At 42.4% G+C, this 144,179-nt stretch overlaps 1 protein-coding gene across 1 annotated transcript; it reads right to left on the reverse strand.

The window, feature by feature from the left end:
- Positions 1–542: 542 nt before the first annotated feature.
- On the reverse strand, positions 543–80,072 carry ninaB (neither inactivation nor afterpotential B). Its single transcript, XM_067140030.2, has 10 exons — positions 79,847–80,072; positions 76,866–76,977; positions 76,378–76,524; positions 66,526–66,670; positions 52,988–53,153; positions 40,304–40,515; positions 37,183–37,359; positions 20,084–20,368; positions 3,352–3,450; positions 543–731 (listed from the first exon to the last, which is right to left on the reverse strand). The coding sequence occupies exons 1-10, from the start codon at positions 80,070–80,072 to the stop codon at positions 543–545; spliced, it is 1,758 nt and encodes a 585-aa protein (XP_066996131.2).
- Positions 80,073–144,179: the final 64,107 nt, after the last annotated feature.

The following is a 144,179-nucleotide window of genomic DNA, read 5'->3' on the forward strand; positions in this document are numbered from 1 at the left end:
TATAATAGACCCGTAAAATATGGACCCCAATTACGAGTTTTGCTAAGTCCAAAAGTAATAACACAATTTTGTTAAAATAAAGTCCTGGCATTCTTCAATGATCATGTGCCGTGAATTAGAAATAGGCCTTGTTCCTTCCTGTCCACGCCATTAATGAAACCTTAATTGTTTGAGCCAAAGCTACGATTTACTTTCCTTTCAATGAGGGTCTCATTCAGAAATTACAAATTAACGCCTCTTAGGTCTATTCTTAGTTCCGATCCGAGTGACTTATGCTCGGCCACATAAATATACAAGAAATATGCTCAAAAGTACTTTAACAATGATATAAAACACTGAAAATTAATAATATTTCATACATCAATATGTGCTTTTTCCATTTCAGTAAAAGATGAAAAGCATGTTGAGCAGAGAAAATAATAACGTTTATGTTATCCATGGAGATGAAATAATTCAAAATATTTGTTTTTGACAGAATGTGAAGTGAAATAAATGCATGAATAAATAAAAAGTGAACAAATAAAATGATTAGGCATACATGCCTAATTTTTATTTTGTTGCTTAGAGCTGGCGAACCAGCCGTGGAGACATTTGGGCACAGGGCTTGGGGTGATGAACTCTGCCCTTGCAATTTCCGTCCATGTTTTGGCGTCGAGGATGAGTAGTCCAGCTCTGTTTTCCTCACCTTGACCCCACACTAACGACGAAAGGATAACACCATCGTCTTCTTCCTAAAGTGAAATAAAATGTCACTATAGAATGCACAACATAATGTCAAGCACCGTCAACGTCTTGATCTACTATTAAGCCTATGTAATTCTATGCGGCCGTGCCTTCATTTACATTTGAAAATTAATTTTTCAAGACATCTCTATTTTATGTTGTCAGAATGTTGCAAGGACTATTTTTGTGATAGAAGACTTTATCAGTGGATCACAAGTTGTTTTACCAAAGGTATTGTTTTCTCTTGTTTCTATTTCTAATGTTGTTATGTCTGTTATTGCTTAATTGTATATGATTGTGCGTTGCTGGCTGCATGGCTCCTTGGAACTCAAAGCCAAAAATGAAATTACAAAGTAAAACATAGTATTACTGTTTACACTAGTGTCAGGTATTGTTGTTCACATGCTCGTTCCATTCATGGGAATAAGTAAACACTGACTTATACACATATGGATTGAACTAACACTCTTCTTCAGTTGTTGTTATTGTTCCATTACCGGTAAGCAACTAAAGACATAGCCAACAACCATTTATATAGTTCAGTTTTTTAATTTAATAATCTGCTTTTACGTCGCACCTACACAGATATGTCTTACAACGTCGATGGGATAGTAAAGGGTTAGGAGTGGGAAGGAAGTTTTTTTTTTTGCTAGTTGTTTTACGTCGCACCGACACAGATAGGTCTTACGGCGACGATGGGACAGGAAAGGGCTAGGAGTGGGAAGGAAGCGGCCGTGGCCTTATTTAAGGTACAGCCCCAGCATTTGCCTGGTGTGAAAATGGGAAACCACGGAAAACCATTTTCAGGGCTGCCGACAGTGGGGTTCGAACCTACTATCTCCCGAATACTGGATACTGGCCGCACTTAAGCGACTGCAGCTATCGAGCTCGGTGGGGAAGGAAGTGGCCGTGGCCTTAATTAAGGTACAGCCCCAGCATATGCCATGCGTGAAAATGGGAAACCACGGAAAACCATCTTCAGGGCTGCCAACGGTGTCACTACTTTTAAAGAGGTGTCTATTAGTCTAACCTTAAAATGGATTATACTTGGGTGGTGGTGGTGGTGGTGGTGGTCATTATTCTTTTAAGAGGAAATACAACTAGACAACCATTCTCTCCTCCTTATTTTATTCTTAACCTTAGGTGTCTCATAGATAAGAGTATAAAGCAAGTAGTGTACATAACTGATGTACAAGAAAAATTCAGACAACACCGAGTACCTACGGCTTGAAACAGAACGCTGCATTCGGGAGGCGGTGGGCTGGTGCTGAGAATCGTTTTGGGTTGTTTTTAATTCTCCTTACCAAGTCAAATGCCGGGACAGTTCATTTACTAGGCCACGGCCACTCCTCTCTCACCCTTGTTCGTATCACAAATCACCGCTGGTCCTGAGAGCGTAGGAAGTCCGCCATACCCCATCTGGATACGGCATGGAACTTTTTATTATTCAGACAAACAATTACGGTCAACATATGATAGTGAAGATACCTAGATTGTTCACTTAAAATGCATTACACCAATGGGCTATAAACGTTTAACAAATGCCCTGCGCGATTAATGTTTCTGAAGACCGACATGAGAGCACCAATCGAAGGAAAACCTCACCAGGGGAGGGATTTGAACACTGGCTCGGAGCTAACAGGATGGCGCCATAGTAAGTATGCTACGGTGAAAATGGCTTAAGTCTACGGTCTGTTTGTGTTTGGTGGTGACTTTTCGGCATGGCTTTTAAGCCGGTTTTAAGTCACGTGCAAATTTCGCAACACCGTCTGGCATAGCTCATTTGAATTCGCCCGCAAAGCGCTCTGATTGGTTAACTTCAGCAGCTCATAAAATGACAACGGAGCAAGCTGTCCTGGATATTACTGTAAAGGAACCAAATAGGGTAGCTCAGTGCGATGCGGGACGGCCACTTACGGCTGCTAGCCCTGTACTTGGGAGACAGGTGATTCGAATCCCGCGTCGGTCATCCTCGAAATGGTTTTCCTTGGTTTCCCAGTTCATTTCCAGTCAAATACCGCATTAGTAGCGTTTCAAGGCCACGGCCGTTTCTTTCCCGTTCCTAGCCCGTACACTTACATTTACACCTACAGACAACACCTTCACGCAGGGGTACTTGTAACCCGCCCTCATGGGGTGTACCAGGAAAAATAGCTACAGAACTGGTGAGTCAAACATGTCCTCGGACACTCCCGGCGCTGAAATCCATACGTTAATTTTTAAAAAAATGCAAAGAAAACGAACTCTTGCATGTCGAAATTAACGTCATTTCGTTCAACCACGACGGCGTATTGTCTAGGGCGTAGTTTTACTTTCCATTTTACTTGTTGATTTAAGGCTTATTTTCACCTTCAGATCCGTCTGATATGCATGTGCCAAGCAGACTGTATACTACTCTATATAGTGTACACTGGGCTATTGACCGCGCTTTCCTAACGGTCTTATGTTGAGCAGCAGAAGCAACAACAACAACAACATTATAAGACTAGTAGTGATTGTCCTTCCTTATATACAATAGTTTTGCTCTGATATTGATTCAATTCACCTGTCAGTACAAATCCGAACTGGAGAACTGTGGAAATACACTCTCTCAGAATATTACTCATCTGAAATGGAGATAAGGCTTACCTTGCCATCTGGATGTGGAACAAAAATAGGTTCGCTTGGAAATATGTTGTTCTCGCTCCAAGTCTTCTTGGTACGGGAGAAAGTATCCACTTTGATTAGCTGGAAAGTAAAACAATTATTACATGCAATGCAATATAAACAATAATTATGCTCTAGGGATACATTAATTGCCAGGACAAAAGGTTTATGAGTCCTCAGAATGTAATGAATCACAAACGCTGCTGCTGAAGCTCAGATCTTGAAGCACTTCCCTTCGCTACGGCTATTTAAGACAAGACAGTTACAGAAATTGTCCGAGAACTCTTCCTTACAACAGGAGCAAGCAAGTTGCTTTACGTCGCACCGACACAGACAGGTCTTAATGCGACAATGGGAGAGGAAGGAGCTAGGAGTGGGAAGGAAGCGGTCGTGGCCTTAATTAAGGTACAGCCCCAGTATTTGCCTGGTGTGAAAATGGGAAACCACGGAAAACCATCTTCAGGACCCCACTGTCGGCAGCCCTGAAGATGGTTTTCCGTGGTTTCCCATTTTCACACCAGGCAAATGCTGGGGCTGTACCTTAATTAAGGCCACGGCCGCTGCCTTCCCACACCTAGCCCTTCCCTGTCCCATCGTCGCCATAAGACCTATCTGTGTCGGTGCGACGTAAAGCAACTAGCAAAAAAAAAATAATTAAGGTACAGCCCCAGTATTTGCCTGGTGTGAAAATGGGAAACCACGGAAAACCATTTTCAGGTCTGCCGGCAGAGGGGTTCGAACTCACTATCTCCCGAGACCGGATACTGGCAGCAATTAAGCGACTGCTGCTATCGAGCTCGGTACAACAGGAGCGAGAGGATGTGCGAGTGTACTAAGGATTTGGTTTACTCTGCGTCCCCACTTCCTAGAAATAAGATGAGCCCATCATATTATTTCACTGCAAAAGCGGGACATTCTAATGCTCTTGTTTATTGGTTTTTCGCCTTCTGAAGAGCTCGGGTTACCAGATGTACGTTGATGGCAGTTGTCACCAGAGTCCTCCTTGGCTTAATGAAACTTATCAATGTTACCTCATTTCAAATCGGGGATCCAGTTTCTCGGCTGGGCAATTCCTCCCCCTCCCCTTAAACATGACCGACGTGCTGAAAAGGAAAACAAACACAAGGAGTTTCAACTGCCCAGCATTCCAAGAGACGGAGATGGCTTTCTTCGCCCTTATCGTGTAACACTAAAAACTGAAAAGGAGAATAAGATTACGAATTAGAATTGAACATCCCTTCAATTACGACTGGTCTTACCAGATGATGCAGGGCAGAATGTTTGCTCTGAGGGAGGATTCTTGGGCACAGAAGGCTAGTTCCTAACCAACTGTGCTTCTCAGTCAGTTAACTGACATTTAAATGATAACACTATATAGAGTGGTCGGAAATAACGTTAAAGGGTTCGTCATGCTGATAAATAATTTGAAAAAATAATCCGATGTCTTTCAAATCCCGGTTATCCATGTGAGATTTGTGCTGGACAAAGCGGAGGCGGGACAGGTTTTTCTCCGGGCACTCCGGTTTTCCCTATCATCTTTCATACCAGCAACACATTTCATTTCATCCGTCATTCATTAATCATTGCCTCAGAGGAGTGCGACAGGGTTCGGCAGCCGGCACAGTTCCTATCCTCGCCGCTAGATGGGGAATGCATTCATTCCATTCCTCACCCGGTCAAATGACTAAAACAGACTGTGGATTTTCAATCCGATTACTCGCATCGTTGTCATTTAATCAACTGGAGAAGTCAGGCAATCAGATCGCTTCAAGGGTGAATTCCAATGGCCTTTGCGAGGCGGTGTTGCTAAACATGCACGTGGCTTAAGACAGACTTTACTAATCGAAGAAAACTTCGTCAGGAGAGGGATTTGAACACGGACCCCGAGCTACGGTGACACTGGCTGAAACCAACGCTGTGTTTGTATTCGATGCTGATTTCCCGGCGAGGCTCTCAAACCGGTCTGAAGCCACGTGCAAATTTAGCAACACCGCCTCGCAAAGCCCATTTGAATTCGCCCGCGAAGCGATCTGATTGGCCAACTTCAGCATCTCATAAAATAACAACGGCACGAGATATCGAATTACTTTTTTCAAATTATTAATCAGCATGACCAACCCTCTAACCCTCATATACCATGTTCACGTTGTTTTTCGATCACCCTGTATAATTTATCTCAGACTAAGAGAACATTGTGGTCGGATATTACAAAGAGTACTTTTTTCACCACTACTATTTTCAGTATTCTGTAAGAAAGAAGTCAGCTCCCGGACATAACTACATTTATACTGGCCTGTTTTCAGACCAAGTTTGCTGTACTGGAGCTAAAGCTGGGTAGAAGTAACAAACATGAAAGTAGCCAGAGTGATCGCTGGTACAGATGGGAAAAATGGCAGGAGGGTACTCGGAATGAGGCAATAAAGGCTAAGTTAGAAATGAACTTGATGGATGAAGCTGTCCGCATAAACCGTCTACGGTGGTGGGGTCAAGTGAGGCGAATGGAGAAGGATAGGATACCTAGGAGGAGGATGGAATCGGACATGGAGGGTACGTAACACGACCTAATAGGTTGAAAATCGGTTTCGATAATCGTGTCTACATAGCTAGTTACAAATACGGGATTATAGAGGAGCATAGTACATTCACAGAGGCTTGCAGACTGAACGCTGAAAGGCATAGGAGTCTATAATGAAGATATAAGTATGTATATGAGTACTGTTTTCACTCACCGTGTAAATGTGAGGGCAGGAACAGTTTTATCAAAAGTACAAACAATTGCGTGCCCCTCCATTAAAACCCTCAAATCATACGGCGTACGGGCAGGAATGAAATTAACCCCCTCCTACCCAAAAAAATATACTTAAAAAACAACATAATGTGTTGATCTTCGCCATTCAACAGAGAAACCTGGTAAGAAAGATAGAATTTACAGTGAAATCCAATACGTTAGGTTGCAAATATCCTGCTCCAATGTGACCTATTTTCGGTCACTAAAAGATATCATAGGAGGTCATGAAATCATAAAGCTAGGTTAAGGTTCACGAATTAGGTTAAGGCAAATAATAGGGAAAATAGAGGGGAAAGAGGAGAGTAAGGAGAAGGTGGTAATTTTTCACGATGGAAGTGACAAAGTAAGGTAAGCAGAAACATGCACTGACAAAGTTCGGGATTTATGGGATCTGGTTTTGGTTATGACAGTGCTGGAGGAGTTTAAGGGAGCGGAGATTATTATCAATACGGAATTGTGCAGGAGTGGCACTGACTCGAGGATGACCGGTGACTTAAATGAGACTACAGAGTGGGTGCGTGGAAAATTGGGACAGAGATTTGTAGATCCTAATGGGTGAACAGGAGATAGGGATCTATGCTCAGACGGCCTTCACTTGAATCGCAATGATACGTGTGAGTGACGCGGTTTTTTTAAGAGTTATAGGGAGCAGGTACATTCAGAGACACGAGGTGTATGTACTACGGAGTGGTGAGAGAGCATAAACAGCTGGAAGCCAAGTAATAATGACATAAATGGTTATCATTAAGCTGTAGAAGTATTGCAAAGAAAGGAATATAATTAAGCTATGTAAATAGATCTATATTTACCAAATATTGTAATAGGAGTTGAATCATGTCTGAGAAGTGATATTATGAATGCGGAATTATTCTCATGGAACTGGATGGGTTGTCGTAGAAACAGGATAGGAACGGTAAGAGGGGGGAGTATTCATACTGGTGAAAAAAGGAATATGAGAGCTACGAAATAGCTCATATCTGAAGATAAAAGGCAACTTCATGTGTTTTGGGTTGTACAGAACTGGAAAGTGTGGTGTTAACGCTGATGTGGAATTATTCGATGCTGTATGGGGAACGACACAGAAAGGAACGTTTTTGTAGCGGGTGATCTCAATTTACCTAATGTTAACTGGGAAGGTAATGAGAATGACAGGAAGCATAACCGACAAATGGTAAATAAGTTAATCTGAAAAGGATAGGAGCATCACAAATTGATGGAACCAACTAGAAGGAAAAATATTCTAGACATGGTGCTGATTAAACCAGATGAGCTCTATAGAGTGTGATCGCGAAGCTTTTCTTGTCGTAGCTTCACAAATAATGAGGTAGAAAAGAAGGTTGTAAAAGTAAGAATATTAATCAATACATATGCTAGAGACATGGGGGAGTTTTAAAAAGTAATTATGCTCAGTGGAAAATGGTAGATAAAAATATATACTGCCTAGGGGATGGAATTAACAATTATTGAGGAGTGTAAAAACAGAAATGCACCTTTTAAGGTGGTGAGCAATAGTGACAACCCATTGTATCATAACAGAGAAATAAAGAGATGAAGAAGGAGGTGCAGATTAGAAAGAATGGTTGTGGAAGAAAGGAGAGATTGAAGGAACTTACTAGGAATTTTAATTTAACACAAAAAAATGTCGGCTAAGGATAAAAGGATTGCAAACATAATGTGCATTCATATGGATGTTAGAGGAAAATGGAAGGTTATGTACAGGTACTTTTAGCTGAAAGATGTTCCAGGAAGGACACTCCAGGGCTTATTAATGAACAAGGGGAGTGTATATGTCAGGACTTACAAAAGGCTGAAGAATTCAGTCAGCAGTACATAAAGAGCAAATACTTGCGAAGTACTAAAATTTACCTATGATAATAAAGACATTTACAAAAAGATACAAGAAGAGACATAATCCACATGATAGCTGCCCGTATTAGGGTATTTGAAGATCGGCCTCTTAATCAGTTCACATTGACAATATTTATTTCTATATATATGTTTCGATTAAGCATGGCTTGAATCATAATTCGAAATTAAAATTGCCACCAGCAGATTGTCTCTTTCAGAATCTATTTGAAAAAGAAAATCCAATACATGGTAACTTCACGTTAAGGAATAGGCTTACAAATGGTGTCTAACAATCGCCAGTTAATTTTTCAACGCAGAGACCGCTATGGTGTGGATAATGTTGTCCGGGAATTTGTTTATCCTTAAAAAGTTCAGCGTCTCCTTGGCTGGGATTGACAAGATTTCTAGAGATATACTAAAGGATCTAGTGCCGTATATGAAATATTTATATCGTCGCCATAAGACCTACAGTATCTGTGTCTGTGCGACGTAAAGCCACTAGTAAAAAAATGAAATATTTATTTGATAACTGCTTGCGTGAAGGAGATATACCAAATGAATGGAGAATTGCTGTAGTAGTCACAGTGTACAAAGGAAAGGCTGATGAACATAAAACGGATAATTGCAGGCCAATCACCTTGATACGTGTTTCATGTAAGCTCTGGATTTCTGATTATATTAGACACGTTTGCGAAACTATTAACACCGGGCGAGCTGGCCTTGCAGTTAGGGGCTCGCAGATGTGAGATTGCATCTGGAAGATAGTGGGTTCGAACCCCCCTCTCGCCAGCCCTGAAGATGGTTTTCCGCGGTTTCCCATATTCACACCAGGGAATAGGGTAGATCATGGGAGACCGCTGACGAAAGTGAGGGCTACTGGACTAGACAAAAGAGTGGTAAAATGGGAGACTAATTTTCTAGAAAATAGACCTCTGGTAATTAGAGTAGGTCAAGCATTATCTGATCCTGTAACTATTAAATGGGGGTGGGGTGGTGGACCAGGAAGGCAGTATTATTGGACCATTATGTTTTATTACATATAAACATGATATGAGTAAGGAACTGGAATTACAGATCAGGATATTTTGCAGATAATGGTATGCTGTACAGAGTAGTAAATAAGTTACAGGATTGTGATCGACTTCAAAAATACCTCAACAATGTTGTGGGATGGACAACATGCGATGGTATGAAGGTAAATGGGATTAAAAATCAGGTTGTAAGTTTCACCGACAGGAAAAGTCTTTCAGTTTAACTGATGAAGTGAAAGTACCTGACGGGGATCAGTTTAAGTACTCAAGTGTTGTTATAAGGAAAGGTATTCACTGGGGTAATCATACTCATGCGGTTGAAAATAAAGGTTACAGATGTCTACATTTGGTTGTGAGAGCATTTAGCGGTTGTAGCCATGATATAAAGGAGGGGTTGTATTTGCCTCTGGGAAGACTGCAATTAGGGAATGGTTCCATTGGATGGGACCCACACCAAGATTACTTGATACGAGAACTGGAGAAGATCCAAAGGAAAGCAGTACTTTTTCTGGTTGATTTCCGGCATAAGACTAGTGTTACGAAAATGCTGCAAACTTTCGGCTGGGAGGACTTGTGAGTAAGATGAAGACTAATCGGCATATTCCGCGGTGGGGAGATGGCTTGGAATGACATTAGTAGACGAATAAGCTTGAGGGGAGATGTTTAAACGTAGGAAAGATCATAATATGAAGATAAGGTTGGAGTTAATGAGGAAAAATTGGGCAAAGAATCATTTATAGGAAAAGGAATTAGAGATTGGGATAAATTATCAAGGGAAATGTTCGATAAATTCCCAAGTTCTTTGAAATAATTTAAGAAACGTCTTGGTAAATAATTGATAGGCAATCTGCTATCTGGGCGACATCTCTAAATGCTAGATTGATTGATTGATTGATTGATTGATTGATTGATTGATTGATTGATTGATTGATTGATTGATGAAAGGTAATACCAGATAATTTTCTCCACATCTGGAGATTTTCAGTTTGTTACTAAAGGAAAATATTACGTGAAAGATTTGGAAATATAGTTCATAAATGATGTCTACGCTGTCCCAGTGGGGACAAATTTTTACGCCCTTCTCCATCACCTTTTTGGCTTGGCTAGACTGCCATTGAAATTAGTTTCACTTCGGAATTTTATTCTAACTTGGTTTTAATTTTATTTCCTGTGCGACTTATGTCCCTAACTGAAATTGGATCTTCTCCGTCTCTGGAGTTATATCCCATCGTTATCTTTTAGTCTGGTGTTGGGCCAGGTGTTGGGCGAGTTTCTTCCGTGGCTCGCTGACTTTCCTCCCCGCCGTACTTCGCGTTGCTTGTTGGCGGAGGCTAAGTCGATTGTCGCCCGCCATTAACGTTGGGTCGCTTGATGAAGATGCAACGAAGGCGTGCTTGGTGTCTTCTCTGGGGCTGGATTTTAGCCCAAACCATGGATGTGGGTTAAATTCCCATTGAAAAGGGTGCTTTCTCACCCTTACTTCTTCTGAAATCGTCCTCCTAATTTGGATTTTATTTGCATTCTTCTGATAACTAACGTCGTGAGTATTGTATCCCGGAGCTAACGCGTCCCCATCAGCCTGCTGGGAAATGTAAGTTCATTACCATTTACCTTGGAAGTGACCTTCAAAATCTGGACTGTTGTCTTCGGAAATCAAATTATTACGGATATCGGTGCAACCTGATTCTCTCAAGTTTCGACTTCAGTGTTTCTCGGCATTTTCTATAGTTTGTTTTACCAAACACCATTCTCGGCTTTCAATTGTTATATTGTGTTTGTTTCACACTAAAAGTACTGAACTTTAGAAAATTATTTCTACCTTGGTAAAATCAAAATATATTATTATTATCATCATTAATTTGGTAAGAAGTTAAATGTATCCTATCTACAGTTTCAAAGGACTAAGCCAGTGATGGTTTTAGGCCTATGTGTGTTTTCACCAAGAAGTCCGAAGTTACATTTGAGCTTTTAATTTATCTTGGTGGTTATATTTTCCCTTTATTGATTTTGGTTTTGCGGCTTGTGCCTTTTGGTAACGACCTGAGTTTGTATTATGTGAATTTGTCGTTTGTGGTATTCCTAGTTTGTTTACGTTGTCCTGACTACACCAATGGACAGGTGTTAATTATTCTACGGTCGTTTACTGTGTTTTCTTGGGGTTGTTTTGTGCCTTTATGAATATGGCCCTTACTTCCGTTGTATTTCGGTTATTTTCGTTCAACCCTTTTAGGTTATTTAATTAATTTTCCCTCCTTCTCGGGGTTGCTAATTCTGTCCTTGGGACAGTTTGGATTTCATTTTACGCTGACGTATGTATTTAGCGTCGGACTCTTGGGGAAACTCACCGGATTACACCGAAGTAACTTGAAAAGGTTGAATTGTGTTGTTTCTAAGTGATCAAGGTATGCTAATCTGTTATTCCTCTACCATAGTCATGTTATCAGAAAGGTAGCATTTGTTCATTTTATTTGTAACTTTTAAGTGAGCGGCTCACAATTAGTTGATATCTGATTTCTCCCTTTTTAAAGATCGTTAGTTTATTTAAGGTTTACCTTTGTTACGAGGACGATGTTATTGATTTATCTTTGGTTTTATGAATTACAATTTTTATTTTTCTTAAAGTAGAGGTGTTATTTCTTTCATTTCTTTCGTGTTCTGATGTCCAGTACAGTGGTTATTTTAATTATCCACGGCTTGTTGTGACACTTCTCCACTTGTTAAGGTAAGTTTTCCTTTCTTTCTTGTTGTTTGTGTGGAGTGTATAGTGTCTGATTGGGCTTCCACTTATTTCTTATGAACTGTGGCAGTGTGTAACTGCTAGTTCATACGTTGGGCTGGCCGTTATGGTTGTAGTTGTGGTGTTTGACAATGTAACGGCACAACCTTCGACACTAGTTGTTGAAACATGTGGCATTTATCTTGGATTTCAATATTTCCTCATCAGTTATTACGTTCATTAGTGAAGTCAACATTGAAGACAATCGGATACTGCTATCTAGATGATTTCCTGAAAACGACTTTTGTAAATGCATGCTTTATGGAACAATCTTTACATTACTTATACATGTCCACCTCCGTAGCGTAACGGTTACTCTTATTAGCTGCCCTCCTCAGGGGCCCGGGTTCGATTCCCGGAACAGCCAGAAATTTAAGAATGACACGAGGGCTGGTATATTGTTGAAACGGTACATGCAGCGCACCTCCATTCGGGGTGTGCCTGAAAAGAGCTACACCACCTCGGGATGAGGATACAAATTTACTTACTTACTCATACATTATACATTGGTCCAAGGCTTAACTAACGAACGAGATAACACAATTCTTGCAATAAGAATGTTTCTTTCCTACATAAGGAAAGTTAGATAGTTCCTGGACATGAAGTTCTCCGTTGGTTTGCACAATAAAGTGCCTACTAACTTGAGAGTAAGATGAAGTAACACACTGTAGTCATATTTTCTTTTGAACGAGCATATTTCTGGAAAGTATCACCTCCTAACGTTCCAATATAATCCAAGTGAGGTGGCTGCTCGGTTCGAATCCCACTATAGGTAGCCCTGAAGGTGGATTTCCATGGATTCACATTTTCACGCCAGGCTATGCATTAATAATGCCACAGTTACTGCCTTCTCAGTCCTAGCCCTTTCTTATACCCATCTTCGCTGAAGACCTATCCGAGTTGGTGCGACGTAAAACCGTATGAGAAATAATTATCAGTTCTCTATAAGTATCGAGCTGTTCCATTGCTTTTACGAAATTTCTATCAACTTCATTTCAACATTTTAAATTAGGCTATTTGAGGTTTACTAGTCAGAGATATGCAAAGTGTAGTTTCTACGTATAGTTCGCCTATTGTTTCTCAGAACTTTATATTATTAATATTAACGTGTGTTACTTCTATCTGTATAAAAGTATTATGAAAACTAGGCACCGCTGTGTAAATGCAATGTATGATGAGACAGCCATGCGAGTAAAGGCAACAATTCACGGCTCAGTGAAAGTCTTGCAACGAAATGGCGTATGGCTTTTAGTGCCGGGAGTACGATGACCTAAGCTTCGAGAGGTTGTTCGTAAATGTTGAAGTTAATAACGAACCTCTCGAGGCATTAATTGACTTCGGTAATGTGGTAAGCTTGATTGACTCTGCATGGTATTACAAAATGAAGTGTTCGTGTAAATTGCCTGAGTTGCAGCATGTCGATATAAAATGCAACACTGCTAATAGTAATTTTTTGAAAATGCTGGGATCTGTGAAAGTGAAGTTGAGAATCGGTAATTTTACCTAGAAGATCATGTGTTTAGTAACCCCTAACATTTCTTGCATTTTAATCCTAGGTACCAACTTCTTGTCTGGTGCCGGGCTAGTGTTAGACCTGCAAGGTAGAAACGTCTTTTTTAATTTCCCCAATTCTTAAATTTAACTTAGTTAACGTTCCATTGGTTACCCTGTCCCAGATGAAACCAGTGAAAATGATCGTCTTGATCTTAACCACTGAAGTAATGAGGAGGCTGATAAAATCCGTGCCCACTGTCATCAATTCCCTGAAGTGTTCACTAGTAAGTTAGGTCTAACTGATCTGTTAGAATATCACACTGAATTGTCTGACAACCAACTGGTTAGATCTCCCCCTTATCGTATCTCTCCACCACGCATGCTTGAGTTAAAAAATATCATTGAGCAGATGATAAAATATGGTGGCATTAGGCCCTCTACATCACCATATGCCTCTCCTGTATTCCTGGTTCCTAAGCCCTCTGGTAGCTTCAGAGCAGTCGTTGACTACCGTGCTCTGAATCGTAAGATAGTCATTAAGTCTATCCCGTTGCCGGACTTGAACACTTGGTTTGGTTGGTTTTCTGGGACAAAATTCTTCACGGTACTGGACCTTAACGAGGCGTACTATAACGTGCCTCTGTCTAAGAGGTCTATCCAATTTACTGCCTTTATCACAAACTGGAATTTATATGAATTTTTGAGGTTGCCTTTTGTACTATCATGTGGTGCTGCTGGTCTTACCCAGTTGAATTATGTCCTTTCGGATATTAAATTAAAATTTGTCTTCAACTATTTAGATGGTTTAGTAATTTTCTCCAACACCTTTGAAGAACACATGGATCATGTTCGGGAAGTTCTGGGGCGTTTAATGAAAGCTGGATTCAATGTAAAATTGTCAAAAGTGGCTTTCGCTAACTCTAGTATGCCATTTCTGGGGCCTGTGGTTTCCTCCGATGGGGTCTCCATCAACCACTCTAGAACCCAAGCCATCAGAGATCTACAACCTCCGAAGGATATCAAAGGTACCTCACGCTTTGTTGGGATGGTGAACTTCTTCCGTAAATTCATTCCAAATTTTGCCGAGATTGCGGCTCCGCTTAACTATCTTAGGCGCAAGGATGTAAAGTTCACTTGGGATAGTGCCCAGCAAGTAGCCTATGAATCATTGAAAATTGCTCTAATGAATGCCCCTGTATTGGCGATCCCAGATTTTAATACGCGTTTCATCGTGCAAACTGATGCCTCAGGGAAAGGTATACACGGTGTATGAGGATGAGCGTAGGCCTGTGGCCTATGTATCAAGGATTCTCACCAGCCTACAAAGTAAATACCCTATTTACGAGTTGGAATGACTTGCTGTTCTATTTGCCCTTGAGAAGTTTAGGCCCTTCATTGAACATGTAAATTTCGACCTCGAAACTGATAATAGTGCTCTCCTGTGGTTATTAAATCGGTCCAAAAGAAATGGTAGGATCAGTAGATGGGCACTTCGAATTTCATCTTTTAGTTTCAACGATAGACATATCACAGGTTCGGAAGTGCCATCGCTGATAGTTTGAGTAGAATGTTTGATGGATGTTATGGTGGCGATGTGAAATCAGATGTCGGAAAACTTGACGAAGTTAATATTGTTCGCGTTAATGCCATCCTTTCGGATCTTCCTTTATTGTACCACGAATTTGGGGAACATAAAAAATCAGACCCAGAACTGAAAGGCATCATTGACAAAATTAATGATGGAACTGAGGTAAAACCTTACTCTCTATCTAAGGGTGTTCTTTGTTGTAAAGGTCGGAAAGATTATAATTTCAAAATTGTTGTCCCTAAGGTCCTCGTGCCGGTTATATTTAAGTATTACCACTGTTCTCCTATTGACGGTCATTTGGGTTTTTAAAAACTAGGCAGAAGATGGCCAGCGTTTCAGAACTATGGTTAAATCTTGTAAAACCTGTGCAATTAGTAAACCTAACCTGAACAACCGCGTTGGATTATTGTCATCTTCGCAAGCCTCTCTGCCTACGGAAAGGCTATTCATTGACTACGTGGCACCTCTCCCTTGGTCTTCTTTGGGAAACACTCACATTTGTGTGCGTATCGATGCGTTCTCTCAGTTTTCCTGGATCTTCCCCACTATATCTGCTAACTCTCGAAATTCTATCAACTGTTTGAATTCTATTTTTGCATCCTTTGGTCCTCCCAAGTTTCTAGTTTCTGACAATGCCAGTGCCTTCACTAGCCATTCGTTTAAGAGGTATCTGTTCGAATTGTGCATCTCGCACGTTACAACCACTCCGTACTATCCAAACCCACCTTACGCCGAGAGAATGATCTGAAATCTGAAGTCTGCCCTGATAGCGTACAATCATAATAATCAATCCAAGTGGGACTCTTGCCTACACTGGTTGGCCCAGCCATTCAACTCTGCTTCTCATGAATCACATGGTAATACGCTTATGTCCCTCATGTTTTGTTATACCCCATATTCTCCAATGTCCAACGTGCTTAGTATTGAAGATCTTCTGCCCGATCTGTCTAAACCTAATGATGTTCAAAAAATTTGAAATGAAGCCAGGAAGAATGTGTCCGTATCGTATGAGAAGGTCAGAAATAAGTATGACAAAGGTAGAAAATCAAGTGGGTTGAAAGTTAGAGATCAAGTCTTTGTCAAGTGTTATCTTATCAGTAAAGCCACCAATAAGTTTTCAGCTAGGCTTGCCCCTAGATATCAAGGCCTCTGTACTGTATTGCAGTTCCTGTCTCCAGTATCTGTGTTGGTGAACGATCCCATCGCTAAGAGAATTAGGCGTGTTCATCTTTCCCAGATTAAAGTTGGTTAATGGGTGATGTTACGCTACCTTCTATTCGATGAATGCAACTTTTGTAACGGTGTTGTGCATTTGGTTGAACTTGGTACGCATACTGCGAGTCGGTGAGCGAATTAATTTGTTTTTATCTTAGGCATTTGAGTGTCTGTGTCGTGAGTGAACATCTTTCGGTAATTATTGTTCTGATTGATAATTTGTGGCCTGGGAATTTCATGTAACATTATCTGTCTTGGTGTAATTGTACTGCTTCTCTGGATTATTATTATTATTATTATTATTATTATTATTATTATTATTATTATTGTACCAGGAGTACACATCTACGCCACGCATTCAAAATTAGCGCCTAAAAGAACTCCTCTATCAATCACAAGTGAAACCAATAATACAAGTTAGAACTTTAACCTGAAGATGTCACCACCGAAATATTATGTAATTTTGTTATTGTGCAGTTGCCTAACCTGAGTGAATTTCTCCTTGTTTTGTTTGCCATTCATCAAAAAGTTTGGAAATTTTTCCACAGATGACACCACTAAAAACTGTGATCATGCGCCCTGGTGCGAAGTGAAAGAACTTATAATTTAAAGAAATTTTTTATTTCTAGGTTTTTGTAACTGATTGATGTTCATTTATTTTTGGGTTGGCAATTCTTCCTTTTCTTTCCACCAATTTTGAACCTAGCCAATCCCTAATTTTTTTAATTAATTTCCAACCAATCCCGTATTTCTTTTTTCACCTTGTATCTGCCAATAAAAATTAAGAGGGCGTGCCCGATTCATCTTGAATGATCTCGAACCTTCCCTGAGGGTTTATAAACTGCGGGTTTTCACGTTTCTTGGCCAATTGATCGTCATATGACTGAGTGTATGTGTCAAAGCAGGAGGCGGGCAGCCTCTTTCATCGGTCAACAGAACATCTACCAGGTAATGGCATATAACTTCTTTCTTTCTTGCTACCTCCGCAGTTTAACCCGAGAGAAAGGTCCGACTCCTTAGTTATGTAACCAGCTTTTCTAAAATGTAACTTCTTCCGGCTAATGTAAAAACTTCATAAAATCTTTAACTGTAAATCGGGGTTAGAGAGTGAATTACCCTCTCGAACTCCCCTTCAACTTGGTGTGAGGCGTCTACGTTTTTATAACTGTTTTTCATTCGGTAATATGGTAAAGTAATTTATATACGAGTCACCTCAGTAGTTGGGGAATAGCCCCTGTTTCATCGGCCTTGAACCCCTTAGGTTGTTTTAGTGTTCATATCTAGGAGTGCAAGTATACGCCTACATTCTGTTTGTGTTTCGGGCCATTTACTTAACCTGTTCTTTTCCGCAAAAGCCCTGTAGGTTGGGTGCGAGATACCCCTGTTTCAAATTGTAAGTTGTGCCTAGAAAGGCCAGAGATTGTGAGTTGATGTTGCCCTGAGTAGGCTTGAGAAACTGAGAGCCTGTTAGCTCGTTTCAAAGTTTTTGTAAGATTAAAGAGTGTCTCTGGAAGGCTAGATACATTAATTTTGGAGCAAGTGCTCTTGATTTCGGGGATTTCTGCCCTTGACTTAAATTGTGTAAACTGAATCCGGTATCTCCGGAATTGTAAAACTGGTGGCTTAAGGCCCAAAGTATTAAGGTTCTGAATCTTGGATTTTTCCCAATCTTGTTTAATGATTGCTACTTGTACCTGTAATACGGTCATAAAAAATTGTTAAGTATGATGTTCTGAAAATATAACCTTCAGTTTAAGTTTTAAATTAATCTTGATGTTGTAGTTGGATCCATTCACCCCGGCACTTTCTTTCACCTCTTTCTGCTCCACGGGTAAGCCCGTAACAATTATTATTATTATTATTATTATTATTATTATTATTATTATTATTATTATTATGTATTCTAATCTTGCGCTGAAGTGGTGTGCAGCTAAAGTACAATTCCTATACTTAATTCCTTTTTATTTTACTAATATTAGTTCTGGATTTGTTTCTTACCTACTAGTTATTGTGAGTTTCGTTAAATGAGTTATACCTTGCCTATTTCTCCGTGAATATTGAGTTCTGAATCCATCGCTGGTGTCGTGACTCGATCATTGCTGAGCTGTCGAGTGTTTGTGCTGTGCTGGTAGTGAGAAGGGTGTGTGCTTTGCTGCCTACGAAGTTTTCCATTTTTATCCTCTTTTCATTGTTTTTGTGGGTGTGCGAGGTGCTTGGTAATGATTCGAGCTGTTTTCTGTGTCATCTATTTATTGGGCGATTGTTGGTTATTGTGCATTATGTTGGTCAGTGTTGGAGAAGGTAACCTGTTTGCCTCGTGCATGGACTTAGCGTCTTTACCGAGTTTCCTTTTCTGACTACTGATTTTTTGTACTTGTCAATTTTCAATGGGTCCCGAGCCCTCTTCTTATTTATCTCTGACAACTGGTTACGGTATATTATCCTGCGAGTGATCTATCACTAGTTTTGCCTACCTTGTAAATTTTATGATGTAGAATTTAGTAACCTAATCTATCTTTCTTGAAATTTTTTAAAACCCTATTATCCATTTCTTACCCTTGTGGGATTTACTTCTCTGCACTACTGTGAGCATAGTGGTTGGATTATTCGTTCTGAACCTTGGTCATATATAGATGTATTGTTTTCCTATTTTGAGTTTTGGATATCATGTGGTGAAGTATGATTTACTTTATCTACTAGTTGTCGTTAGCGTTGTTGGGTTCGGTGAGAAAGGATTCTTAACCTGAGGAGTGAATCTCTTTTTGAACCTAAATGGTATGGTTCTGGTCCTGGGTTTGTGGTTTATTACTGTACTGTGATTTGGTTTTGAGTTGAATTTGGGCTGGCATATTGGCTGCATGGCATGATGTTGAGGATTATGATCCTTTAATCTCATATGAGCTGACCCATGTATCTTGGTAGTCATTATGGTTATTGTGTTGCTGTGTTGGGTATTGGGTGGTTATGGCAGTTTGGTTGGGTGGTATGTTGCCTTTGGGGTTACCTCTGTGTCCCTGTAGATTTGGCCATTCTTTAGTTGCATGTGTCTACAACTCTGGTTGAATAACCTTATCTTGTGGGAAATACATGTTGGTTCTTTGTGGGTTCTGGTTTCTTCATCTTCTGTTAACCTGCATAACCTTTTGACCGATGTCATCATTATATAACTTGTAGTACTGTAACGTTCATCTAAAGTTATCCTGCCAACCTATGGTATTTTCTCAGTGGAACAGAGTATCCGTAGATGTTATGGACTGGTCATCTTACCGCTCTGTGGTTTTGCTAGATAAGTATGGGATTATCTAGTATTTCCCAGTCGGTATTTACGTCACTCTTCTGAATGAATTATGAAGTCCTTTGGGGGTGTTCCTTCTTCATTATTGTATCGAGCGTTTTCGATAGACCTGCCTCATTAACTACCATTTCTATTTTATTTGCTTGATCTCCTGTGGAAGAGTAGGAAGTACCTGTTTAGCTAGTGAGAGACAGTCTGAATCTGTGGATGTCACGTATTTTTAGCCCGGATTATGTCGAGATCTCGTGTGGACATCCGGTGGTGTATGTCGTGCGGGCATTGCTCCTTATTTTCTTTGGTGGTAGTTTAACTGGAGGTGTGTTTCTTAACCTTATTCATTTAACTGGATGTGCCCTTGTGGAACGTACATTCTTCGGTAATTCTGTGGAGTCGGTTGGTTTTATGACTTCAGATTGTGTACCCTCCAGAGCTTCTTGTTTGGGCCATTCCTGTCCCGGATTTCCCGTGGTGTTAAAAGTGGACTTATCATAAATTAATTTATTTCTATCCTTGTGTTATGCTTCGCGTGGTGTTATTTGATGGATCTGTTGTGGGTGACAAACTAATCGCGAACCCACCATTCAGATATGTTAAAGTACTTATGGACACAACTATTAATCTACAAATACTTTTCTGTCTACTCCCATAAATACTATGCTAAACATATAACTGTGCTTACCGTTCCTGGATTGTCCAAATCAACATCTGATGAGATGGCATAGAAGTATCTGTACGGCCGCCCCATGTAGCGGTCGTAGTTGATACGAGGTGTCTCGCAGCCCAGACTGCACAATAACTCTGGTTGAGCGAAGATCTGTCCATTTGGCAAGCAGAAGGCTCTGGCATCAGAACTCTTCAAAGTCACCAGATTCTTCTCTTGTTCCCTGGAGTGCGTTAAAGGGAAAACGAATCGTAGAGGTCGTCCACGGAACATCCGAGCGTAGTCAGGATTCTTCTGGATTCCCTGGAATATAGTGAGTATGTTCATAGTAAAAAACCCAAACATGTGGGTGTCAAATCTCTGACAATTTTTATCTTTCCCACTGTTACATTCTACAGCGGTTCAGCAAAGATAAATTTAAATTGAGTGAGAGATGACAAATGAAATTCGGAGGATCATTAAACACTAAGTAGGCTTGTATTTTCTATTTGATTGTCTAGAAATATAATCTTGCCAACGCCATCTGAAAGTAAGGAGCAAGCTGGCAGCCAGAGCTGAAGGACGTACGTGTTTCCCGCAGAGGAACTCTGCTCTAGTTCTTCTAAGTACTAGTCAGGCAATTTTTATTTATTAGTACATTCCCGAAAGAGCTTTGTCTACAGTTGCGTACCTCTAAGTACACACTAGAGCACTGTCACTTAGCACTTCCCAGTTTGAATTCTCTTTTCATGATATATATTTGAGGAGGACCATGATGACGACGGAGGAGAAAGAGATGGAGTGGGGACGGGTGTGACCTCCCTGGAGGCTTTGCCTTGCAAGCGAGCAGAGCAACCCCGGAGAACCAAGCACTCCTCGTGTACTACAGGCCGGAGAAAGGCGCAGATACGGATAGGGACAAAGCTCAACACACGAAGCGCCACTCCTGTGCCAAAGGAAACAGGATATCACCTTCAGAGTATATCGAGAGCTTTCTACCGGGCGGCCTGATCATAAGCGATCACTCACAGGAGTGGATGGACAATGCCGCGAAGGAGCTCTCCCTTTTGTTTCAGGTTATCCGACTACCAGGGAGGGACGACGCACCAGGGCCGAACGCCTTCACCCTCAGGTGGATTGAGACCAAAGCAGTCGCCACAAAGACTCCCAGGAAGGACAGATGGCTGGGGAATAAGGCCGTTAATACCGACTTAGTCCAAGCGACGCAGCCGCAGGCCAAGGACGCAACCACGGAGGTAGAGAATTCCGCACCGTGGCGCTGTGAATGTGCGACTAAGGCTGAGAGGACCAGCTCCGCCAAGTGGACGCAGACCTAGGTCTCGAGGCCCAGTACTGTGGAATGGATGCAGACCAAGGCGAACCAGGAAGGGGCTATCACCTGGGCGCAATCAAGGAGAGCGCACCAGAAGGTAGCGGCAGCACGGTAGTGTAGACGGACGCTACCTGGCGTTCGGAGGCCAGGCCCGGCCTGCTAGCACCTCCTTTACGATGCAGACATCGATGTGCTCCCGACAGGACAGGGAACGCACTGAGATGCCACCACCGACGAACGCCGCGGCCAGCCAGGAGGAGGGAGAAACTGGTATTACAGTCGAGCCACCTGTTATCCCACGGTCACCAGGCCGTAAGGAGGAACACAATGACGAGGTCTCTTCCTTCGCCGAGCAGAGACCGCCACCGCCAGGAAGCAAACGCCGCTCCGGAAACAGGAAGAAGACGCCGGCCCGGCAGGAGAGAGCCACCCATCCGCAGCTCAGGACTGCCCCCAGTAAGGCAGTTAACTGAGGAGCCAATCAGGAGAGAACCTCAGTGGGTAACGGCAGTCAGGTGAGATCGAAACGTCCCCCTCAGCAGTTCTTGCAGTGTTTCCGCTGCTTGAGGTGGAGCCACAGTCAACATAGGTGTGGGCTCCAAGTGATGTGCAACCGCTGTGGTGGTGATCACCATTACACGGCCTACCCAGCACTTAGGGAGGCACCGGTGTGTACCAACTGCGCGGGGGCGGGGCCACCCGGTCTCTCATCGCAGTTGCCCGGTTTACGGAGCCATGACCCGGGCAGAGAGGAGAGAGGTCTGGCGCCATGACCCACTACTATCCAGCAGGTCCCAGCTTCGGCGGACTTGGCTTCATACATGGGGATTCGAGACTGGGTACGAGGGACCCCAAGGGGGTCAGGTGGTGTGGCAGGCCTTAGGGCTTATCGCCGCACGGCTCGGCAACCGGCAAGACACGCACTAGTCATGGAAGTGCCCAGAAGGACTGATCCCTGAATAAATGGACTGGCGAGGAATAGGCTAATGACTTGTGCATGATACTTATTCCCAACTAACACTACCCCCTGGAACTTACCAGAGCCATATCCTTGCATGTGCTATTTACGATAAGTCAGGTTTTACATGTAGGCACCTTTCTATTTCCGCCTATATGGTTTTCTACTGACCCTGAATACCACCTTCCAATACAAACACCCGCCTGGTAGCATGTCTGACATGGGGACAGGGAGATACTCCTCGTAGTTTCATTTCCCACTCCTCCCTGCTCTCTTTCTTCTTAGAAGCAACAGCATGTCGGAGGCGATGTAGATCAGAGTCGATAACCACGCGGGGGGAGCGGCTTCGCCCCCCCCCCCTCGTAAAAATTCTGCAAGTACTGCGAAACACTGATAGATGTAATGCAACAGTCCTAGACATCAGAAAGGAGACAGGTACGTAAAGGATACGAAACAGATATTATGACTTTTAAATGTGACGATCGTTTCAAATCAAAATCAAAGCAAAATATCATTGATCTGTATTAAGGGCTGTCGCCCAGAGAACAGATACACTATCAATTGTTTACTTATATTCTACGTAAATGATTTTAAAGAACTTCGAAACATATCGAACCCCTTGATAAATTATACCAATCCCTAAGTCCTCTACCTATAAATATTTGCTCCTATTTGACCTCATGAATTCTAACTTCATCTTCACAATAGCTGTGGTACCCGTCGTCGACGGGACAATCACTTAGAACGTGCATGATTACATTTTTGCCAACCGTCATAATTTTCCCCAGATTCTGAAACACCTAAGTGGGCACGCCTCTCTCTGTCAGCGGCTTGTCGTGAGGTACTCGCTTCATTGCTCTCTGTGGCCCTTTGCAGTTTCATATTTTTTCATTATTGGTGTTTTTGATTTGATCTCTTCTTTCCGATAAAAGAAAAAGAAAGGCCAAGTATCGGGTGAATATTTTAAAAATTCTCACAGCTGTACAAAGCCTTACAAACGTTGCCGAGACGATCTCCATAGCAACACCCTTTAAAGTCTGCAGAGCTAGTTACCGGCTATTGGACTTGAACTTTCACACGACTGCCATTGACATTTCCCTTATTTTCACTGTACCGATAAAAGGTACAGAACGAAACTTCGCTGTGAGCTATTCTCTTGTAAAACCAACCGTGAGAGAGATACATCGAGTTTAATCATTTAGGCCCGTACCTGAAGCACTCCCTCCTGATGAAATAGTTTGGACAACTTACAGCTAAGATCCTACTCAACCTTATTCTAAACAGAAATTAAAATCCGCCCCTCCATTTTTTCGTGATTCTGTAACAGACACAGACAAATATTAAGCTGAACACGATGTAGGTCATTACAATGACGTCAATGACGTCAGTATTCCGGTCAGAATACAATATTAACCGACTGGAATGTCTCGGTTAAAAGCAATGCTATCACATGAAATGCTCGATCAAATATTTTTGATATCGTAGGCCTTCTCTTCCGACTCTGTGATATTAGGGCACCTAATGTTATACAATGCAATACAAATATACATGTCTCCCTCTTATCTTATGCTTCAAGCGATTGCTCCTTTACGATATGTTTCATTTTGATAATGATCTTCAATCATCTTCACATATTTGTCGATAAAGGCTGATGATGACGCGGTTTTCACCTTAAGGCAATCACGACAAAATCCACCACCAGCGCCAGTTAACACGATTGAACAATATGTCCATGCTAGCGGTGCTCGGCGTTGATATGAACTAAGCAACAAATCTAAATTTATGAATTCCCTAATCATAGTTCGTACGGTAAAACTGTATACTTATATTACATTCTCTATGTGTATGTACTATTTATCAATAGTACCACTATTGAGATATATTTGAGAATTACAACCTGTGACAATAAAGTTCGGTGAATAGTCCTGTACTATCAACATAGATGAACAATGCACGATAGTGACCTTACTGTCCTTCGAAATAGTCCCCTCCCATAACTATGCACTGCGGAGATCGGCGATACATGTCCTGGAAACTTTGCAAGAAGGCTTCCTTTGGGATGGTGTTCAAAACCCTCGTCACGTTTCGTTGGATGTCAGGAATATCGTCAAATCTCTTTCCTTTCAAAGCGAGTTTGATGCGTGACTTTTTGGCTTTGACCTTTTTCAGACGAGGGGATCCCGAAGAACGCCATTCCATGCTTTGCTGTTTCGTTTCAGGGTCGTACCTGAGACACCACGTTTCATCCTCAGTGACAATAGCATTCGCCGTTTCGACAAAATCCTGTGAAGCCTCTAAACGTGCCTGCTTCTGATCGTCAGTCAAGTGATGTGGCACAAGACAAGAACACGTTTTCCTCTTCCCTAAATTCTGGGTAACGATTTGTCGCACGAATTCACGATTAATATGCAGTTCATCCGCTACCATGCGCACAGTCAATCGCCGATCCTTCGTGATTAATGTCCTCACCTTCTCAATGTTTCCGTCACTGACGGCGGTCACCGGTCTTCCGCTACGGGGGTTGTCAGAAACACTTCCCCGACCTCCTCGAAAACGGGTGAACCACTCGTACACACACTTCAAGTACAGTGCTTGATCTTCATAAACACATACCAGCATCGCATGCTTTTATTTCGGTGTCTTGCAAAGCTCAAATCAAAACTGTACATTGATATTTTGGTCGTTAATGTTCCTCTTCGCAGTTCAGAACCAACGCACTATACACGCACTGTGTCAGACAGGGCTTACACGGCACACACACGATGCTCAACTGAACAACGTTGGGAGCAGGTGGTCAAAACCTGCTGCTACGCAGGTGCAGCTTTGTGTGTCGCCAGTGTTGCCGGATCGACCGTTCTGACTTAATTCGCCGAACTTTATTGTCACAGGTTGTATATTTTAGGTTCCATTTCACCCAGCGTGAATAAAGTTATTTATATCCCAAAGTGTAACGGCTGACTTTACATACCGATTTCCATTACATTCTGTTCAGCCATTTTCTCGCGATGCGCGTACGTACAGACAGACAGACAGACAGACAGACAGACAGACAGACAGACAGACAGACAGACAGACAGACAGACAGACAGACAGAGAAGACGGAAAATTAAAAATTGCATTTCCTTCTGACTGTGGACAGGGCCGATACAGAACTATCGTTATGTTTTAATTCTGAGCAACGTACAAACAAAACTCTTATTTACATTATACAGATTATGATCTTTCCTACCTTTAAAATCTCCACTCCGCTTATTCATCTATTAAAATCATTCTACGCCATTTCTCCACTGACAGCTCAACTGTCTCCGTACTCCCAAGTCTTCCCAGCTCGAAGTCTGTAAATATTTTCGTAACACTACTCTTCTGTCGGAAATCAACCAGAATAAACCGTGCTTGTTTCGCGCTGAAATGTTAGAGATAAGTAAGTACGCATTTTCTTACAACTTGCTTTACGTCGTACCGACAGAGGTTTTTGGCGACGATGGGATAGGAAAAGGCTAGGAGTGGGAAGGAATCGGCCGTCGCCTGAATTAAGGTACAGCCCCAGCATTTGCCTGGTGTGAAAATGGGGAAAACACGGAAAACAAACTTCGGGGCTGCCGACACTGGGACTCGAACCGACTATCTCCCGGATGCAAGCTCACAGCTACGCGTCCCTGACCGCACGGTCAACTCGCCTGGTAGTGCGCATATTGGTCACGTATCAATATAAGTTCCACTGATAATCAATGTGATGATCATGATTTGTTTTAAGGGGCTAAACGGCTAGGTCATTGGCCTTATGATCAGTGTGGGAAAACACACATCTTTATTACAAATCATGTCCGAAAGCAATGAATTATATTCCATTCTCCGCTGAAGTGCGTTGACTTAAGTGCGTCCAGTATCCAGTATTCGGGAGATAGCGGGTTCGAACCACACTGTCGGCAGCCCTGAAGATGTCCGTGGTTTCCCATTTTCACATCAGGCAAATGCTGGGGCTGTACCTTAATTAAGGCCACGGCCACTTCCGTCCCAATCCTAGCCCTTTCCTGTCCCATCGTCGCCATAAGACGTATCTGTGTCGGTGCGACGTGAAGCCAATAGCAAGTAAGTGAAGTGCGTAGAGAGTAATTTCTTATTAAATGTTACAACATAGTAACTCGTCTTTCTCATCCCAGTACGGCATACTGAGCCATAGATGGCCCTGGCCATAGCCATGGCTAGTTTTATAGGCAGTTCTCGTGTTATGTCTGTATAGGTGATAAGTCACCTTACGAAGTATTTTCACTGTACGTCGATTCACAAGTTCTGCAAATGATTGTTGATTATACAAACAAAAATATGCTCACGATAACAACCCCCATTCCTTCTAACTAAGCACTATAAGTCTAAAGCGATATATGGGAATAATGATCCTTTCTGGATATCACACATTGCCGGCTATGAAGTTGTGCTGGTCAAAGGACGAAGACAAAGATCTTACAATGCGTGAGCCGTAACAAGTTTATGACAATGAAACAAAACATGCAATTGTCAGATAACAATCTACTGGATCAGAATGACAAATTTTCAAAACTGAGCCCTGTTTTCGACGTAATGAACAAGAAGAAATTTCAGTTCTGAATTTTTTCACATAACCTCTCCATCGACGAGGAAATTGTGCCGTATTTTGGAAAAGATTCCTGCAAGATGTTTATGAAAGGAAAACCTGTGCGATTAGGCTTCAAGCTATGGTGTCTGTGCAGTTCACTGTACTTTATGCAGTACAGTAGGAAAAGACTAGACACTGACTACTCTGAAGTTTCTCTGGGTGAAAGAGTGATTTTAGACTTGCTGTCAGTTATAAATAATCCATCTCCTCACCGCATTTTCTTTGACGATTTCTTTTCATCATACAAATTGTTCCGTACGTTGAGAATTCAAGTTTTTTATTTCGAACCGGTACCATTCGTGAAAACCGTACTACTAAGTGTCCTTTAGAACCCTCCTCGGTTCTGTAGAAGAAAGCCAGGGGCTCATTCGATTTTGCTTTCGAAGATGAAGCCTATATTTTGATGGTCAGGTGGAATGACAATGCAATTATGACAGAGGCAACCAACAATGGTACTGTAGCACTAGCAGCCGCTAAAAGGTACAGTAGGAAAGAAAAGCGTCTCTTTACCACAGCCTAAATTTATTTCTGAGTACATTGCGCACATGGATGGAGTTGATCTGCACGACAATGGCATTGCCAATTACAGGATTCGAGTTAGGAGTAAAAGGTGGTGGTGGCCTCTGTTTATAAATTTGGCTGACAGTGTCATCGTCAATTCTTGGAAAATACATTGACTAGCAAACGATCAAAAATCCTCTCAGCTGCAATTTAGATCATATATAGCTCTGGCCCTGATGAAATCTGAAGGTGATGATACTAAAGATGATGAAGTATGTGGTGATGATGGCGAAGGCAACAAAGAAACTGGCATAGCAGGGAGAGACAATTCTAATTATGGATGACCGTCAAAGGCAGCTCTACCCATGGAAGTGCATTGTGATCAAATAGGACATTTCATAATCCAAGAGGAAAACAAAGCTACAAGAAGATGCCGACTGTGCAAGAGCACAACAATTTACAAGTATCAAAAATGGAATGTTCATCTTCATTCGAACTGTGTCCAACAATTTCACTCTCGCTAAATGAAGATGCCTACTAGGCCCAAAGGTACGTAAACGCAACATTATGCTGAACCTAAACTGTTTGTAAATACGTTTTGCTCTCGCATTTTCTGGCCTTTCTGATCTAATGATGTGGGTAGATTTGTCAGTTGGAGGAATTAGGACTAGAATTGTCTCAGTGTATTCACCATATGAGGGTGCAGATGAGGATGAAGTTGACAAGTCTTATGAAGCATTGAGTGACATCGTGGTCAGGGTCAACAGCAAGGATAGAATAGTGCTAATGGGTGATTTCAATGAGAGAGTTGGAAATAGAACTGAAGGATACGAAAGGGTGAGTGGTAAATGTGGGGAACATATGGAAGCTAATGGGAATAGGAAGTGTTTGCTTTGTGCTAATATGGGTTTAGCAGTTACGAATACATTCTTCAAGCATAAGGCTATTCAGCGCTACACATGGGAGGCTAGCGGTACCAAATCCATAATAGACTATATCTTAACCGACTTCGAATTCAGGAAATCTGCTAGGAATGTACGAGTTTTCCGGGGAATTTTCGATGATACAGACCACTATCTGATCTGTAGTGAACTAAGTATCTCTAGGCCTAAGGTAGAGAAAGTGAAATCTGTCTGCAAAAGAATAAGGGTAGAAAATCTCCAGGACGAGGAAATTAGACAGAAGTACATGAATATGATTAGTGAGAAGTTTCGAACAGTAGACAGTAAGCAGGTTCAGGATAAAGAAAGCGAATGGGTGACATTCAGGGATGCTGTAGTAGAAGCAGCAAGGGAATGCCTAAGAACAGTTGTGTGTAAAGATGGGAAAAGGCGAACGTCTTGGTGGAATGATGAAGTGAGAGCAGCTTGTAAACGTATAAAGAAGGCTTATCAGAAACGGCCCCAAACAAGGGCCAAGGCAGGCAGGGATTTGTACGTAGATGAAAGAAACAGAGCGAAACAAATAGTTGTTGAATCCAAAAAGAAGTCATGGGAAGATTTTGGTAATAACCAGGAAAGGCTAGGTCAAGCAGCAGGGAAACCTTTCTGGACAGTAATAAAGAATCTTAGGAAGGGAGGGAAAAAGGAAATGAACAGTGTTTTGAGTAATTCAGGTGAACTCATAATAGATCCCAGGGAATCACTGGAGAGGTGGAGGGAACATTTTGAACATCTTCTCAATGTAAAAGGAAATCATCCTGGTGGTGTTGCAAACAGCCAAGCTCATGGGGAGGAAGAAAATGATGTTGGTGAGATTACGCTTGAGGAAGTGGAAAGGATGGTAATTAAACTCCATTATCATAAAGCAGCAGGAATAGATGAAATTAGACCTGAAATGGTGAAGTATAGTGGGAAGGCAGGGATGAAATGTCTTCATAGAACAGTAAGATTAGCATGGAGTGTTGGTAAGGTACCTTCAGATTGGACAACAGCAGTAATTGCACCTATCTATAAGCAAAGGAACAGGAAGGATTGCAACAACTATCGAGGTATCTCATTGATCAGTATACCAGGCAAAGTATTCACTGGCATCTTGGAAGGGAGGGAGCGATCAGTCGTTGAGAGGAAGTTGGATGAAAACCAATGTGGTTCCAGACCACAGAGAGGCTGTCAAGATCAGATTTTCAGTATGCGCCAGGTAATTGAAAAAATGTTACGAGAGGAATAGGCAGTTGTGTTTATGTTTCGTAGGTCTAGAGAGAGCATATGCCAGGGTACCGAGGGAAAAGTTGTTCGCTATACTGGGGGACTATGGAATTAAAGGTAGATTATTAAAATCAATCAAAGGCATTTATGTTGACAATTGGGCTTCAGTGAGAATTCATGGTAGAATGAGTTCTTGGTTCAGGGTACTCACAGGGGTTAGACAAGGCTGTAATATTTCACCTCTGTTGTTCGTAGTTTACATGGATCATCTGCTAAAAGTCATAAAATGGCAGTGAGGGATTCAGTTAGGTGGAAATGTAGTAAGTAGTCTGGGCTATGCTGACGATTCGGTCTTAATGACAGCCTGCAGTCTAATATCTTGGAACTTGAAAATAGGTGCAATGAGTATGGTATGAAAATTAGCCTCTCGAAGACTAAATTGATGTCAGTAGGTAAGAAATTCAACAGAATTGAATGTCAGATTTGTGATACAAAGCTAGAACAGGTCGATAATTTCAAGTATTTAGGTTGTGTGTTCTCCCAGGATGATAATACAGTAAGTGAGATTGAATCAAGGTGTCGTAAAGCTAATGCAGTGAGCTCACAGTTGCGATCAACAGTATTCTATAAGAAGGAAGTCAGCTCCCAGACGAAACTATCTTTACATCGGTCTGTTTTTCGACCAACTTTGCTTTACGGGAGCGAAAGCTGAGTGGACTCAGGATATCTTATTCATACGTTAGAAGTAACAGACACCAAGCCTATACAGATCTCATGCACCATTAATAATAATAATAATAATAATAATAATAATAATGTTAAATAAAAATGTTGAATTTCACAGCGGTCGTACCCCTCGTTCACCGGTTAATATGCTTTCTCAGGAGATCAGTGGTGGTGTCCTACCCATGTTCATGAGTTCGATTCCGACCAACAAAAGAGAACACTAAACCTGAAAGATTGCATTTCATTTTAGCAGATCTACCAAAAATAAATCTATAATACTCCTATAACAGCAGCCCTACAGTGTCTTCCGACGAGGATATAGACGTAAGCGGGAGTGATATACCAGCACTCTGTTATCTATATAATTAGCCTAAGTCAGAAGGATGAGGTGAAGAAGTATATACGATGAGTAACGCAAGGTTGATAGTTAGCAGTGGCGATCTGACGGACCGAAGCCTAACACACCTATCTTTCCCGGTCCCCGCGCTTATCAGGCATACAGCAGGAAGCCGCGTGCAATGAGTCGAGGGAAGAGGGACGAAGGTCTGGGCTGCAATATCAGTCTCCGAAGCCTTGTTCTCAGAAATAGGTGCGGCGGTTTTTCATTGCTTTCAAGTTCTGTAAATGGAACAATATGTCAAATGCTTACATTATAATGTGCTTTAGATTTCCATCGTTCTCATTTGAGGTTTGGGCTTCACTGATAGCCTTGGTAGCCCTCAGTATACGCCACTGTAATGCAATGCGTTTGCAAGAGCCACTGCCGTCCTGAACCGTGTGGGCTATGTTCCCTAGTCATCAAACTCATAGAATACACCCGGCACACTCTACGGTCAGTGCTCCCCACCACATGACGTCTCTCTCTCCTAGAGAGCGGACACGCCTACCAAGCTCTTCACGCGTGCGAAGTCAGTGTGCGGTAACTGTACACCCTGCGAACTGTGCAGCGTTTGGCCATCGCTAGCATAGCATGTAACAGCGAGAATGTCAGAACTCGTACGGGCATTGTGAGTAACAGTTGACTGCAGGATGGGTAAGACTCGAGAACTCAGCACATTTGATCGCGGCCAGATTGTCAGCGCAAGATGTATGGGCCACTGTCTTTGAAGTCGTGCAGACACTGGGCTTTCCAAGGGCCACCGTATCAAGAGTGTACCGTGAGTACGTGGGTTATGGCAAAACCACCGCCGCCAGGCTCCATTGTCGTAGTGTAGGACGCGTTGATGACAGAGGACGCCATTGGCTAGCTCGGATAGTAAGAGCGCATAGACGAGCCAAAACGCAGCAGATAACTCGACAATTCAAGCAACGAGTTGTGAGAAAACTTACTGTTACGTGCAAGCCCCGTGGTAGTCCATTTCGGTACTTCCAGGACGGGGCTGGTGACTCACGCGACCTGGGATCTCCCAGCCGGCTCGTCGGGTGGGGCCGGACTTTCCGTGTATTGTTCTCGTCGGCCGGCTTACCGGTGAGTTTCTTGGAAATTGAACGGGAATGTTCTGCCTCTATTGACATCGCGAAATATCTGGGTCAAATCGCGCGAGCTATGAAAAGGGAGGCTAGCCGTGGACAGTCAGTCAGTGTTGGACTCGGGGTCAGTGTTGGACTCCGTGGTGAAGTCAGTGAGAGACTCAGTGCGTTAGGGTTCGGTGGCTGGGCAGAGGGCAACAGAGGTGTTGGCTGTCGCTAGTGTTCCACCGAGGTCAGAACCAGGAGCTGTTGTTGTGGTGTCGGGGAGACCAGTGAGTGGGCTGGGGACGACAGAACGAAAGGCTGTACTATGTCTTCGTGTAATTCTCTGGACTGAGGATCGCCGTGAGCCAGCGAGAAAACCCGCTATCGTGAGTGCGAGGATAAATGGACCTGTGTTAATGTTCGCTGTTGTGAGTATCGTCCTGCTGTCGAATACTGTTTAGTTGCTTAGTTGTTCACTGCATGTGACTGTAAATTACTGGACTGTCTGTGGAATCGAACCAACGAACAGTCATCGTGTGTTGTGTAGCTAGTGGCACTGTGTTCAAATCTAGCGGTCTACACACAGCTGCTGTACGAGTTGACTGTACTTGGGAAAGTGAAAGTAACGCTTAAGCGTCCGCAGGTAGACGAACGGGCTGGACCTCCTACTGCGCCATAAGGAATAGAAATGTATAAATATACTTGTAATTAGTAAGTGTGGTCATTCATAACCGGTTGGAATTGTGTGTGTTTAAATACGTGTGTATGCATTTATTAGGTCATCCTGAAATAAATTAGAGCAATGAAACAGATGGAGTATTATTCGTAACAATACCATCCAGAATCATCTCCCTGCCATGTCAACCTACCCTCTTAAGCGGCAAGGTGCTCAGGGTCGTACTGGGTCAAGCGCTGGATGATATTAGAAACTTATGGGCCTACAAGGTCAGGAGAAGGGTTGCAGCTAACTATATCGAATGAGAATCAATTATCGGCAAAAATAAAGGTTTATTGACTCTTGGTGATGATAGAAAATGAAACACAAATATCAAGACTAACTTAAATGAATACATAAATATGAACATGTCCGTAGAACATTGTTGCAAAGGAATAATCCTTGGGCGGCAAAATTCATTCGTTTTTTAGACTATGTTGTGAATTATTTCACTCGAAGGCAAGACTGAGTACAATTGTAGTAAATATTATTGCCATGACCATGCGTGCACTAGGCAAATTACTTAAATAGTTCCCTATACATTGGAACTTCATTACAAAAACACTATGCGTATATGAGAGGGACCTATATTAAATATCTCTTTAAAACACGTTGAATTGGACACCCATACAATCTTGAAAAACACCTTGATTTGGACACGCACCCATGATACGTAAAATTAGCACGAATCAGAACTTACGTCATCAATAAACACACAAATGTGTTGTACAACAAACAACAATCCAAACACTGACACGATGAAACCAGTCGAACACGGCAAGACTCCGTGTAAGCCAAATGCGACCGCCGAGGTTCTAGTAAGCGGTCTGCCCGCTCCGAAGATAAGCTCTGAAATCCCTACTATCAGATTTAACGTAATTGCTGTATAACGCTGGACCGATGACCCTACCTAAGATTAAATTAAAATGAGAAAATGATGAGCTTCTAACATAAATCACACAAAAATGTCGTGTGTTTTGATACCCACTCTCAATGTGAATATTTCCCTGCTATTTCTTCGTCTCATGCACAAAAGCAAATTATCGCTCCCCTCTCACTGAAGGTCGATCAACCCGACTTGGGGCGTGTCGTATCACATAACATAAACTGCTCCTTTACTGGAGGTAGCCAACACAAACCTTCTTCACATGTTGCCTAAAATGTTTTCATTCTCAAATACATCCACCTGCCTTCTCGGCTTTAAAACTTCGTCGCTCATATAATCAAATTCAGCCCGTTAATCCATTTCATTCATTGAGACATCACATGTAATAAACCACTGCATAGCGTACATCAAAATCTCTCCACACCAGGGTCCTGGTTTCCAAACTCGCAACATGCCTGGATGATGTTATTCCTCTGTTCACTACAACTTAATTACTTCCTAAATACGATTTTCCTAAGGTATTTAGCGTGAAGCCACCACATTTTTCTACTCACAGCCTTTAATTATTTCTTTTAAAATGCACAATATCTCTCACCTAACTATAGGGTGGACGACGTTCGAACTTCGGTCACAGATCCTCTCCATATCATTCTTACACATAGGACCATTCTACTATTAATAAATTGCTTGCACGTTACTTTTATTACCTCGAATGCCTATCCTTCCCAAAAGTTCAGGAAAGGCTCAAATGTGTCCTAACAAAATGATTCTGAAATAATCAACATAATGGTAACGTTTCCTCCCAGGTATAAACACTACGACAACTATTCTAATACTACAAATAACAATATTCCCAAAACCTACGGGCATTCACAGTTACAAACTTACATCAAAATAGTTACAAATATATTGTAAAGCACCCCAAAGAAAGATGATAAATTCCCATAAAATCCGCATGCATATTTACACAAAATTAGAGAAAACAACACTCAGACTGCACCTTAGATTACTTACATGTGACTAACTTTCTAGGCACATTTTAATCTAATCCCATCATCTGATATTCACAAGTCAATAATTAAATTCGCATCACGACATGTCCATGCAATAGAAAGTACTCTTGCACACCGCCTATCTTCCTCCACGTTTTCATTCGAACTCCGGGAAGTCCATGATGGTGTTTGGTGCACATCTCCTTCGCGCTGAATCCCATGAAATCCTGGTTCCATTCCTCGTTCGACCAACGGAAGATCATGATCCTGGCTTCTTCACTGTCCACTGCTAATACTGTGAACACACACACACAGTTATTTTCCCATTCTTGAGCGTCACAATTCACGCGCACTTTCCGATACCGGGCATTTTAACGTCACACTGTTCTGGACTCGGGGCTTAAAAAAGGTTTACGCGTACCTACACGTTTCATTATGTCTTTCATAAGATTATTTCATACTGTATTATTCACAGTTCCCGATTTCCTTTGCCTCCAAATATTAATAATAATAATAATAATTGTATTCATCCCAAAAAGTTAGTTAAATATACATTTCCCGCACCAGCCTTCTTTACTGGGTACGATTTCACGAATCTGTGTTATTCAATTGGTATTTATTTCTCAAATGTTCACCAAAACTCACTCTCACAAAGGAAAAGTATCCGAAAAACTCACATGCGTGTTTTACGCTCGAGGTAAAAGAGTCAAGTGTCCTGTGGTAGGGACATCTGGTTCCTTTTATCATTTCAGCTGCAAAATGGTGTAACACAGGAAAATTTTCCAAACTCAAAATCGTGTTTCCCCTTTCCACAGGGTGCTATGAATGAAATAGTGTTGTAATCAGGTGGTCAGGGTTACTGGATACAGATTGAGATTAATCCATGAAAGATCCGATCGTAAATTCTCGCGTTATGACTATAACTCTGCTCTTCTTTCGACGGTAGGTTCCCGGTTTCAAATGCTTCACAGACGCTTGTAAAATTGCTAATGGAACTTTCCACGGTTATATAACACACTACTACCTTTCCTCTTCACTTCTAGTACAATAAAATAAAGTATGTAACTGGTCCTTCTAAATTCCACGATGAATTTCTGATCTCCTGATTTCAAGTTCGACGTAATTCTTGAAATACACACAACGAAAACAATGTTGGTTATGCTGATTTTCGATGGGTTGGAGATTTCGCTCACTATAAAACACTCCCTCTCTTTGTAGACTGAGGAATCGTGACTGAGTTAAGCCCCTCCTACTGGCCCCTGGCCTCGGAGATTCCCTGGTTCATCCCGCGGTATCTCCTTTTCTCCCTGATTGGATGACGTGGGTGACGCTATCGAGCGTTCCACGCTTCAAGTCCCCGCGATCTTGCCCATAGACAATTGAAAAAATTCTCTCATGTATCTTTTTATCATTGGCTTATGACCCTCCCTCTGCTCAACACATGTCACAAGGCACAGGGACTGATATGGCCAAAGGAACACGGCCACTGGACACTCGATGCATGGAGAGAGGTCGTCTGGACAGATGAGTCGAGGTACCAGTTGGTGCACGTCGTTGGTGCGTCGTCAACAACATTAGGCAATCGATCCCTCTTGCTATCAGGGTATAGTTCAGACCGGTGGTGATGGTATCCTCGAATTGGGACTGTTAACTTGAGATGAAATGGGACCACTGGTAAATCTGGTAACGTTTTTCACCCGCGAACGTTATGGGAACATGCTGGCAGATCATGTTGACCCTTTGTTCACCTCAGCACACTACAAACGACCTGTAGTTACAGCAAGACAATGTTCCAGCCCATCGCTCCCGAATTGTGGCTGAATGGTTCGACGAGCACTCGACGGATGTGAAGAAGCTTTCCTGGCCCCCGAGGAGCCCCGATCTCAGTCTAATAGTAGCCCGTATTTTTAATTTGGAGCGAGGAGCGGTATGGCACGTGTCCCAACGCTATCGCGGCAACGTCGCATGACCTCCCCTGTACCGGCCTACTGCTGATCCATATCATTCTACCCAATACAGTACAAGTACAAACTGATATAAAAAATTCAATCCGTTTACGTATTGCACAGCCATACGGCATAGCCATTGATCATCACCATCATGTTCGAACCTGGCTCAGACCGGTGGTATTTGAAGGGGCTCAAATACTTCATCCTCATATCGGTAGATTTACTGGCACGTAAAAGAACTCCCGAGGGACAAAATTCCGGCACCTCGCGGTCTCTGAAATCCGTTAAAAGTTAGTTAGTGGGACGTACAAACAATAACATTATTATTAATACATACATGTCACAACGCGACCAAGAATGCAATTTTCCTACCACCCCGAACAGAGAAAAAGTTACCTTACAAAGCTGATAACTTTTTTCTTGGAAACATACAATTCTGAAATCTAAAAAATAACTTTTTGCGCTCCACCTGCGATAAAAAATATAATATTAAAGTACAAATCAGTAATCCGAAACGTACATGACCTAACGTGAAATGAAAGGAGAAAAATGATGGTGTTATTAGATTTTCTGTACGTCTATTGGTTATTTCATAAACAACCTCCAAACTCGAGTACACTTAATATTTTGGTTGAGAGTAGCTGCATGCTCCAATCTATAAAATCGTTTTCAGGGGGTATTAGATAAGGCCCAATATCAATAGCTGTCGACAGTATTATTCGAACCTATCATCTCCAGAATGTAAGCTGAGCACGCCACTCACTCGGTCGGTGAACACAGATCAAATGCACAATATCAGTTTACGGAACGTTTATAAGTTTTACTGTAATATTCTAGACATACCTTCATTGCCTCCACATACATGCAGTCCAACATTGATGGATCCCTGTAGCAGCACAAGTCAACGACAACATGCTCGTCCTCTTCGTAGCAGTTTATGATGTGAAGATAGAAGAAAGTCTCCGTCACAAACGTCCGGAGCAGAACACCAGTCTCACGGTCCATTAGGTGAACCAGCGTCTGCGGATCAAACATCATCACTCCATTGCACCAAAATTAGACAATAGCGTTGCTCCTTTACTCTTGGGGTTTCTCTAAAATTAGAAATAATAATAATAATAATAATAATAATAATAATAATAATAATAATAATAATAATAATAACACTTGCTCTAACTACTTACTGTCTTATGATGTAGGAATTTTATTTCGCAGGAGATCTTTTAAACGTTGAAATTCAATGACACGGAGGTGTTACATATAGAGGACAAGCAATTAACCAACTGTGCCACTAATAAATTTGGAAAGGGAAAATTCTTCAATATATGTTTGTTAGAAAATATAATTAGAGAGACAATCAACTTTGAAACATTGCAAAAATTGAAGGAAGTGTATATTCTCTGGCAGAGTTGCGTCATATCCGCCTCTGTGGTGTAGTGGTTAGTGTGATGAGCTGCCATCCCCGGAGGCCCGGGTTTGATTCCCGGCTCTACCACGAAATTAGAAAAGTGGTACGAGGGCTGGAACGGGGTCCACTCAGCCTCGGGAGGTCAACTGAGCAGAGTTGGGTTCGATTCCCACCTCAGCCATCCTGGAAATGGTTTTCCGTGGTTTCCCACTTCTCCTCCAGGCAAATGCCGGGATGGTACCTAACTTAAGCCCATGGCCGCTTCCTTCCCTCTTCCTTGTCTATCCCTTCCAATCTTCCCATCCCTCCGCAAGGCCCCTGTTCAGCATAGCAGGTGAGGCCGCCTGGGCGAGGTACTGGTCATACTTCCCAGTTGTATCCCCCGACCCAGAGTCTGAAGCTCCAGGACACTGCTCTTGTGGCGGTAGAGGTGGGATCCCTCGCTGAGTCCGGGGGAAAACCAACCCTGGAGGTTAAGCGGATTAAGAAAGAAAGAAAGAAAGAACGAAAGAAAGAAAGAAAGAGTTGTCATGTCGGAGAGCTACAGTGTGGTTACTTTGAGAGTACTGCAGTGCTTCTTTCCCAGCAATCACAATTTATAATAGTCGGTGCGAATACTACGAGCAGATGGAGAGGGAAACAATGAATGATCAGCTCTTACCAATGAAAATCAACTTACGTTTGGAAGCTCTGTGTAAACATTCACGTAAACTCTGTGTCAAATTGCAAGCGTTTTGGCTTCGAGAGGGTACTCAGAATTGTCCACAGAAGTTGCTGCTATATCGTCGCGTTACCCCACCCACTCAATGGGTTGCGCTTCATGGAAAATTTCACTGCGCTTTATATTACTTGTACCAGGCAAAAATAAAGACGACCGCAACGGAAACAAACTCCCATTTGACACAGAATATAGAAGGAAACTGCTTCCTCCGATTTGCTGTTAATACATTTATTGTTTGATCTCATGAGGAAGATGAACTACACCCAATCCTTCAGCACGCAGCACGCACTAGAAATAGAAAAGGAAGGATATTACGATACTATTTCTGCACGTTACAGTGAACAATAACTCACCGAACCATGAAATAACAATAAATCCCCCCTACCCCGCCGTCCCTTACATCAGATGTACCACCAAATTACTTCACACAAAAGAAAACAATCCTTTACACCATGCTCGCGAGCGTGAACTCTCCTGAGGCCCTTGTTTAATTCAAACTTTGTATTATGTACCGAAATAATAACGTCGTTATCCATCCATTATAATACTTGGTGACCTCCTCAAAATTGCTATTATTCTAATCTTAACTACCGCTCTATGTCTTAAAACAACGCGTAATGTTGACTTCATCGGGGGATGGGCTATTCCTGCACACGATCTGCTGCTGGTCGGGGGAGAATCGCATTTTCAGTTCAGTTTGAACAGGTCAGTCGAATTTGTTGTTGGTAAGTCATTTATAAATGTGAACAGTGTGTTTAGAGTTTGTTGTTAGCCGAAGTATGAGTCTGAGAATTAGTTAGATTTATACAAGAATATAAAATGCTAGTTGCTTTACGTCGCACCGACACAGATAGGTCTTATGGCCTGGTGTGAAAATGGGAAACCACGGAAAACCATCTTCAGGGCTGCCGACAGTGGGGTTCGAACCTACTATCTCCCGAATACTGGATACTGGCCGCACTTAAGCGACTGCAGCTATCGAGCTCGGTAATATAAAATGACATATGGATTAATATTTATTATAGCTGTAAGAAAAATATATTAGGTTATTATTTACTATTACAGTATATAGTTTTTATAATGTGTTTTGATCCTTAATTCATTATGAGAAATTAGGATCATTTACTGCATATTGTCATTTGTTGTAGTATTTTGTTATATTATTGTGTTTATACTTGCTCTTAAGGAATGTCCTAATTTTCTTTACTTTAAGGTTGAAATATTTCTCATTAAGTAACTTTAATGATCCTAATATGTGATTCACTTTATTTTATTTTATGTTTACGTTAAGTATTCAATTTAACTTTAATTATATTTTAATATTAATTCAGTTTGTTAATTATTTATTAAAATCCATTCTTATTGTTATTTATAAATATTCAGTTATTTTATTATATTACTTTAAATAGTATTTAAATAGTAATTAAAATGTGATTAAGTGTATTATAGGGCTTAGAGCCCTAACTTCGCCACTGAACAAGGCACTAATAAATAAATAAATAAATAAATAAATTAATTAATTAATATATAAATAAATAAATAAGTGAACAAATAAAATTAATAAACAAATAAGTAACACAACATACTATTCCAAGCTCTTCATATTAAGCAGCAACCCAAGTATTAAAAACGAACACTTAATTACAGTACATATTATATACCGGACATCCATTAAAAACAGACAAAGAATCAAGTGAAATATAGGAGAGCCGGCACCAATAATCCAGAAGTCTACTCAAAACAGCGTGTCATAGGACTCAGTGATCACGATTTAATTTCGGCCGGACTGCATTAAAATTCTAAAAAAGAACATTCAAAAGCGGTAACTTGAGTACCTGTTGGTCGTTGTACCAGCGGAAGGCTGCCACCATAGGAGAGTTAGCCAACTGGGTCTTGATCATCCCTGGCACGGACACACACAGTGGCTGCTCCACGATGACAAAGAAGCGCTCAGTAATACCAAAGGTGTGCATGTAAGATGGATGAAGAGGCCAACGTGCAGGAACTTTACCAACAATCGTTGCTTGCTCGAATGTACTGGCCTTGTCTAGAATAAATATTTTATTAAAGTATGAAGGCTTTCACGGCCGGTGTCAATATAATAAAATTCTTCCGGGCTGTTATGCCGTGGTCCACTCCTCTCGCTTCTCCCAGACGTTTCGACTACTGCTGCGGTAGTCATCTTCTGTGGCGTCGTGTAGATACGCTCTCCTGTATCCCGCTGGCGACTGCGTTTGACTACCGCAGCAGTAGTCGAAACGTCTGGGAGAAGCGAGAGGAGTGGACCACGGCATAACAGCCCGGAAGAATTTTATTATATAATAAATATTTTACCAAGCATTTAACAGATAATTAAAAAGTATAAAGTATTACATAGAACAGTGAGGTAATAATACTCTCGGAGATTAGAACATCTGACAAATTTTGTTACGTTTATGTCCGTTACGTAGTGAAGATAAAAGTACCCACTTAACAACGTCCACTTCACTATGTTTACCTCTTTGGAGTGATCTCTGACGTGAAAACGATCATCTTCAGCATCTGAGTACTCACACTTGAGCTACACTGTCAACATTGCTCTTAGACAACTATTTTCATAAAGTGTGTTTGTATAGTTTATGGGATTAAGGGGACTTCAAGGCCTTTACATTAACCAGCAACTCAGCTATTAAAAACGAACGATTTAATTATGTATAATATACTACCGGTGTGCCTTTGCTGGCGAGACCTAGTGTTTACAGTGCACTATGTCTTCTGGTATGGGCTAGAGCAATTTTGTTACACTCATTGATCTGTCTCAGCTTTATCCTTGGCTTTGACAAAATGAAAGTGACTGAGGTATGAGTGATGCTAGTAATGCCATTCCTTGTGCAGCCAGTCCCTGCTATGAATGGTGTGAAAATATTGCTCATAGGGTCAGTTGGTGCATGCATTTCAGTGGGCTTGGCAGACTGATATATAACTGCAACTTCTGGCTCGGTGAGGAAAGCAACGGAAAACTACCTCACTCCTCATTTCCCTAGTACGCCCCTTCAGTGATGCCTAGGCCATCTATGACAGCTGATGGCGGAACTGTTGAGGATCCAGCCAGCCTTTGGGCTGAGGACTAAACATACATACATACTACCGGTGCATTAAAAACAAAACAGCCGAAGAATCATATGAAATATGAGAGAGTTGAAAATCCTAGTGTCCATTAAGAACAACAATGGCCGATCAATTATCCGAGAACAGGAACAATTAAACTACCACTTACGATGCCTCAAGCACCTGTTCATTAACAACAACGTTGACTAATTAACTCTCAGAGAACAGACACAATTAAATGGCCACTTGCAATGGCCCAAGCTTGTGTTGACTCAATCAGACTTCTGTCTAGTCCTCTGAATGTAATATAAAGAAATTGATGAAAGTGCAAGTAAATGGTTGGAGTAAATATGGCGAGATCATATCGAGAATGTTACACCATCACAGCCCTCAAGAGTCTAAACCAGTCACCTCACATTGAGCCATGGGGTGAGTGGGGGGAGGCCGGACGACTGCGGACAACACCCATATAAAATCTAACAAATTCCATATCATACACTCAAAAACATGAAATATCCACAGCCTGTTTCCAGTCATTCAACCGGGTCAGGAATGGAATGAATGAAGCCCCCATTCAGCGGGGAGGATACGAATTGTGCCGGCTGCCGACGCCTGTCACACTGCTCTGGGGCAATGATTAATGACTGATAGATAAAATGAAATGATATTGGAGAGTATTGCTGGAATGAAATTTGTAGGGAAAAGCGGAGTACCCGGAGAAAAACCTGTCTGGCATCCGCATTGTCCAGCACAAATCTCACATGGAGTGTCAGGGATTTGAACCACGGAACCCAGCGGTGAGAGGCCGGCGCGCTGCCGCCTGAGCGATGGAGGCTTCATTCAAGAACATATCAAGAGTAAATGTGAAAAGGTACGACAAAAAATATTCACAACATATATCATTTTCTCAAGTACATTTTGAAAAGTGTCTGTTAAAAATGTAACTTTTATTCTAGACATTACTCGGCCACTCCATTTAGGATTGCCTTTCTAAGTTGGTAATGGACATATTAATTTAATGAGTTTTTCCCTAATTGTTTAACGTCGCACTAATACAGAGAAGGTATTCGGCGACGCAAGGATGGGAAACGGCTAGGATTAGGAAGGCAGCGGCCGTGGCCTTAATTAAGGTACATCCTCAGCATTTGCCTGGCGTGAAAATCGGAAACCACGAAAAACCATCTTCAGGGCTGCCGACGGTGTTATTCAAACCCACCATCTCCTAAATTCAAGCTCACAGCTAAACCACCCTAACCACATAGCCAGCTCACTCGGTTTAAGTGTTTCTGTAGCACAAGTTAGTTGCTGAAGACCATCACATTCACGGTAGAAAGCACTTTAGAGAGGTAATGAATGTGTTTAATCTTGAAAGAGTGCAGTTATGTCATAACAAACAAACAAGCAAGCAAACAAACAAACAAACAAACAAACAAACATACCCCATGATGCAACAGCCCCAAAGGGCATGGCCTAACGAGCGACCGCTGCTCAGCCCGAAGGCCTGAAGATTATTAGGTGTCGTGTGGTCAGCACGACTAATCCTATCTGCCTTATTTTTTGCTTTCTAGACCGGGAGTTAATTCAGAATATACACTGACTGACAGTGACAATGCAACACCAAGGAGGAGTGGTTCGAAAGGGATGAAAGTTGGGGAAAAAACAGAGACGGCACGGATGAATAATTGATGTTTATTTCAAACCGATATGCAGGTTACACAATGCGCACGGCATCGACTCAGTAGGATGTAGGACCACCGCGAGCGGCGATGCACGCAGAAACACGTCGAGGTACAGAGTCAATAAGAGTGCGGATGGTGTCCTGAGGGATGGTTCTCCATTCTCTGTCAACCATTTGCCACAGTTGGTCGTCCGTACGAGGCTGGGGCAGAGTTTGCAAACGGCGTCCAATGAGATCCCACACGTGTTCGATTGGTGAGAGATCCGGAGAGTACGCTGGCCACGGAAGCATCTGTACACCTCGTAGAGCCTGTTGGGAGATGCGAGCAGTGTGTGGGTGGGCATTATCCTGCTGAAACAGAGCATTGGGCAGCCCCTGAAGGTACGGGAGTGCCACCGGCCGCAGCACATGCTGCACGTAGCGGTGGGCATTTAACGTGCCTTGAATACGCACTAGAGGTGACGTGGAATCATACGCAATAGCGCCCCAAACCATGATGCCGCGTTGTCTAGCGGTAGGGCGCTCCACAGTTACTGCCGGATTTGACCTTTCTCCACGCCGACGCCACACTCGTCTGCGGAGACTATCACTGACACAACAGAAGCGTGACTCATCGGAGAACACGACGTTTCGCCATTCCCTCATCCAAGTCGCTCTAGCCCGGCACCTTGCCAGGCGTGCACGTCTATGCTGTGGAGTCAATGGTAGTCTTCTGAGCGGGCGCCGGGAGTGCAGGCCTCCTTCAACCAATCGACGGGAAATTGTTCTGGTCGATATTGGAACGGCCAGGGTGTCTTGCACATGCTGAAGAATGGCGGTTGACGTGGCGTGCGGGGCTGCCACCGCTTGGCGGCGGATGCGCCGATCCTCGCGTGCTGACGTCACTCGGGCTGCGCCTGGACCCCTCGCACGTGCCACATGTCCCTGCGCCAACCATCTTCGCCACAGGCGCTGCACCGTGGACACATCCCTATGGGTATCGGCTGCGATTTGACGAAGCGACCAACCTGCCCTTCTCAGCCCGATCACCATACCCCTCGTAAAGTCGTCTGTCTGCTGGAAATGCCTCCGTTGACGGCGGCCTGGCATTCTTAGCTATACACGTGTACTGTGGCACACGACAACACGTTCTACAATGACTGTCGGCTGAGAAATCACGGTACGAAGTGGGCCATTCGCCAACGCCGTGTCCCATTTATCGTTCGCTACGTGCGCAGCACAGCGGCGCATTTCACATCATGAGCATACCTCAGTGACGTCAGTGTACCCTGCAATTGGCATAAAGTTCTGACCACTCCTTCTTGGTGTTGCATTTGCTCTGTCAGTCAGTGTATATATATATATGACAAGTCTGCACCTAAAATTTCAAACTGTATATTTATGGCTATAATTAAAGGTAAAGCAATGTTTAAATAGTTCAGGGTCATATATATATTCAAGGTAAGAGTTAAAAGTATATTAAAATATTTTATTTTTATGTGTTTAAAATGTTGTAAGCAGTGAAAGCTTGGAAATAGCCTACAGGGTGTTTGGAAGACAATAACACATATTTCTCCTGGTCATTGATAGGACCCTGAATGCATATGAAAAGAAGTTGAAACTTTGTTCGTAGCTCGAGTAGTATTCAATGATGAACGACTTGCGGCTTTGTTGACATAGATTACAATATTTTCCAGTGTGAAAGCTTTCGCATCTTGTACGTAGAACGTTTTCATACAAATTACGCAAACATACTACCTGAAGATGCACTGCAGTGATGTACTTAAAAAAAATTCTTGCACATTACCCATACATACTGAGCCATATCACGATATGCCTCGACTTATTAATCAGAACACTACGGCATAATTTTATTTAAAGCATCACAGAGACGCAGGGAATGAAGGTAGGAAACCTGGAGGGCCGTGCCTTAGGCTATGTGAACACCGTATCGACCCGGTAGGAATGGAATCTTCAAGTTCGAATTTGTTAGCCGTGACTTCAGACATGTAGACCCCTACCCACAAAACAGTTGTATGAGGTTACCAAACCTCGCCTTCCCAGGGCTGGAGTCATATGAATATATCCACCACTGAGCTAGATTCCACAGGTCCGACTTGATAGGAAATAAGAATAGAATTATCATATACCAGGAATCGGTAATAATGGTTACTTGTACTCTATTGAAAGAAATTCGCATTTAAAGGCGAAGCAATTGACACTCACTCGGCCGTTACGAAGCCAGAGCCGATGTTAACCAGGGATTCACCTCGACAACGGCATCACTGTAAGGCTATATAAGCTTGCCTGGAGGGGGAAGCACTCTCATTCTCACACTTCCCATTCTCGTATTGAAGCTCAGTTTACTCATTCTCGCATTGAAGCTCATTCTGTTATTCGAATTCAGCTGCACGTTGTGTGTGCGTGTTACAGAAACTTGTTAATTACCATTGCTTTGTGACTCTCAGTATTCGGAGAGAGTTATTTCTAACTTCACTTTATTAACCGTAATGAAACGTCAAGTGCTACCTGGCGAAATTTAAAATATCGCTATATACATTTAATTGTGAGTTTCGTAAGACTAGTACTCGACAACTGCGAGTGAACTCACAAGAGTTAATAACGCTATCAACTAGCATAAAACATTTAAAACGCGTTCGCGGATCGCGATGGTAAAGTGTGCGTTCCGTACAGATATTACCGCTGACAAAGGCTGATTTCGACCGGGCTAGTTCCCATAAATTAGTGACGCACAAATCGGGACTACTTATTTGTGCGCAGGCTGTAGTAAATGGCAGTCTATCGCTAAGGGAGAAATCTTGTGTACGATCACGCCAAGTGGTGAAGCAGATGTACTGAAATTTAACACCATTGCAGACGATTCCGGGATCAAGCAAACAACAACCATGGCGTCACCAGGATTCGAGAGGATGACCATTCAGCCCGTGATGTTTGCATTTGTTATGGGCTAGACGACCATGACATAGCGGTCATGTGATTCGTCGCCGGTGGAGAGATGGCTGCAAAGTTAAGTTCCTAAGTTCTATAAAGCATGCAGAGTGTGATAGTCGAACACTAGTATAGGGATTTTCAAGTAAATTAATTATTGATTAAATGTAAGCCAGTGTGGCACTTGTTTTATTCAGTTTTGTAAGAGTAAATACGTTCAGGGATGCCATTCATGTTTAAGCCCGAGATAAGTGTATATATTTTAATCAGATGGGAACAAAGGATAAGGTAGGTTAGTTATAAGTGTGTTTCTTTTGTTTTACTTAGTGTGTCCTATTTCATTTGTGAATTGATTTTGATAGAGATGATGAGGAGAATCTTTACAATATTAAGTAGGCTACACGCCATCAGCGTTGCGTGATTTACAGAATAGATTAGAGGCAGCAGTAAATCAGGATGTATTTCTATGCATGAAGCATGACTTTTTCAGCTGTAAGGAGTTATGCGATAGAGTTGTATTCACCGTTGAAAACAGAGCAGGATCTTTAATATTCGGGGCAGGTGAGTTCAGGAACGTAAGGGTATCGAACCGAGGATATATTATGTGAGAGGCTGGAAATGCCGTGAGATGTTGATGGAGCTAAATTAATGCGACATAGGTGAGAAAGCCGTAATGTTTACTGGAACCTCTGATTTGTATATGTTAATGAGCCAGCCTGTGATTATGCTCGAGAATCCATTGCCTGTGCGTAAAATGTTGTCATAGAGGATTCGAGCCTTGCTGCAGAGATAAAGTTTTGGCCTGGTCCCGACCGTTGGTTAAGCTCCCAGGTATGTAGCCCTTGTCAGCTGTTATGCTGTGAGCCCTCTACGAGTGAAAGTATTTTACGAGCGTGTCCGTTATTTCCGAGATTTCTGCGTTCCTGCTCCATTTATTTAAATGTTTGTTGTCCTACAGCTGATCGCCTAGGCCATGTGGAAAGAGACTGCGATTTTGTGTCTTGTTAAGATATAAAATCTTCGGAGCCTGAATATGTAGGAATCGAATTGCGATGACTCTATCAACTTCAGTGCATATTTGTATGTGTTTTATTTGCAGGTAATTCTCCGTGTGCACCTTATGTTATTTATTATTTTCTTGCGTTTTACTGTTTGTTTTGTGATGTCTTGTGTTGTGTAATGGGATATTATTAGCTCGCCGGCTAACTTAAGGGAAGCAGGTTCTGTCCTGATTGATTTGCTAATGCGTACGGACGCATATTATTAGAATCAGTGTTATTTTGGAAGGGTTGATTACGGACAGCCCTGAACAAGTCTTTTATTTCTTTGTGTCCGAGTATTTCGGAGTGTATATATGTTAGTCAGACAATTTACTAGTATATCGATTATTACCGACGCATTTAATGGACGGTTTTAGATCGAGCCTACGGCCAACGGACTTAGGGATTTAACGAAGCAGTCACACCATCCAAAACTTGTGTAACGCGTTCCAATTTCCATGTAGATGTTTGTAATCATAAATTTCGGGCCGTCACCCACTTTTCTTTGTATAACTTTTGCTAACCTGTAAATAATATCTATGTGCGTATCACTTTTTCTGACCGATTTGAGGTCGATTTTACGTTGATTTTGTTTCTCTATTTTGATTAGTATGAGCCAAATTTATATTTTTAGATTAATAAATCCATCTCACCCATATACCTGAGTTCACATTCAGTAGATATATGTCCGTATTTCCTGTCCACATACTTTTTAGTATTCGTTAGTAATTAGAGATTTTTGTTGTTGCCCACATCCGGGCGTACCGCGCGCTTTTACCCTGAGGTTAGCCGAATTTGTGACAGGATACGGTGTAATACGTCCTGAAGCTGCACTGCAGTGACGTACTTCAAATTGTTTCTTGCATATTACGCATTCATACGTCCTGAATCTGCAGTGAAGTAATGTACTTAAAATTGTTTCTTTCAGATTACGCATGCATACGACCTGAAGCTGCATTGACATGATGTACTTCAAATTGTTTCCTGCATATTACGCATGCATACGTCCTGAAGCTGCACTGCAGTGACGTACTTCAAATTGTTTTTTGCACATTACGTGCGTACGTCCTGAAGATGCACTGCAATGATGTACTTCAAACTGTTTCTTGCACATTACGCATGCCTACGTCCTGAAGGTGCATGCAGTGATGTACTTCAAATTGTTTCTTGCCCATAACGCATACGTACATCCTGAAGCTGCACTGCAGTGCTGAACTTCAAATTGCTTCTGGCATTTTATGCATACATACGTCCTGAAGCTGCACTGCAGTGATGTACTTCAAATTGTTTCTTGCACATTACGCATGCATACATCCTGAAAGTGCAGTGAAGTGATCTGTACAGCTGCAGTGCAATGACGTAATTAGAACTGCTTCTTACATACTACGCATGGTACGGCGTGTGGTATAAGGTTGGGGCAAAGGAAGCTACTACCTACTTTACGAACATCGCGCTCTACTTCAAGCTCCACCTTCAGACAAACAATTCGCAAAATTAAAAACACGATATTTTACGAACTGCGGGCGTCCACCCCTACATTCAGTAAGGTTATTCGTACTAATCTCCCAAACAGCCTGCGTAATGATCAACGGCTACATTGTGTGCGATGATGCTTTCGAACTATAGATCACTTACACTGGTTCCTGGAAAACGGAATTAAGTCCTTCAAATAAAATGTTTATTATGGCTTTCGAATTGTGTACCAAGTGTATTAACTACACTTAAGAAAATTGAAATTGCAACACCATGAAGGCATTGGTCGTTTGTGTTAATTTTCAAGATATGGTACGATGCCATGTAGGTATGTAAACGATCAAAGTTTCAGACCCATTGGATTGTTGCTACAGGTCTCCCCACGTCATTGGTCGCGAAGGAATCAACTCCAGTATACGGACTCTGGTGTAGCGTAGTTGACTTGCAGTCTGTGCAGTGAAGTGTTCCCCGTCAAAAATGCCTCGACGACAGTGAATAGCACTCTATCAACAACTGTCGCCGTTTGAGAGGGCTCGGATAATTGGGCTGTGTGAGGCTAGATTATCGCTAAGGACTGTCGCTGCACGTGTTGGTCGACAGGCATCTACGGTACAACGTGTATGGCAGCAGTGGTCAAATGAAGGTACCCACACTCGTAGACCTGGCACAGGCCCAGCGCGACAGACAACTGTGAGAGAGGATCGCCGCATCATTCGGATGGCCCGGATGGAACCCCATGCAACAGCAGCGCAAATTCGAGCAGCTGTGGCACCCCACGTTACACAACAAACAGTTGGTAATCACCTGCGTGCAGCTGGCTTACGAGCCCATGTCCCTGCAGAAGGTGTTCCATTGACCTCACAACAGCGACGTGTAAGGCTGGCTTGGTGTCGAGAAAGATCGACGTGGGTCGACGAATGGCATAGGGTCGTCTTTAGTGATGAATCGCGCTTCTGTCTTGCCCGCAGTGATCGCCGGAATCGTGTGCGCCGACGGACCGGGGAGAGGGGCCTCCCAGATCTTATTGTCGAGAGGCACACAGGGCCAACACCAAGCATTATGGTCTGGGGAGCTATTGGCTTAGGGGGCACATACAGCTCAAACCAATCTAAAATAGGTATCATTCAATTTCAATTTTTACAGCTTCCACGGGGCCTTCTTAGCTAAACGTTTGCATGCATGACTAAAAGGTCCTTGTAAACCTATATATTTATAATTATTTAGAAAATTAAAATTTTCAAAGATGTTTTTGGGCATTTCAAATTTTGCAGTTTTTCTCACACAAGAGTAGCGTTTCCCTCGTATCATCCACAATTTTGGACTGATTCTAATATTTGTTGATTTTATATACTCCCAAATAATTGAGGAACAAACTGAATTAAGTCCTCTAAAACATTTTTTTTTAAGTAATATTTTTAAAACAATACTTCCTATCATTCATTTTTAGGTCATTTTATTTCAAAAAATATTTTTAAAAAAGATCTGGCCGTGATGTTACTACGAAATTAATTCACTTTTTAGAACACTAGAAAGTGATGTAGAGTACAAACTTTCATGCTCATATCTTGAGAACTGTTCATGTTACAAGGGAAACCGTTTTGAAAATCTCAAGTTGTGGTAAATGAGCATTAAAGTTAAACTGAAATGAATGAACTCTAGAACATCCCTGGTGCATATATGATTCCCTCTTGTGAGTTTCTCTTGGATTCTTTTACCATCCTTAGTCTTCTCCTTACTTTCCTTGCCTCCTTTGTCGATTGTTGAGCTCTTTTAAGGCTGTAAGTGACTCGCTGAGCATTCATATGGCTGAAAGCCTGGAGGCAGTACTCTCCAGGAACAAGTTGTAGCTCTTCAAGAACATTCAATCTACTCTGCATACCATCATTGAAAGTCATAGCAGCAGCATTTACTGCTATACCTACCACTTTATGCCCTGCAAAGCCATTTTGGGCAAATTCTCCAAATTTTGGAGTTTAGGGATTCATCATTGTTCTGGGTGTGGCCTCTTACACACCTCTTCAGGAGACCTATTTAACTAAATCTTTAAACACAGGTTTGACAACCTCCATTATAGAAAGGGATATGTTATTTTTGTCTTTTTAAGCCTGAACTTGCCCTTCCACTATGGCATTTCGGTAAGAGCACCACGAATCAGGTCCCTTTGGGCAGAAATAATGGTATGGCTTGCCATCTGAGGATGCTTTGTGGTACCATTCAGGCCAAATAGCCTTCCTCATCTCATTTACAGAATTGCAGTTTTCCCTGATAGCATTCCCATAGTAAACAGGAAGATTTCCTCTTTCCCAAGTTTCACTTTATAACACAACTTGCTAGACAATAGATTTACATAATAAAAACAGAAGTCACATATGCATATCTGTAAACAGCTGATCTTTTGTAGACATGGTAACAAACAATAATAAAAGGAAGTAGATGTCGCTACCAGCGCCATGGAAGTGTGAGAAAGTGAGCAAGTCATATGACAATCAGTCCCGCGGCAAATATGAATGTGCCTGTAGTAATAACTCGGAAACAAGGCATGAACGCGTTCCGATCTATGTGACAGCAGAATGGAGCGTGGTGCCTGCAGGGATTTCAATTACGTTTTAGGCCATAACTCAAGAACTATTGCAGATATTAATGTAATTCTTTCATGAAATTACACAGAAGAGTATAATCTAAAATCACATAACAAAATAGAAAAATCAATTTTTTGACCACTTAAGCTGTATGTGCCCCCTATGTGAAATCACAATTAGTGCTTGTTGAGGGCACTATGACTGCTCGACAGTACGTTGATAGAGTACTCAATCCAGTGGTTGTCCCTATGATAGCGAACATTGCTAATGGGATGTTTCAACAGGACAATGCCCGGGTTCATACTGCACGCGTCTCCAGAGAAGCTCTCCACGACATCACAACCTTAGAATGGCCCGCCAGATCCCCGGACCTTAGTCCTATTGAGCATGTGTGGTACATGATGGGTCGGCAACAGGCCAACCATCCTCAGCCACCCACAATTCTGGAAAAACGGACCCGTGCAGTGCAGCAAGCATGGTCCACAATTCCTCAGGAAGCGATCCAGGGCCTTATTGACTCCATGCCTCGACGAATTCATCAATGTATTGCAGCTTGTGGTGGGCACATCCTGTATTGATTGTTGTCCAAACTTACGGTCAGAGGGACCTGAAATTGTAATCATCGAATCACAACCGCACACTCGTTCTACATGTTCAATTGCAGCAATGTAGCACCACTCCTTCTGGGTGTTGCAATTTCCATTTTCTTCAATGTATTAATGGCGTGTGACCTCGTGAGAGGCCTGGTGCAGGTCTTCTGAGCTGAAGCCCTTAGGCGACCTGCGTCTCTATGAGTATGGGGTCCTGCCTAGGATGAAATCTAATCTTGATGAGACAAACACACCCAGTCCCCGAGTCAGACGAAATAACCAATGCAAATTAAACTTCTCTTACCCGGCTGGGGATCGAAGCCGGGACCCCTTGGAGCAAAGGACAGCATGCTAACTAGTTAGCCACACAGCCGAACAGTGAAACGCACACTTAGAGAGATTGCCATTCAAGAGGGAATTTCTTCCTTTCTATGGATTAACCTGAACATGGACAAGAATCAAGTGCCATAGTGTCATCCATAAAAATGCCAAAAGAAAAGTCATCTCCGTACAAGCCATGGAGGGGTGCAAAGTAAAGGCACTCTCCATCCCTAACCTCGGCACTTGGTGGGCTGGCGTGGTTAGCTCTACGCCTGGCCACCGTTGCCCTGGGGAATTAACTGGTACTCATTTTTGGTGTAGGCTGAATGAACCTTAGGGCCATGTGCACCTTCGGAAGTGGAAATCTCGTTTCCTGACAGTGAATCGAATCCACACCCTTCCAGGAGAACCGAGCACGCCTTCACCGCCTCGGCCAGGAAGGCCCTTCATAAAAATGCTGAGGACAGAAATCTTACAATTCTAATAACTGCACGTGTGAATGTTGGATGATAGCATCCATAACCCCTGATCTTAATATTTATTAGATATGTCTATAAATTTGTAAATCACCGCAAATGCAAAATTTAGATGAAACATCTTCCATTCTAATTGCTGTAAATGACATAACACAGTCAATGATACCTACCGTTACGAAAGGCGGTGAGTGAAAATTAGAAAACGTAGTTCAGTCTCTCTTACACGCCACACTCAAGTTAAAATACAAAGTAAAGTATAATTTAAAACAAAACTGTGTTGCATGTATCACAGGAGAATGAAAGTTTTCCAGTATGCCTAATTAGTGAGGGAATGTGTTGTTAATTACCTTCTGGGAGAGAATCGGCCGAACTCCTCGTTGTAGGAAACTTGACAATGGCATAGGAGGGTCCAGTTGCAGTGACCGTTAGGCCGAGGTTAAACACTGTTCCGTCTTTCAGCACGTGGGGATGAGATGAATGATTGACGATACTCACGTACTTGGCCACGTTCAGCTGGGGACGAAACAGAAACATTGCTTAAGATAAATGTTACTACAACGTTCCATATTTATCAAAGAGCACCACAACCACTTTGTAATGTAACATGGCTGAATTTTCTGGCATTGGAAAATTCTAATGAAGATAATCACTTAAACACATTTTTGCGGCCGAGTGTGCTCCTCAGGTCGAACAACCCGAGTGACACTCATCAACGATCGTGTGAAAACACTAGGAGTGTATTTGGTTGTGAAATTCCCTTGTATGTGGATCACAGTGTACTTCTGAATTGCCAAGAAGATAACAGCAAACCTATACTGCGCACTGAAGTGACTTCGAGCGTGGACGTATACAGGGACTATGCGAGGCAGGCTGAGCGTTCCACAGAATTGCAGCTCATGTGAGTCGTGACAAATCGGTGGTGGAAACTATGGGAGGCAGAAGGTTTCCTCTACGGTTGCCGGACTGTGCATTAACCATAAGTTTTACTTCTTTTTCTAGCTACTCCTAAGTTATATACTTTCATTCTCCCCATAAGGCTGTTTCTTCACTTCTTAGCCCACTAAAGGAATGGCTGCTTAGCAAGTCCGCTTTTATGCCGCTGTATCAATTATGCGTGGTTAACTGTACTGTGTGTATATGTTATCGATTTTCTTAATATATCTGCAAGCCAGTCTGTGAGAAGCTCCCTTCTTACGTAGGCTACAAGCATTACGAAAAGAACGAAACGTACATAATTATATTATTTACGTTTCCCTTAATCCCACCAGTCACATTAGGCACCTTACTTATAAACATTGTGCCATTTCGCTATCTGTTTCTGCGTTCTTGGAATCATTTCTGTGTGTTGAAATGTGAAAATATTGGCTCTATTTTAACATATACTTAGTATAGTTAGGCACCGATAAACTAACATACTCCACATCATATCATATAGTCAGCAATGCGTCGTAGAGGACGATAGTAACCGTGCTTATCATTTTGTAATATCGATTCTCCAAGATGAATTCAGACACTGATTCAGACTCCAGTCATGTAAGCACATATACTCGGCTATGAAAGAAGAGAAAGTTGCAGCATCAACAGGTGTATTTGAAGACATAGAGAAAACCTTCAAGTGGGTAGCACTAGGTCCGACCGAAAATCGTGCGTACTGCGAGCTATGTAGAAAGGACTTTAGCATTTTTCATGGTGAGCAGTTTGGCCTTAATAAGCATAATCAACACAAAGGTCACCAAGCAAACGAGAAGAGAAACCTTGCCATCAGTAAGTAATTGAGTTATTTCGTTACTCTGAAAGCATCTTCTGAAAGTTCTGCTCTTTCATACAAGACTGATGTATCACCGCGTAAAACTGAGAGTTACTGTGGCTTAGACAATGCCAGCAAATCAGCAGCATCAGTGTTTCCTAGTTTAGAAATTGCAGAAAAATTGCCTTGTGCTACAACTAAATCTGAGGTGTTAGTTAAAATTGTCCTAGCCCCTAAGAGGGTAAGACACTTTCTGCACATTTTGAAGAGCCCTGAGAAAATCAGCCTGATTTTTACTCTCGTTACTGATACCTAAAATAAAGAAATCATGAATCTGTTTTCTGGTTGTGTTAAGTAGGCAAATTTGATCCTAGCAAATGAGTGAAAAACGAAATATAAAATGTTGTAGAATGTCCTGATGAAAGTGCTATCTTCATTTTAGAAATGCCTCTGGAGAGTCTTGAAGCTCACTCTCCTGTTATAGGATATACAGGGTGAGTCCCGCAAAGGTTACCGTCCTCCCTGTATGCCTCGTGTCGGTAAACGAGTGCGCGGTCGCCGCCACACCGCTCTCGAACTCCCGTACAAAAAACAGATTGAAAAATAGAAAAGATATATAACTTACTCCACTACAGAAAGCGTTGAAAATGCTATCCCTCATCTGTACTTAAACAAGCGTTGTAACAAGTGATGATATTCCGGTTCACTCTCTGCAATTCAGCCTCATGAATCTTCAAATTTCGGTGCGAACCGTATTTTATTTAAGTTCTTCTGTAGTGTGGGTGTTACTTCTATTCCATAAATATAAGTCGCAAGGCGTTAAATCGGGAGAGCGAGATGTTCATAAACCTGCACTAATTATTCCGTCCCCGAAAACATCTCGCACTACATTCGTTGAATTACGAGCGGCATGTGCAGTAGGCCCACCTTGCTGTAGGAAATATCCAACCCACCTCTCCTGTCCTGCACTAATTATTGCGTACCCGAAAACATCTCGCACTGAATTAATTGAAATACGAGCGGTGTGTGCTGTAGCTCCGTCTTGCTGGGGGAGATATCCGATCAGTCTTCCCTGTTTAGTCAGTAGAGGAAAATTCTCGTTCAGTATTAATGCTGTGTATCAGTCAGAATTAACGGTGCCGTTAAAAAAAATCGCCTCCACAATTCTTTTAGCAATAACAGTGCACCAAACTCCTATTTTAAGGTCATGAAGTGGAGTTTCATAAATACCAGTTATTTTTCGAATTTACACGTCCTTGCAAATAAAACAGCAGTAATTCAGGATTGAATTCATTACTGCTGAGAGACTTAAACAACCAATTGCAATAATGTTCTCTTGCGACTGGATTTCTTGGGCTTAAACGTTGTATTTCTGCGACTTTGTAAGGCTTCAATTTTAGTTTTCTTACGCCCGCCGTACAAAGAACAAGAAACCTCACTTTACTGAGCCAGTGTCCTTTCATGTACGGCCTACCTTACAATAGGCAGTGCACACACAAACCAAGAACAGGTATTGTACGCTGGGAATTCCCCGCTGCATATGAAGGCCTGGAATAGCTCACTTGGCAGGAGCACGGTCGGAGTACGATAGTATACAGAGCTCGAAGGTGCGGCACTTTGAATTCAAAGTAAGTAATCTTCTTTTTACCGCCAGGGATGTAGCAATAGTGCTGACTAAACCCTATTTGGTCCCATAAGCAGTTGAGTTCTTCTGGGACTCCTTGGCAAATACTCCTTCCAAAGTATTTCATTTCACCCCCAAATTTTAATGAAATCAATCAGTCACTACTGATCTGCATGTAAGGCAGTCGCCCAGGTAGCAGATTCCCTATCAAGTGCGGCCAGTATCCAGTATTCGGGAGATAGTGGGTTCGAACCCCACTGTCGGCAGCCCTGAAGATGGTTTTCCGTGATTTCCCATTTTCACACCACGCAAATGCTGGGGCTGTACCTTTATTAAGGCCACGGCCGCTTCCTTCCCACTTCCAGCCCTCTACCGTCCCATCGTCGCCATAAGACCTATCTATGTCGGTGCGATGTAAAACAAATAGCAAAAAAAAAAAAAAAAAGATTCCCTATCTGTTGTTTTCCTAGCCTTTTCTTAAATGATCGCAATGAAATTGGAAATTTATTGAACATCTCCCTTGGTAAGTTATTCCAATCCCTAACTCTCCTACCTATAAACGAATATTTGCCCCAATTTGTCCTATTGAATTCCAGCTTTATCTTCATATTGTGATCTTTCCTACTTTTAAAGACATCACTCAAACATATTTGTCTACTGATGTCATTCCACCCATCTCCCCACTGACAGGTCGGAACATACCTCTTAGTCGAGCAGCTCGTCTCCTTTCTCTCGAATCTTCCCAGCCCAAACGTTGCAACATTTTTAGCTAACAAAGCCAACCATTATCGAACCATTAAGTGTATATTAAAATTCCAGTTGGTTTACGAGGAAAAAGTATTTCAACATGGTTAAGCAAAGTAATACAGCACTACAAAACAGAAAAGAACATGTTAAATTTAAACAAACATCACTTTCAACATTCTCTTTCCTTACATTTTTTGCAATGAAATCATTGAGGATGTTTATAAGATCTCATATTCAGTAGAAATAACGGCAAGAGAATTTAGTCACTTTTGTGCCACTGAAGTTCGATGACAACCCTGAAATAGTCCCACGATAAAAATATAGCCTATGCTCACTGCCAATGCACGTAAGTCTACAGCACTACGAAAAATTTGTAATTATCTGTTATGCTCCGTTACCGGTACCAGGAGACGAATAATGTCATCGTTAAAAATCTGATAAGATTCAGTAGTATAAAAGCGTTTTGTAATTAATATGTGATCAAGAGGGGACACTGGAAAACTACTATTTATCACAGGTCTTAAGCCACGTCCAGATTAAGTAATACCGCCTCGCAAAGCCAATTTGAATTCGCCCGCGAAGTAATCTGCTTGGCTAAGTTCAGCAGCTGATAAAATGAAAATGGCGCGAGATATTGATATTTTTTCACATTATCTATCGGGATCACTAACCATATAACGCTCACATAGCCAGTTCACGTTGTTTCCGACCAACCTGTATTTGCTGGATACGTATTTCAGTTCTTCCTCGCTATACATCATAAGAACATTAGGCCGCCGTCATTCTAGAACGTTAATCATGTCTAGAACTTCTTCGTCGAAAGATGATGAGAAAGCACAACAAATACATATCAGCTGCCGATATGCAGTACGGTACCGTGCATGCGCCCGCCAAGGTAACGAATATATATCTTTTACTCAGGGTCCTCTAAGTTAGCGGGCAGTTTATCGATCCGATAGATGTATCTTACGTTCGTTCAACGCAAACACGCAAGTTAACCAATCGATACCGCTATAGGTTCGATATATCACGTTCCAAAAAACCGGGCATGAGACAGTCATTAAGAGAGGTAGTGTATGTGTGGTTTACTCGAGGATTTGTCGACCTTCAATAATTGCTCTTGCCACGAATTAAACTGATATAATATGTTAAATAGGAGTTGTCATTGGTAGAGAAAGGGAGAACAGTTGTCCTAACGAGTCAGTGCACTCCGTTCCAATACTCCCATAAAGAATTAAATCCTATATTTACGAGTCGGGCGACGAACGATGATCAAACGGATATAAAGTTCATGTGTTAAATACTGCGAGGGTAAACAAACCTCGTTTATAGATTAGAAATACAATTTGTATCACCAGACTGAAACCTACAATTTACCGTTTCATCGTCCGTCGTCTGCCTGGGCTACTTCGATTGAACAATGTCGCTTCTTAGATACTGGGGACGCTTCGGGTTCTTTTCAGTCAATTCATTTACCGACCAACAGGTCTCAGAGGAGAACACAACAATTTCAAATGAGGAGCAAAAGTGTGCATACTAAAATTTTATTTAATATAATCACGATAATTATATTTACTGATTAAGCAAGAAAAATCAATTAAATTTGTCACAATACGTTACAAAGCAGTCATAGTGCATAACGTGAATGGTGGAAATATCTTGAAATTGTTTATATTATTATCTTCGAAGGAATGAAAACGCAATGTAATATTTTTGGACAGCAAAACCAGAAAAACAATAGAAAAAGTAAAAATCGGTCAACATTGACCCAAACGATAACAGAGAGTAAACCGACACGATCCGTGGAAATTCTGACCTTCAACAAGTAGAATTTCAGATTTATACTCAATTGAGGTTATCCACCAGTGACTATCCTCTCGGATATTGGAACATCCCCCGAACAGATCAATAATCTAACCCAACTGACTATCCGTTGCTTTGAATAGGTTGCGAAATACTACTTGAAAGCATGGTGTTTATTACAAGTTAACAGCAATGATCACAATCAAAAATAAAATTCTACCATGTAGTGTCATCTCGTGACACCCTTAAGTTATAGACGAATCCCGATGCTGCGACAAGCATCATCCCAAACAGATGTTCAGAATTAACCAACAACACTTGATCCAGGAGGGGTCTTACGTTACATCGTTCTGAAGGAACAAAACTGCGAAATACAGGGAAACATTAATTCATTATGCGTTTAGAAGAAACGGCAAACACTGAAGTTAAAATAAAGTGATAAATCACTCGAAAAATTGTCTTACTAAACCAACTTTCAGGTTAGGAAACAGTTAAGTAGTTAAATTCGTTAAAATACAAGTCCACAATATAAAAAAATATTTCCATTTCTACGTAACTACAACAACAATTATAAATCCGTCTACGTACATTTGTCCCCCTAAACTAAACTACAAGTGAGCGGTAGATCAACGTCTCACCTAAATAATGTGAATAACGTAAAATAAATATAATAACAGCTGACGAATCGAAACAGCATTTCTAGTGTAAATACTACAAAATTAACTAAGTGTCAACACATTGCACTATCATAACATACCATACAACCGAATATTTTTTATAAAGTAAAGAGAAAGAAACAAATAAAAACGGAAGTTCATCGAACTTGAACGCACGCGGCTAGGTAGTAGGGGCCAGTCCTCATTAGCCAGGTTTCTACGTGGGACAAACCTTACATTTTATGCCACTACTGATGCAGTGCTATTATGGGAGCACCTACCAGCTAGTAAAGGTTATGCCGAAACATGGCCAAAATAGTACTTGCTAATATCTTCCGTACTAGTACTGCATACACTAACATCGTTCAAGTTCATTCGCAAAAATGCCTAACCTATGGCTTGGCTATGTACAGACGGCGTCCCAGTCCTGTCGTTGAGTCAACGTTACAGTGTCTACCCATCTCTATCGATAATTAAGTACACCAGGTATCCTAAACTTATCGTTGAGTCAACGTTATGGTATTTACACATCACTCATACTGCCGGGCGAAATCGAGACTTTAACATAATGTCCGGATATTTATATATGATTCTCGTTGAAATTCTCACACATGAATTAAAATTCGCTACAGAAATGAACTCGAATCTGGAAATATAAACTATGTCCGTTTTCTGCGATAAAACGCGAAATCGAAATTAAATAACAAGTTTGAATAGTTTAATCTATTCCTCATTACAATTTAAACATATGCGGTGAAGTTCGCTAAATAAAAATAAACTCAAATCTCGTTTGATATTACGTAATATCACTGAAAACAATAATCACTACCATCACGATATTGACGGCATAACTCGATTGTGAGGCTCTAAATGACCTGCAATGTCAACACTCTAAACATGTATCACTGCAAACTGCCCATTGAAGTAAATTCTCATCAACATACGCATGATAAACTCTCAATCTAATAAATGTCATTCTCTCACCCGCAATGTTTCCAATTCGCGATGTTTTCGTCTCGTAAAGATGCAGAATAAAATTCAATTTACAATAAGTAAGTAATATCTCGACCGTGTGTAAGAATGTATTTTGTTCGTGAGGTCAGCTATCACAAAATGCACTTCGCTGGTATCAAATAGAATCGTCACCTAGACTTAACTGACGTTACATACGGTCTAACATAAAATAATAAGCATTGGAGAACACCAACGTGTACTTAAAATATGCGTTACAACGCACTCACTTGGATTTGACCACCCTTAGATTTTTCAATCGTTCTGGATCGCTATAGGATGTCGCTCCTCTTATAAAGCCTGTTTCAGGAATATTACACATCAACATAGACACCCTGTCACACAAATTCCTCTCCATCGAAATACATGGCCTTTTCTCCTCGGCATCCTGCTAATTGCATATCACTCATAAAATATAGGTTTACACTGCCTTAAACGTTCTTCTTAATTATTCTCATAATATTTCATTTTTCATTACAATTCGTTTTCTTCTTGCTTGAAAACTTTCAAGTACAAGCAATCCCACAACCAAACAACTTCATAATGCAAAGTGGCTTCTCCAAATTATCCCAGACCTCAGGAGCAAAATAGCATGTCGTAATTCTATATCACAAATACATGGTGTCACAAAAATTTAATTTCCACAATGCTAAAATTTACCTTGCTTCAGTGGGTTTCGATATAAACTATAAATTTCGCTTAACTAACTGGTGAATGTATTATTATTATTATTATTATTATTATTATTGTTGTTGTTATTATTATTATTATTATTAGGATTATTATTATTATCATCTCAATTTATTCCTAACGTGAATATTATTACTGTTAATATTATTGTTGTTATTTGACATTATCACACTTATAATTGTTATCTTTATCATTAACATAACTTTTACCGGCCCGAACATTATTTCACTGATTTTCGTTGTAATATTTAACTTCACATTTTTAAGATATGTAAACACAGTTTAACGCCTCGCGCGCCGACATAAATAACAAACAATTGCACTTAAACTGGAATACAGACACGACATGTCATCGTCATTGCAACATACTTAATTCTACACATGCCACATGTACAGCGCGGTGTTATGATTCATTAATTAATTTAAAGGGACACGCATTTACACCTCTAACTACAAAAACACAATATTTGAATTAGACAGACTTGTAAATGTGCCGCTTGACGTGGCGTCGTCTTGGCTGCATCTTAGCTAGAGGCATTCTCCACTTAAATACTACCTTATCAATACACTGATTTTGAACTCGTCTTGAGGCAACACACATTAATATTCTTGAACACGAATTAACCTAATAACAAATTTGATTATACACATATGCGCAAAAATGAGCCACCCCGCCTCGTACCAACCATTCAACTGGTGCAGTCGTCTAAAATGTCCACCTCCCCTTCACCAGGTGTTCCCCAGACATGGATGACCGTCTGACAATGATGCTATCTCTCCCAGAACCCAACAGTTCTCCCTTAAAATTTATCAAAATAACCTTCTCAGTAATAACTCCAAAGAGCTATCTGTGACTTCGCCGTATTCCCTGTTTTTCTTTGTTTGTTTGTAAGTTGCTTTACGTCGCACCGACACAGATAGGTCTTATGGCAGCGATGGGACATGAAAGACCTAAGAGTGGGAAGGAAGCGGCCTTGGCCATAATTAAGGTACAGCCCCTTCATTTGCCTGGAGTGAAAATGGGAAACCACTGTCTCCCGAATACTGGAAACTGGCCGCACTTAAGCGACTGCAGCTATCGAGCTCAATAAAGCTGTATTCCTCGCAGAAGTTCATGAATCCTACAAATAAATTCCTATGATAACCCCACCTACCAGGACGGATGTCGTAAATACAACGTTTAAATATCTAAGTCGTCTCCACTACTCATTAATACTTTGTAAATTGTTCCGTCTCGCAAACCAACAGGCTTTTGAGATTTTCCAGTCTTTCTCTTACACTTTAACTTTTGGAAGGCCTCTTCTTGATATCAAGTGATGTAGGTTCGTCCTGTCGGACCACTGAATGCTGACTGACTGTCTTGTTATGGTTGGGATATTTATGTGCGATCTAGAGATGCGGTACGCCGCATTATCTATTATTGTGCAATCGCTCCATTTGATGACCGCTGGACCGATTTCTTTGAGACTCACCCCAGAGATTCCGCCTATTTTTTAAATCATAATAGTGTTGCTCGCTGATTTCTCCAGCTTCTTTCATGGGCGTAATTAATTAATTCCGTGTACGATGATTCCCACATATTTTGACTGTATGTCCTTGACACGTATAACTTCACTCTGCCAACAGACATGTTAACTTCTCTTTGGGCATAATTAAATATATTTCCACTCTCTGAAGTTAGCTTCATCAAACGTTTCCCAAAATTTTTAATTAATTATTTCCTCGCTAATAACAGTGTCGAAATGAAATGAAATGGCATATGGCTTTTAGTGCCGGGAGTGTCCGAGGACAAGTTCGGCTCGCCAGGTGCAGGTCTTTTGATTTGACACCCGTAGGCGACCTGCGCGTCGTGATGAGGATGAAATGATGATGAAGACGACTCCTACACCCAGCCCCATGCCAGAGAAATTAACCAATTATGGTTAAAATTCCCGACCCTGCCGGGAATCGAACACGGGACCGCTGTGACCAAAGGTCAGTACGCTAACCATTTAGCCATGGAGCCGGACGACAGTACCGAAATCTCTCACAATGAGGGTTATTAGCCAGAATTCCATTATGAATTTTCCGAGGTCTTCCGAAATGTTCCGACCTCGTTCGACATTTTAGGGAACGCCTCCTTCTGTGAATTGACAAGCCCACGAGCTGGAAAGCTAGCTTTCAATTCAAGATGGATGCGCGTTTTTTCTCCCTCTCGCAGTTGGCCCTACATAGGCGTGCGGCGGTGCTTTCAGCAATGTAGAATTATGGGTTCAAGACAATATTTTCTTTCTTTCATTCGAAATTATTAATTCGTGATTAATTCAGTAACTTCTATATATTGATATTCATTTGAGCACATGCCGTGTAAAAAGATAGAATCTACAGCCATGACTATTCTGACGATTTCTAAAGGTTTGCTCAATTGAGGAAACGTTCACTCATTTATCACCAGATGGCTCATTATGGGTCACTATAATCGGAGTATGCCGTGGTGTTTTATTTCACAGGGGCCTGATTCTTCCTGGGCTGTCTGTTAGATACATAGAGAGAATTATATTTCAAGCGAAAATAACAAACGAATTAGTAGGGAATATTTGCATAAGGGATAAGGACAGGAATAAGGAAACCATATAACGGAAGTCGGTTAACCATCTGAAGTAATTAAATCGAGGTTGGTTTGAAGAGAGAATAATTTCGTAATTAATTTCGTAATTAAATCGCGTATTATGACTGTATGTCCTCATTAATACTATGCGCCTCGAAATACCTTTATGTGACAATGTTGAAGGGAGAAACACTGACCCGCATCACATGTATCACTTCGAACGAAAATCCGTTGATATAATATAGTTGACGCAGTATTCAAATTTAGATGATTGAGCCATTCTTGTCAGAGTTCTAAGCTGAAATATCATCACATAGCGGTTTTTCTGGGCGCAAAGACGATTTTTCCTCTTTAATTAAAGGAAAGAAACAATTTACGTAGGTCGAGTCATAAGTCATGGCAACTTTTTTTTCTCGCGAACAGGAGACAACGCGGAAAATCTAAGATATGCATTTGGAAACGTACGGTATGTACTTGTGTATGATGCCACTAGATGGTGTATGTTAACAACAGTGTGGGTCTAAGCATGCCCCCAAGTTCAGTGTATGAGTGAGAGCGTCACAAAATGGAAGTCAACAAGCAGGAGCAACGATCGTATATTAAAATAGCAGTTCTCCGCGGCAAAAATGCGCGCCAATGCCATGCAGAGCTGCGGGAAGCATTAGGTGTGCATGCCATGCCGTATAGAACAGTGGTGAGGTGGATGGAGATGTTCAAACATGCAGCGAATAGTATTCAGCGCCTGCCCCACCGCTGGCAACGCACAGTGGAAACCTTGGGTGATTATTTCGAAAGTCTGTAACCAGTGGAGACCTGTCCTTTCTACGTAGTCTTGTGTATTTGCTGTTTATACCATAATAAAATAATGTTTACCAATGGCCTGTGTTCTGTCACTTTCTTACGAGAATCTCCTGAAATCAGAATTTGTCTTCAGGCACTATGCATAAGTACATGCCCTATATTTCCAAATGCATATCTTAGATTTTCCGTGTTGTCTCCTGTTCGTGAGAAAAAAATAGTTGCCGTGACTTATATCTCGACCGTAGTATATTCTGAGGAATCAAGTCCGAAAAAAGCGGGAAGTACTTAAACGAATACAATGCACACATCGTGCGTTTTTTTGCACCATACCATCGGTACAGCTTCATATGCCATTCAGTCAACCATCTAGTTCTGAGGAGCGGGCTCAAACATTTTGGCATAAAGCCTCAGGGTGCAAATTTTGTACAGGAGGAACCTAAATGGAAACACTGTAGGGAAAGAAAGAATCTACCTGGTCTTTAATGTCTGTCAACCAAATGCTGCTTAGACGATAGCCTGTGGTCCTGTCAAAGTTATCCGGAATGTAAAAGAACTCCAGTGGATATATGTCTGACATCCGTTAAGATTGTTAACTGTTAGGAAGGACCATGAACAAAAACATTATTTACATTGTGATTCTATTATTTTGCAATAACATGTCACAAATATAGTTAGCATTAAGAAGGTAAGTTCTCACATTTCCCAGCGATTAATAAGGAATAGGGAGCTATCTTGCAAATGTTACACCGTCCATCATTACTTTTTAACTTATGCTTTGTTCTGAGTATTTCATGTTATTAAGTGCTGATCTCCAGAGCACAAAAGTGCTTTTTCAGCAGTGTCTCATACCAAAGGCAAAACTATAGTTTCGAGTCAATAGATTTTCCGTGACATTCTTTCGGGACAATCTTGACCTCCATGAAACCAAAACTATTTACGTAATTAATATTATTTATTGGCGTTACGTATCACTAACTACTTGCACAGTTTTCGAAGACGCTGAGGTGCCGGAAATGTTTTCACGGACTATTTCTTCGAGTGCCTTCAAACACCGTCGAACTGAGCCGGGATCGAACCCACCAACTCGGGCTCCGAAAGCCAGCGTTCTACCATCTGAGCCGCTTGGCCTGGTTTAAGGTTATCAGCCATTTTGAGATCTGTGGTAATACCTAGTGTTATTGCTCGTATTTGGATAGGATACGGTGTTATCTGTATTCGCTAAATAATATCTCAACTTTTTCCAGGAGTGAGTATGGAAGCAAATTGAGGATAGCCACTGTCAAACCACGGATCACGGTATATCGGAACGTAACTTAACGGCAGTGAGCAAGTATTGTGCTGTACTGTATGTCTAAATGGGAAAACTACTTATATCACTAACAGTTCACAATTTAATTTAATATTTCTAAATAAAATAATAATAATAATAATAATAATAATAATAATAATAATAATAATAATAATAATAATAATAATAATAATAATAATTTCGTGTGGCTATTTCTAGCCGAGTGCAGCCCTTGCAATGCAGACCCTCCGAAGAGGGTGGGCGGCATCTGTAGGTAACTGCGTGTTATTGTGGAGGAGGATAGTGTTATGTGTGGTGTGTGAGTTGGAGGGATGTTGGGGACAGCACAAACACGCAGCCCCCGGACCACTGGAATTAACCAATGCAGGTTAAAATCCCCGACCCAGCCGGGAATCGAACCCGGGATCTTCTGAACCGAAGGCCAGTACGCTGACTATTCAGCCAATGAGTCGGTCATAATAATAATAATAATAATAATAATAATAATAATAATAATAATGGCGTGTGACCTCCTAAGGTACCTGGTGCAGGTCTTTCAAGTTGACACCGTATGGGCAACCTGCGTGTCTGTGAAGATGGGACCCTACCTATCATGAATTCTAATGATGAAAATGGCACACATACCCAGCCCCCAAGCCATTGGAATTAACCAACGAAGGTTAAAATCCCCCACCCGGCGGGAATCAAACTCGGGACCCCCTGGACCAAAGGCCAGCATGCTATGGAACCGTCAATATTTCTAAATGATGCCATCCAGCTGGCTGAAATATACTCAGGACAACTTGACGTGTCTCTATAATATGGGCCGTTCCATTCACCCGGAAGTACAATACATAACCAACTGATTTATGATATTCGTGCATTTTTTTTTTGAGAACATCGTTAAAATAACTTTTTGTTGGTACTCATACCCTGTTCATGGTCTCCAAAGTCCTCGGGTCTATCCTGTGGATGATCGGTGACTCCGTGAAGGTGTAGAATTCGTCTCCAAACGGGTACACGGATATCATAGCGTTGTCGGATATAGACTCTCCTGGTGTGAACATCGCAGCCACTCTGAACAAGAAGCAGATAAGAAGTTCCGTATAAATGATTTACCGCTAAAATATACGATACTTACAGATAACACAAAAATGACCGCAAAAATCTATGGCACTTACAGATAACACAAAAATGACCGCAAAAATCTATGGCACTTACAGATAACACAAAAAAAGAATTTATGTGGATATATTGGTATCCAATAAGCGTTCTGAGACAACTGAAACATGTTGATTCAAAACATGCAAACCACAGTTCTTGAGATATACGACATCAAACATTTACATATGTTTAACACTGTATTGAGGAAAAAACTCACAGACAGAAGTTTCACTAGAGCATTGATTGCTATATTGAATAATAACGAACATGGCTCTAGCTAAGATTAATGCAAATGCACCACATGTCACTTATTGGATTTGTCTGTTACATAGCCGCACAGATAGCAAAACAGATCTGGTGAATTTATACTACCTTTGGACGCCATAATACCTACTTTCACTGAAAATAAAGAAGAAGCAAATTAAAAAAGTTCTACTTTGTATGAAAAATTACGAAAATCAACGAAAACAATATTCGACGAACGCTGATCCATAACGAGTAAAACTTTGTCAACATCTTCAAAACCTGACGTGATAGAGCAAAACGGTTTTCAGATTTGAAATCAGCCTAAAAAGCTCCACTAAAAACACGGAGCACCATGTCAGATATATACCCTTGTAAATCAGTGTAATGAGTACACTTTCTTACGCTTAATACTATCAAAAGCAAAGCCAAGACTCCTTCGTACATGTCAGAAAGCTCTTGATGAATTAGAAGGTAAAGACTTCCCTTACCCGCAGCCTCGGCACGAATTGGGAGGGAGTGGTTAGTCCTATGATCGGCTGTCTTTACCCCCAGGAGTAAAACTGTTACTCATTTCTGTGGGAGTATTTACTGGGAAGTGAAAACAATAAAATTATTATGATCATTTCGGGTGTAGGCAGAACGAAATCTATGACTTCTTCAGAGGTAGAAATCTCGTTTCCAAATTGTTTACATCATGAATGAGGATCGAACCCACAGCCTTTCCGGCAAACCGAGCAATCCTTCACCACCTTAGCTATGTATCCCCTTATTTTCCTTACAGTCTGAGAAAGTTCACAAAAATAAATATAATCATTCATTTTGTGTATGAAAAACATGATTTTGTCAGATTTCCTTCAATTACGTTACTCCTCGTCTTGCCTAGTACGCCTTACTTTTAGCGCTGCCATTGGTTTCTGGGGTTGCCCTATAACCGCATAGCTTTTGGTGGTGCTGTATGAGGATCCAATTAGCCTCGGGGCTGATGACCTGACAAACAACAACCTAATAATAATAATAATAATAATAATAATAATAATAATAATAATAATAATAATAATAATAATAATAATAATCGTGGTTTCCCATTTTCATTCCAGGCAAATGCTGGGGCTGTACCTTAATTAAGGCCACGGCTGCTTCCTTCCCAGTCCTAGCCCTTTCCTGTCCCATCGTCGCCGTAAGACATATCTGGGTCGGTGCGACGTAAAGCCAATAGGAAATAATAATAATAATAATAATAATAATAATAATAATAATAATAATAATAATAATAATAATAATAATAATAATAATAAAGGTTTCCACTATGTGCAACCTCGGCATTAAGTGGGAGGGAGTGATTAATCCTGTGATCGTGTGGCCTCAGCTACCGTGTACAGGCATTTCGGTTTGACAGCGACTAGGCAATCTGCGCGTCAATTTTGACGTTCCGTTTCTCTATACCAGATAGCGAAGTTAACCGGATCTGTTTTGGATGATCTGTGGCTGAGTTTTAGTTGATTTTATTGGGTAACCACCAAATGTGTCACCAGGGATCGTTTACATGCCGCCAACGGTCGACATGGAGTGTCGAATGGACTTCTTTCCGCCCTTCAGAAATAAAATTACCTCTGCCGGGTTTGAACCTGTGATCTTGGAATCAAGAAGATGGCACTCTACCACTGATCGACAAAGTGAGCTGTACAGGTACTTAAATCTACTGTGAATATCTATGTTGTTCAGTTAAACCACTGCTTGCAAGCTGCTTTACGTCGCACCGACACAGATAGGTCTTATGGCGACGATGAGATAGGAAACTGCTAGGAGTGGGAAGGAAGCGTCCGTTGCCTTAATTAAGGTACAGCCCCAGCATTTGCCTGGTGTGAAAATGGGAAACCACGGGAAACCACTGCTTCTGATAAGATTGTGTGAAAATGCGAATTCCGCTAGTGACTGTCAATCGTGTATTCACCTACAATGAGGCCCAAAGTCACTTCTAAAATCATTTAATTCACTGGTAATATATAAAACCCTATGGTTGAATAGACAAGGCATTGCCTTTAGAAATTAATGATGATCATGATAAGCTGCCTGGCAAATTGTTGAAGCACCAAGAAGATATGGTCGGATGTCAATGTAACTTCGTACACACACACACACACACACACACACACACACACACACCATCGGCGGATATGTAAACGATTATAGGTACAATTCTCTGTGACAGGTAGAACGGCCACCAGAGTGCATTAGTGTTGTTACCAGGCCTGGTAGGGTATATCAGGAGCGTGAACAGCGTCAGATGTTGAGTGATCACTGTGAAGGACACGGAGATGCCGCGTACTCGCGTGAGACAGCGTTATCAGCACCTGACAGAGTTAGAACATGGCCTCCTTTTGGGTCTCCATTTGGCCGGCTGGCCGAATCGCGCAGTATCCATATTTTGGGGACATTCGGATGTGACTCGTCGTCAACGTTCCGGTCAACCACGTCTGACCACTACAAGGGAGGATCGTCGTATTTTACACCAAGCACATCGTAACCCCTTCACATCTACGCCTGCCATCCGAGAACAAGTGATGGACTCCCTGCAACTTTCTGTGTCATCCCGCACCATTGGTCGCAGACTAACAACAGCCGAACTAGGAATTTACCGTCCCATGCGTACGCCGCCTTTACCACCACAACACAAACGGCTGCGTTTGGAATGGTGCCGTGACCAGGAAGCGTGGACTACTGATGAATGGCGTCCCTTTATGTTCAGCGACGAATCGCGGTTCTGCACTACCCCGGATGACCATTGTCTACGAGTATGGTGGTGACCTGGGCAGAGGTCCATTCTTCCAATGTGTTGGAGAGCCTCGGGGGTGTTACTCCTGGTGTCATGGTGTGGGGATCCATCGGGTATGACTTCAGGTCACGGCTGGTAGTAATTAAGAGAACGCTAACGGCACAACGGTACGGTCATCCTGAGTCCTCATGTGTTACTTCTCATGCAACAGTACTGTGGTACCATTTTTCAACAGGACAATGCTCATCCACGCGTCTCTGTGAACTGCCTGCGTGATGATGAACTACTTCCGTGGCCAGCAAGATCCCAAGATCTGTCCCTGATTGAACACGTGTGGGACCAGCTCGGACGTCAAATCCGTCCCAGTGCCCGTATCCAGGATATCAAGGACCATTTACAACAGTTGTGGGCCGGCCTACCTCAGGAGAGGATACAACGGCTTTATGACAGCCTTCCCAACCGAATAAGTACAATCCAAGCCAGGGAGGTTGCAACGTCATACCGATAAATGGGCTCCTACTGCCAAGTTTCTGCTAAATTGACTCGATTTTGCAATCGCTGAAATAGCATCACATACCTTCTCAACACACGGAGTTTCACTTCGTTTCCTCCTACACCTTTGGGGCTTCAGTTTTGTTGTCAGGCAGTGTGAATACTAATAATTTATAGTGCGACATAAAGCAAATTGTAAAATAAATAAATAAATAAATAAATAAATAAATAAATAAATAAATAAATAAATAAATAAATAAATAAATAAATAAATAAATAAATAAATAAGCACATATATATACTGTGTCACATTAAAGACTGTTACGCCTTTCAGCGATCAGTCTGCAAGTCTCTGAGAATTTACTAAATACATCAACAATCCTATATTTCTAACTAGGTTTTTAGCCTCGTTTGATTCCATACCTCTTTTGTTTGAATTATTAGAAACTGAGTCTAACCATCGTGGTCATTATTTCTCTCTCTCTCTTTCACAGGGTGTGGTGACTTGTCATGTGTGGTTACAGAGTTTTCGTCATGCTCTTCCATCTTGCGCTAGATGCATCGCTTGCTGATGAGACCTACGAACTAACTCTTCCATCTTTCTGGTCAGTTCACCTCTCTGCAGTTCTTCTTTGGGTCCTTTTTCCTTTTATTTTGTCCTCTACGGTCAGCTTTTCCATAGCCCCAGTCCTCCTTGATATGTGGCCAAAGTATCTCAAATAGGCCTGGCTAATATTCTTCATGAGCCTTTCCTTGATCTTGACCTCATATAGGGGAGAAGTGTTTGTTCGGTGCTCGGATCAGGATAACCTTACAACTCGGCGGTATACCCACATTTACATCGCTTCAATCTTCCTCCTGCCGGCTTTATTAATTGTCCAGGTTTCGGCTGCGTATGTGGCGATGGGGAAGACCAGAGCATTTACCAGCCGAAGGTTGGTGTAGTTAGTGATGTCTCTGTCTTTCAAGATCTTGGTCAACTTCGCCGTCACATTGTGTGCCATTTCTAGGCGCCTTCTGATCTTATCCGAGCAGTCCCCATTGCTCGTTATCAGGGCACCGAGATAAACGAATCTGCTCACCGCCTCAATGCCTCCTATTGTTCTTAGGTGTAGCAAGTTGTTGTTTGCCCGGTCCACGATCATGACCTTTGTCCTGCCAACATTGATATCCACTCCACACTTCCAGCTAGCTTTTGTGAGCCGGTCCATGGTGATATCCATATTCCTGGCGCTTGATGATCTGATGAGCGTATCGTCTGCATGCCTCAATTTGCCGATAGTCTTTCCTCCTACTCGAATGCCTCCTTCCCAGACTTCCAGCACCTTCCTCATAATGTGTTCTGAGTATATGTTACAAAGCAAGTGCGACAGGATGCACACTTGTCTGACGCTTGCCTCGGTCTTGAATGGTCCTGTGATAGTATTGTTGACGCGAACATGGGACCTGTTGTTACCGTAAAGTGCCTTGACCAAATTTATGAGGTATCCCAGGGTGCATCTCATCTCATCTTGTCGAAGGCTTTCTTAAATACAACGAAGCACAAAAACATCCAGACGTTGAATTCCCTGCCTTTTTCGATAATCTGACGTATATTCAAGATCAGTTTTCTTGTGACCTTTCTTGGGACAAAGCCTTGCTGTTCGTCTGCGATCTGTGGTAGCAGGAAATGCTTGAGCCAGTCATTGACAGTTTGAAGGAGGAACTTGCTGGCGTGGGGTATCAAGGCCACAGTGGGGTAGTTGCAATCAATGAGTGCTCCCTTCTTGTAGATAGGGGATGAAAATCGGCTGGTACCATTCGTGCGGCCAATTTCCCATCTCCAAGACCTGCACAGGTTCAATAGCATGTCTACTCCAGCTTCCCTCATTGCTTTGAAGGTTTCTGCCGTGATTCCATCCAGTTCAGGTGACTTGTTCCTCCGGAGATGTCTTCTTATATTTTGTACCTCTAATCTTATGATTTCTGGCCATCTTTTCCACTGGAATATTTTGGTTTCTTGTGGCTCGTGCTGTATCATTCTTATAAAGTTTCTCTCGCAGTAACACCTCCACACTTCGGCTATGCTTTCAGGATCCATTTTCTTCTCCCCATTCATCAAGGAAGACTTGGATTGTCGTCTTGAATCCCTGGACAAGTACTTCACTTTTCTGTAGAGCTCCCTAGATTCGTGCTGGTCAGCATGGTTTTCGAAATCTTGAGAGATGTTTCTGAAGTGGGTATACTTGTCTCTCGCCGACCCTGCCTTAATTCTTCTGTTCAGCTCCCTCAACCTAGCTTCGTTGTTTTCAGGGCTTCCCATTCAGACCCAAACATTTTTCTTTCTATTATGTATATACATATAATAAAACATAAGTAACTCCAACCACAATTCCTGATGGATGCAGTAATTTTTCACCTGTTTCTAGGCACATGCCAAGTAATGTGTAACTTCCACAGGAGTCTCAGTCTCACTTATGGCTGTGACAATCTGGAAGCTGCTGAGCAATGGGTGGTGCTGAATAATGATATGCAGAGAACGACTAGTGTGTCTGAGTGTTACAAAAGGTATTGCTCATAGGGCTCGTCATGCGGCAATAGCTTTTTCTGGCCCAGAGAGGAAAGCAATGGTAAACTACTTCGCTCATTATCCTGCCTAGTATGCTCCATTTTGGCGCCGCATCGGTTTTTTGTGGTTTCCCTATAACCACATAACCATTCGTGGTGTTATTTGACCATCGAACCAGCCTTTGGGGTGATGGCCTAACAGAAAGAAAACATAAGTGGGAGCGATGTTTATCTCTGTGTTTGTTCGAACGTAATAGGAAACGGCTCGAAATATTTCAAAGAAATGTTCGTTTATTTTAGATATATTCTTACGGAAATACCAGGATATACAAGCTATTTCAGGAGAAACAGTAAATCTGTAAGGAGGCAGCAGAAAGTTGATGGTTCAAACCCCACTGTCAGCAGCCCTGAAGATAGTTTTCCGTGGTTTTCCATTTTCACACCAGGATAATGCTGGGGCTGTTCCTTAATTACGGCTGCAGTCGCTTCCTTCTTCCCCGTCCTATCCCATCGCCCATCATAAGGTCCGTCTGAACCGAGCGACTTGGCCGTGCGGTTAATGTCGCGCAGCTGTGAGCTTACATTCGGGAGATAGTGGATTCGAACACCACTGTCATCATCCCTGAAGACGGTTTTCCGTGATTTCCAACTTTCACATTGGATTAATTGAGGCCACGGTCGCTTCCTTCCCACTCCTAGTCCAGGTAATTGTTGGGGCTGTTCCTTAATTGAGGCCACAGTCGCTACCTTCCCACTCATAGTCCTTTCCTCTCCCAACGTCGACGCGACGTTCAATAAGTAGCAAAATAAAAGGTATTTGAGATAAAACCAACGTATCGTTTTTGTATGTAACTAGCTCTGAGAAGTTAAATAAGTTTAGCTGGTCACTTTAATTCTAATCGTATTAGTGTATTTTCGAGGAAAATTGTGGGTGCATTAGTATTTATTTTTACGGCTAAAAAGATTTGTTACCAATCTCAAACAAACAAAATTCGTACATAAATGCTAGAAACACAGAATTAGTAAGCATGTTTCTCTTGTTAACTTATGCTTTCAATATAGTGCTCAAGGCAAACACCTCGTTAACCTGAATCCGCCCAGCGTGCCATATATGGCACGGCAAACTACACAGTCTTCTTGGACTCATATTATTGTAACCGCGCGCACTGTATCCAACGCTAAAAGTTACAATTTTATTCTCAAAAAATTCAATCTTGGGCGGATCCAGGTTAAGGCCTCCTTTCATTTTATTTTCTTTTCTTTTCTTTCATTTTATGATTTATGAAGCGAAATCTCAACAATATTAATACTTCAAGTAACAAATCAAGATTGTCCATCAACTCTATGGCAAGCGTTGTTGATACGTTCACAAAGTAGTAAAGCTGATTGCTGCACGTGGTGCCCCTGCATAGGTACAGCACATGAACTGGAATTCCAGTACAGAAGTGAATGTCATCATGTCGCTGCCAGACTGTCTACTGATATCCTGGCATTCAACACACGAAGAATGTCAAATGACAAGGCCTTTTTCCAGAGCCACACAACCAGGCCTTTGGACCCTGTTCTCTGAAACTTTGTTATTGAAAACGCTTTAGGGAAGAAGTGAGATTCTCTTCATATTTCCTTATAGTTGTCTGTTACTATATTCACCACGGTCTGCTTTAATATACTGCTGTTACTGTTAGATATAAAGTTTGGCTTTCTGTTGAGCGGCTTCTCATCTTGACTGGAAAAATCTATTCGAAAGGCCATTAACTACTGCATTATGGACGTGATACTTCCCAATAGTTTCTAAAAGTCATTAATGTCACTGCACAATGCCGTTACTGCGCGCAATTCTTGGAATAATCACATAATGAAACATATCTGACATACGACTCAAATCGATATAAAAATTCACCAAAAAGTAATTTCTAACAATTTATCAAAATGAAGCACCAATTCCCGCTTAGCTATGTCATGGTATTATCATCAACTGTAGTCATATTTTGAAGAAAAATTTTAAAATAAACGAAAATGCATAGTCTTTGTGCAGCAGATACTGACCAGTTACCAAGAGCATGGTGACAAAATATGCAGTTCTGTCCCTTACTGCATTCATCACGGTCTGCTTGAATATTAGATATAAAATCTGGCTTTCTATTGAGTGGCTTCTCATCTTGACTGGAAAAATCTAATCATACGCCATGACAAGAAATGGTTGAGATGCTATTTAGAAATCACTCGACTTGATAATGTCCGAGGCTGTGAGCTTGCATCCGGGATATAGTGGGTTCGAATCCCACCGTCGGCAGCCCTGAAGATGGTTTTCCGTGGTTTCCCATTTTCACACCAGGAAAATGATGGGGCTGTACCTTAATTAAGGCCACAGCTGCTTCCTTCCAACTCCTAGGCCTTTCCTATCCCATCATCTCCATAAGACCTATCTGTGTCGGTGCGACGTAAAGCCACTAGCAAAAAAAAGGATAATTTCCAAAATTAAATGGTCAAAGAAATTATGTAAGTGATCCTTATCGAGTAAAAGATGTTATAGAAGGGACGTGTCCAGAGAGAACGGTTCATTTCCGCGCCAGCAGTCGTCTTCAAATTGAAAATAAAGAAGACCTCAAAGTAGAACAAAACTGCATAGGATATGCTGCCAACGATAATAATTATGAAGGTGGCAAATTAAAGGCCATAAGATGTAAATCATCAGATAATTTGGAGATGACGTTCAAAAAGAACAGATCTTGCTACGTGAAGTGGAAAAGTTTCTAGGCGGAATAATAACAGGGAGTCGTTGTGCAGACTTATGGTTGGCAGCAAATTCATAAATGTTCTCTCACATTTCTGCGGCTGTCAACATGAAAATAACGTGAAAATTAAATTCTTTGTGTACATGAGCGAACATTTTGATAATTCACTACATGGGATCGGTGTAGAGCCACTAATTGATCTTGAACATGACGCAACATAAGTAACATTTACCATTAACGAATAAACACTTTTCAACATTCATTCCCCTTTTGCTAACCGTTTACCAAAGCAAACCCCATGTCGCAACAGCCCCGAAGGGCCATGGCCTACCAAGCGACCGCTGCTCAGCCCGAAAGACTGAAGACTACGAGGTGTCGTGTGGTCGGCACGATGAATCCTCTCGACCATTATTCTTGGCTTTCTAGACCGGGGCCGCTATCTCACCGTCAGATAGCTCCTCAATTGTAATAACATAGGCTGAGTGGACCCCGAACCAGCCCTCAGATGCAGGTAAAAATTCCTGTCCTGGCCTGGAATCGAGCTCGAGGCCTGCCGGTAAGAGACAGGCACGCTACCCCTACACTTTGAGCCATTTACCGCTGTATTGTTTCTTTTCGGCGACGACAGGACAGGAATGAAATGCATCTGGGCAGGTAGCCCCATGGTCTTAATTAAGGTACAGCCCGGCACTTTCCTTTTGTGAAAGTGGGAAACCATCGTCAGGGCTGCTGACAGTAAAGACTCATCATCTCACGAATTTACCCTTACAGCTACACAAACCGTACCTCGTGGCCAACTCACTCGCTGAGTCCATACTCATTCTTACCTTTGAAATATACTTTGACATGGATCCGGAGCTGCCTTGGTTCCGAATTCGGTGACTACTATTCGTTGAGCAGCTGTGTTTCTTTTAAATGTTTGAGACTGAAGAAATCGGTTCTGATACGTGACGTTCCCGTTGCTGATGCAAAATCTGAAAACAAAATTTTAACCAAGTTCAAAAATGTTCTCTCCCATTCTTGTGACTGCCTAAATCGTATCATCATGAAAATAAATTATCTGAGTGCACGAAATAACCTGCCGATCATAAATAGACGAATTTAAAGTTCAAAAAATGGATATAGCTCATTGTAAAAGAGTTGAACCTTGTAAACTATTCTACCATTTCATGAAACTCAGCTCCTTCATGTAGGAAAATGTAGAACTCTGAGATCTGTTGTTATGGTAAAATTTGAGTGGAGAATCTAGGCCTGCCTTCATTTTCCGTGATCAAAGAGACGTCAAAAGATCACTGTATTTTCAAACGTGACTCACCGATGTAAAAGAGCAGAACTATCAAACAGGTGTTCGAAAGTCATATCACCGACCTTGAGGCTGCCAGGACCATTCCGCAGTAAGGACCCTCGCAACCACTGTGGCACACAACCTAGAAAAAGAGGGATTCAAATAATAAATAATTTTAGAAAATAGCATCTCTTCAAAAAACCGTTTTTAAAATTGAGTAAGTGACGTGTTTGAACGCTTCTGGGACTCGAACCTGAATCCTCCTTATCTCTAGACCAGGGTCTCTCAAACGCCCAAAATCCCACGCCTGCAGACAGCAGCGCAGAGTTACTGTGCACAGTGCATCGGTCTCGCTCGGCACGGCTCGGACCAACGCTTCGTCTCTGGGCTACTCGGCTAAGCTCGGCTCAACTCGGCTCGGATTTGGAGCGCTACGCAGCAAGTGAGGAAGAGGGAGACAGGGGGAGCGAGCGAGACAGGCGTGGGGAAAGAGAGAGACAGCGCTATTGCTTCAAATCGAGGAGTGGGGGGTCTGCACTCTGGTCAACCAAGCGAAGTCGTCTTTTGCACCGTGCACAGTGCATGCACCCTGGGAGGCCCTGCTCTAGACGATTAAAACTGTCCGACTGGAATAGTCATGCACCCGAGATCTACACTACGTTGGTGCAGAATGTCCAGTGATTTGATACAAACTGATACACGTAAGAATATAATCAGTGAAATGGCTATCATCAAACCAAACTTGTCCAGTATTTAGGAGTGCTCCAGTTCACGGCACTTTGAACTACTTTCTACGTAGAAATAAAAGCTTTCGATTAAATGAGAACTAGCGGGGACATTTCTACATGGAAAAAATATATAATGAAGGTAAATTTCAATATAATTTTTGTCCTTCCTGTAATGATATGCGATTGTGAAACTTTGAGCCTAGATAAAAAACTGTCCAAAACCTCAGAGTAGCCCAGAGAGCAATGGGAAAGGTCATGTTGGTTACTTCCTACAAATAACAATACTCAGATTAGATCTGAAACTTCTGTGAAAGATTCATCGTTAATGTGAAGAAGAAGAAAAAGAAGAAGAAGAAGAAAAGCTGGACAGCTCACATCGCACGTCCAAAAACGGAAGGTGGGCTATATGAGGTCCTACACTGCATTCGTCTCGACCTTGAACGACCTCTCATGACCTCACATGAGATTAGTCGATGAGGTAGTACTAAATGGTTACAGCTGGCCAAGGATCGTGAACTATGCATGAAACTGGAAGAGGCCTTCATTCAGCAGTGGATTGATAGTGGCTTATGATGATGATGATGATGATGATGATGATGATGATGATGATGATGATGATGATGATGATGATTGTACTAATTTTCAACCACGTAACGAGTAAGTGTCCAGCGTCAGTTCTCCTGTCTCAAGAAAAAAATCACCTTTCCTCCTAACGCTCTTTGATATTATCCAGTAGACTGTAACAGTGACAAAATGCTGAATTGCAAAATGTACTTCTCAGAAGTGAATGGACAGCGTAAATTAAAGTAGTATTTTAATGTGACCGAGGACTGTATTTGTTCGCAGTGTTTAGTGTTAACCCTGGGAAAACCCATTTTAGGGGTTGTCTTGCCAGGATGATTGCTGCGCAGCCAGATATCCTGCAGATAGTGTAGTGCCCCAAAGTGTGACGACATTCGTAGCCTACTGTTTTGCTTTCCCGACCGTGACCAATGTCTGTCCTATCAAACAGCTCCTCAGTTGCTCTTATGAATCAAACTGATCCCAGTTCCGGCCGTGGTGCAGAATCGACTCGGGGCCTCCAGATAATAGGCCGACACATTACCTTTTCACCACGGAGCTGGCGGTTTGGTGTCAATAGTTCATCAATTTCTACCTTTTCATTTAACTGTTGCCACATGCTGTAGGTCATATGTACAAAGTGTTAGTTTTACTTTTTTCCCTGGTAGCAGTCGACTGAGCAGGCCAGAGCTACCAATGTGCTGTATGTGTCACACGGATCGTCGGTTGGTTGGTCTTAGAAACATACAAAGCCACAGTGCTAGCTGCAAAGTATTATTCAGGCGCTTAGTTCATTTACAAAGGCTCGTAGTCTGATTGGTGAAAGATTTAACAATAAAAATTAAAAATGTATTTAACTTGACGGTATATCTATGTATGTACCGTATGTATGTATGTATGTATGTATGTATGTATGTATGTATGTATGTTCATTTACCCTCGATATCAGCAGTTCACTTTCCTTTCCGTCCATCATATCCTAAAATGTATTTTTCTTCCATATAGTGAGAGGCAATCAAAATACTGTATTTTTAAATAATAAAAAATGTCCGACTCGTTGACTGAATGGTCAGCGTACTGGCCTTCGGTTCAGAGGGTCCCGGGTTCGATTCCTGTCCGGGTCGGGGATTTTAACCTTAATTGGTTAATTCCAATGGCCTGGGGGCTGGATGTTTGTGCTGTCTTCAACATCCCTGCAACTCACACACCACACACAACACTATCCTCCACCACAACAACACGCAGTTACCTACAAATGGCAGATGCCGCCCACCCTCATTGGAGGGTCTGCCTTACAAGGGCTGCACTCGGCTAGAAATAGCCACACGAAATTAAAAAAATTAATAATACAAAATAAGTTAATATTATTTAAATAGTGTAGTTGTTAAAGGAATTCGGTTTGTGTAACAAAGCCAGACGGGGTTATATTCGCCAGTGAAAAGTATCTACCTAAGTAAAGAATTTATTTATTTATTTATTTACTTTAGATGAACAAGTGAAAAATATGACAGAAGGATATTCGTACGGAAGGAATAAAGACATCATTTATTATTTTGACATTATTCTGGTAACCCACTTTGCAAAAAACGGAAAAATATTGATGCTTGACAAATATACAGATTGATAAAATTAAACATTGTGACAAACAATCCCAGTTAATTCTCTAACCCCTTTGTATTTCTCCAAATGTCTAATCCTCCTGAGAGAAAAATATGTCCTTACCTGTAATCGTCCCTTCGATGGGGTCCAGGACTTCCTTGGAGCAGGATCGCAGCCATACGGAGACATCGCAGTTCGGGTAGAGGTCCTCGCCTGCCGCCAGTCGTCGGGCTAACTCGTCTTCCTTGAGCGCCTTCTGCTGGGGACACGAGTGTTTGAGAGGTAACTCCTTTCTGCGCGGCACCAGTGGGCTCCACGTGTAAAGTAGGGTAGGCTCGTCGGTCGGCATCCTTGCTGAATTACAAGGGAATTAAATTCTTCTAACACAGAGAAACAAACATTTACCATGCTAGTCAGATATGCCGTAGACAGACGATCCTAGGTCGTGGAATATGGGGTACTGTCGAAGTATAAAGGAAACAAACTGAGTGCACAAAGTTGCCCTTGTTTCATGTGTATGAGTGTCAGTATCCTTGAAAGATAAACTCTGTCAAAACAAATAACGTCCAAGGGAGTACGTCCGATCTTTTGAGTTTTGTTTCTTCAAAACAATACCAGAAAAGTAGTATCTATTACTTTTCAGAATTACCGGGCGAGTTGGCCGTGCGCGTAGAGGCGCGCGGCTGTGAGCTTGCATCCGGGAGATAGTAGGTTCGAATCCCACTGTCGGCAGCCCTGAAAATGGTTTTCCGTGGTTTCCCATTTTCACACCAGGCAAATGCTGGGGCTGTACCTTAATTAAGGCCACGGCCGCTTCCTTCCAACTCCTAGGCCTTTCCTATCCCATCGTCGCCATAAGACCTATCTGTGTCGGTGCGACGTAAAGCCCATAGCAAAAAAAAAAAAAAAAAACTTTTCAGAATTAGGCCTGCCTGTTAACAGAGCTGATAACTTTTAATAGAGCATAAATAACTTTCTAACCGTAAATCTTAATGAATTGGGTGCGTGAAAGCCGAGTGACATCGTCATTGACTTCTCACCAAAGCGACTGTGGTTCGAATCCCTACCAAGCAGGATCGCAGCCATACAGACATATCGCATTTCGGGTGGAGGTCCTCGCCTGGCACTAGCCGGGAGATCCTCGAAGTGAAGTCACGTCCCTCTCAGTCGGATTCCGCATGAAACTATAGGTCTCGTAGCTATGATCACGATATCAACAGTAATGTAAACTGCAAGCAATGGCTACACGGTTTAGGTCACGTAGCTGTGAGCTTGCATACGGGAGATAGTGGGTTCGAACCCCACTGTCCACAGCTCTGAAGATGTTTTCCGTGCTTCCCATTTTCACACTGGATACATGTTTGGGATGGACCTTATTTAAGGCCACAGACGATTCTTTCCCACTCATAGCTCTTTTCCATCCCATCGTCGGCATAAGACATATCTGTGTCCGCGCAAAATAAAGCAACTTTAAATAAGTTCTGGCAGTTCCACAGACTAACAGCCTAGAAAATAACGACAATTCATAGATAATAATTTCACTGCTACGATCAAAATACGGTTAAGTCCACAACTTCAGCACTCATTATTTGCACTACTAATTTAGAAGATTCAGAAGATATGATCGACAGCATGACAGGCTGTCTTTTTTGTGTCTAGTAGCCACTATTCTCAGCAGTACCGAGCGAACCGCGTACCATAAAGAGTTTTAGCCCTTTATATATTGAGGCCTTGAGTGCTATTTCGTAATATTTTTAACTAGGACTGCACTCCAGTTGGTAGTTTATGGAACTTTAATTTACAGTCGCACTGACCAGGATATGATCTTCACCTCTGAAGGAAGTGGGTTATAAAATATTATCCTTAAGACTCCGATACCGACGACCTACGGTCTCGTAGTTTCCTGTATTCCGGATCAGTAGATATTTATTCTCATCGAGCGCATCATAAAATTTAGAAGCTGTTTCACTAATCCTGCTATGAATGGTATATCTTCAGCTTGCTAATATTCTCCGCTGTTGTGGGATGCCAGGTAGGTAGAGCCAGAGGTGCTCAGCTGGGCGCCCGTTGAGGCTAGCCCATGCGGCAGGGCTGGTCTGACGTAAATGCGGGCAGTTTACATAGCAAGCATACGTCACAGAGAAGTGAGACAGCGAACACACTTGGCAGCGAAATGAAGCAGTGTCGTTCTGATAATAATCTGTTTTTCGTCGCACCGACACAGATAGGTCTTATGGCGACGGTGGGATAGGAAAGGGCTAGGAATAGGAAGGACGCGACCGTGGCCTTAATTAAGGTACAGCCCCAGCATTTGCCTAGTGTGAAAATGGGAAACCACTGAAAACCATCTTCAGGACTGCCGACAATGGGGTTCGAACCCACTATCTCCCGATGCAAACTGTTAGTTACGTGACCCAAACCACACAGCCACTTGCTCGCTGCGGTGTCGTTCGATTATGACTACGAAGCTCTCCTTCACTACTCAGCGAAATGTTGATTCGGGTACAGTATTTTTTTTTAAAACAATATAATCGAGAGAAAACCGACCTTTCTAAGATATTTCTCTTTGACTTATACTGCGCTTGATATAAACAGTCAATTTTATTTTCTTATAGTTACACATTCAAAGAAAACTGACGCGTTATCATTTTTGTGTTACAGTTTACAAAGATACAGGGTTTAAGCATACAAGCTAACTAAAAACTAACCCCATGGCACTAGAGCCATGAAGGACCTTGGCCTACCAAGCGACTGCTGCTCAATCCGAAGGCCTGGAGATTACGAGATGCCATGTGGTCAGCACGACGACTCCTTTCGGCTGTTATTCTTGGTTTTCTAGACAGGGGAAGCATACAAGCTACGATTTATAATTCCTTGGATTTCATTTTTCTTAGTAAAATTTATTTTATTAATTCAGCAAAACGTAATACATTTCCAGAATTCAACTAGTGTAATGATTGTTTTTTCACAGTGTTTTAGTTTTATGTGACTTTCACTGTGAATTTCTGAAAATATTATTTAAAACTTATCAGGCATCCGATGGTAATAGCTAGCCTCTATGGAGAGGAAGTTTCATCACGACTGAGGACACAGTTATTTACTATCCAAGATTAAAGAACAGCAACAATGTACAGTAAATACATCTACAGTATGCCTTCAAATAAATCATCTGACTGATGTTATTCCCAGTAAGCATGATTGCATTGTTGTTGAGTTTATCAAGTAATTTTAATCCAATCACCACAAGCCACAGCTTATCCACGTTAACTCCGTATTATATTTGAAATGTTGCTAAAGCACCTCTTAAAATGTAATAGTGAAAATTGTAATTAATTACGTACATTAAAAAAATACTTGAGGTGTAGACCAAACTCTTTATTGTATCCGGTCAAAATACATAAAGTGAAATGAACATAAAGAACTTATTTCTTACAACGTAAATTGAAAATGACGTAGATTTCTCCCCTCTTTCCTTCATAATGGCGTATAGCTTTTAGTGCCGGGAGTGCCCGAGGACAAGTTCGGCTCGCCAGATGCAGGTCTTATGATTGACACCCGTAGGCGACCTGCACGTCGTGATGAGGATGAAATGATGATGATGATGATGATGATAATGATGATGACGACGATACATGCACCCAGCGCCATGTTTTTTTTCGCTAGGGGCTTTTTTTTTTTTTTTTGCTAGTTGCTTTACGTCGCACCAACACAGACAGGTCTTGCGGCGACGAGAGGACAGGGAAGGGCTAGGAGTGGGAAGGAAGCGGCCGTGGCCTTAATTAAGGTACAGCCCCGGCATTTGCCTGGTGTGAAAATGGGAAACCACGGAAAACCATCTTCAGGGCTGCCGACAGTGGGGTTCGAACCTACTATCTCCCGAATACTGGATACTGGCCGCACTTAAGCGACTGCAGCTATCGAGCTCGGTGCTAGGGGCTTTACGTCGCACCGACACAGATAGGTCTTACGGCGACGATGGGATAGGAAAGGTCTAGGAGTTGGAAGGAAGCGGCCGTGGCCTTAATTAAGGTGCAGCCCCAGCATTTGCCTGGTGTGAAAATGGGAAACCACGGAAAACCACTTTCAGGGCTGCCGATAGTGGGATTCGCACCTACTATCTCCCGGATGCAAGCTCACAGCCGCGCGCCTCTACGCGCACGGCCAACTCGCCCGGTACCAGCCCCCCGTGCCAGCGGAATTTACTAAGTATGGTTAAAATTCCCAGCCCTGCCGGGAATCGAACCCGGTGGTTGGTTTTGCTTTATTTTTCAAATATCTCTTTTTTTACATTCTTAATGATACTTTCTTATTCTTTCCTTGTTTTTATTTTCTATTTAAGGACAAGACACACACACCCAGTCCCCGAGCCAGTGGGAGTAACCAATTAAGGTTCAAGTCGCCAACCCGGTCGGGAATCGAACCCGGGGCCCCTTGAACCAAAGGTCAGCACGCTGAGCCGTAGTGATCGAGAGTGATTGGGATAAACTTCGCTCAGGCTTCACGGCCTGTGGCATCACTACATTGTCGCTATGTCGCCTGCCAGCCGGCCCACTTACAGCGCTGTGTCCCCAGCGTGAGCACCTCTGCTAGACCATACGTCAGTACGAGCCGAACCATGGAAAGGTAAGCTGACCTTACTGACCGTCGACTGAATCCTCTTAAATTCCGATAATGGAACCCCGAAGGTTGTTGTTCCTTTGCACCTAGCCCCTTCACACTGTATATTCCACTTTAAATTGTCGCAGATACGTATGCCAAGTAGATTGAAACTCGTGCACTGCGGAATGATATGTTTCCCTACCTTGTAACTGTTCGTGCCGAGATTTCTGGACCTAATCATTCTCATGTAATTACATTTATATTCAGAGACTGCCTGGCCGAGGCGGTAAGGCGTGCTCGGTTCACTCGGAAGGACGTGTGTTCGAATACCCGTCAGGAAATCGAAAATTTTCAGGAACAAGTTTTCCACTTCCGCGGGTGCACATGGCCCTGAGGTTCACTCAGCCTGAACCAAAAATGAGTACCAGGTTAGTTCTTGGGGCAAAGGCGGTCGGGCGTAGAGCTAACCATTCTAACCCACCAAGTGCCGAGGTGGTAGCCTTTACCTTCCACACCTCCCAGGGCCTTCATGGCCTGCACGGAGATGATTTTTTACATTTATATTGCGCCCTGGTCGGGGTGTGATAGGCGTCATTCAATTGCAATTAATAATTGAGAAATATATATTTCATATTCAGAAGCAAGAATATCTTACCGTACTTAATATATTGTAAGTACGGGCCAGGCAGAATGGTATTGTGAAACCTGCCACAGACCGATGTCTTCACTAAGATTAAGAAATAAAATGGCCAGTAGAATTAGCTTTCTCAGAAATTGTGACGAGGGGGAGAAGAGAAAGGTAGAGTTGTTTCCAAGTCAGTGGAAAAGATTCATGGCCGCGGGCGAAGTTATAGTTGGAACAACGTATGGGCTGAGGCCAGGTTTCCTAGAAATGACGTCAGGGTATCTCCAGTAAACCAAACGAGAGCTGGGCGCACGGTTGGTACTTGAAGAAAAAAATATGAAACTTTTCAGTCCCGCGTAAGCTTGGACCAATCGTAAAATTCGCCGGGCAGAAGCAGTCACGACAACTTCGTATTGTAAGAAGCACTATCAACGTTAACTCCGCGGATTAAATTTATCGAAGGAAGTGATTTATAAATTCGAGATAAGGTGAAATTTAGAAGCCTAACCATATAATAAAATTATTAATTGAGGGAGATTGACTGGCGTAATTCTGAGAATTCATGGACGGTATCCGTTGATTGGCTGCAGGAAAGAGACGCTACAAACGGCGCGAAATCCCCCGCCCGATGAACGGGATCTAAATGACGATTATATTAATTACCAGCGAACGATATTATTTGAGAATTGGCATAGAGGGTATAATGACATAATTACATCAGTGGATCCCAAGTTTAAGCCACTGGCAGGGCCGCAAATAGTCGTATGAGGATACTGGAACTGCGCGTCTTAAGATGACCTCTCGTGAACTCGGAGAAGGGGTGAGACGGATATAAATATATGGTCGTGGAGACGGAACGAACTTACTTGTAAAGAACTGTCCGAGCCATTACTACGCCACCGGGCGAGTTGGCCGTGCGCGTAGAGGCGCGCGGCTTTGAGCTTGCATCCGAGAGATAGTAGGTTCGAATACCACTATCGGCAGCCCTGAAAATGGTTTTCCGTGGTTTCCCATTTTCACACCAGGCAAATGCTGGGGCTGTACCTTAATTAAGGCCACGGCCGCTTACTTCCAACTCCTAGGCCTTTCCTATCCCATCGTCGCCATAAGACCTATCTGTATCGATGCGACGTAAAGCCCCTAGCATTCCTACGCCAGGGTGCGTACTTTCTCGTGAAGAATTGTCGGATCCGTGAATACGCAAGTACGTGTGTGTATTCACTCGTGGTGTAGTGTTTGAGGTGTTATAATGTTACGTAGCACAGTGATCCATGATTGAAGTAGTTCGATATTACAGTCTTGAACAGTCTACTAGCAGGATTTCGAATATTTACAGAACTCATTAAATCAAAACCTACGGATAGGAATGTGAGGTTCTATATCAAGAATAGGAAGTATGTTACGTGAGAACGGTCGCGGGTGTTCGACGTAATTTCACCAAGTGAACAGTCAATTACTGATACCTGATTAGCCACGCGAACGTGAGACGGGAGAATCGAGTGCGCGCCGGACCGTTGAAGGTGATACCGAGGTGTCACATGTTCCTAGTGTCCGGGAAAGGAACGAAGAATGTATATTTACATTAAGTGGGCTAGATAAAAAGCCAAGAGTGTAAAATTTATGTGTTAAATTTAGAGTGGAAATTATTCCACGTGCAAAAAGTCATTTGTTTTTATATAAGATTTAAAATGTGTAATATTGAAAGGTGTCAAGGATTACCTCTTCAAGCTGGCATGAATACCAGTAGGATGCAGTGCTAAACCTGGGTGAGGACTTGGCTCCTCGTCCATTTTAGCAAACTACAAGGCTGAGATGAGTACCCCTTAATATATATTTGTAGATTGCTATAGATGGCGGGAGAAAATTATATTCTTTCATTATGGTAAGTTGATTGTGAAACGAGCCGTTTCTGGCTCGTATAAATTCAGAGATAGATAGACAAAGGGACAAATGAATATGTACATAATAAGATCAAGCACTCATCATAATTTTGATTATTTAATAGAGTAGAGTAGGGTTGATTTGTTTATTCAAGTGCTTGAATTGTTTGCGAGTATACAGGGGCACGTTTCACGTAGAGATAAGATTAATATTCATTTTAGAAGTGCCCAAATATGTTTTTCAGTTATCGGAAACTTTATAGATATTAAGGCATGTTGTAAGATTATCCAGAGGTAGAGGGTTGCCAAGTGAATTTAATTGTTGTAGGACGGAATGAAGTCCATTGAATTGTCTGTAAATATCGATGATTATTTTTGCCGCGAAGTTTCGCCAGTGGACAGAAATATAATAATCAGTAGAAGTATCTGAGTGATAAATGAACGTGGGTAATGTGTAAATGCGTGTTTAATAATAATGCTTTGTGAATAATGGCACGGGCCTAGTTTGATAGAATGATTGCAAGTTAAAGTAATTTAAATGTGGAGATAATATGTGGCGTGGAAGACTTTAATTCGGGCAGTAAATTTTATTTTTACATTAATTGTTGATTTAACGTTTTTGGACTCCATAATAATCATAAATATTTGTGTAAAAGCGATAGAGGCACTTGTATACGATGGTCACGCAATGTTGAAAGCCCAGAGTAGTTTGAGCCCAATTTTGATGTTGGAAATCGTGCGGAACAAAAATCCGGCATGAGATGAAATTGAGTTGTTCTGATGTTGATGAAGAAATAGATGGATCTTGGGGCCTTCGTCGATGTAATATGCCGATTCCGGCGTCATGAGAGCAGGAGTCCACGCACCGAAGATTGAGTAGTGAATTAAATGTTTGAAGAGTTTCAGTGGAATAAATGGACTTCAAAATGAAATGGAAGGAATAATTTAGCACTTGCAGAGACTGGATGTATTTGCCCAACTACGAGGTGCCATGGGATTTGTCTTGGGAGGACATGGTGTTCCCAGAAATTAACGGCAGTACGAAAATAAGGTTACGGGTTCGAATACCGTTATTATGTCCCGACCTATCTTAATTCGGAGCTTGATGGTTCATACTGGGATTTAACATATGTGACTATATTCTAAAGAGTGGAAATTAAAATATAAATTTTCGAAATAATAAGATACCATAATAATCCAAGTAAATCATGTTTTAATTGGTTGATCAGTGCCAAACTAGATCGGAAGTGTAAAGGGTTATGCATTAAACATACTAATAATGAACTGCCGTGTAACAAGTGAAATTAATTTATCATAATAATAATAATAATAATAATAATAATAATAATAATAATAATAATTTGAAGAAGAATAAGAAAAATTTATTAGATTATTTCTGAGAATAATAATAGTAATGAACAATTGAAACTGAAATATTAAATCAATTATGATTACGTGTTACGATAACCGTGACCTCCACTGATGATAATAATAATAATAATAATAATAATAATAATAATAATAATAATAAAATTTAAAATATGTTTTATTATTATTATTTCAAATTATGTTGAATGATACTAGGGATGTCAGCTGGCGAAATAACGTAATAATGTCAACTTGTTGTAAATAAAAGTTAAGTTTGATATTCGTAATGTGATGACAAATCCCTATATCTGGACCATTAGGTTAGAGTCCCTCTGTCGTCTCCTTCAGTTAACGATTAGCATATCTTGGTTAGGAACCCGGGGAGAGTTGTAGTATCCCGGGTTGGTCTCATCTCAATAAAAGTGGAGACGATGACATGATTCATGTGATGCGCCCACTTGGCCAACAGGTAATTGGTCCACGACCATAAATGGTCATTGTGTTCACGAGGGTTGAATTGCAACCCTCAGAAATCAACGGTTCCACCACCCAAGTGGATGGGTGGTCAAAAGTGTAAAATATCATGTGAAATTTTCAGGAAGGATTTGCCAAATGACCGGGAAATTAAGGGTCAACGACCGGGCGAGTTGGCCGTGCGCGTAGAGGAGCGCGGCTGTGAGCTTGCATCCGGGAGATAGTAGGTTCGAATCCCACTATCGGCAGCCCTGAAAATGGTTTTCCGTGGTTTCCCATTTTCACTCCAGGCAAATGCTGGGGCTGTACCTTAATTAAGGCCACGGCCGCTTCCATCCAACTCCTAGGCCTTTCCTATCCCATCGTCGCCATAAGACCTATGTGTGTCGGTGCGACGTAAAGCCCCTAGCAAAAAAAAAAAAAGGGTCAACGAATTTTGTTGTGTATACAATTGTTCAACTTAAATAAAATGGCCCTTTAGCATTTGCAAGGAAAGAGTTCCAGGTTCTTGTTTATGTAGCATAGTAAACCCTTGGTGACCGTTTAAATATCCGTCCCCATTCCTAGGACGGAGCCTTCATGTATTTTCCCTTTGATCTGATATAATATATTGTTGTGTGTTTTTATGATGAGCCTTAAAGTTAATGATTAGAGTGTCCCGTTCAACCCTGTAGTACTGATTGGATGGCGCCCATACATTTAATTGGAGATCTTATATCTTCATAAATTTTTTATTGTTTATTAGTTGCGATAGATTCGGACCGTAACACCCCCTGAGATAAATGCTGGTTGGGACTCAGGCTTTGAACGGGTACAATATTCTTCTTCTCCTTTATCTGTTTACCCATCAGGGTCGGTATTTCCCTCGGACTCAGCGTGGGATCCCACCTCTACCACCTCAAGGGCAGTGTCCTGGAGCTTCAGACTCTGGGTCGGGGGAAACAACTGGGGAGGATGACCAGTACCCCGCCCAGGCGGCCTCACCTGCTATTCTGAACAGAGGCCCTGCGGGGGGTTGAGAAGCTTGGAAGGGATAGGCAAGGAAGAGGGAAGGAAGCGGCCGTGGCCTTAAATTAGGTACTATCCCGGCATTTGCCTGGAGGAGAAGTGGGAAACCACGGAAAACCACTTCCAGGATGGATGAAGTGGGAATCGAACCCCCCTCTACTCACTTGACCTCCCGAGGCTGAATGGACCCCGTTCCAGCCCTCGCACCACTTTTCAAATTTCATGGCAGAGCCGGGAATCGAACCCGGGCCTCCGAGGGTGACAGCTAATTACACTAACCACTACACCACAGAGGCGGACACAGTTATATTCAAGCTATTTAAACCCCACCACGTCGACAAATCCTCCGTATCAGCTTATAGAACAAGGGCGTGCTCCTCATTTCTTACATATATACCGGTACAGCATAGTGTCGTCGGCATATTGGACCATTGGCGATGAGGCACAATCTGGGAGATGGAGCATATACAGGGTACAGAAAAAAATTGCTTCGTAAATCAAAGGAGTGTTAGACGGTACTAACACAAGTATTGTGAACATAGAAACAATAGGTCTGTGGAGATTAGGTTCGCCACTACATGCGCTTAAAGATCTCAATTCGGCTGCCAGCCTCCAGGTGTTCTAGCATTAACGCTGTTTGCTTTTGGTTTACATTTTATCTGCAGACAATGAAAATGGACAAACGAGCAGTACCTCAGAACAGCTGTTTGAAATGTGTCCCTCCAGCTTGGTGGCACAATTTACATCGATGCAACAATGATTCGCGTATTCCTTCAAATATTCCCGGCGGTTCCCGGAAACGACGTGCAGGAATGGCGACGGATAGATGGAAGGACACAAGCATGACAGGAGGAAGGTCACGTGGACAGCGCCTCAACAAAACCCTCGATCGTCTCTGAAGTTGGCAACCGAAGCCACTCACCGCAGACATTTGATTGCTATGTTCATAATACTTGTATTTACACCACCTAACAAAGTTCTTCTGCTCCCGGTAGACAGTAAAGAGGAGAGGTCCAATCACAGGGCCTTGTATTACTCCAGATGTTACTTGATTGAGAGCCTCCTTACAACATACAATGTCTTCTGGATTTCATCTCTTATTCAATACCTAAAGTAACTATAACTAACGTGGACTGAAATAATTTAATTAGGAGGGCGGGAATTTTGATGAGTTATAATATGATGTATGTCCTCTCTCATTGTGAAATATGAGGCGGATGTAGACCATGAGCAAGTGGTGACCGCCCACATACAGTATATCCATCTGTCCTTGTAAAGCTTTCTCATAATTGTGCACTTGGTACTAGGGACTTTCTGGCGAGCGCTGTTCGTGCAGTACACTATAATGTCTCCGTTCCAGCGCGACTGATTATGGCGGATTACTTCGGGGACATTTTTCTATCATTTGATAATTATGCAACAATTTCAGTACATAACTAACCGACCATTTTCCTTATCATTTGAAGATATGTATTTGTGCATTTATAATCAATTAACTTTAATTGGTACTTCACTTTAAAATAATGTATCAGTTTTAAAATACCATTTTTGTAGTGATAATTTAGGAGCTGAATAAATGATCACCCTCTGCCATCGACCAGGAGTTAGTGTAGTACTTTCCTGCCCATTTGGCCTGGATTCGATTCCTTGCTCTGTCACAAATTTAAGACCGGTTTTGATGGTCCTTGCCCAGCCTCTAGATCATAGTCATGGAGATAATTAATTGAGTTCAGATCGCACTCTCGATCAATGTCCTCCATAGTTACCCACTTAATACTTCACGGTAATTGCCTTAATGGTACTTGACGTGTAGATCACGCATCTTCCTTACCTTCTCCTTCCTGGTCTTTTCCCAATTAGCCTATCTGGGGTCGGCATGAAGTATGGATTTAGCTCAATTTCACGGCTGCAAGCTTTTTCTCTATTGCGTGTTTCTGTGGTGGTTTGTGGTGTGATTTGTTGTATGCAAATGAAGATGTGTATTTTAAGAAGAACACGAGGTAGAGAAGTTGACCATTCGCAGTTAAAATCTCCAGCCCGGCCAGGAAACGAACCCAGGGGTCTCTGAATCGAAGACCACTACGCTGATCATTCATCCATGGAGCCATACCACGCCCCCTTTCTTACCAGTTCTTGAAAATTGAATGATAATTGAAAATGCACACACCAGTCACGTACGTTATGTTAGACTTCACACGCCCTAAGTACACGGTACTGTTGACCATTATGTCTCAAGATCCTTCACATTTCAGTGATACAAGAGATTCGCCCCCTACGTGACTGGGATTTATCTGAAAAGGGGAAAAGGAATTTTAAATGCAGATTTCAATTATAAGCAGAGAACTCTTTTAATATTACTTTTATTAAATTATGTTAGAGGTTTTACGTCCCATTAACGCACTGGCCTTCGGTTCAGAGGGTCCAGGGTTCGATTCTCGGTCGGATCGGGGATTTTAACCTTCATTGGTTAATTCCAACGGCTCGGGGACTGGGTGTTTGTGTTGTCCTCAACATCCCTGAAACTCACACACCACTCCCTATCCTCCACCACAATAACACGCAGTTTCCTACACATGACAGATGCCGCCCACCCTCATCGGAGGGTCTGCCTTACAAGGGCTGCACTCGGCTAGAAATAGCCACACGAAATTATAATTACAACTATTTTATGGTTTTCGGGCACACCGACGTGCTTAAATTTCCTCCCGTTGGAGTACATACTTCCACCGAGCTCGATAGCTGCAGTCGCTTAAGTGCGGCCAATATCCAGTAATCGGGAGATAATGGGATCGAGTCCCACTGTCGGCAGCCCTGAGATGGTTTTCCGTGGTTTCCCATTTTCACACCAGGCAAATGCCGGGGATGTACCTTAATTAAGGCCACGGCCGCTTCCTTCCAATTCCTAGGCCTTTCCTATCCCATCGTCGCCGTAAAACATATCTGTGTCGGTGCGACGTAAAGCAAATAGCAAATAGCAAAAAAAGGAGTACATACTTCCACGTTCCGGTAAATCTACTAATACAAGACTGGGGTATTTGAGCACCTTTAAATTCCAACGGACTGAGCCAGGATCGAAATCGCCAACTTGGGCTCAGAAGGCCAGCGTTCTACTGTCCGAGCCACTCAGCTCGGTCATACTTTAATTGTTGTTCTTGCTTCATATAAGGGACATGGGATAACTTGATCAACAGCCCTATGTACTTAGTATGTGTGACGTTTTGGCCTACACAGTATTTAAAACTTACTCCGGCTAGGTTTGAGAAGGAAACGGCCATGGCTCGAATACCAGCCAATGCAAGTGGGAGTTTTGAAATGAAATCTCATAACCCTGTAATTCAAAATCCACATAAAACTAGAGTCCCATAGATTTCATCTCATCAACAGTCACGTAAATCTACAAGCGTATTTTTCCTTGGGATCGGGTAACGAGCTATTGCTATTCGTTTTACGTCGCACCGACTGAGACAGATCGTATGGCGACGTTGGGAAAGGACAGAACTAGGACTAGGAAGGAAGCGACCGTACAGCCCTTGTATTTGCCTGGTGTGAAAATGGGAAGCCACGGAAAACTATCTGCAGAGCTGCGACAGTGGGTTTCTAACCCATCACACTCGAATCCAAGCTCACCGTTACATGGCTAACCCGTCTTTCTTCTCGGTAAAATGAGGTTGAGCGCACCCCTTTCGAGATCCTAAAACCAGTCGTATCCTTTCTTCTCGATTGTGTTCCTGAGGTTGAGTGCACCTCTTTTCAAGATCCTTAGACCACGCATGTCTTATTAAGACCGGATGTGACAGAAATATAATAAGCCAACTTCTTGGAGTCCCAGAATGTTCACTATGACTACCCGTGCAAGAGTTCACAGAAATATGTACTATTTACTGGTCTAAAGCCCATGTATTATCGGCATCCTTTATCTTGGTGCATTTACACCCTAGTGCTGAATCGTCGACCTCGGCAATCTTCGAGATTCGTACTGGCAACCTTTGAAACACAAACTATGAATCGCTTAAGCATCGTTGTGCGACATCTGGCGTACACTTTACGTACTAGTACTGTTCTTGTTTACACAGCAAAGCCAAACTATAGAATTCATGCCAGGAACAAGATTCGCATCGAGAAATGTTACATAGGGCCTAATGTTATATAATGTGTATGTGACATAGTTGTTGGCTTAAGATAATAACGGTTTAGAAACTTCATATCGATCGATCATATTCTCGATTCAATTCAGACTTCATTTTCATTCATGTGGCAGCACTATTGTAACCGGGACAGCTCACCATCGAACACAAATGCACCAAGATAAAGTGTGCCGATAATACCTTGTACGTAGGAAACTCAATAGCATTTCGTTTTTTAATGAACTGCTCGTTCATTTCATTGCCGAGCTCGACAGCTGCAGTCGTTTAAGTGCGACCAGTATCCAGTATTCTGGAGATAGTAGGTTCGAAACCCACTATCGGCAGCCCTGAGAATGGTTTTCTGTGGTTTCCCATTTTCACACCAGGCAAACGCTGGGGCTGTGCCTTATTTAAGGATACGGCCGCCTGCTCCCCACTCCTAGCCCTTTCCTCTCCCATCGTCGCCGTAAGACCTATCTGTGTCGGTGCGACGTAAAGCAGCTAGCGTTCATTTCATTTCATTATTATGATTATTATTATTATAAAAACTCCGTAGCACAACAGCGCATTGAGAACTTTGGCCTAGCCCAGCTAGATGGCCTGCAGATACTGGTGTTGTACGTGGACAGCTTGACGATTCCCCTCAGCTTGGCTCTCGAGATCGGGTCCGCAGACTCTCGTATCAACAACTCTTCAGTTGGTCTCCCGATGGTGAGTGTACACCTTTCCAGTTCAGAGTCCAGAATTTAAATCCTTGGACAGCCAGGAACCGAAACCGTGACCTCCAGGTAAGAGTCAGATGTGCTACTCCCACACTTCAGGACTGCCAATAACAGTAATAGAACAGCGGTGGTTGATCGCGGTTCATTTCTGAAGAAACAGAACCTAGTCGTCATGAAATGTATTGTTTCCCAGCAGTTTGTCTTCGTTTACGCGGCATAAACCCGAAAGATGTGTCTTAAATGAACATTAGGGCTACTTTCTCCACATACTATGATTCCAAGTATACCTATAGCATTAGAAGATCAGAAGTGAAAATCTGCCGCTTAGCGACTACGTCTTAAAATAACGCAAGTCAAAACTTTTAAATCGTTTTATCTTTCAGTACCAAATAGTTTCTTTGTACTTTCTTTCTTTCTTAATCTGTTTATTGTCCAGGGTTGGCTTTTCCCTCAGACTTAGCGAGGGATCCCACCTCTATCGCCTCAAGGGCAGTGTCCTGGAGCTTCAGACATCGGATCGGGGGATACAACTGGGGAGAATGATCAGTACCTCGCCCAGGCGGCCTCACCTGCTATACTGAACAGGAGCCTTGGTGGGGGATGGGAAGATTGGAAGGGATAGACAAGGAAGAGAGAAGGAAGCGGCCGTGGCCTTAAGTTAGGTACCATCCCGGCATTTGCCTGGAGGAGAAGTGGGAAACCACGGAAAACCACTTCCAGGATGGCTGAGGTGGGAATCGAACCCACCTCTACTCAGTTGACCTCCCTAGGCTGAGTGGACCCCGTTCCAGCCCTCGTACCACTTTTCAAACTTCGTGGCAGAGCCGGGAATCGAACCCGGGACTCCGGGGGTGGCAGCTAATCACACTAACCACTACACCACAGAGGCGATTTCTTTGTACTTCATAAATCAATTTTAACAAGCAGATGAAACGTTAAATGTAAAAAAAAATGTTTTTAAAAAGGAATACTTCTGTCAATTTTTTTTTGTAGGACCTGCAATGGATAATTAAATAGTTTTAAAGTCAACCTAAGTCATGTTTTCACAGTTCCTATTCACATGGACACGTAAACATGATGTGCTGTAATCCCCTAGTATTTGGATATTTGCTTAATTTATGCTCAGGAATTGTAAGAGCATTGTCACTGAGCATTTGTTTGATCACTTCGACATCCACCAAAGAGGTTAAGGATTGTAATGGTCACTGGCATTGGGAAGACAATTTCGAGAACATGCGTTAAACAAAATTATTCGGATAGTAGAGTTACATTAATAATCAATAAAATGTATTTTTCCTCATATAGAGACATTATGCCTGAAGAGGGTATATTCAAGTCACAGCTAGGACTCAAACTGGGACCAGCCTGGTGGAAAGCTATAATTCTACGTATAAACTTTAAGTCACGGAGGTAGCATTTACCATATTATGAATATATATATGACTTAGCAAGAACTTTGAAAAAAAACGTTCTATTGTACGTCTTAAAACTTACCCAACCGGGCGAGTTGGCCGTGCGGTTAGGGGCGCGCACCTATGAGCTTGTATCCGGGAGATAGTGGGTTCGAACCCCACTGCCGGCAGCCCTGAAGATGGTTTCCCGTGGTTTCCCATTATTTTTGCTATTTGTTTTACCTCGCACCGACACAGATATGTCTTATGGTGACGATGGGTCAGGAAAGGCCTAGGAATGGGAAGAAAGAGTCCGTGGCCTTATTTAAGGTACAGCCCCAGCATTTGCCTGGTATGAAAATGGAAAACTACGGAAAACCATCTTCAGGGCTGCCGACAGTGGGGTTCGAACCAACTATCTCCCGAATACTGGATACTGGCCGCACTTAAGCGACTGCAGCTATCGAGCTCGGTGGTTTCCTATTTTCACACCAGGCAAATGCTGGGGCTGTACCTTAATTAAGGCCATGGCCGCTTCCTTCCCAGTCCTTTTCCTTTCCCATCGTCGCCATAGGCCCATCTGTGTCGGTGCGATGTAAAGCAAGTAGCAAAAAAAACTTACCCAAATTTCTGGTAATTCGCTTGAATGCTGCGTTCAACTCGTGTTCAGAATGTGGTCACCGACCCCTCAGCACTGGCCAGATTTCACGTTTCCTTCCGAAAAGTAAAAATCAGTTCCAGCACTGTGCCACCCGCAGATCAGCTCACGGTCGCTACCTCTCTACAACTAGCAACCCGCAGTCTGCGTCCTGACAGTGAAGCCGCACATGAGCGCCGTGGGGCTTCATCCTGCCACCAATTAGTCACGACTGCTGCCGACTTGTTTGGCCTCTAGTGGACTCGGATAATCAGCTATAATTAAAAGATATCATAAGTGGCGAATATTCTCTTCTGAAGCAGTTGAAGGGGGCACTTTCCGGTAATAGTGGTCGTGAAAACTGGCTATGTATCTTAATATTGGAAGGGACCAATACACCCCAATATGAGGACATCTGGCTCAGCTTGTCACAATCTAGGACAAGATGGATAGAGTGGAAGGTAGAGGAGAAATAAAAATTCACCTCAGTCTAGGTCTCTGGGAAAGTAGAAGTTAAAGGCTTCCACTCTTCATTACCTTTCTACTAAACAGGGCAGAGGGGTTAGCTCTATACCCAGCACCTCCGTTCTCAGGGATTAATTTTTACACAATCGAGCGGTTTGGCTACGCGATGTGGATCATATACAGTAGCTGTAAGCCATTCCAGAGATGGCGGATTCGAATCCCACCTTGGGAAGTCCTTAAGATGACTTTCTGTGCTTTTTCATTTCCACACTGGCGCTTGCTCATACCAAAGTCATTGAAAACTTCTGGCAGGAAAGAACTAATGTTGTGTTGTTTGAGTCATCTGTCCATAGACTGGTTCGAAGCAGCTCTCCATGCCAGCCTATCCTTGTTCTAACCTTTTCATTTCTACGTAACTATTGCATCCTACATCTGCTCTAGCCTGCTTGTTATATTCATACCTTGGTCTACCCCTACCGTTCTTACCGCCTACACTTCCTTCAAAAACCAACTGAAGAAGTCCTGGGTGTCTTTATGTGTCCTATCATTCTATCTTTTCTTCACCAAGCTCGATAGCTGCAGTCGCTTAAGTGCGGCCAGTATCCACTAATCGGGAGATCGTGGGTTCGAGCCCCTCTGTCGGCAGCCCTGAAGATGGTTTTCCGTGGTTTCCCATTTTCACACGAGGCAAATGCCGGGGCTGTACCTTAATTAAGGCCACGGCCGCTTCCTTCCAATTCCTAGGCCTTTCCTATCCCATCGTCGCCGTAAGACATATCTGTGTCGGTGCGACGTAAAGCAAATAGCAAAAAAATCTTTTCTTCTCGTCAAATTTATCTAAATCGATCTCCTCTCACAAATCCGATTCAGTATATCTTCATTCTTGATTCGATCTATCCATCATACCTTCAGCATTCTTCTGTAACACCACATTTCAAAAGCTTCTATTCTCTTTCTTTCTGAGCTAGTTATCGTCCAATTTTCACTTGCATACAATGCCACGCTCCAGTTGAAAGTCTTCAGAAACATCTTTTTAATTCCTATATCAGTGTTTCAAGTGAGCAAATTTATTTTCTTAAGAAAGCTATTCCTTGCTTGTGCTAGTCTGCATTTTATGTCCTCCTTACTTCTGCTATTGTGAGTTATTTTACTACCCAAGTAACAATATTCGTCTACTTCTTTTAAGACTTCATTTCCTAATCTAATAGTATTATCTGCATCACCTGCCTTCGTTCGACAGCACTCCATTACTTTTGTTTTGGACTTATTTATGTTCATCTTGTACTCCTTACCCAAGACTTCGTCCATACCATTCAGCAACTTTTCTAGATCTTCTGCAGTTTTGTGCTCCAGCAGTGGCAATCTCCTTTCTCAACTTCAACTCTCATCCACTGAGGGAACTACATTGCTCGACTTTTGACAAGGAAACGAATCCTCATTCTTCTGGATGGATCAAAATATGCCTTTATTGCTCGCAATAGCAAAGCAACACCTCCTTAAAACCCATGTCCCACCTAGCTCCAGCTACTAGCAACTTATGAGGCCCTCTTGAAGATCTCAATGGCGGTGTGGGGGCAGTAATAGCCGAGTAATAGACACTGGCTTACGATCAAGACAGCTATGGTTCGATCACTAGCTAAAAGTCATGTTCATGTGTTTCAGATTCCACGAAAAATGGAGATCCTCTGGCTATGACCACGATATAAGTCATGTAAAACTACAAACTTGCTCTTTCCTAAGCTCATCCAGTAATAGTAAATTATTCTTCTTCTCCTCCTTCTGCCACGTTTTCTCACGCTGCGCTGAGGTCGCAGGTGCGAACTGTGACGCCTGTATGGCACTGTTTTACGGCCGGAAGCCCTTCCTGTGGAATTAGATTTACGTCGCACCGACACAGATAGGTCTTGAGGAGATAGGAAAGGCCTAAGAGTGGGAAGTAAGCGGCCATGGCCTTAATTAAGATACAACATTAAAATTTGCCTGGTGTGAAAATGGGAAACCACGAAACCCTTCCTGACGTCAACCATATATAGAGTGATGTAATCACTATTGCGTGTTTCTGTGGTGGTTGGTAGTGTTATGTGTGTATGAAGATCGTTTTTATTAATGTTCACTGACAATACTTCAACCTCCGGCAGCGTGGGATCCACCAACATAAGCTCTATTGTGCTCCATGGTTAATTACACCACTTTGGATACAATTGAACAACATCCTGAGAAACTTCAGAGCACATTTTAACGGAGTGAGAAAATACCCATGCCCCACGAGCGTATTTTTCGTTAGCTATTGAAATATTTTCTCTTTATTACGCATTAAATTAAATTTATATTAGAGACTTACATTGACTCTTTCTTTCTTTCTTTCTTTCTTTCTTTCTTTCTTTCTTTCTTTCTTGATGTGTTTACTCTCCAGAGTTGGTTTTTCCCTCGGAATCAGCGAGGGATCCTACCTCTACCACCTCAAGGGCAGTGTCGTGGAGCGTGAGACTTTGGGTCGGGGATACAACTGGGGAGGAGGACCAATGCCTCGCCCAGGTGGCCTCACCTGCTATGCTGAACAAGGGCCTTGTGGGTGGGGGTGGAAAGATTGGAAGGGATAGAAGAGGAAGAAGGAAGGAAACGGCCGTGGCCTTATGATTGGTACCACCCAGGCATTTGCCTGGAGTAGAAGTGAGAAACCACGGAAAAACACTTCGAAGATGGCTGAGGTGGGAATCGAACCCACCTCTACTCAGGTGACCTTCTGAGGATGAGTGGACGCCGTTCCAGCCCTCGTACCACTTTACAAATTTCTTGGCAGAACCGGGAATCGAACCCGGGCTTCCGGGGATAGCAGGTAATCACGCTAACCACTACCCCACAGAGGAACTGAATAAGGTAACATTAGTCATTTAATAAAATTCACAATATAACAAAGAGATTTAAAAAGCAGTAATGTATAGGCCCTATGTGGCAACGTTTGTAAAATACAGCAGTCATTTCATAAAAACAACTACATACGCGTGAGTGTTGCGTTGATTTCGTTTCATAACTTATTATACATTTGTTGGTAAAAATAATACAATAGCTTTGGTTTTAAAAAGTTTAAAAGTACTATAAAAAATGAAGTTGAAGATTAATAATCGTGAAACAAAAATAAACATAATAATTAAAGACAAAAATATTGGTGGTGAATAGGTTTCGAACCCGGGTCCACAAAATGTGATTCCCGCGCTTTAATACTGGCACAGGTATAATGATTCGTAATAGCTACTTGAAACGACACAATTTACAATAATCATTAGTATCTCTAAAGTGGGTTGCTGTTGGCGCCCTACACAATATTTCACTCTAAACTACAGGCTGATGCTTTACTCCGGCACGTATTGTTTTTAATATGGGCGAGCGCGCGGGTCGAGGTCAGTAGCCGTATGGCAAACCATACAACAGCAACACGAACACTTTTAAGACCATTACTTCCCAAATTAAGAAAGAATGTGTTGAAACTGCTCGCCGTCTTTCTCCACACATTTTTGGCATCGCGATAGAAAAAGTATTCACCACTCGCTGTAGTTCATGTTAAGGAATCCTGGCAATTTCCTGACGAATATTATGTTTCAGTTCTTGTACGGTGTGCAGGTTCGTCTTGAACACGGTATTTTTTAATCCACCCCAGAGATAATAATCGCAGGTGGATAGATCGGGGGGCGAGGGGCGAAGGGCGCACAAATCCCAATTCATTATTCTGTTCTGTGGAAACACTTCGCGAATTTCTGTCATGGAATTATTTGCAGTGTGAGAAGTGGCATAGTCTAGTTGAAAAATAAAAAATCACACTCCATATTGGTTAATTCTCTGAAAAAGTGCTTTAATATTGTACCCACGTCGGTATTCTCAAAAGAATGGTCCTATGGTTCTTTCACCACTGATAGCACACCATATACCAATTTTCTGGGTCATGAAGGGGCATTTCATGTACGAAGTCAGTTTTAAAAGCACGTGGTTTTTCTTCTTTTTTGCGTCTTACCGACACAGGTAAGTCTTATGGCGACGACGGGAGAGAAAAGGGCTAGGAATGGGAAGGAAGTGGCCGTGGTCTTAATTAGATACAGCCACAACATTTGTCTGGTGTGAAAATGGGAAGCGACGGAAAACCATCTTCAGGGCTGCCGATAGCGGGGTTTCAAACCCACTATCTCCCGAATGCAAGGTGATAGCTACGTGACCCAAACCGCGCAATCACGTGCTTGGTTTTTTCTTAGTGGCTTTACGTCGCACCGACACAGATAGGTCTTATGGCGACGATGGGTTAGGAAAGGCCTAGGAGTTGGAAGGAGGCGGCCGTGGCCTTAATTAAGTTACATTTGTCTGGTGTGAAAATGGGAAACCACGGAAAACCATATTCAGGGCTGCCGACAATGGGATTCGAACCCACTATCTCCCGGATGCAAGCTCACAGCTACACGCCTCTAACCGCACGGCCAACTCGCCCGGTCTTACTTGGTTTAACAGCACTCCAGTAACAATGGAGGTGCAACCAGGCCTCGTCCGAGAAGAATACTAATTGTAGGTCTATTTGTGCACTATACGGGTTAAAGGCAGGCTTGTTCGTGACAAATCTTTGAATAAGTATCATGTCCACTACAACGCGATAAAGTACCTAGAAATATGTTGAGAGCTCAGGAAACTAGTAATAAAGTTGAAATTCTTAGTCTACAATAAGGATGTCCATGATACTTATTCAAAGATTTATCATGAACTTACCTGTATCGCGAATATACCACCCTTTACCATATATTTTCCAGATTCCTTTCACAAATTACCATGCGCTTACGTACAGGGTCACCTGGTTGAAGAGCATGTGCCAACATTATTTTATATGGCTTTGAGTGTAATAATTTAGTTGCATTTTGCGCAGACCCGTATGAAATTCTCACTTGTTGTGCAAGACGACGAAGTGATATTTTAGGAGAATTTTCCATACGATGACCAATAATATTTCATGTTTCTTCTGTGAGAACCCTACGCTGCATTTTTTTTCTTGAGCTGGACACTTCAAGTTCCCTGAAATTTATTTTGAAGATGACGGACTGTTTCTCGACTTGGAACGTCTACACACCCGGGAATCTTTCTTGAAACCGTCTTTGAACTTCACGAAGTGACTGTACATAAAGCCCCGCCGTGGCGGTGAAAACGCACGAGCCATGATACACTTTATGACTAACTATTGAATTAAGACAAGAAGAAAATAAAACACTAGCACACTTGTGAACAGCTGAAATACGATTGCGACATCGGACACGTTTCCAACGCTAGCTAGTAGGGATGTGCGCGCACAAATCAAATGCCGGGATCAGGTGGCAAATCATGTGATGGCATACTTTGCCATCTTCTTCCCGCGCGCGGTGGACGAGCGGGTGGTTGCTCTTTGAAAAGGCACCGCGCGTGCCGGAGCAAAGCATATATGATCATTCTGTATGAGATGTATTCTTGCATCTCTTCAAAGAGCACGGAAATCGTTGATATTCAGAGCGTGGTGCCTCCCTGTAAGTGAAAATGCAAGGCTTCGTAAATTTAAAAGGAATATTTTTTACGGTAATCAAGGTATGAAATATAGTAAGCTTAAACATTTTCTTCAACCTGCCAAACTGAGTGGCTCAGATGGTACAAAGCCTAAGTTGGTGGGCTCGAACCTAGCTCAGTCCAATGATATTTGAAGGTGTTCAAATACTCCTGCCTCATGTCAGCACATTTACCGGCATATAAAGGGACTCCTTTGGGATGAAACTGCAGCTCTCTGCAGTATCCGAAAATCCTAAAAGTAGTTCAAAAAGAATAACATAATTGCACAATTATTATTTCTTCATACTTTTATAGACAACGCTGTTCGCCACAATTATAAGGTTTAGAAGAAAATGGTCTGACTAGCTATTCTAACATCATTTGAAGGGCTGAGAACCATAGTGGGCCAAGTGCCATTTTTTTAAAATGGAGAAAATTAAGGTTAAAATTTAGTCACTGCCATAATTTACAGATAAAGATTACAGAGACTACAATATTTGCATATTGAAGTGAACAGATCCATTAATCACTACAAAACAAAATACAAAGGTCATCTGGCATTTCAGTACAAATAAAAAAGTAAATGAATACCATCATTTTTCACTGGAGTGGATTTGGCCCACTGTGGCTCTAAACGGAAAGTATGAATTTTAACAATACGCCAGTGGACCAACTTCACATAGCACTATAAGGTACTTCATTTTGCCACAGCTACATCACAATATTGTAAATACTGAAAAAAGTTATGATTAAATAGTGGAATGATTGGAAGCATGGCAATTTAATCATCACATTTAGCTTTTGCCAGCTTAATGGGTGCTCTTTAAGCAGGATTCAGTTCCCATGGTGAAAGTACTGAAGTTGTTACCCTTACAGAAAGTGAAATATCAAATATTTTCCATTCTTCCATTTCGTTGAGAGTGTACCTGAACTTAATCTTAAGAGGTTCATCAGACTGGAAACGAAACCACCTAATTTTGAGCCACTGAACCTTCTCCCCATCTACTGTTTCCTTACGAATCACAAACTTTCTGACAGCTCCTTAATATTCACAAAATATTTCTGTTCCATTTTCTTCATACTAAAGGGCTTATTTCGCCTACATTCCTTAACTAAGGTCAGATAATCTTTTACTGTGAACAGTGATTTTTCATTAAATTCTGAATTTTCGATGGTACTAAAATCTCTGTCGTTAGGCAAATATGAATGGCTAGATTCTAGGAACTTAGGATTAATAATTATAAATTGGAAATAATGAGCTAACGTGGCCCACAAAATGCAATACCGGTATACTGATTCCTATTCTGACCAGCACAAGTGTCTGTATAGGCTATTACAGATTTGCTGTTGTGCTGACGTTCCTCAGGTAAGAGGAAATGTATCAACCTACTTCTGTTGGACCCCTTTGAGCTGTATGTTCACCCTACATATACATGTACCCTTTATCGTTCTCACAGTTATGTATTCCTACATTATAGCCAAAAACTTCCTCCTGACAAAACAAACGCTCTTTCTTTTCTTCGAATTTGTATCACTGTTTATAATTTCCTCATGGCCGATGTCCGTCATGATGCTATGTATATCACATGACTTGAAGAAAGCAAGGGATTGGTCATGAGGACTTTGCCCACTATGGCACTACCTCCAGCAGCTAGTTCAATTTTGTTGATATTTTGTGACCCTGTAGCACATAAATGGGAAGACGTGGAGGTAGCCCATTTGAAGAGATAATACCTGAGTCAGAAATGAACCGCTAGACGGCATTAACTCAATTTCTACGGTTGGTGGATTTGGCCCACTATGGTTCTCAGCCCTTCATTTGAAACTTAGTGAGCGCAATATAGTACTATTCCATCCTCATTAGTCACTGGGTCTCAATTAATGATAAGCCTAAATTATGCATGCACAATGTTATAAATTTGATTGAATGAATTGGAATTTTGGTGTCGGAACTGACAAATTATTATAATACCTTACGAAATACATTAACAGACCATTATAAGATTAACTTTATTTCCAACTTTGTACATTTTTGATGATATCTGAAACAATTTATTTTCAGTTTCGACTCAATTTATAAATGTTAGGTACTTCAGTGTCCTCCTCGGTGGTTAGTGTGGTTAGTGTGATCACTGATTAGCTACCACCCCCGGACGCTTGGCTTCGATTCCCGGCTCTACCAGCAAATTTGACATGTGGTACAAGAGCTGGAAAGGGGTTCGCTCAGCCTCAGGAGGTCAACTAAGTAGAGGGTCGTTCGATTCCCACCTCAGACATCCTCGAAGTGGTTTTCCATTATTTCCCACTTCTCCTCCGGGCAAATGCTGTTATGGTACCTAACGTGAGGCCTCGGGCGATTCTGTCCCTCTTCCTTGTCTATCCCTTCCGATCTCCCCAACCCTTCACAAGGCCCCAGTTCACCATAGCAGGTGAGGCCGCCTGATTGAGGTACTGGTCCTCTTTCCCAGTTGTATCCCGGACCCCAAGTTTCACGCACCAGGACACTGCCCTTGAGGCGGTAGAGTTGGGATCCCTCGCTGAGTTCGAGGTGAAAACCAACCCTGCAGGTTAAACGGGTTAAGTAAGAAAGAAAAAAATGAAGGTTCTTCACTCTTAACAAAATTAAATTTTCAGGTATAATTTTGTCAGCCTCTGTGGTATAGTGGTTAGCGTAATTAGCTACCAAAGTCGGACGCCCGGGTTTGATTCCCGGCTCTGCCATGAAATTTGAAAAGTGGTACGAGGGTTGGAACGGGATCCAAGTTTCCCACTTCCCCTCCAGGCAAATGCCAGGATGGTACTTAACTTCAGGCCACGGCCGCTTCCTTCCCTCTTCCTTGCCTGTCCCTCCCAATATTCCCATCACTCCACAAGGCCCCTGTTCAGCATAGCAGGTGAGGCAGAGTGGTCGAGGAGCCGGTCCTCTTTCTCAGTTTTATCCCCCGACCCAAAGTCTCACTTTCCAGGCCACTGCCGTTAAGGCGGTAGAGGTGGGATCCCTCGCTGAGTCCGAGGGAAAAACCAACCCTGGAGGGTAAACAGATTAAGAAGAAGAAGAAGAAGAAGAAGAAGAAGAAGAAGAAGATATAATTCTGTTACCGTACGTTTTCATTTCCAGATAGTTTAAAAATTTATATATTCATAAATTAGTTTCGGCTGACTGAAGAACAAAACAGTTATTTTAAAAAATGAACAATGTTATCTCAATACTTAAGAAGTTCAAGATACAACATTGCCTTCCAATATAATGTGTATGTTCGATTTTACTGTCGCTTCTCCGAATTCACTCCGTGTAAGTACCAAATAGATATTGAGATCACGAGTATCCTGCAAATAAACGTTTTTCACAGTTCTCTCTGATATAACTTATTATCCGTATACCGTGTGATTTATCCGCCTCTTCCAATGCAGTTTTATGCAACCCAGCTAACGTGTGACATGGTTATAAGGTGGCTATTCTCCTGCAGGTGTACTGAATGGTACTAATGTCCAGTGAGCACATTTTGCACACGATTCCGAACCCTACCGACAGGTTATATCGTTCGCTCACAAAACAATTCGCCTTGAAATCATGTAGCGATGTCCATTGGACATGTCTTTCTTTCTTTCTTTCTTTCTTAATCTGCTTACCCTCCAGGGTTGGCTTTTCCCTCGGACTCTGCGAGGGATCCCACCTCTACCGCCTCAAGGGCAGTGCCCTGGAGCTTCAGACTCTGGATCGGGGGATACAACTGGGGAGTATGACCAGTACCTCGCCCAGGCGGCCTCACCTGCTATGCTGAACAGGGGCCTTGCGGGGGATGGGAAGATTGGAAGGAATAGACAAGAGGGAAGGAAGCGACCGTGGCCTTAAGTTAAGTACCATCCCGGCATTTGCCTGGAGGAGAAGTGGGAAACCACGGAAAACCACTTCCAGGATGGCTGAGGTGGGAATCGAACCCACCTCTACTCAGTTGACCTCCCGAGGCTGAGTGAACCATGTTCCAGCCCTCGTACCACTTTTCAAATTTCGTGGCAGAGCCGGGAATCGAACCCGGTCCTCCGGGGGTGGCAGCTAATCACACTAACCACTACACCACAGAGGCGGTCCTTTGGACATCTAAATATGTTAATGTGTCGTGCCTCGTGACCGGGTGTAACGAAGAGGTATAAATGTTGGGTTCTTCAGTGTTCTTCACTGTGGTGTAGTGGTTAGTGTGATTAGCTGCCACCCTCGGAGGCAACAGTGCAGTAATTAATGCCATCAACACCGAACCGGAAGGCGTATGTAGGCCTACTCTACTCCCATCGTATTATCAGCATGTCTTGCAGTGTAGCGTAGCGAAAGTTGTTACGCCTAGCAGTCAGCGGAATGTGCCATCGAATCCTGCGTCGTTCAAATATTTTTGCAACGGTATGATGTTTGAATACTTAAACACAGGCCCACGTTTGCCACATTCAAACAGTAGAATGACGCTGTTATTCATCTTGTGACCTGCGCATACTCCGCTGGTTAGGGCCTGAATGTAATATCTGCTGTCATTCGGCATGTTCTCCACAGAGGAATACGTTGGCATGCTCCTTATTAATAGGGGAGCAAGACAAAATGCGTACGAGGCACTACGTCTGTACCAGGAACGGTATCCCGACAGGCGACACCCGGCTGCTACGACATTCCGCCGTGTTGAAAGATGCCTAAGAACAACAGGCGTGATATCCAAGCAGCCACCACTCCGCGATAGGCCCGTTACATCCGATGAAACAGTAGAGGTCCTAATGGAGGCAGCTCGTAATAATCCACACATCAGTACAAGGGCGAATGCACAACACGTGAACACCAGCCAGCCGTCCGTCTGGCGAATACTGCATGAAAATTCACCCATACCATCTTGCGCTACACCAAGAGCTTCATGGGCGCGATTTCGAAGCTCGAAATGAGTTCTGTCGGTGACTATTAGGCAGGCTGGACATTATGCAGCGTTCTTATCGCACAGCTTGTTCTTGGACGAATCGCGCTTCGACAATAATGGGAACGTCAATCGCCACAACATACACTATTGGAGTCCGGACAATCCTCACTGGGTGCGACAGGCGGCCCATCAAGTTCGATGGGGAGTGAATGCTTGGTGTGGAATCTTGGGGAATCGCCTGATTGGACCTTATTTCTTTGAGGGCCATTGGGCGGGCCCACGCTACCTGCACTTTCTGCGTCGAGAACTCCCACTGCTGCTGGAGGATGTGCCCTTGCACGGTCTTGTGGCGATGTGGTTGCAACAGGATGGAGCTCCGCCACATTCGACTTTTCCCGCTCGTAACCATCTGAACGAGGAACTGCGAGGGAAATGAATAAGACGAAGAGGCCCTGTTTCTAGGCCCGTCAGCTCATTTAACGCCGTTAGATTTCTTTTTCGTAGGACATACAGTATGTAGAACGTCGTTTACACCCAAGCGCTGGAAAACCCCGACAATCTCCGGCAACTCATCACGGACGCCTGCCTAGCAATTACACCTGGAATGCTTCAGCGCGCAAGATGATCTATTGGACACCGGACCTTAATGTTCATAAAACAAAACGGTCATCACATCAAGCATTTGCTGCGATAAAACATTGTCAGGGCAATTGTGTTCCTACTATTTCCGGTCTGTATGTGTCCGGCCTGCTAACTAACCAGCCCTTCTTAGGGCCACAAACACATTCGTTCATACACAATTTGCATGAAAGCGGATATTGAACTTTATTTGCCTTGCGGTAGGTATTAAACTAATATATTTTCAAATATATGCAATTTTTTCGCCCCGTACTCGATCCTCCCACCTTACACGTAAGCCTCACTGTCAGCGGAATTATCCAGTTATGGTTAAAATTCCCAACCCTGCCGGGAATCGAACCCGGGACCTCTGTGACCAAAGGCCAGCACGCTAACCATTTAGACATGGGGCCGGAAAAAATTAAACTTGTGTCCTCGTACCGAGGTGGTACAGCTCTTTTCAGGCACACCCCCAATGGAGTTGAGCTGCATGTACCATTTCCACCATATACCAACCATCCTGTTGTTCTTAAATTTCTGACAGTACCGGGATTCGACCTCGGGCCCCGAGGACGGCAGATTACAACACTTACCGTTACACTACAGAGGAGACGGTAAAATGTGCGAATAAATTTCAGTACTGGACGTAAAGGCACGGTTATGAATATTCCGAGTAAACAATGGCAAATTGTATTGAATTAATTAGCATTTGAGTGTCGGTAATGACAAATTCTTAATGATAGCATACATCAACTGATCTTATAAGAATAAGTTTAATTACAAATTCTATATTCTTTCTTCCTTTCTTAATGTGTTTACCCTTTCCCTCGGACTCAACGAGGAATCCCACCTCCTTTTTTTCTCTTGCTAGGGGCTTTACGTCGCACCGACACACATAGATCTTATGGCGACGATAGGATAGGAAAGGCCTAGGAGTTGGAAGGAAGCGACCGTGGCCTTAATTAAGGTACAGCCTCAGCATTTGCCTGGCGTGAAAATGGGAAACTACGGAAAACCATCTTCAGGGCTGCCGACAGTGGGATTCGAACCCACTATCTCCCGGATGCAAGGTCACAGCCGCGCACTCCTAACCGCATGGCCAACTCGCCCGGTAATCCCACTTCTACCGCCTTAAGGGCAGTGTCCTCCAGTGTCAGACGTCGGGTCGGGGATACACCTGGGGAGGAGGACACGCACCTCAACCAGGCGACCTCACCTGCTATGCTGAACAGAGGCCTTGTGGGAGGATGAGAAGATTGGAAGGAATAGACAAGGAAGAGGGAAGGAAGCTGTTGTGGCCTTAATTTAGGTACCATCCCGGCATTTGCCTGGAGGAGATGAGGGAAACCACGGAAAACCACTTCCAGGATGGCTGAGGTTGGAATCGAACCCACCTCTACTCAGTTGACCTCCTGAGGCTGAGTGGACCCGTTCCAGCCCTCGTACCACTTTACAAATATCGTGAGAGAGCCAGGAATCGAATCCGGGTCTCCGGGGGTGGAAGCTAATCACGCTAACCACTACATCACAGTGGACCGGACGAGTTGGCCGTGTGGTTAGAGGCGCGCGGCTGTGAACTTGCCATCGGAGATAGTGGGTTCGAATCCCACTGCCGGCGGCCCTTAAGATGGTTTTACGTGGTTTCCCATTTTCACACCAGGCAAATTCTGGGACTGTACCTTAGTTAAGGCAACGGCCGCTTCCTTCCAACTCCTAGGCCTTTCCTATCCCATCGTCGCCATAAGACCTATCTGTGTCGGTGCGATGTAAAGCCACTAGCAAAAAAAATCTGAAGAAATCATTTACTTTTTACACTTTTATTCAAGAAATACACCCATCAAAAATATTTCAGTTCACCTCGAACCAAAGAGCTCCTGACTCTTCACCAAAAAAAAAAAAGAGAGAGAGAGACACAGAGGCACCATATCAGTGTTATTTATTGCCCAACAAAACAAGTGAGAGCCTCTACGACAATTAAGCTTTGTTTTCACAATTTGAGTCATTGAAAAAATGAAATGGAGTATGGCTTTTAGTGCCGGGAGTGTCCGAGGACATGATCGGCTCGCCAAGTGCAGGTCTTTTGATGTGACACTCGTAGGCGACCTGCGCGTCGTGATGAGGATGAAATGATGATGAAGACGACACATACACCCAAACCCCGTGCCAGGGGAATTAACCAATTATGGTTAAAATTCCGGATCCTGCCAGGAATCGAACCCGGGACCCCTGTGGCCAAAGGCCAGCACGCTAACCATTCAGCCACGGAGCCGGACTTTGAGTCATTGAATATATTAAACAGATCGGTGCAGATCTCGCAGAGTGGTTAGTGGGTCGTGGCGTCAGTAAATATCCTTCTTTAATTTACTCAGATATGTTCGATAGGTTTCATGTCCGGGTAACACGGTGGCCACACTGGTCGAGTGATATCGTAATCAGGAAGGAAATCATTAACGAGAACCGTACGGTGGATGCGCGGATAATCGTCCGTTAAGACACTTTTTGTTGTATGTCCGGCGCTCCCTTCTCGCTCCGCCAGCCAGCTGCACGCGCGCCTGTGTATCATTCTGCTAGCTTCGACGCGCAGCCCTCAGTGCGCGTGCCTGACCATCGAGTGTACTATAAATAGGAGCTCCCTGCCTGCTCACTTGCCCACTTGCCCCGGTGTCCAGCTCCAGAATACACCCTACGTCGAGCACGGAGGCTACTCCTCTTGAAAATGTGCTTCGACCAGGTGGACTGAATTTCTGGCAGTACGAGGTTTCACCTCTGGTCACCGTTCCCTTACCTGTTTCCGCTGCCTATGTTCCGTAATTCTTTTACAAGCCATTTTCATTCCCTAATTTATGCAAGCTCCCTTAGTTTCGCTAGGTGGAATTTCTTCAATCAATTGAACTTGCTTTTTAGGAATTCAGGCACTTCAACAAACAAGGACTCTCAAAGACATTTATGTTAGTGTGCCAGATAGTTCTCGACTATCAACGTGTCAATTCACAAAGACTATCTTTTCAAGATAGAAGTGTATATAAAGACTGCAAACCTGTACATATTGTATAAAGACAAACTTTTCTCAAGATTCAATATTCCTTTTTGCTTCAAAATAAATTTCAGTTATTTGTGTAAATATCCTAAAGTGAAGCAATAAAAGTTGTGTTTTGTAAACTTCAACCTTGGTTACAACACAACTCTATGGCGACGAGGTAAAAAACGCAACAACCTACAATTCTTCGACACCAGTTGCCAACTCTATAGCGACGAGGTCAAAACAGCAACAAACTACACGTCATCAGCCCCAATCGCCAACTCTATAGCGACGAGATAAACACGGCACTACCATTCAACAGGCCCAGTTGTCAACTCTACGGCGACGTGCTAAACAACAACGACACTCCAACCAGTTCTGACACACAGCTTACCTTACTCTTTCTTGCACGCATCTCGCAATGGCTACTGCGGAACAACTCGCTACGGTCTTCCAAGCCTTACAGCAGCAACAACAACAGTTTATGCAACAACAACAGGCAGCATTAATTCAGGCTATTCAAGCTATTTCTGTCTCTACACAGCCATCAGCTATTCCTCCGTTCTCTGCTTTTGATCCGGCTAAGGAAGAATGGTCAGTTTATTTAGCCCGTTTACACCAGCATTTCATCTGCCATTCTGTCACAGATGATCAACGCCGCCGCGCACTATTTCTTAGTTCGGTTGGCAATGCTACGTGTGAATTACTACGTAAATTAAGTCCAGAAGAACACTTATCTGAGGTACCCTTCACACAGCTCTTGGCCCGTCTCACGGAACACTATGCCAAAGCTCCTCACATAGTGGCTGCTCGCTATAAATTTTTTCAGTGCAGAAAGCAACCCCATCAGACACATACTGAATGGATAACTGAATTGCGTGGTCTAGCTAAACCCTGCCAGTTCATCTGCTCCAAGGACGGTTGTGGTTCATCCTACACTGATTCTCTCATTCGGGACATGATAATTTTACATACTCCTGAAGACAAAATACGTTTTGACGCTGTCAAGCAGAGTAACCCTTCTTTAGAAGACGTCCAGCGTATTGCTACGATTTATGAGCTTACTACCAAGACTGCCGCAGCCATAGCTTCTCCACACGAAGTTGCACAAGTCTCGCCTCAGGCCCGCAAGTCCTCTGCTACAGTGAACCGTACGGATAAGGCGCTCTCCACCAAGCATTCTCGCCAGGTTCCCTCTCGTAATGCTACACGGAAGCCCAATTCTAACAGCACCTCGAAACTCCTGCCTTCCTGCCGAGGTTGTTTCAAGCATCATGAACGTCGTGACTGTCGTTTTTTCAAAGCTACTTGTGAACGATGTAATAAACTTGGACACATTAAGACTGTCTGTCAAAGTTCGCTCCGCCCTGCTACGACTACTGCAGCACGCCGGAAGCATATACAGCCCCGCCAAGACATGGAAGTTGATCAGATCAATCTTATTCTTCCCACAAAGGATTCTCACAAAATCATCATTCCTCTCTCATTCTCTGATCGATCTGTCGATTTTCAATTAGACACTGGATCACCTGTCTCTATTATTAACCTGACTACCTACCACGACTTAGGTTCACCTTCATGCTCTCCAGCTGACATCCAGCTCGTGACATTTAACAAGAAGAAAATTGACATCAAAGGTCAAATCAAGCTTCAGGCTAGTTATAAAGGAATTCAGAAGGCCATTCCTCTTCTCGTAGTTAACAACTACACTGCATCAAACATTATGGGCATGGATCTATTTAACTTATTTGGTTTCCAGATACATGACAACATTAACGTCGTATCTACATTGCATCCTACTTCTGACGTTACCGCTCTCCTAGCGCAGTTTCCTGAAGTCTTCGACTCTCAGCTCGGAACAGCAAAAGACTATACAGCTCACATACAGCTGAAATCCGGAGCTAAGCCTCGCTTCCTCAGAGCTCGTCCAGTACCCCTAGCACTTCAAGACCAGGTCACGAAAGAATTAGAAAGATGGATACAAACTGGAATTGTTGTACCAGTTACTTCTAGTCAATGGGCTACTCCACTCGTGATAATCAAGAAACCTGATGGTAATGTTCGACTTTGTGGCGATTTTCGATCTACAGTCAACGCACAACTCGACACAGATATCTTTCCTATTCCACGTCCAGAAGACTTATTCCGTCGTCTCTCTGGTGGACAATTCTTCTCTCGAGTTGATCTTAAAGAAGCATATCTCCAGCTACTTTTAGACGAAGAATCTAAGAAATTTCTCACACTCAACACTCCTCTCGGACTGCTCCAGCTCCAGCGGCTCCCATTCGGTGTTTCATCCTCAGCGGCTATTTTTCAGCGCTATTTGGCTCAACTCACCGCCTCCATTCCCGGTTGTGCTAACTACCTGGATGATATTATTGTTACTGGAAAAGATCATCAGGAACATCTCACCAATCTACGCCTCCTTCTCCAGAAATTGAAAGACAATGGCTTACGAGCGAATCTCGCTAAATGTACCTTCTTTCAGCCTCAAGTTCACTACCTAGGACATATACTTGATAAGAATGGAATTCGTCCTAGTACACAGAATGTCTCAGCGATAGTAAACATGCCAGCACCTCAGAACCTCAAGCAGCTTCAGTCCTTCATAGGCAAAGCGAACTATTATAATAAGTTCATTCCACGCTTCGCTACAGTGGCAGCTCCATTAAACGCTCTACGTAAAAAAGGTGTTAAGTTTCAGTGGACTCCGCAATGCCAACAGGCATGGAAAACAATCAACAACGCATTAGTTCAAGCTATACAACTCACTCATTTTCAGCCCGACAAGATCATCACGCTAGCTACTGACGCTTCAGACTACGGTGTCGGTGCCGTTCTCTCACAGAAGGATCGTCATGGACAAGAACGCCCCATCGCCTTCGCTTCGAAAACACTTAATGACCATCAACGTCGATACTCACAGATAGAGAAAGAAGCTTTAGCCATCATCTTTGGTATTCGCCGTTTCAATGAATATCTCTATGGCAACCATTTCCTGATCATTACCGATCATAAGCCTCTCGTACACTTATTCCATCCTGGTAATAAGATCCCAGAGAATTCCCTCAGAAAGCTTCAAAGATGGTCCATGTTCCTTTCTGATTATTCCTATCAGATTGTATATCGAGCCACATCCCAGCATTGTAATGCTGATGCCCTCTCCCGCTTACCCGTTGGTCCTGATACTGCCTTCGATTCTCAAGAATCTGAATGTCTTCAGTTGGACATAGAACTTGAAGATACTGTATCCAGTTTTCCTATTGATGCTACCTGCATAGCTAAAGCTACGGATAAGGACAGTACACTTGCTACTGTACGTACTTACATCCGCAACGGTTGGCCTCTTCAGAGCACACTTCCTGCCCACCTGGCACCTTATCATCGTATGCAGCATCGTCTCACGACTCGTGCCGGAGTTGTATTACTAGAAGCAGGCACCATCTTCCGAGTGGTTATCCCACTTAGCCTACAGAAACAAGTTCTCGGATTATTACACCAAAGCCATTGGGGTATCTCCAGAACAAAGCAACTCGCCCGTCAACACTGCTACTGGCCCGGTATTGATGCCGCCATCGAAAAGCTAATACGTCATTGTGAGCAATGTCAAACGAATCAGAACGCCCCGTCTTCTGATCTTGCTTCATGGCCTCCTGCTACTACTCCATGGGAACGAGTTCACATCGATTTCGCAGGTCCTTTCCTCAATTCCATGTGGTTAATAGTCATCGATTCACTGTCAAACTTTCCATATGTCGTGGATATGCATTCGACTACTACAACCGAAGCTACCATTCGTGCTCTCCAGAAAATCTTTACTACAGAAGGTTTACCGCAAGTACTCATTTCAGACAACGGACCTCAATTTACAGCTACTGCTTTTCAAAACTTTTGTACACATAATGGCATTCGTCATATCCTTGCACCACCTTTTCACCCTCAATCTAATGGTGAAGCTGAACGCTTCGTACAAACATTTAAAAGAAGTATGAAGAAAGCTGTCTCTTCAGGCTTAACTAAAGACCAAGCCTTGCTCCAACTCTTAAACAACTACAGAACTCTACCAGGCGCTGATAATATCACTCCTGCACAGAAGCTCCATGGACGACCTCACAGAACTTTACTTTCTCTGTTACAGCCTCTTCCGACCCAGCATAAGACATCCCCAACGAAGTTCTCCCTCAACGACAAGGTCTACACCAGGACATTCAAATCCAACCCACTCTGGATACCTGGAGTCATCTGCAGATCTTTGGGTCATCGTCTATACGAGATACAGACTATGGAGAAACGTATCTGCCGCCATCAAGATCAGATACGTCTGCGCTACCGCCCCTGTCCAGCCATTGATGCTATTGCTAAACCAGATAAATCTATTGCTGAACGAGCTTTAGATCATTTAATAACATTGGGTTCCTTTCAGGACGAGACAGCGCCACTCCGCCCAGTTCCAGCTCCGGACAATACAACAGAGAAATCAGCAGCTCCGCCCCAGCATCGCAGTCGCCGCCAGCGCCGCCGCCGTTTCACGCCGTACCGGCGTATTTAGGAGGGGAGGGTGTTGTATGTCCGGCGCTCCCTTCTCGCTCCGCCAGCCAGCTGCACGCGCGCCTGTGTATCATTCTGCTAGCTTCGACGCGCAGCCCTCAGTGCGCGTGCCTGACCATCGAGTGTACTATAAATAGGAGCTCCCTGCCTGCTCACTTGCCCACTTGCCCCGGTGTCCAGCTCCAGAATACACCCTACGTCGAGCACGGAGGCTACTCCTCTTGAAAATGTGCTTCGACCAGGTGGACTGAATTTCTGGCAGTACGAGGTTTCACCTCTGGTCACCGTTCCCTTACCTGTTTCCGCTGCCTATGTTCCGTAATTCTTTTACAAGCCATTTTCATTCCCTAATTTATGCAAGCTCCCTTAGTTTCGCTAAGTGGAATTTCTTCAATCAATTGAACTTGCTTTTTAGGAATTCAGGCACTTCAACAAACAAGGACTCTCAAAGACATTTATGTTAGTGTGCCAGATAGTTCTCGACTATCAACGTGTCAATTCACAAAGACTATCTTTTCAAGATAGAAGTGTATATAAAGACTGCAAACCTGTACATATTGTATAAAGACAAACTTTTCTCAAGATTCAATATTCCTTTTTGCTTCAAAATAAATTTCAGTTATTTGTGTAAATATCCTAAAGTGAAGCAATAAAAGTTGTGTTTTGTAAACTTCAACCTTGGTTACAACACTTTTCCTCCAAGATGCTGGCGATACAGTGTCACTATACAGTATGTAGCTCTGTTATTCGTACAGGCTTCAATTTCTTATGAAGTCTCGTATATTCGCATTAACGATTGAAAAATTGAAATAAAACGTACTTTACAGATAAAAGCATGGTTTGACAATGATAATTCGTTAGTGAAAACCATACTTATTTCCAAACAGTCAAGAATATTTGATACGAATGTGCCGGCATCGACAAATGCGTATACCAGTTGTATTCGTACAGATGGACAGGATGATGCCCACTGTTTGGTTACGATGCACGAAAAAGTCTCAGTGACGGCACACGACTGGTCAAGTGCGTTACTCTCCTTCCTAGTGTATCTGTGATGGACATGGGTAGGAGTGCAGAGTTAAGTACGGAGCTTAAGAACACTGTACATAAACCGGCACTTAAAGGATTTTCATTACGAAAGAGTGGGCAGCTAGTCAATAGAACACATTCTACAGTGTAATATGTGGTTGATAAATTTAAATACAAAGACACTGTTAAGAACACGCTAAAGAAACCCAGCAGAAAGTGTTTAACTGAAAGGGAAGAACGGTTTGTTGTTCGGCTGACAAAGTCAGATTCCAAATTAAGTGCACCGTTATTGAGGCAACTTACGGAGGAACGAACTGGAAAGATCACCAACTCGACCATCCGTCGGATCCTGTATCGGCATGGGTGCTGTGGAAGAATCCCCCGGAAAAGGCCATATGTAAGTAGCAAAAACAGACGGCTTCGACTGACATTCGCTAAGGAGCATATAAATAAGGAGAACTAATTCTGGAATGATGTTATCTGGTCTGATGAGAGAAAAATAAACCTATTTGGGTCAGATGGCATCCACAGAATATGGAGAAAAATTGGTACGGACAATGATGTGGCGAATACACTCCCAACTATAAAATACGGTGGTGGGTCTGTAATGCTTTTGGGCTATAAAATACGGTGGTGGGTCTGTAATGCTTTCGGGCTGTATGTCAGCCAGAGGTGTGAGTAACACACATTTCATTGACGGAATAATGAATAAGGAGGGCTATAATGCAATCCCGTGGGCAAACGTGAAGCAGAGTGCCGAAAAAATGGGGATGCCGCCAGTTTATATGTTCCAGCATGATAATGACCCAAAACACACTGCTGATATTAATAAGACATGGTTGATCTGGAACATTCCTAAGCAGCTTAGAACACTTCCCCAGTCTTCGGATTTAAATCCCATCGAACATCTTTGGGCTACGTTGAAAAGGAATCTCCGTAGGCAACGTGTGCGTACGAAGGAGGAACTTAAAAGTGTGATTCTTCAGGAATGGCAGAAAATCAACCCGGACATGTGCAAGAAATTAGTGTATTCTATGCGGCGACGATGTCAGGCAGTAATAAAGGCTAGAGGACATTCCACTAGATACTAAAATGTTCCAGGAGCCCGGTATTTTTTGTTTATTTCAAGTGTACAATTTGCTTGTACGAATAGGAAAGATACACAAGAGTATGGGCGCGCGTTTCTTTATTAGAAGCTGTATGTTTTGTTAACATGATTACAAACAGATATAGTAGGTATATGTTATATGAAGGCTTTGTTGAATATATGTTCAGTGAATAAAATCCTTTTCAGTTTATTATTTTCTGGCAGTGCGTTAAAGTACTAAAGCAAACAGCCCGTACGAATAGAATAGGTACATACTGTATGTCGAATGTCGTCGCGACATTACCCTGCATGACTAGTTGTGGCGTACGGTGTCCCCACATAATATAAGGCAACTACCACCTTGCTTTCTGTGCTGGGCAGTGTGTCTGAGAAGTGAAGCCTGACCAATCTGCCTCCAAACACGTTGCCGATGATCGTCAGGAACAAGCCTTTTTCGACACTCATCGGAGAAAAGCATTTTATGCCGATTCTGAAGAGATCATTCAGCATAATGTTTGGCCCATTTGTACCGCGCCCCGTGATGTATAGGTTTGAGAGTTTGGCCTCACCATGGGCGTCGAGAGTGAAGTTGGGCCTCATGCAATCTGATTCCTACAGTTTGAGTTGAAATGTGGTGACCTATGGCTGCCCGAAAATGATTATTCAGCATGATGGTATTGCGGCGTTCAGGGTTCCTCCGAGCTAAAATTCGACAATAATGGTCATCTACTGCAGTCGTAGCTCTCGGACGCCCCGCCGCGCGAGGCAAGTCGTCAACAGTTCCTGCCTCTCTGTATCGCTTCCACGTTCGAACCACACCACTTTGTTTGCGGCCTACAGGTCGAGCAAGTGCCCTTGTTGACCATCCTTCTTGACATAATGGGATTATGTGTAGACCTACACGTTCACATGTCGACATTGCTCGTCCGTGACATCCTAGACTCTCACTACACCGCTTAAAACACATCTCCGGTGTTTGCACACTTCAACTGAAATACTGCCTCCTATTTGGGCGCGGTGTTCTGCTTGTGGACTGAGGTACGTGCAGTTGTGAGTATGTTTGCAAACAACCTAAGCGTCGTTTTTCTGGTCTTTGTAGGGCAGGCCAAAATAGCAACACAGTTAATGACACACAGGTGTGATGCAAAACTTTTTTTGATGTGTCTACATTCCTTTAAAGCTTTAGACCAATTTCGGCAAGTGAGCATTTTCCATTCTTTCTTTGCGTGAGAATAATAATCTTTCTTTCTTTCTTTCTTTCTTCCTTTCTTTCTTTCTTTCTTTCTTTCTTTCTTTCTTTCTTTCTTTCTTAATACGTTTACCCTCCAGGGTTGGTTTTTCCCTCGGACTCTGCCTGGGATCCCACCTCTACCGATTCAAGGGCAGTGTCCTGGAGCGTGAGACGTTGGGTCGGAGGATACAACCGAGTAGGAGGACCAGTACTTCACACAGGTGCCCTCACCTGCTATGCTGAATAAGGCCTTTGTGGGGAGGAGGGATGGGAAGATCGGAAGGGGTAGACAAGGAAGAGGGAAGGAAGCGGCCTTAGCCTTAAGTGAGGTGCCATCCCGGCATTTGCCTGGGGGAGAGCTGGAAAACCACGGAAAACCACTTCGAGAATGGCTGAGGTGGGAATCGAAACCCTCTCTACTCAGTTGACCTCCCAAGGCTGAGTGTACCCTGTTCCAGCCCACGTACCACTTTTCAAAAATTTCGTGGCAGAGCCGGAAATCGAACCCGGGCCTCCGGGGTGTGGCAGCTAATCACACTAACCACTACACCATAGAGTCGAAGTAATAATGATAATATGTATTATTACTATTAATATTATTTTGAGAGGCTATTGCTATCTTTGCTATCCTTGTAACCAAGCGATTCCAACTGAGGTGCTCCCACGGCCCCGGCAGCAGCCCCAGTGCCGTGCTATAGCACCGTTCAGGTGGTGGGGGAAGGAGGGGAAGTGGCAGAGGCAGAACCACAGGTCGTCAAGTCAGCGCGCAGCTTATGAAAACAATAGTATTTATGACAGTTCTGTGAACACATAAACACACAATTTATTCTGTACATACTTTGCATTTGCCTTAATGTTCATTTAGCGTTTAAGTCTATTGCTGACATCGTTTTGCAGCAACTAATTTACCAATAATGGGCACAATCGATTTGGCAGTAGAAATTTTAAGTACAGCCTCTAAGTCCGCATCAGACAAAGCAGTCCTAGCTCTCTATTGATTTAAATTCAGAATAGAAAACATCTGGGTTTTTTTTGCAATTTTCAGAGCAACAATAGCCCATAACGTGCTTGAACTGAGCCTTCTAAAGTGTTGGGTTCAAGTATCTGTGGGACAGGGAGATAAAATATTAAAAATAATTATCATTGTGGGTTCTTTTTTGCAGTAGGTCTTACGGCGATGATGGGATGGGGAAAGGGTAGGAATGGGAAGAAAGCGACCGTGGCCTTAATTAAGGAACAGCCCCAGTATTTTCTTGGTTTGAAAATGTGAAACCACGGAAAACCATCTTCAGCGTTGCCGACAATGGGGTTCGAACCCACTATCTCCCGGATGCAAGATCACAGCTGAGCGCCCCTAACCGCACCGCCAACTCGCCCGGTGATTTTTTTCTTAGCAGCACATCTAAGTCTAATTCTAAACTGTTATTAATAATACAAAACCAAAAAGGAAAACAAATCTCCTAAATTGCAAGTAAAACAATTCCTAATGAGTAAGTTATTACGTATCTCTGAAGAACTTAGCAATTCCGACTTTAACTTAGCAGTTTGTTCGATTCTTGCTGCGCCAACAATGTCATCATAGGTGGAAACATGTTTATTGTGGTAGTGTCGTCGAACGGTTGAAGGCTTTACGCTTAAAATGACATGACAAATTAAACAGTGAGCTTTCCCTTCGGTTTTGAGAACAAAATATGAATCCACCCATGAAAGATTAAACGACATTTTTAACGAAGGTGAAACCAACTTCTTCACTGTCTGTTCTATCGAATAGATTCTACTGAGAATGACACACACAGAGTGAGAATGAGAATGAATGTACTGTCTCTTACGCACACATGCACCGACCACTGCGCGGGGAAGGTGGGGAAGGAGGGGAACGGTGCTTCTGAGTGCAGCGCTGGTGCGCCCCAGCACTAAGTGCTCGAGTTGGAAAGGCTTGCTTTTAACGCCGACCTTCTGACAATGTGGGAGGGCAGCATCTGCTGTGCAGGGGAAACTGTATGTTGATATGGTGGAGGATAGTCCTGCACGTAACTAATAAGTTCAGGGATGTTGGGGACAGCATAAACACTCAGTGCCTGAGCCAAGGGAATGAACAGTATTAGGAGTAAAATCTCTCGACCCAGACAGGAATCGAACCCAGGGCCGCAAGGTCCGAAGCCCAAGACGCTGACCACTCAGCCATCGAGCTAGACTGCATCTAAACAGAACAGCAGACACATTTATTCGTTCAGATTAAAAATGGATATACCGTACCCATATTCCTAGCAGCATGTATCACCCCGTATTGCTCGTTCTACTACAGCCTGGTTTGTAAGAAACTGAGATATTAAGAGTTCTGCTTGAGTCTTGTGAGGGGGTTTGAGCCCCAAGACTTCGATAAGAGATGTTGTATTGATTAGATAAAATAACGAGTGGTGTTATTTACATTTCTAGGACCTTCTTACAATTCCTACGAAGTTTTGAGATTTTCGAATCTAACTCTACTGCATGATTAGTAATATAGAGCCCGGATTATACGTAATATAAAAATGAGAAATATGTACATATATGTGAGCTAAAATTGACGAAATATGCAGTTAAATATGTAACTTAATATCTAAGCTATATTTTATGTATTCTTGTACACAGAAAAGGAAACAAAACCGAAAAAAGTTAAAAGTGCAGATGTTAATCAACCTCTAAATTTCATTTGCAGGCACAATTAATAATTAAATAGCTTTCCAAATTTTGTGTGATCATCGAATGCCTTCTGTCTGTTAGAATGTTCTTATATACAGAAAATGTCCTTTCGACTTAACATGATGTCACTGGCGCGTATTTCAAATTTCCGGGCACAGAAATACTTAATTGTCGACTTCCTCAAGCAAATATGCTTATTAGAAAAATATTTGTGAAGAATTTTGTGTGGAGTGTAGCCCTTTACAGAAGTGAAGCATGGGCAATAACCGCAGAAGAAGAAGAAGAAGAAGAAAGAAAGAAAGAAAGAAAGAAAGAAAGAAAGAAAGAAAGAAAGAAAGAAAGAATGAGAAAAGGCGCTTTTGACACATGGCATTAAACCGAGGACTGGCGAAGGGATCACGAAAGAAGAGTCGCTAAATCTGCGAGGAGAACAATGCGACAAAGTTTGTGCAAGGGAAGACTGCTAGACACAGCTCGAGACCACCAAGCACCGTCGCCATAGCTAAAGGATGCGATTCCTTGACAGAATACCTCACTCTGAATTATTAAATTATTTTTTAATTTTAGAGATGTACAGAGGTCCGCCTCTGTGGTGTAGTGGTTAGTGTGATTAGCTGCCACCCCCGGAGGCCCGGGTTCGATTCCCGACTCTGCCACGAAAATTTGAAAAGTGGTACGAGGGCTGGAACGGGGTCCACTCAGCCTCGGGAGGTCAACTGAGTAGAGGTAGGTTCGATTTCCACCTCAGCCATCCTGGAAGTGGTTTTCCGTGGTTTCCCACTTCTCCTTCAGGTAAATGCCGGGATGGTACCTAACTTTAAGTCACGGCCGCTTCCTTCCCTCTTCCTTGTCTACCCCTTCCGATCTTCCCATTCCTCCTCCCCACAAAGGCCTTATTCAGCATAGCATGTGAGGCCACCTGTGTGAAGTACTGGTCCTCCTACTCGGTTGTATCCTCCGACCCAACGTCTCACGCTCCAGGATACTGCCCTTGAATCGGTAGAGGTGGGATCCCAGGCAGAGTCCGAGGGGAAAACCAACCCTGGAGGGTAAAATTATTAAGAAAGAAAGAAAGAAAGAAAGAAAGAAAGATTATTATTATTATTATTATTATTATTATTATTATTATTATTATTATTATTATTATTTTATTATTATTAATATTATTATTATTATTACTATTATTATTATTACTATCCCTTCCAATCATCCCCCCAAAGCCCCTGTTCAGCATAGCAGGTGAGGCCGCCTGGACGAGGTACTGGTCATCCTCCCCAGTTGTATCCCCCGACCCAATGTCTCACGCTCCGGGACACTGCCCTTGAAACGGTAGAGGTGGGATCCCTCGCTGAGACCGAGGGAAAAACCGACCCTGGAGGGTAAACTGCTTAAGAGAGAGAGATGTACAGACTTTTTAAACTATTTTCAATTGCTTAAATGAAGACTTAAATCGATGTAACCGGGCGAGTTGGCCGTGCGCGTAGAGGCGCGTGGCTGTGAGCTTGCATCCGGGAGATAGTAGGTTCGAATCCCACTATCGGCAGCCCTGAAGATGGTTTTCCGTGGTTTCCCATTTTCACACCAGGCAAATGCTGGGGCTGTGCCTTAATTAAGTCCACGGCCGCTTCCTTACAACTCCTAGGCCTTTCCTATCCCATCGTCGCCATAAGACCTATCTGTGTCGGTGCGACGTAAAGCCCCTAGCAAAAAAATCGATGTAAAATTAGTTGGGCTGCCGACAGTGGGGCCCGAACCTACTATCTCCCGATTACTGGATACTGGCCGCACTTAAGCGAATGCAGCTATCGAGCTCGGTGTAAAATTAGTGATCGTCGCCATAACACCTATCTGTGTCGGTGCGACGTAAAGCAAATAGCAAAAAAAGTGAAAAAAAATGTGTTTACCTTCAAATGCGTTATATTTATCGAAATATTTATTATTAATCGGAATTTGTAAAAATATGTAACTTTAAACTCCTGGAATAATGGTCCTTTTAGTGTGATTCCCCGACATTTTAGCTTGTCTTGTAGCTACGTATATGGGAACAGAATATGTAATTACATATAATCCGAGCTCTAGTAATGACACAGCTTTCAATATCAATAAACTAACACAACAAACACGTAGTCAGTTGGTAACCAAATTTACTTCTGTACCAAAGACCCATCCATGGCTTTAGAAAAGGAAATTTCATTACTAATAATGTGTAAACGATAATGATTAACGGTTAGTACACAGTAATTTAAAACAATTTAAGGAAAACTCCTATAATAATAATAATAATAATAATCGGTTCGAATCCCACTATCGGCAGCCCTAAAGATGGTTTTCCGTGGTTTCCCATTTTATTATTTTATTTTATTTATTTTATTATTATTATTATTATTATTATTATTATTATTATTATTATTATTATTATTATTATTATTATTATTATTATTATTATTATTATTATTATTATACCGGTTGGTACACCCCGACCCCGCAAATTTAAATTGTGCGCCTAAAAAGTATCCCCTACAGGAGAAACTCTGAACTTTAAAATCTGTATTAAATCAAAGGTTTCTTGGAAGATGTCACTACTGTAAATTTTGAAGTGTTCTGAACTATGTCTATTTCGATTTGTGATTGTTTGCTCCGTAGCAAGAAGTGTGGACATTCTCTTCTAGATGTCACTACATAAAAACTATAACTGTGCACCCGGGTGCGAAGTGAACGAACTGTTTTTGAAGAAATTTTGTATCCAGAAGTTTGTTCTTTGTTAAATTTCGTTCTTTCATTTTTTGGGTTGGCAATATTGATCTCTGTTTCCGCCAGTTTTGAATTCAGCCAATCCTGAATTTTCTAAATTAATTTTCCACCAATCCTACATTTCTTCTTCAGTTTTGACATGTAATCTTTAGCCGACCAATAAAAGGTAGTGGGCGGGACTGTTTTATTCACGAAAGGTCTCGAACTTTCCCCGAGCTTATAAAACTGATGAGGATCATGGCTAAAGGCCACTTCATCGACAACTTGCTTAGTGTCTGATTATGTAGCAGGGGGCGGGAAGCGCCTCTTTCTTCGGGCAGCAGTTCATCAACAAGGTAATGGCCGTTTAAGAACTTTATTTCTTACTAGCTCACCAGTTTTAACCCGCGGGGAAGGTTCGAATCCTTTTCAATGTAAACCTTACTATATGAATGTAAATTAACCGCAATTTGGGATAGAGAGTGCTTAACCCTCTCGAGCTCCCACTCATGTTGTTTTGAGGTGACTGCGTTTTCATAACCGATTTTCTTCTCTTCTTAATGTAATAAATTATTCTTCTACGAGTCACCTCCCTAGTATGGGGTTAGCCCCTGTATAACTGGCCGAGTGCCCCCTAGGTTTTAAGAAGTTTCATGTAGGAGTGCAAGCTACGCCTCCGGTCAATTTGGGTTTTTGGGCCATTTAATTAACCCAAAATTTTGTTTTCTTCATGTGAAGGCCCTGTAGGTTGGGTACAAGATACCCCTGTTTCATTGTATGTGTGCCTTGAGGGCAGTTAGAAGTGAAGTTTGTTGTGGCCTTTGATAGGCTTGTAAACTTGAGAGCGGGACTGCTCTTTCTTAATTTGATCTCTGCGTGCCTCTAGGAGGCTTGACATTCTCATTAGGGGCAAGTGCTCCTTGGTATGAAGGGGTTTTCTGCCTTTTGATAATTTGTGGTTGTGAGCTGAGGGCTCAGGAATGTAAAACGGGGCTCGAAGCCCAAATCCTGTAATGAACTGTAATTTGTAATTTCTTAATTTGTTGATCTGCTACTTGGTACCTGTTATAATCTGTTATTTGTTGATTTCGAAAAGAAAATATAACCTTTGTTAAAGTCTTAAACTAAATTTAATTTTGTAGTTGAGACCTATTCCAGCCCGCACCTTCTTTCACCTCTGCTGTTCCACAGATACCTCGGAACAATAATAATAATAATAATAATAATAATAATAATAATAATAATAATAATAATAATAATAATAATAATAATGTTCACTCCACGCCACACGACGTGACTGTAGCAAATCTTACCATATCATCAAGTGAACAATAGTTTAGTGGGTTTTGAGCATCTCGCATCCGGAACATCACTTAATACGCGTTATTCTTTTCAAGGACACTTTTAATTTTTGTGCCATTACTAAAGGGACTTCTGAGAAGTGGTATAACTATAGCCTACAAGGTGATCCAAAGTCCAGCACCATAGGAGAACTCCGTTACTTGTTAGTAGAATGAATAACCACATCCTTTCAACAACTTTCTTCTGTATCCATTTGTCGCTAACTTCACTGGCAACAGAGTTGTCCTATGGTGCACCGAGTGAGTTGGCCGTGCGGTTAGGACCACACAGATGTGAGATTGCATTCGGGATATAGTGGGTTCAAACCCCAATGTTGGCAGTCCTGAAGATGGTTTTCGGCGGTTTCCCATTTTCACACCAGAAAAACTGTGGGGCTGTACCTTAATTAAGGCCACGGCCAATTCTTTCTCACTCCTATCTCTTTTCTCACCCATCGTCCACATAAGACCTATCTGCTTCGATGGGACGTAAAGCAAATTGCAATGTCCTATGGTGCAGGATTTTTTAATATATTTCAACATTGTTTTCACATAGCTGACAGGTTCATTCATTTCCGTATTACTGGACTGCTGTTGGTAATTCCTGGACATACTATTTAATTAGTAGCCGCTTACCTCCCTTGACAACAAAATTATTCTCATTATTCAGATAAACTAACACAGCAACTATGTTGTGATAATAGTTATGCATCATAGACTGCAACTTCTAGCCACATCCGCCAACTCTTCATGTTCATGGGGCTTTTAATTTTATTTATTTTTCTTCTTTTTTTTTTTTTGCTTGCGTCACAAAGCTGTCTACATTTTCGTAGTTATATATCATAGTTTCTGCCATTCTAAGGAGTTCATGAGCTAAGTATGCTACTTACAACACTGCTGGATACTAGGCCCTTAATTCTACATTGCTGAAATGTCAACTACAAGATGGAGTGTATCCATATTTTTATTGCAATCTCACCTCCTGTTCCGGGGCGTGCCAACTCACAGCGGGAGGCGACCCACCAAAACATCAAACGAGGTCGGAATATTTCGGGAGACCTCGGGTAATTAATAATGAAATTCTGGATGATAACCCTCATTGTGAGAGATTTAGGCACTGTCATTAACAAAGAAATATGTAATTAAGAATTTGGGAAATATTTGATGTAGCTAAGTCCACAGGGTGGATATGTTTTTAATTAGGCTCGGAGAGAAGGTAGTATTCATCCTGGCCGAGTGGAACACACATGTCAACGACATACGGTCAAAATACGCGGGAACCATCGTGCACGAGAGTAATTAATTACGCCCGTTAAGAAACAGTAAAAATCAGCGAACAACTCCATCGTGCCTGGAAAAATAGGCGGAATCTCTGGGGTGAATCTCAAAGAAATCGGCCCAGTAGCCATCAAAGGTAATGATTGCACAACAGTAGATAACGCCACCCAGAGCATTTGTAGAGAATGCAAAAATACCCCCTCCTCAAGCAAGAGAGTCAGTCACCATTTAATTGTCCGAGAGGGCGAATCTACGTCGGGTAACATTAAGAAGAGGACTTACCGAGCTCGATAGCTGCGGTCGCTTAAGTGCGGCCAGTATCCAGTATTCGGGAGATAGTGGATTCGAACCCCACTGTCGGCAGCCCTGAAGATGTTTTCCGTGGTTTCCCATTTTCACACCAGGCAAATGCTGGGGCTGTACCTTAATTAAGGCCACGCCCGCTTCCTTCCCAGTCCTAGCCCTTTCCTGTCCCATCGTCGCCATAAGACATATCTGTGTCGGTGCGACGTAAAGCCAATAGCAAAAAATAGATGAGGACTTAAAGTGTACGAAGTAGATTTGGAGAATCTCTTCAGTATATGTGTACGGAATAAAATGTATCGTTAAGTTAAAAACATGAAGGAAATCGTCGTGTGTTGTTTCAAGACGAGGATAGAATCAGCGTATTTATAAGGTAGTATTTAAGCGAAGAATGTCTCCTGCAATTATGAAGGGCTAAGTTCAGAGGTGGCAGGCGCAAGATGAAGCCAAGGTAATGCCACACCAAGCGGCACAGTTACAATCTGTCTAATTCAAATATTACGTTTTTGTAGTTAGAGATGTAAATGCCTGTCCCTTTAAATTAATTAATTAATTAATTAATTAATTAATCATAACATCGTGTTGTATATGTGGCGTGTGTAGAATTAAGTATGCTATGATGACGATGATGTGTCTTGTCGTTATTCCATTATGAAGGCGAATTGCCTGTTATTTATGTCAGCGTGCGAGACGTTAAACTGTGTTTAAATTTCCTTAAAAATAAAAGTGAAGTTAAATATTAACCATGAAAATCAGTGACATAATGTTCGAGCCGGTAAAAGTTACAATAATGATAACGATAAAAAAACCGTTATGAGTGTAATAAAGTCAAATAACAACATATTCAATAATAATAATAATAATAATAATAATAATAATAATAATAATAATAATAATAATAATTTCACGTCAGGATAAAATTGAGATAATAATAATAATAATAATAATAATAATAATAATAATAATAATAATAATAATAATAATAATAATAATGCGTTCAGCAGTTAGGTAAGCGAGATTTGCGGTTTATATCGAAATCCAGTGAAGTACGATAAAGTTGACAATTTTGGGAAATTTAAATTTTGTGACACCGTATATTTGTGATATAGAAAATCACGGCATGTTATTTCGCTCCTTAGGTCCGGAAAATGTTCGAGAAGTTGATTGTGAGATCATTATAACATTGTTTGTTCATGGGATCGCTTGTGTTTAAAATGTTCCAAGCAAGAAGAAAATCGATTGTAATGGAAATGAAATATTATGAGAATAATTAGGAAGATGTTAAAGGCAGAGTAAGCCTGTATTTTATAAGTGATATAGAATAATCAGGACGCCGAGAACAAGAGGCCCTGTAGGTCACGGACAGGAATTTTTATGACATGGTTTATGAGTTGAAGTGTAATATTTCTGAGACAGGCTGTATAAGAGGAGCGATGTCCTGTAACAATCCGGAACGATCGATGAATTTAAGGGTTGTCAAATCCAAGTAAGCGCGATGTAACGCCTATTTTAAGTACAAGTTGATGTTCTCCCATTATTAATATTTTATGTAAGACCGTAGGTAACGGAAGTTAAGTCTATGTGACGGTTCTATTTGATACCAGTGAAGTGCATTTTGTGACAGCCGACCTCTCGAACAAAATACATTCTGATGCACGATCACGATATACTTAATTATTGTAAAATTGAATTATACTCTGTTATCATTACGAGACGAAACATCGCTGCCTGGAAACATAGCAGGTGCGAAAATGAATGGCATTACATTCCGAGTTTAACTTGCATAGATGATGAGAAATTACTTCACTGGACAGTTCACGATAATATCTATTTGGAGTGTTGACATGGGAGGTCAGTTGGAGCCTCACACTCGAGTTATGCTCTGAATATCGCGATGGTTGTAGTTATTGTTTTCAGTGATATTACGTGATATCAAACGAGATTTGAGTTTACTTTTATTTAGCGAACTTCACCGCATGTGTTTAAATTTTAATGAGGAATAGATTAAACTATTCGAACATGTTGTTTAATTTCGGTTTCACGCTTTATCGTAGGAAACAGACACAGTAATATTTTCAGATTCGAGTTCATTTTTGTATCGAATTTCACTTCATGTGTTAGATTTAAATAATCCGGACATTGTGTTAAACTTTCGATTTCGCCTGGCAGTACGAGTGATGTGTAGATACCATAACGTTGACTCAGCGATAGATTTAGGATGCCGCGAGTATATTAATTATCATTAAGGACGAATAGACACAGTAATGACTCAACGACAGGATTAGGACGCCGTCTGTATATAGCTAACTCATAGGTTAGGCATTTTTGTGAATCGACTTGAACGATGTTAGTGTTTGCAGTAGTGGACACGAGTGTGGAAGATATTAGCAGGTGCTATTTAGGCCATGTTTCAGCACTATATGCTACTTAGCCGCGTGCGTTCAAGTTCGATGAAATTTTGTTTATATTTGTTTCTTTTCCTTACTTTAAGATTTATTGTTTGGGTTTCCGGTATATTATGATAGTACCGTTTGTAGATTCTTAGTTGATTTTTGTAGGATTTACACTACGAATCCGATTTCGATCCGTCAGCTGTTAGTATATTTTATTTTCATTTCTCATATTATTTATGTCAGACGTTGATCTACCGATCACCTGTAGTTTAGTTTAATGGGACAAGTGTAGGTAGAGAGAGTTGTAATTGTAGTCGTAGTTATAGAAAATTGGAAAATTGTTTGTTTTATATTGTGGTCTTGTATTTTAAATACGTAACTGTTTCATAACCGGAATGTTGATTTAGTAAGAACATTTTCAATTGATTTATCACTTTTCCTTAACTTCAGTGTTTGGCGTTTCTTCTAAACGTATAATGAATTAATGTTTCACTGCATTTCGAAGTTTTGTTCCTTCAGAACGATATAACGTAAGATCCCATCGGATCAAGTGTACTTGGTTCCTTCCGAACATCTGTTTGGGGGCGATGCATGTATCAGCATCGGGATTTCTTTGTGACTTAAGGGTGTCACAAGATGACAATACATGGTGAAGATTTAGTTTTGATTGGGACAATTGTTAACTTGTAATGAACACAATGCTTTCGAGTAATATTTCGCAACTTATCCAAAGGAACTGATAGCCGATTTGGTTCGATTAAGGATCCATTCGTGGGATGTTCCAATATCCGATAGGATAGTAGACTGGTGGGAACCTTAATTAAATGTAAATCTGGAATTCTACTTGTTGGAGGCCAGATTTTCCACGGATCGTGTGGATTAACTCTCAGTTATCGTTTGGATCAATGTTGCCCGATTTTCAGGTTTTTCTATTATTTTTCTAGTTTTTGCTGACCACAAATCTTGCATTGCGTTTTTATTCTTTGGAAGACAATAATAAATAACTTCAAGATAACTTTACCACTCACGTTATGCATTGTGACTGCGTTATAATATGTGACAAATTTAACTTTCTTGCCCATTTAATAAACAAATTATCCTGATTTACATTGAATAAATATTTTAGTAAGGACATTTTTGCTCCTCGTTTGAAGAAGTTATGCTCCCCTCTGAACCCTACCGTTTGGTCGGTGAAGTGACAGAAAAAACTCGTAATGACCCTAAGATCCAAGAGTACGATATTGCTCTACCGAAGCAGCCGAGGCAAACGACCAACGATGGAACGGTAAGTTCAACGGTTCAATACAGATTATTTAGGTTCTTTGTAGCTTTGAACATAACGTACTCCGTACTCGCTACCATGAGATTTGTTAACAAGAACATTAACTCGCCTAACTCCGTTGGGTCATAATAGGGCCATTGCTCTTTCAAATGCTGCTGTAATCGTCCAATGTATAACTTTTTATATTACATTAGATGCTAGAAGAAAGATCAGGCTAGGTTGATCAGAATAAAGAATCCCAATCATGACATTAAATAGCAACCCTCCCATGGCGTCTGTAGTTTCGTCTAAGGAAACCCATAATTTCTTCTGTCCGACTCCTTGGCTGAGTAGTCAGCGTTATGGTATTCGGCTCAGAAGGCCCCGGGTTATATTCCAGACCAGGACACGGACGTTTAATTTGTCTGTCTTAATACATTTCTCTTCATTTACATAAAACACACCAAACTACTGACCATCCCAGAAGCATGCAATAGTGAATACATCCTCCTAAATAGGATTGATGTCAAGAAGGGCATGCGGCCGTAAACGCGGGCCAAATCCACATCAAGCGCTGACCCCAATAAACTGGGAAAAGACCAGAAAAACACACTTCATCTCCACCATAGAATTCCTGATTTCACTCAAAGGGATCATATCATCGCTTAAGAATGGAGACCTCGTATGTAACAAAAACCTGATTTTACGGGACAGCGATAAAACTGTCCTATGTTCGAAAACAAAATGTTGCCAGTACAAATTACGAATTAAATTTCATAATTATCGTATTGACTAATACAAAAATTAATTGTGTTGTTTTAAGTTTTTCATATTGCAGTTACAAGATGTATGTACACAAGTGTCATAATATACGAAATAGCAGTGTTGCTTCACTTTAAAAAAATGTATTGAATATATGTTCATGGTCTTCACCAAACGATCCGAAGGTATCGTATAGCCAAAACGACATAAAACAAATTTTCGGAAATATATGAGATAAAAGGGCCCCATTTTTTAAGCAACTATATTGCACTCTTCAAGTATCTTTTCCAAACAGTTGACTGTGACGGATTCTTTCCATTTATTTGCGGAAATATTGCTTTTCTACTTTGTAGAAAGATACATTGAAACATACCAACATTAGATAAAGACTAAGAAAGTATTCTGTTTCATTACTTCAGTTTAGTTTGGAAGTAGAAGATTCCTTGACATTATTGCATTTTCTTTACAAACAAAGATGTTCCGCAAATTTTTCCATGAATATATCTCTAGGTTTAGTACGGACTGCCTGTCAAACTTGCAAAGTCCACAATGAAAAGATGTCAGACATTAAACGCAGAAAGTTGATAACGCAGGTGCAAGTTGATGTTGTTAATGAATTCGGGAAATAAGTATTTTAGTAAATTCTTTAGACTGCATCAGCCACGTCCTCTAACCTTCCTCACCACTCACGAGAAGGTCACGTAAGTGGCATTAATTGGCGAGCTCACTCAACTTCGCGACGGCGTGGCTTGTCAACAATAAGTTCGATTGAGACGAAACAAATGTTAATCAATAGCTCTTGTGTGCGTGCTATGCAAATAAAGTGCAAATACAAGAAGGTAGACAGAGTTTGGGAAGCTGAAGGGAACATTTGTGGCAAAGAATTCATTTGGTGTGGTTAAAAATGTTGCTTTAAATGTTTAAAATGGTATATCTCATAAGTAACAGTCCTGTCAGCATAATTAAAATATTCTTATTTTCCTACTTAATGGGAAACCACGGAAACAACCTTAAGGGCTGTCGACGGTGGAATTTGAACCCACCATCTCCAGAACGTAAGCCCACAGCTCCACGACCCTAACCGCACGGCCAACTGGTTGGTGAATGATTGGTATTCAGTGACACTGTAATTAGATTGAATTCATATTCACATTTCTTCACAGGAGGTTTTGTTTCAGATTTGACCTCTAGGAATTTAGTTTTCAGTTTTTCCCTTTATACACTGAGCTACTTATTTATATCAGTGTGGAAACGTACAAATGATCGGAAAATATGTCGGTAAGTTGAAGTAGTAGTATTTTATTTATTACAATTTGCTTTAGTCTGCCTCTGTGGTGTAGTGGTTAGTGTGATTAGCTGCCACCCCCCGGATGCCCGGGTTCGATTCCCGGCTCTGCCACGAAATTGGAAAAGTGGTACGAGGGCTGGAACGGGATCCACTCAGCCTCCGGAGGTCAACTGAATAGAGGTGGGTTCGATTCCCACCTCAGTCATCCTGGAAGTGGTTTTCCGTGGTTTCCCACTTCTCAAGGCAAATGCCGAGATGGCACCTAACCTAAGGCCACGGCCGCTTCCTTCCCTCTTCCTTGTCTATCCCTTCCAATCTTCCCATCCCCCACAAGGCCCCTGTTCAGCATAGCAGGTGAGGCCGCCTTGGCGAGGTACTGGTCATCCTCCCCAGTTGTATCCCCGACCCGGAGTCTGAAGCTCCAGGACTCTGCCCTTGAGGCGGTAGAGGTGGAATCCCTCGCTGTGTCCGAGGGAAGAACCGACCCTGGAGGGTAAACAGATAATGAACGAACAATTTGCTTTAGGTACGTCGCATCGACAGAGATAGGTCCTATGGCGACGATGGGATAGAAAAGGCCTAGGAGTGGGAAGGAATCGGTCTTGGTCTTAATTAAGGTACAGCCCCAGCATTTGCCTGTTGTGAAAATGGGAAACCACGGAAAACCATTTTCAGGGCTGCCGATAGTGGGACTCGATCTCACTATCCCCCGAATTCAAGCTCAGAGCTGCGCGCTCCTAACCACACGGCCAACTCGTCCAGTAGTAGTATAAGTAGTAGTAGTTGCTGTTGTTGTTGTTGTTGTTGTTGTTGTTGTTGTTGTTGTTGTTGTTGTCTAATAACAATAATAGTAAATTAAAGGTGGAATAGACCTGTGGTCAGGCTCCTTGGTTGAATGGTCAGTGTCGAAGTCTTCGGTTCAGAGGTTCATTTCTCGGCCGGAATGAGAATTTCAATCATGTCTGTTTAATTCCCCTGACTCGGGCACTGGGCATTTATGTTTGTCCCAGCACACTCCTCTCCATACACACAATACACCACTCTATCAACCACTAAAGAAACACGAAACAGTGAATACACCCCTCCACGTAGGTTTGGCGTCGGGAAGGGCATCCGGTCGTGGCCTCAAGTTAGGCGCCATTCCGGCATTTGCCTGGAGGAGAAATGGAAACCACTTAAAACCACTTCGAGGATGGCGGAGGTGGGAATCATCCCCCTCCCCTTCCCTCTACTAAGTTGACCACACCAGGCTGAGTGAACCCCGTTCCAGCCCTCGTAACACTTTTCAAATTTCGTGGCAGAGCCGGGAAACGAACCCGGGTCTTCGGGGGTGGCAGCTAATCATGCTAACCACTACACCACAGAGGCGGACCTATCGAGCACGTGTGGGCGGAATTAGACAAACATGTCGAATGCCACGATTACACAGATCAAGATACATTGTGGGGCTTTGTGTGATGCATGGATAACTGTATCTACTGGCGTAATGACGAACCTGATTGAAACAATGCCGAGATTATACATGGCTGTTATAATTGCAAATGGTTATGCAACAAAATATTAGACAATATAACACTTCACACGTTAAGAAATGGCATTCTTATAAATCTGTTACAGAGGTGTCAAAATATTCATGAGTCGCCAAATGTTGATTATTTTCACCTTTCCTTCTTAAATTCTAGAAAAAAGTATTCGTCTCCTTGGCTGAATGGTCAGCCTTCTGGTTTTAGGTTCAGGGGCCCTCGGATTCGATTCCCGGCCGGGCTCGAGATTTTAGTGTTATATGGTCAATTTCTCTGTTTGTGTTTATCTTAACACAGTTCTCTTCATCCACATACTCTACACCACATTACGAACCACCACAGAAACACTCAATAGTTTATACATGCCTTCACAAAAGATTGACGCAGAAAAAGGCATCCGGCCGGAAAATTGGGCCAAATCTACATTAAATGCCAACCCTAATAAATTTGGGAGGAAGGCCAGGAAGAATAATTCCTAAAGTCTAGAAAAGATTAATGTTTGTTTTCTTTCTGTCTTACTTAATCTGTTTACCCTCCAGGTTTGGTTTTTCCCTCGGACTCACCGAGGGATCCCACATCTACCGCCTCAAGGGCAGTATCCTTGAACGTGAAGCTTTGGGTCGGTGAGATAAAACTGGGGAGGAGGACCAGTACCTCGCCCAGACGGCCTCACCTGCTATGCTGAAGAGGGGCCTTGTGGGGGTTGGGAAGATTGGAAGGGATAGACAAAGAAGAGACAAGGAAGCGGCCATGTCCTTAAACTAGGTACCATCCCGGCGTTTGCCTGGAGGAGAAGTGGGAAACCATGGAAAACCACTTCGAAGATGGCTGACGAGGGAATCGAACCTACCTTATTCAGTTGACCTCTCGAGGCTGAGTGAACCCCGTTCCAGCCCTCGTACCACTTTTCAAATGTCGTGGAAAGAACCGGAAATCGAACCCGGACCTCCGGGGGTGGCAACTAATCACGCTAACCACTACACCACAGAGGCGGACATAATGCTTGATTTTGATGTATGAAATATCTTGTGTTATCTTACAGTTTTTACACTCTACACCTAATTGTACTGTAATAAAAAAACACAAAAGTGCACCAAATAGTTTGTCTTAATATTTACGAGCGGTACTGTACATACACTGACTTAGCAAATGTCATCGGATAGCGTGTGGGGCCTCCTCTGGCCCTGCGAACTGCAGTGAGACGCCGTGGAAGTGAGTCGACAAGTCCCTGGTAGTCCGCTGGATGCAGCTGACACCAAATCGTTTGCAGAGCGGCCGCCAATGCTGGTCTGTTCGTGGGTGCAGGATCCATGGCACGGAGCCTGCGTTCCAGGACATCCCAGATATGCTCAATAGGGTACATATCGGAGCTCCTGGGTGGCCATGGCAGTCGTTGGACCTCCGCTGCATGTTCCTGGAACCATTCCCGGGCGTCGTGGGAGCGATGTGGCGGCGCGTTATCATCTTGAAACACCGCAGAACAGTCTGGGTGCTGGAAGGCCAAAAATGGGTGGAGATGGTCTCCGAGCAGCTCAACATACCGCGTACCATTCAAAGTCTCTTCCAGAACAAGTAAGGGGCCCATTCCATACCAAGAAAATGCACCCCAGACCATAACAGAGACACCAGCGCCCTAGACCACACCTTCGAGGCAGGCGGGATCCATCGCTTCATGTGGTCTGCGCCATACACGGTGTCTCCCATCGGTATGGTGCAGTTGAAATCGTGATTCGTCCGACCATATCACGTTACGCCATTGTTCCAGTGTCCATCCCTGGTGACTGGCAACAAATGCGCGTCGTTGTGCCCGATGACGTTGGGTTAACAGTGGCACCCGTGTGCGGCGCCGGCTCCCATACCCCATAGAACTCATGTTCCTACGGATTGTCCACTGGAAAACGTGTCTAGCACGGCCTGTGTTGAATTGAGCTGTGATTTGTTGCACGGTTGTCCGTCTGTCACTATTGACAATCCGTCTCAGATGTCGCCGGTCACGGTCATCGAGGGTGGCTGGACGGCCGGTCGTTCTTCTGTTGTGGACGGTGACACCCGCATTCAATCATTCACGATACACCCTGGACACGGTTGATCGTGTGAAGCCGAATTCCCGCACCATTTCCGAAATCGCACTTTCCATCCGTCGGGCACCGACCATCATACCCGGTTCGAACGGTGTCAGCTCAAAACGACGTTCCATGTTACACCTGTCACATACACAGCCACTGTTCACAAGGTCTCCTATACAACTGCCGCTGGCACAGGGGGCGTGTGGAGCACAGACAACACACCTGCGTATCAGTGCTCCGCTATCCCATGACATTTGCTCAGTCAGTGTACATACCAATATACATGATTCAGAGTTGAAATAATAATAATAATAATAATAATAATAATAATAATAATAATAATAATAATAATAATAATAATAATAATTTTACGTCTCACTAAGTACTCTTTTACAATTTTTAGCGACGACAAGGTATCGTAAATTGTGTTCGCAAGTTCTTACATGTGCCGAAAAATCTACATACATGAGGCTGGTGTACCACCGAACTGAGGCGGCATCGAATTTGGTCTCGGAAGGCCAACATTCAACCATTTAAGGCACTCAATCCGGCAGGCGAGATACTAAGCAGCCGGACTGAGTGGCTCAGACGGTTGAGGCACTGGCATTCTGACCCAACTTTACAGGTTCGATCCTGGCTCAGTCCGGTGGTATTTAAAGGTGCTCTACTATGTCAGTTTCGTGTCAGTAGATTTACTGGCACGTAAAATAACTCCTGCGGGACGAAGTTCTGGCACCTCGGCGTTTCCGAAAACCGTAAAAGTAGTCAACGGGATGTAAAAAGTATTATTATTATTATTATTATTATTATTATTATTATTATTATTATTATTATTATTATTATTATTACCGGGAGAGTTTGCCGTGCTGTTACAGTTGCGCAGCTGTGAGCTTGCATTCGGGAGATAGTGGGTTCGAATCCCACTGTCGGCAGCCCTGAAGATGGTTTTCCGTGGCTTTCCCATTTTCAAACCAGGCAAACGCTAGGGCTGTACCTTAATTAAGGCCACGGCCGCTTCCTTCCCACTCCTAGGCCTTCCCTACCCCATCGTCGCCATAAGAACTATCTGTGTCGGTGCGACGTAAAGCAAAATAGCAAAAATTATTATTATTATTATTATTATTATTATTATTATTATTATTATTATTATTATTATTATTATTAAAGATACTAAACGCTACTGTTGGTCTGTGATTGATCTTATATTGTGCAGAAATGTTGAAGTCTTTTTAAGAAGTCTTAGGTTATTCATCGCATTCCTCCATATGGTACGGAAAGTGAAATGGATTTCGGTTATTAGATGACGCCGTCAAGTCTACCCTGGACTCGCCCACTTTGCGGTGCCGTTACTGTAGGGCAGAGCGACAGATCGATCAACAGCTGCTCGGTACATTCACTTCAAAATATTTCATCTGACACTGATGTTCTCCAGGAGTGCTCTCGGTTCAGAACCCGTCTTCATTTATTTCTCTGGGGCCGATGACCTTAGATGTTAGGCCCCATTAATCAAGCGTCATCATTTTTATTTTTTTATTGTAACCCCGTTGTTATATGCCTTTCTCTATAGTTAGCTCAGCGAGCGGTTACGAGTTGTTTATCTATAAGCATGCATTCGGCAGCCCTGAATTGGTTTTTCCCTCGTTTCCCGCTATCACACCACGCTGTACATGAATTTAGGCCTCGCTTTCTACCAAACCCATTGCAGCATCGCCGGAAACTAAAAGGTTGGCAGAAAGAAAATATAATCAGTCAATCAATCAATCCGCAATCTCTTTGTATATAGACAACAATAACTCAAAGGAGGGAGGACTGACTGCTTAGTCAGGTACTCACCTCCTGTGCTCGACGTTATGGGTTCAATTCCCTGCAGATGAAGTAACGAGCATTCTCACCACAAGTCTATAAGATTTTCTGTGAAACGAAGGTAAAAATAAGTTTACTTTCTCAATGGACCTGCGGCAATTGAACCAGGTTTAAGTACAATAAAGCAAGCTTGCATTTTCACGTAATTGTGATCCTAGACACCTGACCTCCAGTTCTACTTGAAATTCGAACTACAGGGACGTGACATTCATTTCAAAAATCCCACACGCATGGATCGGGGTTCAAACCCCGGCCGCTTTGGTGAGCAACCACTGATGATACCACTCCACTATCATGCCTATTTAAGTAAAATTGTACTTGTCCATTAAGAGGCATGTCGTGTTATTAGATCGATTCATCAGCGTAGCGTCTTTGGTTGTGTGCTCACCTCCCATGCTCAAGGTAATGGGATCGAAACCTAGTGCAGTCGGTTGACATTTAAAACTGCTTGAATGTGAAAGACCCGTATTAGCACATTAAATAATCTAATTTCAAGGGAAATTCCGTTGTATCTCAATAGTAATTACAGGGATGTTTAACACCAGCATTATCATCAACTATTTGGGGAACCCTCTCCATTCCCTCCGTTTGTACAATAGATCATGTCTGATAACAAAATGCGCTGTGGTGGCTTCCTATGATCAATGTTGTTAAGTTGCTCGTTAGAGGAACATTTATTGGAACATGAGGGGAACTCTCTGAATATTCAGAGAGCAACTCACATTGAACTCGGTGTACACACACAGTAAAGAGAGGTGACAAACCTGGCAGTCAGCAGAGATGAGCGAGTGTATGTCGCGGCTAGCTGCTGCAGCCCGCTGCTGGTCGGTCTCCATCTTCTACTGGGAGCTGACTTCCAGCGAAAGCCGCTGTGCCAGGCATGCGTACCTCCACATCTGGACAAGTAGCGACAGCTACCCTACAACTCAGAAGAAACTCGTCACAGAAAATACACATTAGTAGGTTTATTTTTAATATTTAACATTCCTTCAACCACCCCTGGTACCGATCACAGTAGTGCAATCTGTTAGTTGTGCTATGTGAGAAACTCGCACTAACTCTACAGGTGTTTGTGGTTTGGAAAAATGCTAGGACTGGGAGAGTAGTGGACGTAATCTTAATTAAGGTACAGCCCCAAAATTTGCCTAGAGTGAAAATAGGAAAACAAGGAAATATATCTAGGCCTCCAGGGTTGCTGACGGTAGGGCCCCAAACGCAAGTTCACAGCAATATGACCCGTCTTAATTTAAGGGCAAGATGGGCAGTTGCCCTGAGCAAAGGGTCCCATGGAAATATATGCACAAACCAGATTTTAACACTCATTTTCCGATCACCCACATAAACATTCAAATTTCCCCGGATTATATTGCTTGCAGTGTTATGGAAGCGGAATACTGTAATGCAATTAGCGTCTAGGGACAACAATACAGATGGCGTATGTCCATTATCGGAAGCAGAGTCTCAACTGATTGTGTTCCAATAATTATGTAGCGACGGATTAGAAGAAGTGAGGATAAATAAACTGTGATTAATTGCGTGTTAGTGATATTCCTGTTAGACATTTAGCAGAAATGAAACGTATCATTCTGAGCGGAGCGCAGAAGAGAAAACGAGCAAGATTCCTTAACATAATGGTTCAATCCAAGTGCAATGTAAAGCACAAATATTACTCCTTCAACTAAACCATCCACATCGTCCAATTCTACGATCACTCCTGAGTAGTGTATTTTGGATGTTCCGGTCAAACACCTCCACCTCACGTGCCTGGATTGGCTGTTAGGCGTGTGACGTCACGGCGCGGGTGATTTGAAATGTTGGCTGTAGGCTACCTGTGCAAGCTTAACCTCACAGGCTTGGATTCAACACCACAGTGGCACCATCCTTACAGAACCAAGTTCGACGCCTAAAAGTGCAAGCTAACCTAACAGCCGATGTCATAAATGAACCTACCTTAAACTAATATACTCAAAGTTCGGCACACAGGCTAACCACATAAGAGTGCAAGCTTTACCGTACAGGCTTGGATTCGACCCCACGCTGACCACACCGCTAAACTAGGCAAGAAGGCTGCTGTACATTATTCTTTGCAGAGCTACATCAGGGTTCTCAACTTGTAACTTATGAAATATTAATTTTAACGACCTAACTTTTAAGAAATGACGCTAGGGCTACTAGGCAAGGTGACTGCTATACACTATTCTTATGGACCTAATTCTACTATTTTGCTATTGGCTTTACGTCGCACAGACACAGATAGGTCTTACGGTGACGATGGGACAGGAAAAGGGCTAGGACTGGGAAGGAAGCTGCCGTGGCCTTAATTACGGTACAGCCCCAGCATTTGCCTGGTGTGAAAATGGGAAACCACGGAAAACCATCTTCAGGGCTGCCGACAGTGGGGTTCGAACCTACTGTCTCCCGAATACTGGATACTGGCCGCACTTAAGCGACTGCAGCTATCGAGCTCGGTGGACCTAATTCTAGAGAGCTACTTTAGGGACTCAAAACTTGTAACTTAGGACCTATTAGTTTTATCGACCTAATTTTCGGGAACTGACGCAAGGGCTACTAGGCAAGATAGCAGTTTTACACTACAGTCTTTGCAGTGTAAATATGTAAATTTAAAATGGTCTATACATCTATAAATATTCAGTAGAGTTTATGTAAACATACATGTAGGGATGGAAGCACATCCATGTATGTGGGCTTGCCCTTTCTCAATCTACCATCCCTAGATTGTACATGTACAATTTAAGGAAAGTATATAAAATGATACACGATTATTATGGAACTAACTCTAGAGAGCTACCTCAGGAGCTCGCACCTTGTAACTTAGGACCCATTAGTTTTATCCTAATTTCTGGGAACTGACGCAAGGGCTACTGAGCAAGATGGCTGATACATACTACTCTTATGGGTCTAACTCTAGAGAATTATCTCAGGGGCTTCCAACCTGTAACTTAGCACCTATTACTTTTATCAGCCCAACTTTCGGAAACTGGAGCAAGGGCTATTGGGCGAGATGGCTGCTCTACTCTATTCTTATAGGGCTGGAGAACTACTGTACCTGAGGGGCTCACAACTTGTAACTTAGGACCTATTGAACTTATCGGACTACCTATTGGGAGCTGATGCAAGGGCTACTACGCAAGATAGTTGCTATATAGATTACCCTTATCAGGCTACCTTTGGATAGCTACCTTAGGGGCTCATAACTTGTAACTTCGAGTTCGACTCCGTGGCTAACTCTACCCTTGCAGTTTGTTCTTAGCTAAGCTTGCAGATTAGAGTTCGACTTCTCGATTAACCTTAACTTAAAAATTATAGTTCGACACCGACTGAAGTAGTTTACTGGTTAACGCTTTCTGAGCTTAAGTTCAAGGGTTCGATTCTTGTAGGTTTCAGCTAATTCTACTACAAGAAGGGGCTCAAGGCCCAAGTTTGATGTCCATGCTAATCGCGCAACCTTTACCTTTCAGGCTTGGATTCATTCCCAGGCTCAATATAACCACCATACTAGGCCTGATGGCGGCTGTACATTGTTCTTATGACACATGGTTCAGTGCCACCTCGGGGACTCGCAGCTGAGCTTGCAATTCAGAACAAGATGGTGGCTGTACTTTGCTTTTATGGGACTAGGAAAGTGGTCTAATAGCTAATGCGTATGCTTTACTCATATAGGACAAATTTTTGACCTCGGAGCTGAGCTACTGAACAAGATGGGGACTATACGTTGCTCTTCTTGGACTAGGGAGGTGGCGTAACGGGTAGTGCGTTATGGGCTAAGGGGCACAAAAGGGATAAAAGGTACTAAGGGGCTAAAGGGCACTAAAGGAATAAAGGGCGCTGAAGGTCTAAATGGCACAAAAGAGCACTAAAAGGTTAAGGGACTAAATGGCACTAAAGGGCACTAAAGGGCACTAAAGGGCATTAAAGGGTTAAAGAACTCTAAAGTGCTGAAGGGCACTAAGGGATTAATGGACACGAATAGGCACTAAAAGGGTTAAAGAACACTAACGATTACTAAAGGTCTAAAGGGAAATAAATGAATAAATAGCACTAAAAGTTCTATACCCTTACGAGTCGGGAATTTTAACTTTTAAATACTTTGGCTCGAGGATTCGGTGATTGAATTGCATCCAAGCTCTTTCAGCACATTTACTCATTTAGCCCTTTAGCCCGCCAGTATTTTTAAGCAATTCAGGGCCAGAAGAGTTCTTTAGCCTTTAGTACCCTTTATCCCCTTAGTACATTTAATGCCGTTTAGCCCTTTTGCCCTTTATTGCCCTTTACCTCTTTAGTGCCCTTTAGAGTAATTTAACCCTTTAGTACCATTTAGTACCCTTATTCTCGTTAGTGTGCTTTAGCCATTCAGCGCCCTTTACCCCCTTAGTGCTCTTTAGTGCCCCTTAGTCCTTTAGTGCTTCTTAGTCCTTTAGTGCTCGTTAAACCTTTAGCCCATTAATGTCCTTCAGTTCCTTTTAGCCCCTTAGTGCCTGCCCTTTACGCATGTCACCACCCTAGTCCCGTAAGAGCAATTTATAGTCGCCATCTTCTTCAGAAGTACTAGCTCAGCTTCGAGGCTCTGAGATAGCTCTGTTCAATTGGTCCTATATGAGCAATGCATACGATTTAGCAATCACACCATCTCCCTAGTCCCATAAAAGCAGTTTATAACCACCATCTTGTTCAGAATTCCAATTTTAGCTCTAAGTCCTCAAGGTTGCCCTGTACCATGTCCCATAAGAACATTAGGTTAAGCCTGAGAACGAATCAAATCTTGTAAGGTTAAGCTTGCACGGTTAGCATGGGCATCGAACTTGCGCCTTGAGCCCCTTCTAGTAGCAGAATTAGCTGAAGCCTACAAGAATCGAGCCCTTGAACTTAAGCTCAGGAAGGGCTAACCACTAAATTACTTCAGCTGGTGTCAAACTCCAGCTTTTTAGGTTAAGGTTTACCAAGGAGTCGAACTCTGGTCTGCAAGGTTAGCTAGGAAGAACCCGTAAAGTTAGGATTAGCCAAGAAGTCGAACTCGGAGTTGCAAGTTATGAGCCCCTAACGTAGCTCTCAAACGTTACCTCCATAAGAGTAATGTATATATAGCAGCTATCTTACGAGGTAGCCCTTGTATCAGCACCCAAATGTTAGTCCGATAAGATCAATAGGTTCTAATTTACAAGTTGTGAGTCCCTCAGGTAGCTCTCCAGAGTTAGCTTCATAAGAATAGTATATAGTAGCCATCTTGCACAGTAGCCCTTGCACCAGTTCCCGAAAGTTAGGCTGATAAACTTAATAAGTGCTAAGTTACAAGCAGTGAGCCCCTGAGGTCGTTGCCTAGCGTTAGGCCCATAAGAATATACTGTAGTATTGCGTCAGTTTCCAAAAGTTAGGCCGGTAAAACTAATAGGTCCTTAGTTACACGATTTGTGCCCCTTTGGTAGCTCTCTACAGTTAGGTTCGTAAGTATAGAGTATAGGATCCATCTTGCCTAGTATAGCGGTTAGATTAAGCCTGGGATCGAATCCAAGCCTGTGAAGTTAAGCTAGCACAAGTAGCCATCAGCCAACATTTCAAATCGCCCGCGCTGTGACGTCACACTTCGAACATACCAATTATACCAGTACCTATTACTGCAGCTAAGGAGATTCCAGAAGAGGAAGTACCCAAATGTGAAACTAAAGGAGTTTGTGGTCCAAGATACAGATCTGGGGT

Source organism: Anabrus simplex, chromosome 2 (assembly GCF_040414725.1).
Source record: "Anabrus simplex isolate iqAnaSimp1 chromosome 2, ASM4041472v1, whole genome shotgun sequence".
NCBI classification, from domain to species: domain Eukaryota; kingdom Metazoa; phylum Arthropoda; class Insecta; order Orthoptera; family Tettigoniidae; genus Anabrus; species Anabrus simplex.

Coding starts and splice junctions, on each gene's coding strand:
- ninaB (XM_067140030.2), bottom strand. CDS start 80,072: ATGCCGACCGACGAGCCTACCCTACTTTACACGTGGAGCCCACTGGTG. Junction 3,451..20,083: donor ATTTGGACAATCCAGGAACG/GTAAGCACAGTT, acceptor TTTACTTTCCAG/CTAATCAAAGTGGATACTTT. Junction 732..3,351: donor TTCCACATCCAGATGGCAAG/GTAAGCCTTATC, acceptor ATTTCACTTTAG/GAAGAAGACGATGGTGTTAT.